The 129,440-nt window shown below is 42.7% G+C and overlaps 1 protein-coding gene across 1 annotated transcript; it reads right to left on the reverse strand.

Annotated features, from left to right (window-relative positions):
• Window positions 1-23,038: 23,038 nt before the first annotated feature.
• On the reverse strand, window positions 23,039-100,067 carry JPH1 (junctophilin 1; the record flags this gene model as incomplete). The annotated part of the gene is made up of 6 exons (XM_079722816.1): window positions 23,039-23,084; window positions 23,588-23,634; window positions 30,193-30,833; window positions 40,602-40,720; window positions 94,351-95,110; window positions 99,689-100,067. 6 exons carry the CDS (start codon window positions 100,065-100,067, stop codon window positions 23,039-23,041), a joined length of 1,992 nt encoding a protein of 663 aa, XP_079578942.1.
• Window positions 100,068-129,440: the final 29,373 nt, after the last annotated feature.

A 129,440-nucleotide genomic window follows, 5' to 3' on the forward strand; every position in this document is an offset into this window, starting at 1 on the left:
TGCAAGCTGTTGGAAGTCAGGGGAGTGGAATTTAATTTTGTTTTTCCTGTAGCACCTAGCAGTATTCTTCCAGGAGAAAAGGTAGGTTATGTCATTCCCCCAAGTGCCTTCTGGGAAGGCTGCAGCTTGGCTACATCCTTGACCCTCTCTTTCCTGGCTCACCCTCAGGTGAGCTTGCGGGACTTGGAGCAGGCCTTTGGGCCACCACTTTTCTGGGATCTCTAGAGACAGCGGACAAAGGACTGCCTTCTCCCTGGTATCTGGGGAGGGCTGAGGGACTAGTTGAAGAGGGGAGAACCTGCTTCGCCTTGGGGCCTGGGACAAACCCTGACATTTTATAGTTGCCCAGGAGTCTGAAGTTGGAGAACTCCTGCCTACAGGAGTTCTCTCACCTGGAGGTTCTGATGAACCCTCCACGAGCCTCAGATGAGTGGTACTGATTTGCTGGCTCGTTCACCGAAGGCCCACCTTCAACCCTTAATTGGTTTGCTCGTGTACCAGAGCCCACAACGGCCTGACTTGTCTGCTTGCAGGGCTGGGGTCTGGGTATGGGACACAAAATCAGGAACAGGCCAAGAAAGAACCACAGCCACTGGATACAAAAGCCAAGGTGGGGCTTCCCTGGTGGCGCAGCGGTTGAGAGTCTGCCTGCCCATGCAGGGGACACGGGTTCGTGCCCCGGTCTGGGAAGATCCCACAGGTCACGGAGCGCCTGGGCCCATGAGCCATGGTCGCTGAGCCTGCGCGTCCGGAGCCTGTGCTCCGCAGCGGGAGAGGCCACCACAGTGAGAGGCCCGCGTACTGCAAAAAACCCCACAAAAAACCAAAAAACAAAAGCCAAGGTGGCTCTGTCCAAAGCAAAGCTCTTTCCACAGACAAGGTAAGAAAGAACTTTAACCAAAAAGAATCATGAAAATCCTTAAGGAGATAAAATTAGACCTTTAAGAAGGCTTTCTGGAACTAAAGAACTCTGGTTTTTGAAGAAATTTAATTCAATAGATGTATTTCGAGCTCTTATTACTGTTTTAAAAACCTTATGCCGAGTGCTACGAGGAATACAGTGATGACCGAGATTATCCCTTTCCTCAGGGAGTTTACAGTCTATCGAAGAAAAAGTTATATGTAACTAGACATGGTGCAAAGGAGGGTGACATGAGAGCTCATATAAAGTAGGAATAAAGTGTTTTTGCACATAGAAGGAGCCATTAGTTCTAAATGGCAGATGAGAGAAGCTTCACGGAGGGAACACTTTTCCAGCTGGGCGGTGGGAGATGGAAGGGTCTCAGCCTGGGGGAAGGGTGGGCAGGCAGGTCAGTGAATGCAGGGCTCTGAGAGCAGGGCCCTGAGGCTGAGGGGCGTCGTGGAGGTGAGGTTGGAAGGTGGTGAGGAATCACATCAGACGGTCTTGGATGCCATATTAAGAACTTTGAGGGCCATGGTGGTGGATGAACCAAGCAAGACTTTGGCCACCCCTGAGGGGTTTCGCAGGGGTAGAAACAGCGTGAAGGACCCGGACTTGGGCTCAGGCCGCACCCAGGGTTCAAGGCCTGTTGTCTCCCTCTCAGCTGGTGGCCCTTCTGTTCTGGCATTGCTGATGTAAAAAAAGAAGTGTCCTGAGAACTAGGAATCATATATATAAAGTGTGTTTGGTACATCGTGGCCTCTCGGTGTAGGTCTGCTGCCTTAATAAACAACCCAGGGAGTGGCTTGGGTATGATAGAGCCAGGTTATAGTCGGCGTATTTGAGGCTGAAAGTAGCTTGTCTGAGTTGCCTGAGCCAGTCAGAATTCCAGTCCAGGTTCGAACCCAGAGCCCACATTCTGCCCCTTGAATAGCACTGCTCCGTGGAGGCAAAGGCCGACACAGAGGGGTTTATAACCCATGTGTGTTGCTGTCTTCAAGGAGTTTACCATCTGGCCTCTTGTAACACGGGAAGTTGGCCTTCGAGGCAGAAGCTGCCTCAGGGCTGTGGTGCTAGTGAAATCAGAGGAGGACCAGTCCCTGAGAGAGGCTGTGGTGATGGGGGGTTGCTTTCCTGGAGGCAGCCGACCTCCCGGTGGACTTGGCTGACAAGAGGGAGTTCCAGGGTGGTGGGTGCGCTGAGGTGCTGCCCGGAACCCGTTTTAGGAAGGAGGGACTTACTCCTTCAGCTGTTGGCCGTGCTGCAGGAAGATGGCCCTCAGCTGTCACCCTCTGGGGATTGCTTCGGCTGAAGAGAACTGCCTCACTCACTCAAGGTCCCATCTCCTTCCAGAGGAAGTCCCTGCTCAGTGGCTGACCAAGGCCGGGTGATAGACCTGTCCTCTTCCCCAACCTGGGACAACTTGGAAGGTTAGCCCAGCCCTCAAGCTGTCTGTAGGGTCGGTCCACTGGCGTCCTCCTTGGGGCTGCATCACAGCTCAGCCTCTCCCTCTCCTGCTTCTCCTTTCCTGGTCCTTCCACAGGTGCTCATCCAAGAGCATCCCTAACAGACATCTGCCTGCTAATCCTTGTCTCCGCTGGCTTCTTGGAGAACCCCATCTGTGACATCTGGGTTCAGATGATCACTCGTAGCTTTGGGCTGCAGCTGAGTCTGCATGATTCAGACGTTCCCTGGGTGCTGTGTGGTAAGAGGGCAGAGATCAATGTAGAAGGCTGATGGGTCCCAGGAGCCCCCCAGTGTGTGCTCTTCTAGGACCTGGGGCCTGTCCCTGCCCCCCACCTTCTACCCCCTTCACGTTCTTGTCTGGGGTGGACACATTCCTTAATGCCTGGTGGGACAGCTGAGTGTGTGTGGGTGGTGGACGGGCGGGCGGGGAAGCTCAGGGGGATGGGAGGAGCGTCCAGCGGGGGAGGTACCATCTTCTAAATGCCTTTGCAGCTGCTCTATCGCGTGGAGAGGATAGTTAGCGGGGACTGGCTGAGAATGGGGTTCCATGTTGAGTGGGAAGGGAAGTTCAAGCCTGGGAAGGACACCTAAGCGGTCTCAATCTTTCTAACCTGTGCCCACTTTTGATGGATGTAAAAAATACCTGCTCGAAAGGATCACTAATATGCAGAACAGGGAACCCAGCGTCTGCAAATCTCCAACCAGGAGAGTTCCATTGGGATTGATTTTCTGTCGTTTGGATGATGAAAGAAGCTTTATGCATACAAAATGCTGATTTGTAAAACTGAGACTCCCCATCGGAAGTGCTGTCTTAGTAGAGCACAGCAGCCTGAGGTTGTGTCGATATGAAGCCGGAACGTCTGATGGGCTGGGGCTGTGGGTGCCCCATGGGTGCTGAGCAGCTCCTGGAACTCAGGGACCCCAGGAACCCTCTTGCACACTAGTGACAAGAGGGCACATGCCTGACAAAATCTCTCCAGGCTGCCTGTCTTGCCTGTGGCTGTACACACACACACACACCCACACCCACACGCGCACACGCACACGCACACGCACAGTTTCCAGTGAGTTTTCTCAGTGGCTCTCTGCTCCTTCTCTGGCCAAGTTCTCACGGCCAAGTGTTGGCCAGTTGGAAAGTCAAGACCCAGCAGGGGACTGGCTCCCATATACCATCCTCTGACAATTCTTCTTCAGATGCCGAGAACCTTGTATCAAAAGGGTCTGGCCTGGTTCCATGAATGCACGGGGGCTTGTTTCCCCGTCTCTTCTCATTTTCAGGGCAGTGAAGGAGCTGGTGTACATTCTTTAATAAGGAGGTCACAGGCTCAGAGCTAAGCTGGAGAAAGCTTTGGCTTTTGTACCTCTGGCGAGTCCTAGCAGCAGCGATAGAAAGGGCAGGCTGGGGGCAGAGAGGCCGGTTCGGATGCTTTTGTCATCCATCCGACCAGCCAGTGGTCACGAAGAGCCGAGCTGGAAGGGTGGCAGTGGGACTGGGAGACAGGATCATGGAGACACACCGGACGCAGAGTGGGGGGAGCTAACAGCGGCTCCAACAGAGAGAAGTCCGGTTTCAGCCCCGAGGGAACGGTGGCTGATAAAGCTCTGAAAAGAAACTAGGAAGCTAGTTCTCACAAACCCGATGAGACAGTCTTCAAAAATAGATCTAGTTTCAAGTTCTAGCTCTGTTACTACCATCTGTGTGCGAACCATTGCATAGACAAGTCTGATTTGTTGTCGGTTTTAAATTTGTAAAATCTAGGATGACAATGACCACTTCATAGAGTTTTTTATTGCAAAGAATAAATGGAGTGAGAAAATATCAGGAAGCCTTTACAGTGGGCCAGCACACATCACACTCCGATGGTAGTGACTGGATAGAGTCTGAATAGCACAACTTACGAGGCTGTGGCAGGGAGATCGTCCTGTAGAGGAGAGAGGACAGTTTTGGCTGAGCTGCTTGGGGAAGGGAAGACCCATGGAGGACTCAAGAATTTACACTGGTGTTTCTTTAGGCCTTTGATATTAAAGGGGTTCAACTTTCCCAAGCACAGAAATGAATTGATTTAGAAAACAGTCTCTTATTTTTCAGAGTAGATACAAGTGACAAGCATGAATACTGTTGATAATCTCTTTCATACTTACGTAAGGTTGAAATTATTTTCTTTTACTTCCATTATAAGAACAGCTGAGATTTTTTTTTTAACATCTTTATTGGAGTATGATTGCTTTACAATGGTGTGTTAGTTTCTGCTGTATAACAAAGTGAACCAGTTATACAGATACATATGTCCCCATATCTCTTCCCTCTTGCGCCTCCCTCCCTCCCACCCTCCCTATCCCACCCCTCTAGGTGGTCACAAAGCACCGAGCTGATCTCCCTGTGCTCTGCGGCTGCTTCCCACTATCTATCTACCTTACGTTTGGTAGTGTATATATGTCCATGCCACTCTCTCACTTTGTCCCAGCTTACCCTTCCCCCTCCCCATATCCTCAAGTCCATTCTCTAGTAGGTCTGTGTCTTTATTCCCATCTTGCCCCTAGGTTCTTCATGACCATTTTCTTTTTTTTTTTTTTTTTTTTTTTTTTTTTTTTTTTTTGCTGTACGCGGGCCTCTCACTGCTGTGGCCTCTCCCGTTGCGGAGCACAGGCTCCGGACACACAGGCTCCGCGGCCATGGCTCGCGGGCCCAGCCGCTCCGCGGCATGTGGGATCTTCCGGGATCGGGGCACGAACCCGTGTCCCCTGCATCGGCAGGCGGACTCTCAACCACTGCGCCACCAGGGAAGCCCCCCATTTTCTTTTTTAGATTCCATATATAAGTGTTAGCATACGGTATTTGTTTTTCTCTTTCTGACTTACTTCACTCTGTAAGACAGTCTCTAGGTCCATCCACCTCACTACAAATACCTCAGTTTCGTTCCTTTTTATGGCTGAGTAATATTCCATTGTATATATGTCTCACGTCTTCTTCATCCATTCATCTGTTGATGGACACTTAGGTTGCTTCCATGCCCTGGCTATTGTAAATAGAGCTGCAATGAACATTTTGGTACATGACCCTTTTTGAATTATGGTTTTCTCAGAGTATATGCCCAGTAGTGGGATTGCTGGGTTGCATGGTAGTTCTATTTTTAGTTTTTTAAGGAACGTCCATACTGTTCTCCATAGTGGCTGTATCAATTTACATTCCCACCAACAGTGCAAGAGAGTTCCCTTTTCTCCACACCCTCTCCAGCATTTATTGTTTCTAGATTTTCTGACGATGGCCTTTCTGACTGGTTTGAGATGATATTTCATTGTAGTTTTGATTTGCATTTCTCTAATGATTAATGATGTTGAGCATTCTTTCATGTGTCTGTTGGCAATCTGTATATCTTCTTTGGAGAAATGTCTGTTTAGGTCTTCTGCCCATTTTTGGATTGGGTTGTTTGTTTTTTTAATATTGAGCTGCATGAGCTGCTTGTAAATTTTGGAGATTAATCCTTTGTCAGTTGCTTCATTTGCAAATATTTTCTCCCATTCTGAAGGTTGTCTTTTGGTCTTGTTTATGGTTTCCTTTGCTGTGCAAAAGCTTTTAAGTTTCATTAGGTCCCATTTGTTTATTTTTGTTTTTATTTCCATTTCTCTAGGAGGTGGGTCCAAAAGGATCTTGCTGTGATTTATGTCATAGAGTGTTCTGCCTATGTTTTCCTCTAAGAGTTTGATGGTGTCTGGCCTTACATTTAGGTCTTTGATCCATTTTGAGTTTATTTTTGTGTATGGTTTTAGGGAGTGTTCTAATTTCATTCTTTTCCATGTAGCTGTCCAGTTTTCCCAGCACCACTTATTGAAGAGGCTGTCTTTTCTCCACAGTATATTCCTGCCTCTTTTATCAGAGATAAGGCCATATGTGCGTGGGTTTATCTCTGGACTTTCTATCCTGTTCCATTGATCTATATTTCTTTTTCTGTGCCAGTACCATACTACCTTGATTACTGTAGCTTTGTAGTATAGTCTGAAGTCAGGGAGCCTGATTCCTCCAGCTCCGTTTTTCTTTCTCAAGATTGCTTTGGCTATTCAGGGTCTTTTGTGTTTCCATACAAATTGTGAAATTTTTGTTCTGGTTCTGTGAAAAATGCCAGTGGTAGTTTGATAGGGATTGCATTGAATCTGTAGATTGCTTTGGGTAGTAGAGTCATTTTCACAATGTTGATTCTTCCAATCCAAGAACATGGTATATCTCTCCATCTATCTGTATCATCTTTAATTTCTTTCATCAGTGTCTTATAATTTTCTGCATATAGGTCTTTTGTCTCCTTAAGTAGGTTTATTCCTAGATACTCTATTCTTTTTGTTATAGTGGTACATGGGAGTGTTTTCTTAATTTCACTTTCAGATTTTTCATCATTAGTGTATAGGAATGCCAGAGATTTCTGTGCATTAATTTTGTATCCTGCTACTTTACCAAATTCATTGATGAGCTCTAGTAGTTTTCTGGTAGCATCTTCAGGATTCTCTATTTATAGTATCATGTCATCTGCAAACAGTGACAGCTTTACTTCTTCTTTTCCAACTTGGATTCCTTTTATTTCTTTTTCTTCTCTGATTGCTGTGGCTAAAACTTCCAAAAGTATGTTGAATAATAGTGGTGAGAGTGGGCAACCTTGTCTTGTTCCTGACCTTAGTGGAAATGGTTTCAGTTTTTCACCATTGAGGACGACGTTGGCTGTGGGTTTGTCATATATGGCCTTTTTTATGTTGAGGAAAGTTCCCTCTATGCCTACCTTCTGGAGGGTTTTTATCATAAATCGGTGTTGAATTTTGTCAAAAGCTTTCTCTTCATCTATTGAGATGATCATATGGTTTTTCTCCTTCAATTTGTTAATATGGTGTATCACACCGATTGATTTGCATATATTGAAGAATCCTTGCATTCCTGGGATAGACCTCACTTGATCATAGTGTATGATCCTTTAATGTGTTGTATTCTGTTTGCTAGTATTTTGTTGAGGATTTTTGCATCTATGTTCATCAGTGATATTGGCCTGTAGTTTTCCTTCTTTGTGACATCTTCGTCTGGTTTTGGTATCAGAGTGATGGTGGCCTCATAGAACGAGTTTGGGAGTGTTCCTCCCTCTGCTATATTTTGGAAGAGTTTGAGAAGGATAGGTGTTAGCTCTTCTCTAAATGTTTGATAGAATTCGCCTGTGAAGCCATCTGGTCCTGGGCTTTTGTTTGCTGCAAGATTTTTAATCACAGTTTCAATTTCAGTGCTTGTGATTGGTCTGTTCATATTTTCCATTTCTTCCTGGTTTAGTCTTGGAAGGTTTTGCATTTCTAAGAATTTGTCCATTTCTTCCAGGTTGTCCATTTTATTGGCATAGAGTTGCTTGTAGTATTCTCTCATGATCCTTTGTATTTCTGCAGTGTCAGTTGTTACTTCTCCTTTTTCTTTTCTAATTCTATTGATTTGAGTCTTCTCCCTTTTTTTCTTGATAAGTCTGGCTAATGGTTTATCCATTTTGTTTATCTTCTCAAAGAACCAGCTTTTAGTTTCATTGATCTTTGCTATCATTTCCTTCATTTCTTTTTCATTTATTTCTGATCTGATCTTATGATTTCTTTCCTTCTGCTAACTTTGGGGATTTTTTGCAGCTGAGATTTTTTTTTTAGCTATTTATTGATGTATAATTGACGTATAACTTTAGTTTCAGGTGTACAGTATCATGATTTGATGTTTATATGTATTGTGAAATGATCACCACAATGTGTCTAGTTAACATTCATCACCATTAATAGTACAATTTTTTTTTTCTTCTTGGAACTTTTAAGATTTGTTCTTTGCAACTTTCAAATGTACTGTAAGATAGTATTCTTAACTGTAGTCACCATGCTGGACATAATATTCCCCATGACTTATTCACTTTATAACTGGAAATTTGTGCTTTTTGACCCTGTTCATTCATTTTGTCCACCTCCACCCCCACCTCTAACCACGAATCTGTTCTGTTTCTATGAGGCTTTTGTTTTTGTCTTTAAGATTCCACATATAAATGAGAGCATAAGGTATTTGTCTTTGTCTGGCTTATTTCACTGAGCATAATGCCCTCAAGGTCCATCCATGATGGTTGCAAATAGTGAGATTTCATTCTTTTTTATGGCTGAATAATATTCCACTGTACGTATACATGTATGTATATAGATACCACATCTCTTTATCCATTCATCTGTTGGCAGACAGTTTATTTCCATGTCTTGGCTATTGTAAACAATGCTGCACTTAACATAGGGATGCATATATCTTTGAATTAGTGTTTTTGTTTTCTTTGAATAAATACCCAGATGTGGAATTGGTAGTTTTATTTTTAATTTTTTGAGGAACCTCCATATTTTTTCCATAATGGCTGCACCAATTTACATTCCCCACAATACTTCCCAAGGATTCCTTTTCTCTACATCCTTGTCGACACTTGTTATTTCTTATCTTTTTAGTAATAGCCATTCTAACAAGTGTGAGGTGATATATCACTGTGGTTTTGATTTGCTTTTCCCTGGTGATTAGTGATATAGAACATCTTTTCATATACCTGTTGACTATCTGTATGTCATCTTTGGAAAAATGTTCAGATCCTATGCCCATGTTTTAATCAGATTTTTTTTTTGCTATTGTGTTGAATTGATACATTTATATATTTTGCATATTAGCTCCTTGTCAGATATATGATTTGCAAATATTTTTTCTTATCCAGTAGGTTGCCTTTCACTTTGTTGATGGTCTCTTTTGCTGTGCAGAAGCTTTTTAATTTTATGTAGTCCCACTTGTTTATTTTTGCTTTAGGTTTATTTTTTGCCTTTGCTTTTTGTGCCAAAATCAAAAGACCATTGCCAAGACTGATGTGAAGGAGATTACCACCTATGTTTTCTCCCAAGAGTTTTATGATTTCAGGTCTTACATTCAAGTCTTTAATCCATTTTGAGTTAATTTTTGTGGATGGTGTAAGATAGTGGTCCAGTTTCATGCATTTGCATGTGGCTGTCCAGTTTTCCAAACATCATTTATTGAAGAAACTGCTCTTTCCTCATTGTATATTCTTGGCTTCTTTGTCTCAAATTAATTGACCGTATATGCATGGGTTTATTTCTGGGCTCTCTATTCTGTTGCATTTATCTATGTTGCTGTTTTTATGCCATAAAATGTTATTTTGATTACTATAGCTTTATAATATACTTTGAAATCAAGGGGGGTGATGCCTCCAGCTTTGTTTTTCTTTCTCAACATTGCTTTGGCTATTTGGGGTCTTTTGTGGTTCCATACAAATTTGGGGATTGTTTATTTCTGTGAAAAATGCCATAGGAACTTTGATAGAGATTGCATTGAACCTTTAGATCGCTTTGGGTACTGTGGACATTTTAACATTAATTCTTCCAATCCATAAACACAGAATATCTTTCCATTTATTTGCATCTTCTTCAGTTTCTTTCATCAATGTCTTAGAGTTTTCAGTGTACAGCTCTTTCACCTCCTTGCTTAAATTTATTCCTAGGAATTTTGTTCTTTTTCATGTAATTGTAAATGAGATTGTTTTCTTAATTTCTGTTTCTGAGAGTGTATAGAAATGCAACAGATTTTTGTATATTGATTTTTGTACCCTGCAACTTTACTGAATTAATTTATTTTAACAGTTTTTGGTGGAGTCTTTAGGATTTTCCATATATAATATGTCATCTGCAAACAGTGATAATTTTACTTATTCCTTTCCAATTTGGGTGCCTTTTATTCTTTTTCCTTGCCTAATTGCTATGGCTGGGACTTCCAATACTATGTTGATTAAAAGTGGCAAGAAGTGGGCATTCTTGTCTTGTTCCTGATCTTAGAGGAAAGGCTTTCAGCTTTTCACCATTGAGTATGATGTTAGCTGTGGGCCTCTCATATATAGCCTTGTATTATATTATGGTGAGGTACGTTCTTGCTATATCCACTTTGTTAAGAGTTTTACCAAAATGGATGTTGAATTTTGTCATAAGCTTTTTCTGTATCTATTGTGATGATCATATGATTTTTATCCTTTATTTTGTTAATGTGGTGTATCACAATGATTGATTTGTGGATGTTGAATCATCCTTGCACCCCTGGAATAAATCCCACTTGCTCATGGCATATAATCCTTTAAATGTATCATTGAATTCTGTTTGCTAATATTTTGTTGAGGATTTTTGTGCCTATGTTCATCAGAGATATTGGCCTATAAATTTCTTTTCTTCTGGTGTCCTTGTGCGGTTTTGTTATCAGGGTAATCCTGGCCTCTTAAAATGAATTTGGAAGTGTTCCCTCCTCTCCTATTTTTTGGAAGAGTTTGAGAAGGATTGGTATTAATGCTTCTTTGAATGTTTGATAGAATTCCCCTGTGAAGCTATCTGATCCTGGGCTTCTGTTTGTTGAAGTTTTTCATTACTGATTCAATCTTGTTACTAATAATCAGTCTATTCAAGTTTTCTAATTCGACATAATTCAGCCTTGGTAGGTTGTATGTTTCTAGGAATTTATCCATTTCTTCTAGGGTGTCAAATTTGTTGGCATGTAATTTTCATGGTTGGCATATAAATTTCATCTCTTATGATCCTTTGTATTTCTGTGGTATCAGTGGTTTCCTCCTTCACTTCTGATTTTGAGTCCTCTTTCTTGGTGAGTCTAGCTAAACCTTTGTCAACTTTATCTTTTCATATATGTAAGGTTGAAATTATTTTTTGTTACCATTTTAATAGTAGCTGAGATTTTTTAATGGGGATTAAATGATAATGAAAATTTACTGTTTACTTAACTAGAAAAGTTCAACAGTGTTATTAAGGATCCAAGCTCTTTCCAACTTTCTGCTCCCCTGTTCTTGTTGAGTTTTTGTTCTCATGCTTGTTCCCTCATGATTGCAATATTGTTGCCATAACAAATAACATCACATCTACACCCAAGACAGAACAAAAGTGCATGTTGCAGCACCATTGAGTTCTCTATGTATCTTTTTTTATCAGGAAAGCAAAAAGTTTTCCAGAAGATTCAGCAGAGTTTCACTGGCCAGAATTAGATCACATGGCCACCTCCAAGGATTAAAGAAGGCCAAGAAAGCAAAAATTTGGCAAGGAGGAGCAAGATTGCCTGATAATCATTCCCTACCCTAGTGGGAGATTTTTTAAGCAGCTGAGGTTTTGGAATAAGGTTTTTGGCAACTTAGAATTCTGGTTTATCCAGTGATTTATTATTTAACTGTAGATCAGTAGATATGTTCATGGGTAAGTAGGTAGTCTCTCTGTTTTGTAGGGGATAAGAGAAATGAAAGACCATTTTAGAAGAAGAGATGTTTTTGCCTTTTTGGTATCCTAGGGCCTACAGAAGCCTAATTCCCTTTCTTTTCATTCCTTTTTTTCTCTTTTTAAATTTCAGTAAATAAATAGTAGCGCTCTCTATATAATGATTAAAATGACTGGTGGACTTTCAATTTAAATTGCTTTTTGTTGTTGCTTTTTAAATTTATCTGTGAGTGCAGCAGTGGGCTCAATTGCACGGGAAGCTGAAACAACAGGAAGGTGGACAAAGAAGCCAATTCCACCTCGTGCAGGAAGGGGCTTGTGCAGTAGTGATTAGCAGCTGCCCCTTTACTGCCCTTGGACTCGGTGGCAAAGCCTAAGCTCCTCCTTGTAAAGAAAAACTTTCTTGACCCTTCATGGAAGATAGCTTGAGCATTCACAGATATTTGTAGTAGTTTAGTCATCAAATTCCTTGTTATAGAATCGATTTAAAAATTGTGCATTTGATGTGATATTCAGGGACCTCAGACTCAGTGATAAAACAAGTTATTATAGTAACTTGAAACACCTTTGTATTAAAAAAACCCTCAAATTAATGAAATTAATGACAAAATAGTTATTTTTTGAAGGGAGGCAAATTTTAAATATCTCAATTAAAAAATCTTCTGAAGATGGATCGTGGCGATGGATGTACAATGACGTGAATATACTTAATGCCACTAAATTGTATACTTAAAATGGTAAACTTATGTATATTTTGCCACAATAAAAAAAAATCTGAACGTAGTCTTGTTGAGGGACCTACTCTAATGAATAGGTAGAATAATTTGTAAAGAGAAGAGCAAATAATTGCATATCAGTGGATGTTTTCTCTTTACGCTCAGTACGTATCTTGATCGCAAAGTGTTCTCTTGCACTTTAGACTTGTACACCCAATGGCGTTCTCTCCATTTGGCCTGTCTCACCAAACACCTCCGATCTCAAACTGAATTCAGTGTCTTCAGTTTACCTGTGCACACCTGTTCCTCCTCCCACCTTCCCTGTCTTAGTTAAGGGGCCTAAGAAGCACCCAACTGCTCCAGCCTGAAACCTGGGCGTCGTTCTGGAATCCACATTTTCCCTCAACCTCCACACCCGATCAGACACCACTTCGAGTTAATTCTGTCTCCTCAGTGTTGCTCTCATCTGTCCATTTCTTTTCACCCCCACAGTTGCCACTCTAAGGTAAATAAGGAATCAGGAACTCTTCTCTCCAAATGAGCTCCCAGCATCCATTCTGCCATCCACTTATCTTAATGTCTGAAAAGCATTCAAGGTGTTAAGAAACACTTAAAAAAAAATCGTTTTATTGTGGTAAGACCACTTAACATAAGATCTGCTCTCTTAATAGATTTTAAGTGTAAAATAGAGTATCGTTATCTATAGATAGAATGTTGTACAGCAGATCTCTAGAAATGTCTTGCTTTACTGAAACTTCATACCTGTTGATTAGAAATCATTTTCTTAACCAATAGATGATCTGTTGGCTTTCTTGGAAACATCATCAAATTGCCTAGCAAACTTTACAAAGGCACCCAGCCATAGTTTTTGCCAAATGGAAATGAGTGACATCTAAACTTCTAAAACTATCTAAAACTTCTTACTCTTCCACAAAATATTCACCCTCCCCCCGACATTTAGCATAGTAATATTAACACTGTGAGACAAAAAAAAAAAAAAAAGGTGGGGAGTGATATCTTCAGGGCAAGTTGTGGAAGATGGCTATCTTACACTAGTCTGTGAGTTGCCCAAGTGGGCAAGGTGATTTCAGTTTTATTAATTCACTGATCAGTCTTATGGGACATATATGTGTACCAGGCACTGTTGGGGCAGAGACATGGGACAAATTCCCCACCCATGAGGAGCGCACATCCTAGTAGTAGAGACAGATTTGAAAACCAGGTGATTTATGCAATGAAGTGCTAAGAGTCAAGCAAGATGGTCTGGAGTCATCGAGAAGGGACATTCCATGGAACCCAGGAAAGCTTCCTAGAGCTGGAAAGTAAAGAAGATCTGGATTTGAGATCCAGTGCTGTCTCCCAATCAAGCCCTTTTTCCATTTCAGCTAAGAATGTAATCGATGTGGCAGGCACGGGATTTTAAAAATCTCATTATTTTCATTTGCATTTCTCTGGCTATCTGTCAGGTTGAGCATCTTTTTATGTTTATTGACAGTGTGTATTTTCCCTTCTGCGTATTGTCTATTTTTGCCATTTGTGGAAAATCCTAATGTTGAAAATAAACTCAGAGGCAGATAGGGGACTTGTCTGATGCTGATTGTAGGACTGATTTCTTAAGTCCTACACACATCTCCTGACAAAAAACAAGGATCAGGATGTTTTCCTAACCATCCCCCGCCCCCCACTTCCTGCCAGTATCTGTCTTCTCTCTGATAACTGAGCTTCCTCTTCTAGCCTGGTGGTCTCTGAGGAAGGTCGGCTGGACATGACGGAATTTGTAAGTGCAGACACTGTCATCATCTTTAACTGCATAGTTTTATTCTTCTGTTAAAACTAGGGGAGAAAGTCTACACAGATGGACAGAGGGAGTTATGTGTAGGTTTGCAAATGTGAGCACTGTCTGATAAAACGGAAGTTTCTGAGCGTGCAAATCTTAGAGAATGAGGTCCAATTTCATATCTGGTTTGAGAGATATATCTATAGATAAACTACTACATGGATCTGAGAATGACTCTCATTCATGTAACAGAAAATGCCTGAGATGTCAGTGTTTCATCCCAGCTAATCCTGAGGACTCAACCTCATGTTGTCTTGCCTGGTGGCAGCCAGAAGGGCTCTCCACCTGCGCCCTGTGTTCTGATCTCTTGGTGGCCAGAGAAGAGAGCTGCTGAGATGTAGGGGAAGGAATATCCAGGACTTGGAGCCAGAGGCACCTGGCTGGGGGTCTTGGCTCTGCCCTTTATCAGCTGTGTTTTGTTAAACAATTCTCTCCACCCCTCTGTGCCTTGGTTTTCTCGTATGCAAAATGGGGAGAGTAGGGCTTCCCTGGAGGCGCCGTGGTTGAGAGTCCACCTGCCCATGCAGGGGATGCGTGTTCGTGCCCCGGTCCGGGAGGATCCCACATGCCACGGAGCGGCTGGGCCCATGAGCCATGGCCGCTGAGCCTGCGCGTCCGGAGCCTGTGCTCTGCAACGGGAGAGGCCACAACAGCGAGAGGCCCGCGTACTGAAAAAAAAAAAAAAAAAAAAAAAAAATGGGGAGAGTGCTTTGTAGTTCCCAGAGTTATTTTAAGGATCAAATAACATGACTGCTATACACACATTAGGTATGCATGTATTCTTTTTCATTCTTCTTTCTTCTCTTTGCCACACCACACACACAGCCAAGCCAAGGGCCTTGGCTGTAGTTGGCGCTTGATACATGTGTAATGCTTGATTACACAGAGCAGTGGTTCTCAAAGTATGGTCCCCTGGCCAGCAGCATCTGCATCACTTGGGAACATGTTAGAAATGCAGAAACCCTGACCTACTCAATCAGAAACTGTTGTGGGACTCAGCAGCGTTTGACATCCAGGTGCTTCTAAGCCTCGTTCAAGTTTAAGAACCACTGCAAGTCTCCTTCCTGCTGTGGTCAATATAGAATGAGATTTGGTGAGAGGGGAAAAAAAAGTGTGTGTAATGATATAAAAGCTATTTAAAGTCCCAGAAGGTGACTTTCATCTAATGTGAGGTTTTCCTTAAAATAGTGAATACAGTGTTTCAAGAAGGAGAACTGTTTCCTGTTACCCTTTGGAGAAAAGCAACCACCTTTAGCTTAATGCAGGGTTTGAGATAAGCTATCTGGACGTGGCTACCCACCCGCCTAGAGCAGATACCTTCTTACCCTCTTTTCTGTTCTTTTTCTATAAATATTAATGACAGAACTTATAAACTAGTGGATGCTACACTAACTACTGAGCTCTGGGAGATCTGACATGATGCTGTTTTTGCCATGCTATTATTTCTGATTAAATATATTTTAATTTAAAGGCACAGCCACTTGACTATGTTCATAACCACAGAGATTAAACATAATAGCGGAGCCCATTAACACACTTCTGTGTATCAGTGAAAATCTTGACGCTCTACATGGATCAGGAAGCTGCCTCCTACAGCCAAGTGTCATCACTCTGGCAAGCCTTTGTCAAGCTCGTTTCTGGTACACCTTAATTAACTGTATCTTTTATTATAAAGTTTCTGTGATTAATAGACATTAATGAATAGTTGTACCTAGTATATATAATGAGTGTTCTGTATTATTAAATATTCCTAAGCTTCTTAGGAGAAACACATCAATACTCACCAGTAAACCTTCTGATGATCATTATAAGCTTTGATTTTTAACTGTCTGCCCTTTGCTTTTGATAAGGAACTCATTTAAATGATTTTAAAGTACAACTGATTCTCTATGCAGATACATTCCTTCGGGAAGGACCTGATACTTAATAGCCAAAGAATTTCATTTCAGTGAATGTAAACAAACATGAATTGAGTAATCATGAACAATAAGGAAAATAGTTTAGGTGATACAAACAAACTTTATTTTACACTTGATGAAGTAGATAGTTTTCTTTTGGAGAACTGCAAAATGGGGCAGAAGGTAGGAAACTTTTATCGGATAAAGAATAAAGAACAAGGAAAAGAGAAATTGAACGTATCTAATTGGCTGGAGCCACAGAGTCAACTTTGTTTGGGGTGAGAAGGTCTAGATTGACTTGGTGTTTGGGGGTTGATCGGCTGACTGTATATATTGCGTTTCTGGTCAAGCAGAGCAGGGACTAGAAAGTTATCTACGTGTTGGTTTGCTGAACTGGCACCCTTGGCAAGAAAAGAGTCCATCTTGGGCCTAGAAGTTTATTAATGAAGGAATAAGTAAACATTGCTAAGAAAGGTGAAAGTGTTAAGTGTAATCGTACCTGCTATATGTTGAGAGTCTACCAGGTGCCAAGAACCTGACTGAAGTTACCTACTTTGATGCTTACAAAAACACTATGAGGCAGATATTATTGTTCCCATTTTACAGACACCAAAACTCTCCTTAGAGGGTCCCCAAATGGACATGAGATGTTTGGTGTTGGCATATCCAATGAATATGGGGACGACTCAAAAGGAAGTGCGTCGCTGGTTTCATAAAACTGCATCTGAGAAAGTGATGTGCCTGATTTTGAGGCCTTCTTGTGCTTCTCTGTTTGAATTAATATCCTCAGTTAAGTTGCCTTGTTTGTCAAACTGCACTGGTGCGTTGTGTGTGTCTAAGCTTGCCCCTGGTGTGGGGGGAAGCCTGATAAGGAGCCATGCCACAATTAGGTGAGATGGAGAGCTGGGGACTCCCGGGGCACAGGGCATTGGGCAGTGTACTGAACACACAGGTAGCGTGAAAACTCCCGAGGGCTTGGAGCAGGGTAGCAAATAGGTTTCGAGTACTTCCTTTATAATTTACTCAGGTAGTCTTTGAAAGTCAACACAAATACAGGTAAATTTATAGAGTAAACCAATAAAAACTTAAACATATAGTCTACTAGGATCTATTCTGGTTAGTAATGCTCTTTTGTGAAGGAAAAAATGGACATGATTATTAGAAAAAAATGGAAAGATAATTCAACGCACAAAAATTCTAATAGAAGAGAGCCACATTGCAAAGTAAGGAAATATTCTTAGTGCACAATGAGAAATAAAAAAAAATTAAGAATTCCTCACATTACTTGTTGTATCCTGACAAAACCAGTTGGATGTAGTTAACACCAAACTTTTATTTGAAGCACAAATGTGTTTCATTCTTTAGTGCTTTCCTGTGTTGAGATTATTTCCCAAATTCTTGCTTGGTTTCAGTGGATTGATGAGTAATGACAGACTTAAGTGATACTTGTTTATCCTTTTGAATATTGTATGGATTTGTAGGTTTCTAACCTCTCCTAACTTTTATTTGGCTCAATTATCCAATATAAAACTGCTTTTCAAATGCCACGTCTAGTTCTTAGGTGATGGGGTCCCCCACCCCTTAGCTCCACAATGATGCTACGTTTGAGCATCTTCTTGGCCTTTATCACCTTCAGAAACAGCTACCTGATTTCTAGGTATGTATTTGCTCTAGTGGTCAGAGCGATTGTTAAAACATGCCTAGAACATGAGAAAATTAGATGACTTTTGGCTCCTCACCTTTGCCTCCACTTTTACTGAATTAGGGACATGGTACTTAACTATCAGATTCTTTTCTTTCAAATATGTGCAATAAGTGGCAGGAATGTGATACATACACTCTTAAACTAAAGCCCTCTTCCACTGCTTTCCCTGAAGCAAATATCATCATGAATTCCACTGAATGTTCAGTATTGTTCTTGATTATTTCATGAATGAGTTTGCTTGGGGCAGGGGTGGGGACAAGGAAGGACTTATACATCAACATTGTAGTCATCTTCCACTGATTTTATCTCTGCCTCCACACCTGCTCTCCAAAATTCTTTTCAAAGATGGATAATACTCTTCACCACAGTAAGCAAACAGCCTTATCAATCACTAGCTGACCAAATCTCTGACCCTCACTTTTTGTGTTAATTCTACTAATAGTTTACCTAAATCAGACTTGGGATTCGAGAGAATACCAAGGCAATTCTATGGAACACTAAGATAAAGTATCAAAAGAACATCATGATATATATCTAAATCTTTTAGGCCTTGTATGTGCAGTTTCTGGGTTAATCCTAGAGATCAGGTTCAAACACAACCCACACTAAGTTCATTTGCCTCTTGCTCCAAAATACCAAGCAAGATAGCACTTAAGAACTAAATGTTTATTAATAATATTTAGTATTGGGCTTCCCTGGTGGTGCAGTGGTTGAGAATCTGCCTGCCAATGCAGGAGACACTGGTTCGAGCTCTGGTCTGGGAAGATCCCACATGCCGCGGAGCAACTAGGCCTGTGAGCCACAACTACTGAGCCTGCGCGTCCGGAGCCTGTGCTCCGCAACAGGAGAGGCCGCGATAGTGAGAGTCCCGCGCACAGCGATGAAGAGTGGCCCCCACTTGCCGCAACTAGAGAAAGCCCTCGCACGAAGACCCAACACAGCCAAAAATAAATAAATAAATAAAGTTTAGTGTTAAAAAAAAAAAATAATAATATTTAGTATTTTTTAAGGTTCAAAAATCAACATCTTATAAAAATACCTAACTAAAAATTATGAAACAAATACACTTAACATTTAGGATTTTAAGTACCTTATTCAGAACTTTTTTTTTTTTTTTGCGGTACGCGGGCCTCTCACTGTTGTGGCCTCTCCCGTTGCGGAGCACAGGCTCTGGACGTGCAGGCTCAGTGGCCATGGCTCACGGGCCCAGCCACTCCGCGGCATGTGGGATCTTCCCGGACCAGGGTACGAACCTGCGTCCCCTGCATCGGCAGGCAGACTCTCAACCACTGTGCCACCAGGGAAGCCCGTTATTCAGAACTTTTGATAGACTCTGTTATAGTTACATCACCTGAGTAGCATTCAGGAACTTACGGAAATGGGCTCATTCAACCCACACTGTTACCTTGAATTTCATCATATTTTCTGCCTTTTCATGGCTGATCAGTATGACAGTCTGGAATAATGCTAGTCAATATATGAAATGAAAAAGCACAGCATTTAGAGTCATATCTGGGACTCTGATACAAATATTCATAACTTTTTGGCTACGTGACCTTGGGCAAGTCATTTACCTGCAGGAAATCGTTTACAGGGACCTTGTAAGACTCTTAAATGAGATGAGAAAGTTCTTTGTGTGAAGCAAATGTCTCGTATCCTAAATGTGATTAAAAATCACATTTTTAGTGTAGAGACGGAGCTCTGTGTGGCTTTCGATTTTCACAGTGAGAGAGACTCAATGACTACCACTGAAGAACATCAAATGACCTATGGCATAATTAACCTTTATAAAGAGGCCTTTAGTGGGATCTTACTATATATTTTTAATGTGTCTGAGACACAGCAATTAAATTTTCCCCTAGTTCTTCCAATTAGTAAAGGCTAACATGTACAAAGCAGTTCCTATGTGCCAGGTACTGTACTAAGCACTTAAGGTAAATAAGCTCATTTCCTCCTCCATGAGGTCAGTGCTATGGTTATACCCATTTTACAGATGAGGAAACCAGGGACACAGATTAGAGAAGAATCCTCAATCAATCATGACCACAGCCAAAACTTATCCGTATTCACTGCATTCTGTATGTGCTGATATTTTCTCCTACTCCCATATGTCAGACCCCTGTAGAGGCTATGACAGAATCCTAAGTCCTTTCTGGTACTTTGGGGGTAAGAAGGAAATGCTGGACATAGAAAATTGATACACCTGGGATAATCGAACACGGCCTGATGGATCTTTACACTGTCCTGGCAGAATATGCCACGTCCACAGCCGCCTATGAAGTTGGAGAGAAGAGCCTATACACCGCTTTCCAAAGCCTGGGGGAGGGCTGCGAGTGCACAGTTTGAGCCCAGGGAGCTGCTCACCACGACTCTTGAAATAGTTATTGTACGAAAAGGGCACGTAGACTATTTTCCAGATTTCCCAACCACACGGTCTTCACTCTAGCTTTGGCTTCAGCCATCAAAACGTGGTTTGGACACAAATCTGGAGTCAGTAATCTTTCTAGCACCCTGTGCTTCTCCCGTGTGCTCCAAAGTAGTCTGTTCTGTGTTCTGTTCCCTTAGGATTTGCTAGGAGATGAATCATGTGAGTTGATAAATCTGTTAACACCTAGAGGCGATAACGGGGCATTGCTTACGTGGGGGTCTTCGATACCTCAGCCCTCAACAGGAGTGGCTAACTTGGGAATTTAAAAGCGCCGTGGGAAGCTGTGCTGGAGAAGGTCCGTTTATTGTACTTCACAGGCTGCCTGCTGATGCATGGAGCCAGCCGAGGCCAGCACCGAGGATGGCTTCAAACGCTGCAGGTTCTAGTGGCAGCAAGTTTATTCAGCTGCACTTTGGACCTAAGCAGCAGAGGCCAGAGCAACACAGTAATTTCTTTGGGCCACAATGGTCAGAAAACTGTAACTGAAAAGTGCCCACGCAGGAGAGAGACTTACTTCATCTTTAAGTTTTCCTTAAAAACAGGAGCACACTCAAAACCCGGGATAAGGCGCTAGTACAATTAACGAAGGCAGTAAGGCAGAGCGCTGAATCTTACTTTGCACAATTATTCCAAAGGCCTGAGATGAAAGAGACGAAGAAAAAACTTAACGGTGCAGCATAAGACCTTCTGCCAGGTGGGTTCTTTGAGCACCGCCCCCCCATTTCTATTATTAATTTCTCAGCAGATCTTTCTTTCACCACCATCACCAGCCAAAAATTCCACATAACTCAAGACAGTAATTTACTCATAAAGGAAACACACCTGCAACTTTATTAATAACCAACTTTTTTTTTTATTAGAGCAGATACAGTTGTGAAAACTGTACATTATACATTTTGGTTTCAAGGATTATAAATAACGGAACTCGCAGGTAGGGAGTTCTTTTTCACAGCAAGAAACTTTAAATAAACAAAGTCATGTTTTATTAAGTACATTGGCAGACTTCATGTGCTGTCCAAAATGTAGAGTACAGTATAACAACCCATTAGAAAGAGCCTTTCATGTAAAATACAGCTGTGCACATTTTAGAAAAATACCAACAATTTGAGCTTTGTTTTTAAAAAAGCTTATAAATCATACATACATTTATAAATGGAACCAACATGCTCACTTTATAAACATATCCTTTATTGTCTGTTACCCATTATTTCCAAAGCATTACACATTCGAAATAAACACTGAAGATTAAATACTTTATTTAATTTTTAAAAAAAATCAGCTTTCCCAGCATCAAGAGCTATGGGGTGAGGAAGGAGCAGTGAGAATATTGAGACTGACACAGGAACTGAAACGTTTCTTGGGGAAAAAACGTATACTTCCTAAATTTAAAAGTCAAAGCAAAATGTAAAAAATAAATAAATATACAAGTTGTAATTTTCATTTGCTCTCTTTCTGCTTTCTTCTTTATTCCATATTGGTCACACCCAGGATTCTCAACATATTGTACTTCTGCAAAAGACACCACTGCGTTACTGCCCTGCAGGTGACAAAGCATTCAGTCCACACCTGTGCTAATACAGGAATTGTCTCTTCTGCATCGGAACAGTAGCAGATCAGGTAAAAAGAATCTGATGAAACCATGCAGCTCGTGAAAATGTTTAGGAAGAGCTCCCTCTCCTCAATAACGTCTTACCAAGATTGGACAGATAACTTACCTCCCCTGATTTTCTTTTTAAATAATTATTTTTATAAAGACCACGTAGTTTCTCTAAATAAGCATGCTTCTGAGTAATAAAGAATAAATTATAAAACAGCAAAAAAATCAGATTATGTCAGAATAACAAAGGACTGCAAAAGACAGATACTTAAAAATTGTCTAAGCCTTTAAAATGTGAAATACAATTACAAAAGGACTTTGAAAAACATGAAAGGCGTAAAATTGAGAAGCACTGATTTTAACAAAGCTTTATGCTCTACCTGAATGTATTCAACAAAAATTTAAGTTTGGGGGAAAAAAAAAAAAAGAAGAGCAGTTATTAATAGCATCTTGCTTAACTTTCATGGGAATTAACATAGCTACTGACAAGATTTTATTTGGTTGGTAAAGTACGTCAGCAGTGAAACTGAATCCTTTAAACACCGATTACTGCAATCCATGCAACATTTTGACTATACTTCTTAGAATTCTCTTGCCTTTCAGCTTTTAAAATTTAGCACCTCCTAAGTGCGTAAATAATTCATCTCAGTAGTGTTAAAAATGTTTAAAGTTAAGTTATTTTTAGGTAGGTGTAATGCCTTCAAATTGCTAAATTTTAAATAGCCTTTTACAGGTTTAGGAAGACTAAACGACATGAAGAATGATGTATTGCTATCAAAATAAACACATTTTCTCTAGCATTCTGTTGTTTCTTTTCCTTGAGATGCGACACGTGTGCTTCAGCCAGCCGGGACCGCATGTTGTAGATGACTATACATCGGATTTAAATAAACAGCAGAAATGAACATAATCGTGCACAAGCCAACGAAACCTTCTCTCCCGGGACGTTTCAGGGGATGAGAAAGCAGCAGGTCATGGCATAAGACTGGTGAGTGATGCTGCTACCTACTTCTTCTAATGAGACAGGAGTGAATGCTGGAACCACGGCCACAGCAACACAATCCTCCGACCACGTTCCTCGGGCAGTCGTTTGTTTCCCCAGCTCCCTACTGGAACCGTCAGATGGTAAAATAGTAAGGCAGCTGTTGACTTCCATCAAAAAAAAAAAAAAAAATGCAGCTCCATACATTTCCAGTTTAGTCACACTCTGCTAGGACAGATGGAGTAGCCAATGCCAAGAACTTCGCCGGATGGGGCTGCTTCAGCAGATTTTAAAAAAGAATGATTATTAAGTTTTGCTCTCCAACATGGCTGCTTGCTTCAGCTCCCAGAGGACCCCAAAGCATTCCCAGGGGGACCAAACGGGTCCTCCGGCTGAATTTCCCAAATTTCATCTCTCTCTCTCTCTCTCTCTGGTGATCCCATCCTAATTCCAAGCCTCCTTCCCTGTGTCTGAGTCTGAGTGGGGTGTGCCATTTAAAGGGCTGATGACACCACCGCAGAGAACTGTGGGCTAACACCACTAGTTGTCATGACTTCACTGAAGGGTCAAAACAGTTATATCACTGAGTAACTATGTTGAATCACATTCAGGCACAGCCCAGATTAAAGTGAAGGACAATACGTAGTTAAAAAAAAAATGTAAATTTGAATATGGGAGAAAAAATGTTATATATTGTGATTTTATAGAGAAATTAAGGCTATTCTTACCTTTCCTAATTCCAATCAAGTTAGAAAGTGAACAAAAAGAATGGCCAACCCGATATTCAACAGCATGACGAGGACGATCATGATTGAATTAGGGCCCTGGAAACGAAATAGAACAAAACAAGTGTCACTTTTCCATGTTAATAGCAGTAGATAAATGAGCTCACAAAACCAATTACCAAAAATATTAAAAAAGACCCAACACAGTTGCAGTAAATAAGATATGAAGAATGACAGCAGTTCCCAAAGGTATAAACTAAAAATAGCCATAGGCTGCATTCAAATGGAGCCATCTCTGAGCTTTCACTTAAAGATGAATCCAGGCTTGATTAAACCTAAAAAACGACTTAAAAAATAATCGACTTCACCTCGAAACACTGGGCAGCAGTCTGGGTGAGACACAGCTCACCATAAAGGGTTTAAAAACTGATGGGAATTAGATACGCATTTTTGTTAAGGTGTAAGGCGTGGGATAAGGAAGAATCATTTCCTCATAAAGGCAGTTAGAACGGGAGAGTGAAATCTGCAGAACAATGAGGCTGCTCTGGAAAAGTTTAGGGAAAACTCAAAATGAGGTTCTCTGACTCTTGCTTTTCCTGGTTTTCTTTTTGGATACTATCCCTTCCTTAAGGTAAAAGCTGCAAGTGGGTAATTGAGCCCTTTCAGAAATTACTGTGCAGGTCTAATTTTTAGACCTTCCTCTGCTTAAAGCCACAACATTTCAGAAATCAGGTTACATTTTAACAAATCACAGAGTCCTACTTTGCCAAATACTGCTGTAATAAATAGCCCAAGGAACCCAAAATTTACTTGTTTTTTTAAAAAAAAACAAAGAAACCTTATATGACCCATCTTTTTAGATCTGCCTGTGCTCGGCCATCTTTATTACAAAGACGATCTTGGTATTTACTATTAAAAGAGTGTCTAATTCTTAAGTAGCATTGAAAGTGTTCTAAAACTTGCCATATAAGAGAGGTTGGGTTGGTAGTTTTATTCTCATTCTACAGATGAGGAAACAGTTGTACTATATCTGACTATCCAATGAGACTACAGTGAAACTGGGTCAGGGTCCTCAAATGTCGTATTGATGTGATTTTTTTTTGCGGGGAGGGGTGGGCAAGTGAGTCAGGGAGACTGGAACTGCCACTGGTCCAGTGCTGGTCACCTCGCAGGACCTAGGGCTTGAGTCTCATATCCTTCAAGGATACCTCCCCTTTCTGGATGAGGTCACAACCTCCTTGCTAGAGGTCAGAGTACCCTAACGCTTCACACTTTATTGTCGTTTCTTGTTAACTGCCATCTTTCCCCCTAGACTGAGTTCCACAGGGGCACTGCCTTGTTCACCACTCTATACCCACACATAAGGGCTGCCCAATTCATCCAGGCAACCAATATTTAATGAAAACCAATCTTTTGGTACGTTTCCAAGTGCTATGGAGGTGGTGGTTGAACTGATATATTCACTGTATTAAATGAGGAACAGGGTGATTAATAAAATCAGGGTGTGAGAGAGGAGGAATAAAAATGGGTGCCCTTGATGTAGGGACTGTTAGGAAGAAGAAAAAGCCTAGTTCCTAAACCCCAAGTAAATGGGAGGAAAACAAACACTTAATTCTTCACGGTGACTATTAGTTCCATTTTACAAAGCTCCGAGGGGGTAAGTGTCTTGCCCAAGGTTACTCAAGCCAGTTTGAACAAATTAGAACTGGGATTAAACTTTAGTCTGTTCACTTCAGAGCTACATCCTCTTTTTATCTCTATTAAACCCACAGACCTTAGTTTAGAAATAATTTCCCATCAACTTCTTTAAAATGGCATTTTCATCTACATCCTACGATACTGTAGTATCAGAAAAACATCAAATCTTGAAAATGACCAATGGTTCTTTTTAGTATAGTTGTGTTCTAAACCTATGTAACTCCTCAATTATGGTTAACTTAGAACATATAAATAATGTAGGAAACTCTTATAACTCAGAAAATAATTGAGATGATCTTTCAACATTATTACTCAGCATGGAGATTAAGGAAATGCTGTTACTACACAAACTGATTAGATCTTGCTCATGAATGTGTTAAGAATTTTGGGATCGTCTCACCTCTTTTGGGTTAGTGGATTTCATTTCATAATTCCTAAAGACAGTGATATGAAAGAAGATGAGGAAAAGTAACAGGGTCAGAGCAATAAAATGTGGAGTTCAGTGACTTACACGGACCCTAGGAAAGCAGAATAATAGAGTACCTTCAGTAAAGCTACTTTCAAAGACTTAAGGTGTGCCTGGACCTTTAACTCCCATTTCATAAATCCTTATAAGGTTCTATGAATTCATCTAACCTTTTTGAATTGGTTAGTATTTTGGGCTTGTGTGTGTGTATATATTTATATACATACACTATTGAACATGTATTTCTCATATATATTCTAATATACGAATACATGTATATTTATCCTACTAGTATAGCTCCATTATATAAAGCTATTTTTAAAGATGACTCAGTGCAGATGAGGGTAAACCAGCAATAAAAGACTCAAACAGCAACCAGGTAAAAAAAAAAATTCTGGGATGCTATGTTTAATAGGCAGATACCAAGATGTGACCTCTGTGCTCTTCAGATACCTGGGCTGGGTACAGGGTGGAAAGCTTTAAGGTGAAGTCTCATAAATATGACTGTGGTGGCCAGTTGTAGCTTAAAATAGCAAAATGAAAAAAAAAAATCAGTCTTGATTTTCAAGACTGACTGGGACAGGTGTAATAAAAGAAGCTGTGGCAGGGCAAACTGCGAGTCTTGTCTGGAAGAAACTTTCAGGCAGTTAGAAAATAAAGTGCAGGAAGTCAAAATATGGAAAGAGGTTCTAACTCAAATTTTTTTTCTTCAAGATACTATTGCTCATTTACAATTGTGAAGAATTTTCTGAAGAGTTAGTAGTTTATGTTAAACCTCAAACTTCTCCAAAAACATGGAAAAAGCAAAGTTTAATTATATGTATTTATTGTGTGTGTGTGTGTGTTTCAAACCTGATCTAACAGGGATAGGGATGCCTTAGGTTTTACGACAATTCAGAAGAAAGGTCGGGTAAATCTCAAACTCTGAGGCTGATCGGTGTAATTGCTAAGAGAAAAGTGCAGGTAGTTTTCAGGTGCATGTAGTTTTCAGGAGTTGAGATTCCTAAAGAGAAGACGCCTCACTAGTCTATTTGATGATAAGGCTCTAAAGATACCTCTACTGCCTCCTAGCCACACTGCAAAATCCTACAAAAAATCCTGGCATCCCATAGAATGTGCTCTCCTGGGACTTGAGTCCACAGGAGTCACAGACTGGAGGGACGTTGCAGAGTGATCCTTGCCAGGGCTTCCCTTCCCCTAAGTGTCAGACTGTGTCCCGGAAGAGTCTCTGGATTTCTAGGAGATCAATATCCAGGGTGATCCTGAGGGTGGGTCAAAACCTACTGGAGTATTTATGAACTGTTTATGCTCCAACTAGTGTTTAGGCAAACTCAGTAAAGGTCAATGCTCTTTGAATACTTACTTTGTGCTAGGCACGGTCCTGCGAACTTTATAAACAAGTATCAACTCATTTAATCTTTACCACAACCCTTGATACAGGTACAGATGAAGAAATCGAGTCACAGAGCAGTCAAGAAACTTGCCTAAGGTCATCGAGCTGGTAAGTAACACAGCTGGGATGTGAACCTGTGAAGTCTGGCACCAGAGGCCATACCGCTAGCCACTAGCCTACACCGTCTCAGTAAGCTGGCTAACTAAAATTGTGCAGATTGTTTGGTCAGCCACCCTACACATGGTGCTGCTGACTCAAAGTGGATCTCTCACAGCTGCTCACAAAGGTGGGTTCAGTCTCCTTCCCCTCAAATGTCTGCTTTAGTGTGAACTCTTCCATGAATTTCCACATTGTTATTTGTAAACTTCTAACTTACACAGTGTCTTTTTACCTCGAAATTGTATGCAGTGCTCTTTTGTTTCAAAGGTCATTCACTGACTACCTTTAGGATGATTTTGTCACTTCCTAACTCTCTGTGAAGAAAACAGTTAGAAGGGGTGCGAGAGGCAGCTTTATGTTGTTAAGGAAGAGAAGGTTAATTGTGAAACTCTCTGCACGAAGGTGCCAACTCAGTCCTGCCTTCCAGCTCCCAAAAGAGGTGCAGAGCTGCTGGCCTCCCTTGGGGTGTTTAGGGGAACCCTAGAGACCGGCCTGCAGAGCTGCACGATGCTTGGCCAACTCCCAGAATCCGACTCTTCTGCACGTTCGTAAGACAGATGCTGTTTCTAAACAAGAAGGCTGTGAATTTACCAAATATAGCTATTAGTAACGTTTTACAGAAAGACTACTAGGTAACTCATCTGAGGAACACTGCCCCTTGGGGAGTTCTGGAAATCAACTGAACCCCACTACTGGGTGCCCAAAGGTATAAACGATAATAGCCTTGCATTGCTTGAATCTCCCCTTTGTAAATCAGGCAAACCAATACTAATACGTCTGTGAGGCTTTGTAATGCTGAAAGCCAAATGAGAAGTGAGTTATCACATTTAACAAATTCAGTAGTGATGATATTAGCACAGACAGTTATAATATCAGGATACTGACATACCAGTGTTAAAATATTTTAAAAGATGAATGCTCACTGAACAGTCTCAAAGTTATTGTTTTGAAAACCATTTACCTATGTGGAGGTTGACTCTCAGAAAGTTAACCATGTTAACCTGATTTATTTATATTTAGATAATTAAAATGGTGAGAATTTTAATAAGGTGGGAACCTGTGTTGATAGATATTAGCAAAATAAACCTAAGAAATTTCAAATATAAGTTAATTAAAAAATGAATTTCAATGTTTAACCCTATGAGTAGATAGAACAGTAAGAAAAATTTTTTCTTAAGGGTAAGAAACTGATGGATGTATTTTTGGCCAAAATATTAATCCACACCTTTATGCAAATACGTTTCTGAAATTACTAGTAAATACTGGGTCGGCTATGGCCTCCTCCCTAAATTACAATCTTTTCCAAAGGCATATGACTAGGTCTACAGATCAGTCAGCTTTTTATCAAAAATTACTTAGCTTCAGATTTTATAAATTCTACAGAATTTGATAAAATACTAATTCCTTTTATCATTAACTATGGGAAAGAAAAAGTTCTAGCTGCAAAGCCTGGCCATTAAATAAAATCCACACTATTTATGAGAATAATTCATAATAGCTAGAAAAGATGTTCTTTTGTCTAAAGATGCTGACCATTGTGGGTGCAGAGTCAAAAGGCAGGTTAAGGACTTAGCAAATGGCAGTGGAGCCCTCCTCCTGGTTAGAGCACAGGGGTGCAGGGGGGCCATGATTCCTTCCCAGCCCTCAGAATTAGCTATTGTTATGGACTATCCCCTGCCCCCAAATTCATCCACTGAAGCCCTAACCCCCAATGTGATAGTATTTTTGGAGGTGGGACCTTTGGGAGAGAATCAGGTCATGAGGGTGGAGCCCTCAGGATGGGATTAGTGCCCTTCCAAGAAGAGATGCCAGAGAGCTTGTTTTCTCTCAGTCCTGTGAGGACACAGGGAGAAGACGGCCTGTGTTCTATGGACCAGGAAGTACGTGGCTTCTCACCAGACACTGAATCTGCTGTTGCCTTGATCTTGGGACTCCTGAGCCTTCAGAACTGTGAGAAATAAATGTTTGCTGTTTAGACCACCCAGTCTAGGGTAGTTATAGCAGCCAGAGCTAATAAGACAGCTACCATGTAGTCCCTTTTTTTTTTTTTTTTTTTTTGGTGGTGCCTCACAGCTTGTGGGATCTTAGTTCCCTGACCAGGGATCAAACCCCAGCCCTCGGCAATGAAAGTGAAACAAGACGGAAGGGGGCAGGGCCCAACGTTTAAAAGAATGATACAGCCATAGTACATGACAAAGACTGGTTAGAACCAACTAGGTCCAAGATGGCAGAAGATTTGACTTCCAGAAGACCTTGAGCCTCATTATATGCTCATTGTAATATATTACCACATGCTAAATGCCACATCCACCAGCACCACGAGTTTTGAGGCCAACCATAAAAGGTCAAAAAGTGGGCAGTGACCCAATTCCTGGAAACCCCCGCCCCCTCCCCAAAAGTTAGAATAATCCTCCCACTCATTAGCCTATGAAATTACCAGCCCATAAAAATGAACCACCCCATAGATTTCGAAGCCTCTTGCCTTCCAAGATGGCCCACACTCTGTCTGTGGAGTATGTTTCTCTCTGAATTAAATCTATCACTTTGTCTCCGAATTCTTTCACAACAAAGAAAGAACCTTAAATCCACCAGGAACAAAAGTGCAGAGTCCTAACCACTGGACTGCCAGGGAATTCAACAGCTACCATGAAGCTCACCAAGAAGTGCTGGTAAAGGCTTGTGAAAGTGGAGCTGCAACAAGCTAGTCACGTCAGCCTACCTGCATGAAGCCTGAGGGTTGGCTGAGTGAGCACAGAGGAATTTCTGCCCGAGAGCCCATTGTGGCTCAAGCTACCAGTGCTAGGCTCTACCCTACACAGCCCGGTGCTCCCGGGGACTTTTGCTAGCCTAGGTGCAAATCGTCATCATCAAGGCGCAGATGCCCCACGCTGCCACCCAAAAGAACCGAAAGTGAGAGAAAAACACGTCTCGCACAACTTACCGAATTGGCTTCTTTTTCCAAAGAAGGGCACGAATCGTTGCTTGCTGGATTCTTTGGTGTAGCAAGTTCAGACTTCTTAGCTTTTGGCTCAGCTTTGCTTTCTTTGGCAACTGGTTTTGTCACAGATTTAGGGGGACTCCACTTGTTGGGCGATGGCTTGGGCACCAGCGCTGAGGAAGACTGGCTTGGCCCTTCCTCCTCCTCCACGTCCTCCGGAGGGTACTGGGGGGCGTTCAGTTTCACGTAGTAGCCGTGATACTGAGAGTGCAGCTCCCCGTTACTGGGGTTAGGGACGTGGTGACGGCCAGAGTACCTGGAGTGGGGCACAGCCGCTCCCACCTCCTTCGTGGGAGCCTTGGAGGTCAAGGGCTTATTGACGGTGGCCGTCACCTGCTCCTCAGCTGCACTCCTTTTGTCTTGGTTGAGTCTTGCCCCTGAGCTGGGATTCTGCTTCTTCACGGGCTTTGGGGAGGGAGAGCCGCCTTGTTTGGGACTGGCCTCGGGAGACCCTGGGGGTGTCGTGCCTTTGCGGTAAAAATGAGGAGATTCCTTTGGTGTAGGTGGCTTTTCCGGGACCTTTTCTTCTGGAGTTTCTTTAGCATCGACACCTTCCTGAAATCTCTGTTTGACATAATCTGGGCCTGGGGAGAAAGGGAAGGGAAGGGGATAAAACATAATAAGGCATAAAGGCTTGTTCCTCATGGCTACTCATACATTATTTGGCTAAATCAGCTTAGCCTTTTCTCTTTTTGTTTTAAACATATTTACGAGGCTTTGACTAAGCATAAGGACGTTTCATTCCCTGGGAGAAAAGATTATTTACTGATGAAAAGTTAATATATACCATTATTTACACTATTGTGATAGCCACAAAAGTTAAACAGTCCTGATTTTTGCTGCTGGTAGAATACAGAGGCAGAATTCATATGGACGGAGCACTGGAGACAGCACCATAATTAATCTGAACGTTCAAATTTACATGGTATAACTAAAATACAGAGTATACACTCATATATAAGAATAAACTGACTCGTATGTTTAATATGTAATATATCAGAACACTTAAATATATTAATGTTTAATAAAGTATCTACACTGTAGGTGGAGAACATGCAGATAACATATTTTTAATGACCCTTCATCAAAGGAGCATTGAAACTGCCTAGTTAGGAACAACTTCTGAGCTTTAGGTTACACTTTAGAAGATAACTTACTCGGAGTCCCTTCACAGCCTGGATTTGCATCAGCAGCGTTTCTGCAGGCATCAAAGTCAAGACAAGGCAGTTGTCTTTGGCTCTGTAGTCTCAGGATTTTTTTTTTTCTTTTTCTGAGTACTTTAGAATTGTGTAACAATCATACGTTATTTTCATAAATAGAAAAAAATTTCACTTAAGAAAAGGGACCCTGGTGCCATTGTTATTTTATGGGCAGATTTTGGGGGGAGTAAGGAGAATGTGCATCACAAGATGGTACCAGCAGTGAGCGCTTAAGGCCAGTGGTGCAGAAAAGGGCCTCTCTGGGGCCCTGAGACATGCCCCAAGGCAGTGCCCTTCTTTCTAGGCACTTCGTCCCTCAGCCCCTCCCCAGTAACCAGGTCCTGCGCATCCTTTGGCCACCACTTCACCCATTTTTCATCACAGGAGGTCAAGTCAAGGTCACACAGTCCAGCTGGCCCTCTTCTCTGCAAATGGGCAGGAGCTGACAATGTCAGCTCTGGAGTACCCAAGGAAGAAATCACCCACCGACTTGCTTACAGGAGCTGACCAGCTCTTGTCAACTCCAGAGCACTGCCTCTGTTCACTTCCCTACTCCCACCTCTCAGCCCAGAGGGGCTGAAGAACAATTATCCTTAAAATTGTTAAAAATACATACTGCCTCCATCAACAGATGAACGGATAAAGAAGAGGTTTTATACACACACACGTGGACTACTCAGACATAAAAAAGAATGAAATTTTCCCATGTGCAGCAACATGGATGGACTTGGAGGGCATTATGCTAAGTGAACAGAGAAAGACAAATACTGTATGGTGTCACTTATGGAATCTAAAAGATACAACCAACTAGGGAATATAACAAAAAAGCAGCAGACTCATAGATATACAGAGAACAAACTAGTGGGTACCAGTGGGGGAGGAGGGAGGGGTACTATAAGGTGGGGGAGTAGAACTACTGGGCATAGGATAGGCTCAAGGATGTACAACAAGGGGGGTATAGCCAATATCTTGTAATAACTGTACATAGAAAATAACCTTTAAAAATTGTGTAAAAATAGGGCTTCCCTGGTGGCGCAGTGGTTGAGAGTCCGCCTGCCGATGCAGGGGACGCAGGTTCATGCCCCGGTCCGGGAAGATCCCACATGCCGCGGAGCGGCTGGGCCCATGAGCCACAGCCGCTGAGCCTGCGCGTCCGGAGCCTGTGCTCCGCAATGGGAGAGGCCACAACAGCGAGAGGCCCGCGTACCGCAAAAAAAAAAAGTTGTGTAAAAAAAAAATTTCAAAAAGGTAAATAAAAAAATTACATACTACCGACTTGTAATTGCTCTTCCTATGATGGTCTGAATAATAATTTACTGTTGTGAGACTGCCATTTATTATACAAGGCATTTTCCAAAATGTAAAGCCTCACCAAAATCTTAGGAAGCAGGCAATATCCCGATTTTACTGATATGGAAACAGCTGTAGCAGCTGAAAAACCCGAAGTCACACAGCCCCTGTGTATCCTTAAGATAAAATATAATGCAACATGGAATATACTAAGCCCAGAAATGAGAATCCCCAAGGACCCACATTTGTAGCTTGTACTCAGGGCCAAAAGCATAAGAGCATTATCTCATATTCCATCCTCCAGAAGATAAAGCCAAACAGGGTTCAAATTTCCCAAACAGGTCAAGATTGCCGACAATTGAGATTTCCTTTTCTAAACTTGGTTAACTACCCCCTTTAAAAAAATTGGCAATTTTCTTTTACATCCTCCATCAAAAATGGCAGTATGAATTCTTGGCACAGAGATGTATCTCACTTGAGTGAAGAAAAAGAGGCAACTGCAATTATTCAAAAGGTGCTGTCTTTGTTTCTGGATTCTTCCTTGGCGTTGTGACGGGGACATACCACCAAGAGAAAGAAGCATCCGCAGCACCAGAAAGCGACACTCTCCATCAACAGGCTTGCCCCTACTTTCCAAAACCCATGAAGAACATTTATACTGGCCTTTCACGGAGAAGCCCCTCGTCTACACACAACCCCTCCTCTGCAGTGTGCTGTTTACATATTTTTCTCCCACTCCTCTACCCCAGACTGCATCAGAACTTGGTTTCATTTGTGCTTCCCTGTTATCCAATTTTAGAGCATCACTGAAATACCCATCTAGGCATGGTAGTAAGTGTTCCGTGCAAAGGTAATTATAGTCAAGACTCTTAGAGCCAATCATTTTTCATTTAAGCCACCTAACTCTGAAACACAAATTACGAAGTACTTTTAATGTCTTCAATCTAAGGGGTAAGTGCAAAAGTTAATTTTGAAACTCCTTCTCTCAAGATTAAGTCATATTAAAAGCTAACGTTTAAATACACACAACAGAAAAGAACGGGAAAAAATAATCTCTGGCAAACATGACTAGTTATACATTCTTGATGCTGGAAGGAGAAGACAGTCACTGAACCACAAGAAATAAAGCTGTCACAAAGCCTATGTGCTCCATTTTGAAAATGTGAGACCCTAACAGTGACGCTTACAAGTTCAGGATTTATCTGGGTAACCACTGGTCTCACCTGCGTTTACTGCAGAAAGCAGACTAGAAGCTGAAATGGGAGCTGCTTTGACAGATCCCAGCAAGTGACAGCTGCCAGCAAAGGATGAGACTGCTGAAACGCTAACAGCCACAAGAGATTGTTTACCTGGGAGGAAACTCAGGCAATTCAGTAATAGCGGGTCCAAAAAAAAAGAATTTTAAAAAAAGTGATATGCTTTAGTTCTCTGGAAAAAGAACACAGACTTACAATACCTGAATACAAAGCACAGTTTCAGATGCTCTTTGTAAAGAGCAAGTAGAACTCTGCCTACCTCTTAATTTATGCTATCATTAATAGGCCAAGCAGAGAATGATTTGGCCATTGGAGGATTTTCTAGTAACGGACTTATGAAGCTTTATTTTGGATTTCATTGAATGTATTTATTATGTTTATTAACTCTCAAATACTGGTCTAACCACTCCTTTAGATCTTTAGAAATCTCATGCACTGCTCCTCTGGACAGTTTTCCTGTCAGGAAAGGCATTTCTTGTGCCCATCTCCTAAGACATGGTTTTCAGGCGTATTCAATTCAGTTTTATTTACAGGGCTTCTGATGATATTCAAAATCTGTTGAGCTCAAAGAATTTACTAGCACCACCTTTCAGATGAAAAAATCCCTCCCAGCTTTATTATGGGTTAAAAATTGGCTGGATAAGGGAATGAAGGTGCTCCAAAGCAGTTGTTCCACATGTGCTGCCCATCAGAGGTACCTGGGGTGCGATTCCCAGAGGATTTAATAAGTATGAATCGAAGCCTAGAAATCTTGATGTTTAACAAATGCTCCAGGTAACTCTCATGTACCCAGTATTGGCATTTAAAAGCATGGCAAATTTGGGATTGACATGTAAACACTGCTATATTTAAAATAGAAAACCAGGGACTTCCCTGGTGGTGCAGTGGTTAAGAATCCACCTGCCAATGCAGGGGACATGGGTTCAATCCCTGGTCCAGGAAGATCCCACATGATGCAGAGCAACTAAGCCCATGAGCTCTACTAGAGCCTTCGCTCTAGAGCCCGCACGCCACAACTGCTGAAGCCTGTGTGCTCTAGGACCCGTGTGCTGCAACTACTGAACTCACGTGCTGCAACTACTAAAGCCTGCATGCCTAGAGCCTGTGCTCCGCGACAAGAGAAGCCACTGCAATGAGATGCCTGTGCACTGCAACGAAGAGTAGCCCCCGCTCAACACAACTAGAGAAAGCCTGTGCACAGCAACGAAGATGTAACGCAGCCAAAAATAAATAATAAAAAAATAATAAGAATTAAAATAAATAAAATAAAATAGATAACCAAGAAGAACCTACTGTATAGCACAAGGAACTCCGCTCAATATTCTGTAATAACCTAAACGGGTAAAGAATTTGAAAAAGAATAGATACATGTATATGTATAACTGAATCACTCTGCTGTACACCTGAAACTAACAACATTGTTAATCAACTATACTCCAATATAAAATAAAAATTAAAAATAAAATAAAAATAAATGAAAAAAAGCACCTGGGTGAGACCTTGAAATAAAGACTTCTGACTCAAAAAAAAAAAAAAAAAAATTAAAGTGTGGCAAAAAGTATGTTGACTAGAGGTAGACCCAACTCCAGCCTTCCTTACCTGCATCCAGCTGGAAATGGTTCCAACATGGTGTAGTCAACTGGGGACTGGCCAGCTAAATAAGGATATACACTTAGATTTTACAGAGTAAGATTAAGTACTTTTAAAACAAGATGTTTAGTATAATGCAGAGGGCAGAAGTTTTTCCTGGACAAGTTTCTTGGAAGGCACACGGTGTGACTACTACTTGTCTGTGTAGTAATGTGTGTCAGTGTTGCAATGCCAGCAGCATAAAGTTGATGAGATGCAGCAGTTCATTAAAAAGACTAGTCAGAATATCACCAAGGAGGGAAATTATGAGAAGTGTTGATAGTTGTTACAGTCAGTATTTTTGTCTGTGTTTACAGACAGTATTTCTAAATCCTAAGGGATTTTTTTTTCCCCTGGGGATTTGTATTGGGAAGAAGTCAGAGACGGGTCACCTGCTCACTGACATGCCACACAACACAAAACAACAACACTGAGCACGTGGCATGCACCCACGCGGAAAGGTTACGCGTTACAGCTGGCATGAACTGCGGATGGAAACAGCAGGGCGCTCAGCTAGTTCTTCATAGGTGAGCCTCAGGGCAACGGCTGTGGGCAGAGGAAGCACCACGAAGACTCCTCCAAACAAATGTCTACCAGGGCAGTGCTGATGGCAAATGCTTTGTAGCCACATCAGAAGTCATTAAATAGAAAGTAGGATTTTTCTACAGAGACTGCCCATCAGTAAAAGAAGACCAGATTGAAAGATTTTTTAAAAATTATATAACTGATAGCAGGATCCCTTTTATATTCTATGTGGAAAGAATGCCACATTCCCGTAGGACTTCAGAGTCCCATCGGTAACAATACCGCAGCTTCTAAGAACACAGCCACAGCACTCTTGTCTGCAAGCCGTGGGACACCCAGCCCAGGGCCCCTTGCACATGGTGGGCTTTCGATATACACGTGTGTGGAACGGGATACACTGGAATGCGTAAGTGGTAAGAATGACCAGCAAACCCATGAATTATTAATTTCACATCAACTCGTGGATTATTCAGTTTTCCTTTTTCTATGAAAAAAATTTATGCAGAATTTTGGGTCTGGAAAGGGAGTTTAGAAGGCATCTATTCCAGATGCTTCTTTCTTCTTAACCAAAAGTATTACATATTAATGATAGGCACAGACAATTCTTAAGACTTCTAATCCATACCAGAAGTGTGAGCTAAGTTAACACTGTCTCAAAATAATCTATACTAAAAGACTTCACTTTAAGTAATCAACACACTGTGTGTGTGTGTGTGTGTGTGTGTGTTACACCCTGTTTGTCTCCCTGCCCCTCACAAATTCGTATGTTGAAGCCCTAACCCCCAATGTGATGTTATTGGAGGTGTGGCCTTTGGGAGATAGCTTAGACTAGTTCACGAGGGTGAGACTCTCACGAGGGGCTTAATGCTCTTATGAAAAGAGGAAGAGACATCAGAGTTCTCTCTCTCCAGGTGCGTGCACTGGGGAAAGGCCATCTGTGAGCCAGGAAGATGGGCATCACCAGAACCCAACCATGCCGGCACCCTGATCTTGGACTTCCAGCCTCCAGAACCACGAAAAATAAATGTCTATTGTGTAAGCCACCCAGTTCATGGTACTTTGTTTTAGCAGCCCAAGCTGACTGATACACACGCTTAAACACAGAAAGACAAAGCTCGTTGAGGGTGCTGCCTAGGCCACCTGGCAAGAGGGCCGTAAGTAATACATTTACCACATTCTCTTTTTTAACCCATGACCAGTGACCCCCACAATGGACAAACATCGCTGAAAATTAAAAACAAAATAAGCATCTTGATGGAAAGCAAATTGAAACAGTGGGGAAATGAGCCATACATATAGTTTCCCAATCATTCTCCACCATGTCCAACTCCCCACTACCTCCTCAGTGATCATCCAAAGTCTCACCTCAGCTTTCCTGGCTTCAAAACCTGATTTCATCAGCACTTTGAAGTAGAGCCATCCCTTGGGGCAGACTCACATCACCAAAGCTCACAAGACTGATGGTTGACACCAGAAGACCAATTCATCAGTTTACAATGCGCAAGGTAAATGTCACAAAGGCCTGAGACTTGCACTGATAACCCCCAGTGCGTGCTCTCCCTGTTGGCAGACCTCCAAGAGAAGCTCAACGAAAATCAGAAGGTTAGTGGTGGATGTGGAATCAAGACAGAGGCATGAGATGAATCAAGTATCTAAAGCAACATCCTGAGCTAACCTGATGCATCCATTTCCTCACTCAGATGATCTTGTCAGGAAAGCCACAAACAGCTGGCAACAGTTCCCTGCATCCTTCCTTCCCCATAACAGAAACGTCCCTGCCAATGCAACTGCAATACTCCAAGGTTTTGGGCCATGGGTTTGCTCTCCTCTAGATAGCATTTGGATGGGGACTGCCTATTTTTGCCTCTGGGACTCTCTTTTCTATACTACTTCGGGTGACCAAGTCTTTAGAGGTTTCTATACACTCAGTCAGGTTACAAGGAAATCTTGCTATACTATAGCCATGCTATCACTTATGATCACTTTATACACTTCTGTGCAGTCTCATGGGCTCATTTTAACTCCCAGAGGGCAACCTCATTTCTAAGTTCTTGGGGGACAACTCACTGTGTCACTCATACTCATGGCAATTTAGGTTTCTGGGTACTATGCAATTATCTACGTACACATCCATACACATCCATTTATTTGTATGCTTTTTCTTATATGTTATGACTTAGCCCTTTGAGTGAGAAAGCCATTCTACATGGCTATGTTTTTTCTGTAGTTTTAAACTAAACTATAGAATGATACAGTTTTGAACTAAAAGTATAAGACTCAACTAAGATGGGAAATATCTGAAAATACCGCCAGCTCCTGAAAAGAGGTAACTTACTATGAAAGTGTTCGAAATGTAAGCTATGACAGACATCCTTTTTTCCCCAGGGTTCACAACTTCTGTAGAAGAAACATCCATTCCAAACGAAGGGAACATTTGTATCCGAGATATGTAAATTAAACAAGCAGCCGGACTCAGAAAAAGTACTTGAAAGCCCTTTCAGAAATGTCTATCTGATTTGATCACCCTGTAAATGCAGAGTGCAAAGCATGGGTTATGCTCCCGTGAGAAGATCAATACTCAGCACAGAAAAGGCTTTCTAAACAGTTGCCGAAGGTAGTGTTGGCTGCGGGTCAAAGGGGACTGCAGCCGCCCCTTAGCCCCTGTCTCAAACAGACCCCTTGTCATCTCGTGCTCCTGTGATACATTCATTACTGACAGACAGCTTGCTTGTGTGAAGCTGTTTTAGCTAAGAAAGGGTGGAATTACATTTTCCCACAATTTGTTTTCCCCCCTCAAATGCTTTCACATCATAAAAAGCTTTTAAAACCATTTCGCCTGGAAAATTGAGATGACCTCCCGTATCATTTACCTCTTGTTAACGCCTAATAGCAAGCCTCAGGGACCCTATTCCCCAACAGAATCAAGAAATGACCATCTTCAGACAACGGCAAGTGTGTTTGCTTCCAAAGCAGCTCAAGCCCAGGGCTGCTACGTGAAGCTGCACTTGTCTCCTGACTGCGGAGCTGCTCCCAAAAGCTTCACTGCTGGGGAGGAAAAAGATGAGCCCTCCTGGCTGGCTGAATCCCCTCCCCAGCTCTCACACCCTAGGACAGAGAGCTGCTAACGGGTATGAGTTTCCAGAAGAGCGTTTACTCCTACTGCGAAAAATGGAAAATTTCCCTTTCCTAATGAAATACACATACGTATTAAGTGATTTAAATCCCACCCAGAGGTTTAGAAAGGATGCACACAAAAGAAGCCGCCCATTATCACTGGTCACCCCCCTTGGAGCTGAACTAGTACAGAAGTCGCTCTGCGGTAACTCACTTGGCAACCGGACTGGGCCCCTCCCTAAGCTCTCCTCCTAAGAACGGAGTCTTGTTAACATGGCCTTTTACTGTCTTCATTCTTTGCAGGAAAAAAAAAAAAAAAATCCTGTCCTTTCCTTTTCATTCTCCCATCCTTTATTATAGCCCAGTTCCTAGCTTTTAGAATACATGGACACTTGGTCTTCTATTCACTGTGACTTACCTTGTTCATGTAGTCACACTAATGCCCTGTGGGTTCCAATATTATATCACCTTCACTGGAACCAAACAGGTATTGGACACATGGGTTGTGCAGGGTGTTACTTATCCAGGTTGATTAACAGAAACCAATGTGAAAAAGCTCTTTACCAAGACAATATAAACTTCGAAACTTAGAATTGAGAACATTTCTTTTAGTCTCTCTTGCCTAGAAATCTGTTGATCCTGCAAATCAACAGGAAGATACTGTTTCTAAAACAATGGAGAAACATATATAAAAAGGTGGCGACTGCCATTTTATTGACACCAGTCTATTAAAGAAAGGGATGGAAGCAGTCTACTAGGAGACCGCTAAGAAGTGAGTTAACTATTTAAACCCACTGTAAATATTTGTTTACTGCTATTTTATAACATCTGAGCCAGAGGATCTGGATTGATTTTCTCCTCTTAATCTGTGCAGATTCATCTGTCTTTAAGTGGTATATTTCTTTACATCCTAACCAAATTCCTTTGAGGTGTATTAAAAAAAAAAAGTCACAGTACTTACTGGCTCTTCTCTTACTGCTAATGTGATTGTTCCAGGTGCTTCTGATTTTGAGGTATCTGTTTTAGCACCTGAGATGGTCCCCAACACACTAACACAATTTCTTAAATACTTCTCTTTTAGATTCCTGTCTTGATTACCGCTATCAGCTCAAAGTCTGTTGCTGGGGGGTGGGCAGGCAGGAAGCGGGGGGGGAAAGGCACCGGGGAAGAAGCCACATCTCCAGCGCTAACACTCAGGCTCCAGGCACGTGGGACTCTAAGCTCCCACGTGTTTTGCAGTATTGCTGAAATTCATGGGGCACAGACCTTTGGATCAAAAGGAGAAAAGGAAACCAGAGGCAATGCTCCTACCCCTCCCATCACAGGTCACCTGTCCTACCTGGCTGGTAGAAGTCAGGTGACAGCTCTCTGGCCACAGCTCTCGCGATGTCACACTCCTGGCGGGCGGCCAGAGCAGCCTGGTCGGCGGCGTCAGCTTTGGCTCTTGCGTGCGCGGTCCTACAGGAGCACAAAGGGCGCGTCAGCGGGGGCGGCACCTAGTTAGTTACACAGGACGGGCAAACGGTCTACGGGGCAGGCAGGGCCTGGAAAGAAACGCTAACCGGGATCCTCGCCCCACATCTGCAACAGAAAAGTTGTGAGACATCGTACTGTTGTGAGACATCAATGAAAATCAAGCAGGTGAAACCGCCTGTGAATTGCCTCAGCCTTTCTTTCAAGGTTAATGGAAGTATAACCAGTTGTATGAAAGTATAACAAGTTCTGCGCAGCTTAGTGCAAAGCCTGGTGTTCAAGACTCAGAGGATGAAATCCCCCGTTGACTCTGGTTGGCATCCCCCTCCCCGCCCCCCAACCATGGAGAGTAGAATTAGAGCGTGTGAATTAATACGGTGCTCGTGGATTTAATTTCTATGGTAGAATCAATACAAAGATTTGATTAAGAAAGATCTGCCCAGTGGTGTGCTGGTAAAGAAGCTCTCTGGGGGGAAAAACAGTAAAACTGATTTGTAGCACTGACTGATTTCCGTGGTGTACACGCTGCCAACAGGGCCAGTTCACGCTATCAGCGTGACTTTGCTGAACATGTAGTTGGGAACAGACGCACACCATGGGCTCCCCCCAGCCTGAAGGAGCAGACGCAGTGGTCTGCTGGAAGACTGTGCTCAGGAGGGTTCCGAGGAGTCCGCTTAGTTGTTCTTTAAGCATGTTTCTTGTGTGAAACCGAAAGCAGGCAGAGGTGGAGCTGGAAAGAGGAAGGGGCTCCCTTTCAGTCTTCCACCTTCTCCCCGGCCGGTCCTCACCCGCTGAAACCGCTTATCTTTCTAGAGACAAGGGCTATGGAGAGGGCAGCAGGGATAAGAGTGGGGCTCCTTATGGCAAGACAGGGGGACTGATGTCTGCCTGCCCAGGAAGAGGGCATTTGGAGGCTGAGACTTTGGGTCATCCTCTTCCAAAGGAGGAGATCTTACCCAGCTAGTATTTAGACAATTTTCATGGGCACCTACTTCTTATAATTTTGTGAACTATTTTCTCTTATTAGCGCTAGGCAGGGCTATAGATAACTAGTGGTAAAAGCTTAAGGGGGGTCTAAGAGAGGTGCGCCTGCAGGCCTTTCAGAGACAGCAGGAGAGGAAGTTGGGAAATGGCATCATGCCCTAGCTGGTCTTAGGAGAGAAAACCCAGGTGGCATCTGGAGGAGGCCAGCAGACGGGATTCCTGGAACTAGACTGCAGGCAGAAAAGACGGGGGAAAAGGGGTCTGACCTGAGACTGTGGGGCTAACTGGGGGAGGTCCCATTTCACTCCTACTTAGGACCCAGCTGAGCCTGGAGGACTGATGTACTAGAATATAAGTGTGAGCGAGATTTTTTATTTTGGGCATTTTAAAATTTTTGGTTCTCTACTATACTCCCAAGGCACAGGACAATGCCTGACACATAGTATTTACTGAGGGCCCACTTTATAAATAAAGGAATGGTAAATAAATAAAGGAATGTCCTTAGGAACAGCCGGGTAGTTACTTAAAAATAAACGGATTGACAAAACCACAGAGACAGTAAAAAGACCAGTGGTTGCCAAGGGTTCAAGGTGAAAGTGGGTGAGGGATGAACAGGCAGATCAAAAGGGATATTTAGGGGAGTGAAACTATGCTGGATAATCCTAATGGGGGATACATGACATCATGCTTTTGTCAAAACCCACTGAACTGTACAACACAAAGAGTGAACCCTAGTGTAAAGTATGGACTTTATAGTTAATACTAATGTTCCACATTGGTTCATCGGTTGTACCAAATGTACCCACTAATGCAAGGTGTTAATAACAAGGGTAACTGGGTGTGGGCAGAGGAGGTATATGGAAACTGTACTTTCTCCTCAATTTTTCTGTAAACTTAAAACTGCTCTAAGAAATAAAGTCTATTAATTAAAAATGAATGAATCAAATTCTAATCATCAAAATTGTTACTTATGAATCGTGGAGGATGTTTTAGATGATCTCTGTCTACAGGGTACGGAGTACAGAGGCAAAATCAAGGGGGTAAGAACATATCCCTAAGAAACCTGGCTGTGGAGCCGTCACTGATGATGCTTTAGCCCCACGTGCTGTGCTAAGACTCCGCGGCTGCCCTCTCTTATGTTCTTTCAGTTTCTCAGAATCTCAGCTCTTTTCTTCCCAGAATTATTTTCCATTTTATCTGCTATTCTTAGCTAGAGCCTCATTATGTCTAGGTACCATAATTAATGAAGCCACAAGAGGACGGTTATCCTACCCTATAATAAAACCTGATAGCCCTTCAATGATAAACTTACAAAACTCAAGTACCATTTATTCCGAAACAATCGCAACCCACCACCACGGAGTGGGATAAAATGGTAGTAGTATTTCCACCACTTTTGACAACACGCTAAACTGGAGAACAGGCAAATGTAGATTAACCTTTCTGCAAATATATTTTGGAAGCACAGCATCGGTGAAGCCTTAACCCTTTACTTTTTCACTTGTTCTTTCCTGTAAGACCAGACAAGGAGGGGGGACTTTTCCATCTAGCACCTCTCCCTGTGTCAGTGCTCCTGCGTGGCTGGCACGATGGTCAAAACCACATTCAAGCCTGAAACTAGGTATCTGCTCGGGAGATTTTGGTAGCCCTGGACCTGATAGCAAGAAGTAGAAGAGAACAGGAAGCCATCCGAGTTTGCTGTCATCAAAAGTGTGGTGCGGCCAGCCCATTAAAACATCTTGATTTTGCCCAGGGAAAAATCTGGGCTTGACCCTGGTCCACGTTATTCAGGTGCTCCAATCCCAGGCTCAGTTCTGGAGCAACACACGCCCCTTTTATCACCCAAAGGGTAAGACATACTGTTGTTCATGGCTTGGGGGGAGGGAGCTTTGGGCTAGTCATTCTGGGGAGACCGGCGGAAAAAACTCAAAGTGGATGCCTGGCTGCTACATGTAGCTGGTCACATGGAAAACATCCGCGCCAACAAGGGGCACGCCTGTATGCCTAAGAAGCCTTTCATTTGTTGCAAAGACTGCTGACATCCATAAATCTTCAGACCCTCAGGAATCTCCAAATACCATTATCATCATCTATACTTTCTCACATAAAATGCAGCAAAAAGTAAGTGAAAAGCAACATCTTTCAGTTAGGCATCAGTGGTAGACTTTCTTTTAGGGTCCTATTACAAATAAACCAGAATTTTGTAGAGAGTTACTATTTTGGGGTAAAGAGATACAGAGAGGCCTGGGCAACTGGCTAAGCTGGTACAGCAGGTAGGTGACCCCCTCCTGGACATCAGCCCTGCAAAGGTCACTCGGCAACAGCTGAAACAGTAAATGTGGAATTTTTAAAAAATTTTATTTATTTAATTTATTTATTTTTGGCTGCATTGGGTCTTCGTTGCTGTGCGGGGGCTTTCTCTAGGTGCAGTGAGCGGGGGCTACTCTTTGTTGAGGTGCATAGGCAGTGACTTCTCTTATTGCAGAGCACGGGCTCTAGGCGCGTGGGCTTCAGTAGTTGTGGCACGCGGGTTCAGTAGTTATGGCTCGTGGGTTCTAGAGCACAGGCTCTGTACTTGTGGCACACGGGCTTAGTTGCTCCGCGGCATGTGGGATCTTCCCGGACCAGGGCTTGAACCTGTGTCCCCTGCATTGGCAGGCAGATTCTTAACCACTGCACCACCAGGGAAGCCTAATGTGGAATTTCTGAATGGCAGGCATCACCTGTACTTAAGAACTTAATTACAACTTGTTTCTTTCCAATCAGTAATTTGATGAGAATCTGAGGTTTTTTTTCTTTAGTGACTAAAATGGTGTTTCACGAACTCTCAAGTCACCTTACTCAGAACAAAATGGTCTGGCTTTCCCAGTTTTTCTTAAACATAACAGTGCTTTAAAAAAAAAAAAAAGCATATAAACAATACACTGAACACGCCCAGCACACAGGCCTACTACTACTAAGGTAGATGCAGATCCCTTAGACGTCTGTCCCAACTTCTTTCAATCTTTTATATACCTATTCACTGACGTAGCTGATACAGATTTTAATCTAGAATGGACAAGGATTTTGCTAAAGGTAAAACTGTATACAATACTTATACTTTTCTATTTCTTACATATTTTCTTCCCAACAAAAAACTGCTTCAAAAAATATGCTGATTTTTGATGTCTTTTAAAATTTGTTACTTATTAAGTCAAAGTGAAGTTTCCTGACCTGACTCTGAAAATTTGATGGCAGAGGCTGTCATCTAGTTGGTTCAGGAGCTGTACATGTGATTTGCTTTGATACCCATATATTTAAAGAAAATTCTTAGCAACATTTAAAAATAAGAGCAATTGGACTTCCCGGGTGGTGCAGTGGTTAAGAATCCGCCTGCCAATGCAGGGGACATGGGTTTGAGCCCTGGTCCGGGAAGATCCCACATGCCGTGGAGCAACTAAGCCCATGCGCCACAACTATTGAGCCTGCGCTCTAGAACCCACGAGCCAAAACTACTGAGCCCGAGAACCACAACTACTGAGCCCGTGAGCCACAACTGCAGAGCCTGCGTGCCACAACTACTGAAGCCCACGCACCTACAGCCCGTGCTCCGCAACAAGAGAAGCCACAGAAATGAGACGCCCACGCACCACATCAAAGAGTAGCCCCTGCTCGCCGCAACTAGAGGAAGCCCGCGCGCAGCAATGAAGACCCAATGCAGGCAAAAAAAAAAAAAAAAGAGCAATTGTACGTAAGACTCCAAACATCAGTGAATGGCAACCCCATTCGTCCAGTTGCTCAAGCCCAGACCCTGTGAGTCATCCTGGTTGCCTCCCTTTCTCTCACACACCACATCCACAGTCAGCAAGGCAGCCGGCAGGACGTTCAAAATACACACCCGACCCCGCGTGTCTCGTTCTCATCACCACTCCTGCCCAGGTCACATCTCACCGGGTTCCTGCAAAGGCTGAACTGATCTCCCTGCTTCTGTCCTTGCAGCCTGCCATTCTATTTCCCTTCTGGTTTTCTTGAAATTGCCTGACAATAACCAAAATCCTTTCCTGGGTTATGGCATCATGTGCAAGAAAATGCCAAAAAATGACCTTAGTTAGCCTTCCTTTTGGACTGTGACATTATTCACTTATGAGAGACCTAGACTTGCAAAAACCAATTACCTTGTCTATACAGTGGGCGCCCTTTTAAAGAAGAAATCAGTCTGTTAAGCAAGGAATACTCTCGATATGAACAAGAACTAGGTGTCTCCACAGCTCTCAGCTAAAAAGCAAAGTCATGATGTCTGAGTTCCTGTACCGGAAAGACACTGGTCTCTCAGTATCGATCTGCTTCTCTGGTCAGACCAACCCCACGAGACTCAGCATACACTCCTCCTGCTAAGGCACAAACGGACCCCTTAGCTGCCTCTCCGGACTTCTAACTTTCCATCTCTCATACACATACCTATTCATTGGCACAGCTGAAGAAGATTTTAATCTGCAATGGACAGTGATTCAGCTAAAGCTCAGTAAATTTGGTTTAGGAAGACTACTTCTTGTGGGTGCAATCTTTACGTTTATTAGTTCTTGAATGTTAATTTTCTTCCTAAGTTGCTTTTTTGTTTTGTAAAAGGCAGGACCTGGAATAGTAACTTCAAGACTGTGTTCTTAGGTCCTGGTTAAAAACAAGTTACAGCTTCAGCAAATAGTTGTCTTTTTTGCCAGGGTGGTCCATTGCTTCCTTTTCTAAAAGCATTATCAAGTTATTTAGATAGAAAATGTAAATTTAGGGGCATGGTATCCCCACTGAAATCTGGTATTTGACCTTTCAAGGGCCCAAACTCTTGCAAGAGGTATGACGACACAGGCTTTGAAAGTGTGGGTAGCCAGAGACCAGGCTGAGGCCAGTCTAGTCACAGATGATTCTTGTCCATGAGATCAGAAGTTAAACCACATTACTTTAGCAATCTTAGAGATGCCTTCTTAGAATCATAATTCATACCATGCCCTTGGCCTTTTTTCAAGGGGAGATAGGAGGATGAACCAAGATATCCAAGATAGGATATGAACCAAGATTCATGTGAAGAATGTGAAATGCTGTCCATTATGTGTATCACTGTCATGTTCATAAAGATCTGGGCAATACATTCCTCAAAGTTTAGTGCCAGGAAAAATCTGGTCTATGATGATATACTGGTGTGCTTCCTTGCACAATGAGAACTACATTATCCATTGTTTCTCTTTTTGTTACGGCTACCAGGATACCTGGAGTATAATTATCCTCAATCTATGTGCATGGTTATCTTCTCTAAAGACATGGCTTTAACATTCCCTGGTCAGAAATGCTACTATGTATGTGACTTATAATGCCCTGAAAATCCTTTTTGGAAACTGGCAGGATATTGAAAAAAATTACTTGTTATACTAAGTTTTCTGAACTTCACCTCCTCAGTGTGTGAATGCTTAGGGACATACGTGATAACTTGGGGACATCAGAGCCTACTATGCAGCTTCCTTTACAGAATTTTTTTCTATATTCAGAACATTTTCAAGCTTGGAAAATAAGTCCGCATTCTTAAGTACTTTACAGGCTGTATTCCCTAACATTTTATCAAACTTAATAAGCTTAAAGGCTATATTCTCTGGATAGGCCAGGTCAAAAGCACATTTCTAATCCTCGGCTGGAATATGCCAAATAATTGGCTATCTTCTACTTTATCCTGAGTTTTATAAAATTTATCTAAAATTTACCTTGCCATATAATTTATGTATTGAGAAAAACCTGATGTAAAAACAAATTTAAGGGATGTTTTATTCTTGAAATAATTTTTAGAGAAAAGTCCTTTTAATGAGGGTTATTCTACAGGTCAAAAACATTACCACTAAATAAGACTAAAACTTCATTTTATGGGAGAAAATATTTGCTGATCATATATCTGATCATGGGTTAGTATCCAGATTATATAAAGAACTCTTACAACTTAATAAGAACAACAACAACAATTAAAAAATAGGCAAAGGACTTGAATAGACACTGCTGCAAAGGAGATATAAATGGCCAATAAGCACATGAAAAGGTGTTCAACATCACTAACCATAAGGGAAATACAAATCAAACCCATAATGAGATGCTAGGATCACACCCACTAGGATGGCTACCACGATAAAAAACACCCAGAGAAGCGGCTGCATAGCACAGGGAGATCAGCTCAGTGCTTTGTGACCACCTAGAAGGGTGGGATAGGGAGGGTGGGAGGGAGATGCAAGAGGGAGAAGATATGGGGATATACGTATAGCTGATTCACTTTGTTATACAGCAGAAGCTAACACACCATTGTAAAGAAATTATGCTCAAATAAAGATGTTAGAAAAAAAAGAAACCACCCAGAAAGTAGTAAGTATTGGCAAGGATGTGGACAACTTGTAAACCTTGTGCACTGCTGGTGGGGATACAAAATGGTACAGCTGCTGTAGAAAACAGTATGGTGATCCCCGCAAAATTAAAAACAGAATTACCATATGATCCACCAATTCAACCCCTAGGTATATACCCCCTAAAACTGAAAGCAGGGTCTCAGAGAGATATCTGTACAACCATGTTCATAGTGGCATTATTCACAATAGCCAAAAGGCAGAAACAACCCAAGCATCCATCAATGAAAGAATGGATAAACAAAATGTGGCATAAACATACATGGAATGTTATTTAGCCTTAAAAAGGAAGGAAATTCTGATGCAGGCTACATCATGGATGAACCTTATGCTAAGTGAAATAAGCCAGTCACAAAAGGACAAATATTGTATGATTCCATTCATAGGAGGAACCTAGAACCGTCATATTCCTAGAGTCAGAAAGTAGAAGGGTGGTTGTCAGAGGCTGGGAGGAGGGAGAACAGAGAGTTGCTATTTAATGGGTACAGAGTTTTAGTTCTGCAAGATGAAGAAGTTCTGGAGATTGGCCGCACAACCATGTGAATGCACTTAACACGACGGAACTGTACACTTAAAAATGGTTTAGGATGGCAAATTTTGTTATGTCTATTTTACAATTAAAAATAAAAATTAAAAAAAACCCACCCATGAACAAGTATTTCTAGAACATCCTATGTATCCAGAGGAAGTGAGGAGAAAAGACCAAAGGTTGGGCTCTCAGACGAGAAATTGCTTCACTAATCCCAGCCAGGGGAAGCTAAGTCTAGTGAGGGGAATGGCGGTAAGAAAAGGAAGAGCCGAAGGACACTTTAAGGAAAGAAGTGTCAGAACTTTGAAACATGAGGGCAGCCTCCACATCTGTTCTTCTAGCTCTTAACATAAAGCCTGGCCCAGAGGCTGTCCTCAACAAATACTGGTGGAATAAATACATAGGTAAGAAGGAGAGAAACATAAAAGATAACCCCGAGGTTGCTAACTTGGTGTCCAGGTGAAGGGCTTTACTACAGAGAGAAACTGTACAGGTGGGAAGGAGAGACAGTTTGAAGGTGATGACAAGCTCAGTTTTAGACAAGTAGGATTTTACACGACACAAGCATTGCGATTTGGAAATACAGGGCTGCAGTGCAAAGCTAAGGGTCAAGGTTAGCAACAGGAATGTGGGCACCGTGATCACAGACGATGAGCTCACAGAAGATCGATGAGCCCATCAAATACATAAGTCAAAAAAGCAAAGAACTGAGGGTGGAGACAGTAGTGTCCGCTGTAAAGTGAGAGGCAGTGGCATACAGGTAGAAGGCGCACTTCCAACAGAACCATTCAAAGTTCTTGTTCTTGGATAAATCCTGTGCTCCTCAGGAGTTAAGCAGGCCAGATCTGAATTTGTCTCTTCTCTGGGGCAGCTGCACTGATCGGCTGATTTGGGGGCAGTCAGAATTAACAAGTGCAGTTAAGAGTCTTGAGAGAGGGATCGTTTGTCAATCCTGTGATGTGCTGGAGAAAGTGAGGGCTGAGAAGAGGCTGATGAATTTGATGAGAACCTCTGGGAGGGCAGTTCTAACAAGAAGGCCACTGTAGAAGCCAGACCGAAGGGGGTCGGTGAGGAAGGAACAGAGGAAATACAGGAAGCAGGTGTGGGCCACATGCTGGTGACTTCTGACCCAGAAAGGAAGGAGGAAATCTGGACAGTAACCAGGAGGATTAGCTGGGCCAAGGGAAAAAGACACTTTACTTGTATCGGTGAGAGCTGATCCTGTTGGAAGGTGGGAAGAAAGATGCTCAGGGAACAGAAGAAAATGAAGGAGCTTTGAGAAGGTAACAACCATTGGAGTCAGGTCCTAGATGAAGCAAAAGAAAGGAAACAGGAAAAAAACATAAGGACGGTGATGGGTTGATCCAATGTTTTAAAATTATTCAAAGGATTCTAAGCTTGAAAGAGACAGAGAGTGCTTTGGGCTTTGGAAACCAGACAGACCTGGGTTTACACCCCAGTTTATCACACCCTGGCTGTGTCACTTTTGCCTCAGTTTCCTTACCTGTAAAATGGGGATGATATTACCTTGTATAGATGCTCTGGATCAGAACTGATTTATATGTAGTACTGAGTACTAATGTAGAGAGAGTATTTAGTTGATAAATGGCCATTATTAGTTCTTGGCTGAAATTTAGGGCTGGTAGGGAAAATCTGGGTGCTTAAAGAGGTGAGGATTCGGAATCAGCACTGCACAAAAGTTCTAAGTAATGGAAGAAAGGGAAACTGGAATTGCTGAACAGCACTGCGAAGACCTGATCTCAGGCCAACATGATTCTGCATCTTCCTCTGGCAGGGGTCTCTTTTCTGAGAGAAGCAAAGAAGGAGGAAGGGGCCACTGATGCAGGGTAGAGATCTGACCAAGGAGGATGGAAATGTGCCCATCACAGAGCTTTGGGTAGGAGGAAGGGCACACAGCCAGTGATAGGCGCTGGACCAGAAGAAATACAAAGGGTTAAGTTAGGATCCAGTGAACAATGTGAAGTTCATCTGATGACCGTAAAGTCATATAAACGCAGACTATTATTACAGTTATTACAGTTTTAGGTGCTTTTTAATTGCTTGAAATAAAGCTTCTTTTCTATGGCAAATTTCATAGAAATGGCCTATTCTGACTAAATCTGGCTTACTACTAAAAGGTGTATCTTTAGTTCAAGTTACCAGCCGGCAGCCTTTTGGTAACAAAAGGCAGGTCAAATTATTTCAAAATGGATGCATATTCTATAAAATGAAATTAGATATCATCATGGCTACATTTCTTCTTAGTGCTGTAACAGAAACGTCTGGACGTGCCTAAAAAGAACTTTACAACACTCGGGATCTGGGTTGTGATGAGAATTGACGAAAATTGTCAGGTCAAGGCTGTTTTTATTTCCGTGTCAGTGCTGTTACGCTTTTTGTCCTTTACCAGTGGTCACTGTGGCGAAAGATTAAAGTATGACTAAGAGCAATGTAAGACTACCTAGCGGTCGAAACACATGATGGCAACGAGCAGTGCTCAGCCGCGTGACTGGACTCCAGTGACTGGGTCACGGACAGACCTAACTCCCGCTTCACTGCAGCAAATGCCCAGTGGATGCGCACTTGGTGGTGCTACAACAACCCCATTTCGTAAATACTTAAACATTAAAACAAATAAGCAGACATCATTCATGCCTTTAAAATGACACAAACCATGTAGAACTCCTAGTTGAAACAGTCTCTTAGGTAGTAAAATATCCATTTTGTAAATTACCTAAAATGGCTCTCTAAAGATCCCACATCTACCAGTTACCACTTCACTTTGAGCTGTCTAGACCTGCCAAGACAGTGAACAATAAAGGCATCCATTCCTCTACTGGGCATGTGATGCTGAATGGTATGAACGTGAACTTGCTTGGGACTGGCTTTCGCAAAGCCATTGTGCATCTGAAGCTTTATTACATTCAACATACGTGTTGTGAAGTTGTTGAGTTTATAACAGGACTGCTTTGCGAGGAAAGCCAAGACAGTAGGGGTACAGTTATTCTCTCGGCAAACCGGTTCCATTCACTTCATGTTTCCTTGTAGGCACTGTCATTCAGTGACTCCACTTATTTTACACCTGGTCCGTGACAATGACTCCTTCCATAGTTCAATTAAGAAGTCCTTGACTGCTTTCACTTTAAATCTTTAATCTTTTGCTGTAACAGACATTGGGGACACCAACAGAATGAGCACAAAGGATTTGCTCTGATTTACGTGAACCTTCTGGATTTGAGGAAGTGACTCTTGAAAGTTCTGCTTTACCAGACAAATTAAAAAGCACAATTAGAGCTAGACAAGCCTCGGAGAGTCTACGAAGTCCCTCCCCTGGGGTCAGATAAGTACCATCCCTTCTGTAGGGATTTAAGACCCAGAGAAACCAAGGAACATATTCGTCACACAGCAATTCAGTGGGATGAACAGGCAGAAGCCAGGTCTCCTAACCTTTAGGGCAAAGCTGGCTAACTATGCTGTCAAGAAAGATTGCTGTACTACTGTCTGCAGATTTTGTTTTAGCAAATGTTCTGTGATTTATTTCATCTTCTAGTTATAAACTTTTCTTTCTGCTATAAATACTCCTTCCTAACCACAGTTCTATCTTCTTATATTCATGCTTTCACCTCACTGAGTCTGCTGCCCTCATTTCTCTATTCAGTTATCTTTAATATTAATAGACTTTTAACTTCCACTGAAAAATGCAAATGTTGGGCTTTCTTTTCCTACATATTTTTAAAACCAGTTTTGGCTGACTTTCAAATGAAATACAGCTTAGAAAACATCTTACTAAAGACTATAGGAAAGATGTGGTTTTCATCAAGGTTATTCTTTCGCGGGAACATTTTAGGTGGTGTTAAAAATACTGCAGATTCATCTAATACTGCAGATTCATCTAACTCATAGTTGCCTTCCCCAAATCACCAAATTAGTAATTAACGCCTCCAAGTTTAAAAGGAAATATCAGAAGATCATCCAGTTCTTCCTGAATTCTTAAAAAGTTGTCTTCTTTTTCCTCATGAGACTCTTAAAAAATTTCCTGTGATTCTATCTGTTTTTAAGCATTTGCTGTGTTAAACTGAGAACAGAAAATGTTCATCTCATACGCAATGTATAAGATAATAGCTTACCCAAGGACGCTGAGAAAAATGGAGGCTGAGACAAATATATAAGCCAGGATGACTGGTTTTCTGTTTAGTACGTTTAAATAACACTTGGTACAATTTGGAGCGGGGGGCAAAGGCAGTTTTGAAGATGAACACATGTATGTTGAGATAAAAATGTGTGCTTCTCCTTCGTTAGAGATGGTGCTGGAAATGCAAGGCAGAATTCAAATAAAATAGGTAAAAGAATCATGTTAAATTCTTGCTCAAATAATAGGAATCTTTTCCTTCAGTTCTGATAGACTGTCAATGACCTGCTTCAATACTATTATACATCCTTATGGGACTAATAATATTCCAATACTTGGAATATTCTTGACCAGGAGCCTGTTGCTGGCTTGAGTTTCTATTCTAGAAACACTGTGATGAACTTTTAACCTTTATTTTTTTTCAGAGTGGAATTAATTGACCCAGGGGCCTGGGATGCAATGCCATGCCTGACGGTGGGATGGATAAACTCCTGCTGCAGCCACTGGGGAATGTGGGGTGTGCCTTCCTGGACTCCATTCCTTAGTGACAAATGCATTGACCCAAACGGAACTACCCCTCACCAGTCTGAGATTCAGACCAACTCCAAAGAATGTCAAGAAGAATTCCAGGCACAGAGGGAATGCTGCACATCCCAAGAGCAAGGCAGAAATTTAGGCTCTGATTGGCACTTAGGAAGGGGTTTCCTTTGAGGCCCAAGAATTCAAAATCTACTGACTACCATCTTGTAATGGGGAAAGCAGACTGAACTCTGGAGGGACAGGAAGAGTTACCTGCCAAACCCCAAAGTCTGCCCACCGCCTGGTTGAGAGTTGCCCAGTGTTAGCATAAAGGTCCAGGGCCTTCCCTGCTGCTTCGCTGGTCTCTGACAGCTGCTCTAAAGGTCTCCAGGTTTACCTTGCAGCATGGGCTATACTTCCCAAGTTAGATTACCCGTATGTGCTAAGTTTCAGGCAATGGCAGGAGTACTGGAGGTAGTTCTTTTTTCCCTTTCAATAGAATCACAGTATCTACTGGAATGACAATAGACTTGATAACAAAAGGATGTGCCCTTGTCGTATGGCTGCTTGGGAATAGCAATGTTAAAAATCCACTTGTACTGAAGACAGAGAACCTCAGAGCCATGAGAAGCTCTGGAGGATTCTGGTGGAAACGTGTAACATATATTTATAATTGGATCAATTATATACATAATTATGTACATATAATTGGACTATTATAATTGCAGTCCCAAATGGACTGCAAGGGACACAACGGAGGATGATACTTCCCATTCTTCACTCTGCTCTGGCATGAATGAGATGGGACACAGAAAGCCCTCTTTATAGCTTCATATGGAGTCCCTTTGGGTCGACCAGTTAGCCTGAAAATGTATAGGCCATCAAAGAGAGGAGAAGCCTATGAGAGCCAATCATCAAGTCCAGAACAAGCCCATTCTGAAGAGGCCTCCATTCCTTTTGGAGGATGTGGGAACCCCTCCACCCTGCAGACAGGGCTTCTCCCAAGGAAGAATTGGAATGCCCTGGAAAATGGCATTTGTTCCACAGAGTGGGAGGTTAAGGAGCCTCTTTCCATGCAAGGCAAGGAAGTTGGAAGCCGGTGAGTGGCTTGCTGCTCTACGTCTCTGCTGTTAGGAGCTTTTACTGATATTATTAATGTCCCGCTGTCCTTGTCTTTCTACTGACATGTTCCCTACGGGTTTCCGATCACTTGGGAATTTGTGTTCTCTAATATAACCACCCCTGGCCTGTCTCCTTTCACTGCTGTCCAAATCGTCATTTCATGATCAACTCCTAAGGTCTGCTACCTCAAACAAAACCTCAATGTACTCAGTGATTGACAAACATCCAGAAATGCTTTCAAATTATTTGCTCCTCCAGGCAGCACACAGAAGTCTACTTAATTCTAAGTCCCATGGTCACTTTTCTTCCCCTACTTACTATATTTATATTGCCCACATCACCATCCTGCTCTGACCCCTCTGTAATTCTGGGGGTGAAATTCAAGCTTTTTTTTCTCTTAAATTTCTCTCTGGCAGATGATCACTGTTGGCAACAGTTAGTTGTAAATACGGAACTTCTCTGCAATGTTTTTCTGAGACATCACAGCCACAGCAACTCAAATGACTGAGCCTGCATGGAAAAGTGAAATTAAAAAGGTTCTCACGCTGGTCTGAGAGAGGACTCTGTCACACCCTGAGCTCTGAGACACTATAGTAAATCACTGTAAGTAACACATTTTAATATGATAAATAACTTCTTGCGATTTGTTAAAATACCTTTTCCAGGAATCCAAATCGGAAAAGAAGAAGTAAAACTGTCACTGCTTGCAGATGACATGATACTATAAATAGAGAATCCTAAAGATGCTACCAGGAAACAACTAGAGCTAATCAATGAATTTGGTAAACTAGCAGGATACAAAATTAATGCACAGAAATCTCTTGCATCCTATACACTAATGATGAAAAATCTGAAAGAGAAATTAAGGAAACACTCCCATTTACCATTGCAACAGAAAGAATAAAATAGCTAGGAATAAACCTGCCTAAGGAGACAAAAGACCTGTATGTAGAAAACTATAAGACACTGATGAAAGAAATAAAGATGATATAAAGAGATGGAGAGATATACTATGTCCTTGGATTGCAAGAATCAACATTGTGAAAATGACTACTACCCAAAGCAATCTACAGATTCAATGCAATCCCTATCAAACTACCAATGGCATTTTTCACAGAACTAGAACAAAAAACTGCACAATTTGTATGGAAACAGAAAAGACCCTGAACAGCCAAAGCAATCTTGAGAAAGAAAAACAGAGCTGGAGGAGTCAGGATCCCTGACTTCAGACTATACTACAAAGCTACACTAATTAAGACAATATGGTACTGGCACAAAAACAGAAATTTGGCTCAATGGGACAGGACAGAAAGCCCAGCAATAAAACCATGCACATATGGTCACCTTAGCTTTGATAAAGGAGGCAAGAATATACAATGGAGAAAAGACAGCCTCTTCAATAAGTGGTGCTGGGAAAACTGGACAGCTACATGGAAAAGAATGAAACTAGAACACTTCCTAACACCATACACAAAAATAAGCTCAGAATGGATTAAAGACTTAAATATAAGGCCAGACACTATCAAACTCTTAAAGGAAAACATAGGCAGGACACTCTTTGACATAAATCACAGCAAGATCCTTTTTGACCCACCTCCTAGAGAAATGGAAATAAAAACAAAAATAAACAAATGGGACGTAATGAAACTTAAAAGCTTTTGCACAGCAAAGGAAACCATAAACAAGACGAAAAGACAACCCTCAGAATGGGAGAAAATATTTGCAAACGAAGCAACTGACAAAGGATTAATCTCCAAAATTTACAAGCAGCTCATGCAGCTCAATATCCAAAAAAACCCCAGACAACCCAATCCAAAAATGGGCAGAAGACCTAAATAGACATTTCTCTAAAGAAGATATACAGATTGCCGACAAACACATGAAAGGATGCTCAACATCACTAATCATTAGAGAGATGCAAATCAAAACTGCAATGAGGTATCACCTCACACCGGTCAGAAGAGCCATCATCAAAAATCTAGAAACAATAAATGCTGGAGAGGGTGTGGAGAAAAGGGAACCCTTTTGCACTGTTGGTGGGAATGTAAATTGATAGAGCCACCATGGAGAATAGTATAGAGGTTCCTTAAAAGACTAAAAATAGAACTACCATACAACCCAGCAATATATATCCTGAGAAAACCATAATTCAAAAAGAGACATGTACCACAATGTTTATTACAGCACTATTTACAATAGTCAGGACATGGGAGCAACCTAAGTGTCCATTGGCAGATGAATGGATAAAGAAGATGTGGTACATACATACGATGGAATATTAGTCAGCCATAAAAAGAAATGAAATTGAGTTATTTGTAGTGAGGTGGATGGACCTAGAGTCTGTCATACAGAGTGAAGTAAATCAGAAAGAGAAAAACAAATACTGTATGCTAACGCATATATATGGAATCTAAAAAAAAAAAAAAAAGGTTCTGATGAACTTAGGGGCAGGACAGGATAAAGATGCAGATGTAGAAAATGGACTTGAGGACACGGGGTGGGGGAAGGGTAAGCTGGGACAAAGTGAGAGAGTGGCATGGACATATATACACTACCAAATGTAAAACAGATAGCTAGTGGGAAGCAGCCGCATAGCACAGGGAGATCAGCTCAGTGCTTTGTGACCACCTAGAGGGGTGGGATAGGGAGGGTGGGAGGGAGACGCAAGAGGGAGGGGATATGGGAACATATGTATACGTATAGCTGACTCACTTTGTTATACAGCAGATACTAACACACCATTGTAAAGCAATTATACTCCAATAAAGATGTTAAAACAATAAATAAAATAAAATACCTTTTCCATGGTGCCAGCGTGACTTCAGAAAGCAGCTCATGGACCTTGGTTCTCAAAGTCTGACATTTAAATGCTATCAGATGACAAATCCCTCACATCATTAAAATTTTCTAAAGTAGCACTAAATGTCTGCTTGGTAGGTTTAATATGACAGTGAATTTTGGGAGAAGAATACATTAATATACATAAATATATAATATACACACATTTTAGTATGTGTATATTACATGTGATTTGAAATATATATCTGCACCAACAAATGTGAACCACCGTTGAGTGTGTTTTTTTGTTGTTCTCATTTGGGGCAAATACTTAACTATCCTATAATAAAATGTTTTTTGGTTTTGTTGAATCCCAGGGAACATGACAGCTGGAATCAAGAAAAACTAAAAATCAACGAATCAAGCAAAAAATTTCAGGAATGAATAATTTAACTGAAATAGTAGCTAAAACTCTTGTACTGAGTACTGTCACCGTTCTGGCAACTAGTAAAGTCAGGGCTGTTCATATTTTTAAATTATAATTTCATCATGTGCAGCACCAGGCTCAAATAAGGCTTTGTTATAGGGTTATTATGTAATTCAATTCATGGGTTCAAAATGTCTCCTATGCCTGGAAAGCCTAATTGCAACGGTATTGTCTTTGACTTCTGACGAGAAATCACTGAAGGGGAATTCAGGGACCAGATTTAATTTTAAAATAATAATAATAATATAGCACATTTGAAGTAGCCTTCTAAGTTGCTGAGCGTTTTAACCAGTCTTCTCTTTTGCACGCTGGGCATTTACGCTGACCTGAAATTTAAGTTATGAGGTAGGATCCCAGGGTGTCGTATCTGCCGTTGTTATCTGAGCCTGTACAGTCCATCTCAAAAGCCCGTTTTCCCATCCCTTAGCCATCTCTTGGCAAACAGCCCTGCCCCCTGCCATTTGCCACTTGTTCTGGGCTATTTTAATTCTGGACAAGCTGTGGTAGTAGGCTATATTTAAATTGGCCTGCTCTGTGAAGAAACACGGCAAATTCACATGGCACCTCTTCCCTTTTTGACATAATCCAATTGTGCTTTGGCTTTGCACAAGCTGCGTGAGTTTCTGTGTCATACATGCTGGCTTAGCTCCCATTCCCGGCCTCCCGGGTGTTTACCACCCAAAAGGTGCAGTGGGGGAGGGCTTCTGGCAGGGAGGAGACATGGCAGGGACCCAGGGAGCAGTCACCAAGAACTCTAACTGAGACACACGAACAACAATGAAAGGAAAAGGAAAGATGCCCCCAGCTCCTGGCTGCGTGTGACTGGAATATCTGCAGAGTAATTTCTCAAAGGCCGATCTGCAGATATGAATTTTTGTAAAACAAAATGCATCTACTGAGAGAGCCTTCAGAGAAACTGCATGCCCATAAAAAGCCAGCTTTCTCAGGTTTCTGAGCTTTTAGATAAAGTGGACATTCTTAGAAACACTTGGATTCTAACCGGTCCCTCTGACTGGCCTCACCTCCGTCCCCTGCCATTGGTTTCTACACTTCTGTGCTAGACAGAAGGCGTATGTCCTTACTGGAGTCATGCTCGTGCTTCAGAGAAGATGCATAGGCTGGAAATAGCCCCTTAAAATCATTAAAAGTTAAATAAAATGTAAAATATGGTTTTCTAGAGAACTGCACCTGAGGTCTTGTGAACTTTCAGAGTTCAAAGCTAGCCGAAAGCCAAAATCTATTATGAAGAATCTGAAGACAGTTAACTTTCAAGGGAATATTTTACAGGTCCAAGACTTTTGCCTTGAGACCTTAACGTACCAATGCTATATGGACATCCTCATTTTGCTGGCAGTGGAATTAAAATCCAGACTAATTATAAGATAGATCCTCTTCTTCTAGCTGATCTAGGGAGCTGAAGTACAGAAACCAGGATTTCTGCCTATTTACTTTTGTGATATTTACTTTGACTACTTGGGCCATTAGACTTCACCTGCAGTCAGCCAGGATTCTCCTTAATTTTTTGCTGAATAAACTTGACTACCCAAGCAGGCAGTAAATAATAGACTTCTGTTTTCTGGAATGAGCAAGAAAACCATCTGAGAAATGTCATGTTAAAAAAGCATTCACCCACATAGACTTACGAATTAATACAAAACCATTTTTAAATGTCCCTAACAAAGGAGGGGCCCTAGCAGACTATTTGGTTACACGTAGTCAGGGCTACAAGCTTTCAAATTTATCTACATAGTACCAAAACAGAGGGGAGGAAAATGGATCAAAACAGAGATGCCTGTTTTTACTAGAAGGCACACAAGTGTTACTATCATTATGCTCTGAATATCACGGAAACACAACTCAAAATAAATCCCATATTACCCTTAGTGCTCTAAGCTTTAGGAGAGCTAATTCCCAATTTCGAAAGATAAAATGCCATTTTCTTTCCCAAAGGCACTCCCCCAGGCTCCCTGGTATTCTTTCAGGTAATAAAATAACCTAAGGTCTTCTTAGTGTTTTTTTCTTTTCCTAAAATATTGTCCAACTTCATTCTTAAAGGCAACATGACGATGAAAAAAAATGTGAGGGACTCTTCCACCACAACTACACACAACTATTTGGAATAAATCATGCAGTTATGAGACTGGATCAAGGACCTGCCATGGAAACGCTGCCAACGGGAGTATAATTTTGGCTACATCACAACAGAGAACGGGAGTATAATGTCCCTAAAGGACCCTCGAATCCTTTAATGTCGCTGCTCCAACAGTCATTAGGACTTTCCTCCCATAACCAGCACCCCCTGCCCTGAGAACAGAGGGAAGGGAAGGTCTTGATAAGACATCTTCTTAGGTCAGGATCAAGGTAGGAGAGACCAATTCTGGCCTTAAAAAATTAGTTTAAATTATTAGCATTTTGAAGACCTATTTTTAATAACTCCCTAATTACTAGTTCAACTTTTATTATATTATGTGCTTCTCTGTGATAATTACCAACTAAAAGACACACATACTCCAAGATTACAATACCAGTACATTATTTCTAGGAATGACAGAGTAAAGGGGAAGTTAAGGGAAATTCTATCGCATTTCTTAAGGAACCTGGGAGAGGGATGAACATTAAGCAGACAAATAAAACTGCAGGTGGTAGGAGTTGAAAATAAAGGGGCACAGGCCAACGTCAGGGTTTCGGAGGACAAGGAGGGGTGAATAAATGCGACAGGTCCCAGAAGTTTACACCGGTGGTGGGCATGCTTCACACAGCCTGAACAACAGGCTAAAAAACCGAGGCTGGGAAGGTGTGAGCAGGGTGGTGACCTGTGAACTCTGCCCTCTGTGGCCTGGAGGTCAGCCCCTGCCTTTGGTCATTACACAATATGACAGGACAACAAAGGAGAGGTGCGGGTTCCTCTTAGTCAATTCAATGACTTGTAATATAGAGTATCACCACTGGGAAAATCCAAATATCTGGGATATATTTATTGCATTAAGCCAGCAAGTATGGATGATGATGATAATTACTGTTGACATTTACCGAATGACTTTTTTATACGCCAGGTTCAACTTGCATTATCTGTTCTAAAAACTTTATGTGCAATAGGTCCTGCAACCTACCCTGGGTTACCAGCTGGCGAATGGTGGGAGCTAATCTGAACTGAAGGCGAGAACTGTGCACACACCCCTCGCCCCAATCCTAGTCAGGCTGCAGACTTTCCGTATGGTGGTCTTTTCTTTCTCTCCATGAACGCCTGGTTTTCCTCATCATCTGAATTACTAAAAGGTGAACATTCTCTTCCAGATACGACTAAATTAACATATATATTTCTCTTTTGCATGAGTTGATCGTTGTATATAATAACCTTTTAGCGATAAACAATTCTCGGTTTAAACAGAAGTATAATCAACACTGTCAAGCAACAAGTGATTATGAGCTGCACTAGCTTTCCCTGTGATTTTGCTCCAAGATAAGGGATTTTTTTTTCCCTATCAACATCTCCCTCAGACCTTGGTAAGACGCTGAGGTGTTGCTGTCTTTCACTGGGGTTTCAGTGGGTGACACACCCCAAACCCCCGTGGTGGTGGCATATGAAGCCCCCTGCCTGCTGGGCCACCCTGAGGCCAGCATGCCATCCATCCTGGTCTCTGTTGTCTCCCTTCATCTGGAGGCTCTGACTGTTCCCTCCCCACTACTGCCCTCGATGTGTCCTTAGGTGTCACAGCATTTGTGACTTTTGTTGGCATTGAAAGCCCGATACCTCAATCTACGGCATATTGTTACAACTACAGCAAAATGTAATCCTTGGATTAGATTAGCATAATGGAAACTGCACGGTCTCCCTGGACTTGCTCTATAAATGTAGACACATTATTTAGGATTCACAGGCTTCGAAAGTGCCAAACTAAAAATATCTCTTACATCATCCTGGAACGCACTCAAAGTTGAGTTTCTTGCTGTTTGTCTAATCCCTTCCTATAGTGGTTACAAGCGTGAGGTTTAGAATCAGACTGCCTGGATGTGAATTAGCTCTTAGCACTCGCCGGCCTGTAACTCAGGGCAAGTGACCTAGCCTTGTGACACCTTTGTTTCTTCATGTGTTAATTGAGAATAGTGGTAGAACCAACCTTGCAGAGTTATTATGAGGATTACAGATGATACATGTAAAGCCCTAAAAACAGATGATACAGATAAAGCTGGGCATAGAATACTCAACATCATTATAGACACTACCTATCCATTTAGTTAACTGAATAACTTCAACAGATACTAGGTTTCTAAATAAGCAACATCTTCAAATGGTTCAAAAAAATATAAACAACAAGGAAAGTCTCCCTCTTCCCTTGTTCCTTACTCACTCTGGTACTAACCCAGCACAGCTAACCAGTGTTGCTGCTTTTCATAAAGATTTTTTCAGAGTTTCTTTAAGGAATACAAGTTCCTGTTTTCTCCACAACAGGAAGCAATATATACGACATTTCTGTACCTTCATGAAATGCAGCCAGAAAACCATGACCAAACCAAGCATTAGGTATCATACTGTGCCAAATTATTGCACCCTTGACCTTCGAGAGGGACGACAGTGAGTGTAGCTACCCAGGGGAAGCAGGGGTGCTGGGGCTTCCAGTCAGAAGACCTGTATCTGTGTCCTGGTCCCAGCATTTGCAAGCTGTGCAAACCTGCGCAGCTTACTTAAAAGTCCTGGAGGCACAGAATTGGTTGTCAACGCGTTTGCTGTGGGACTATGAGATATGAAAATCTGAAGACTCACGCAGACGCACACACACAGCATTACCACCAGTTAGAAGCTACCAAAGCCCATAAGGCCTCTCTTTCCACTCTAGAAACACCAGCGGGTGAATGTGGAGAGTATGACATCTCTACTCCTGACCCGGTAACCTGGCTGGCCAGGTGATGTTCCTTGTCTAGGGTCACAAAGGTCTACATTTCCTTGAGGAACAAAGAGCTGGCATGGCCTGCGCTCTGGGCCTTAGATCTGCCTTGTCCAACTTTTTCAATGTGGATCCGGTTTCTCTGAGAGCTGTTCTAAAATTGTGTCAACAATAGTTTCTACCTGACACTAGGCTTACGGTCTGGAGATGAAAGAGAGGTAAACTGGGAAGGAGAAGAGATGACCCCGAAGACTCTAGTGGTTTTCACGTCCTTAGAAGCAGCTAAATGTGTTTGGTCCTCTGAAAGCATGGCTGACGGGCCCCAGCCCTGAGATCCGGGTTCTATTACTGATTCCTTACTACTTATGACCAGAGGCCTCTCACCTCCCTGGGATATTTTACCTTCCTCATCAATAAAACAAAGGGGTTAGAATGAGAATTCTAATTCATTCTTATAACAAAATTTAACATATTTTCCCCACCCACATGCAGTCAGATAAGTGTGCCTATGATCTGGTTTGCAACGGCCCATTTCCACCTCCCCGGCTTTCCCCTGCTTCCTACTGACAGCCCTTCCATAAAACCTGAGAACTCCAAGGTCTGAAACTATAGCCTGAAGACCCCTGGGAAAGTAAGAGTTCTAAAGTTCCTTTCAACTTGAATATTCAATAACTGTGGTAGCTACACGTTTATTTCTAGGGAAATTCGCTTATTATACATAAGTAAAATCTAGGCCTCTCTTCATTGGTTTTTAATATTTTTTTAAAGTGATAATAGTCTTCCTACTAAATCTAAATTATTTTTCTTTGGTAAATAAAGTTAGAGGTATCAGATTTAAGTAAGACTGGTGAATATACCTTCTAACTAAAACTTTCCTATAACATGAATGATAAAGCACCCTAAACAACAGCCTGCACACAGCAATCATGTGGACAGTGAAAAATGAAGTTGTATGTCTTTTACAACAACACAGATCCAAAACCCTAGCAACAGAGGTTTATACCTATGATCATAAAGCCTAAACATCTTCAAGGATTCATGGCTGATTATTTCTGTAAGTGAATCTCTAATGCCTAGCCACAGTCTTCAAGCATCCTGTAATCTTCTAACTAAACCTGGAATTATTAATCATGATATCAACATACGTTGCAAAATCTGGAAACTAAGTAAGACCTCAGAGATCATTTAGTTTTAACTAATTTGTGCAGACCAGGCAGCTCAGGCCTAGAGCAGTTAAGGTGACATCATACTCACATGCACGCACGAACGCACGCACGCACACACACACACACACACACACACACACACACACACACACACACACACTCAGGTCCACAACAGAGATGTCTGCATTATATGACCCCAGCCTCCCCAGGGCCAGCACCCACGGTGACAGCATGGCAGGAGGCATGAGAACAGCACCATACAGGAAGCAAAGTACTAATATTCCTAACGAGCTGGGCAAAAGGTATCACTCCACCAGCCATTAGGTGGCAAAACTTGGGGGACGTGCCATCCTCCTGGGACTCAGGATGCATTATGGGCCGGGATGGCTCTTGTAAATTTGATTGCCAAGAACTGGGCTACTCTTTAGCAAAGCAGAATGTTAGATGCTGCCTAAATATTTTTTTTGAGTTAATTATACTACTACTGCATTCACTTTTCTTACTAGTGATGAAATGGATGGGAGGGAGGAGAGGGAGGGAAGCAACAGCCCAGAGAAAGGTGGGCGGACAGGGAAAGCGAGGAGGAGAGGAAGAGAGAGATGGCAGTGCCCTGACTGCTGTGGATTTAACACAGCAAAGGGTGACGAAGCAGCAAATATTCCAGAGTTATGCTCAACACTGACAAACTATCTTTTTTTTTTTTTTTTTTTTTTTGTGGTACGCGGGCCTCTCACTGCTATGGCCTCTCCCATTGCGGAGCACAGGCTCCGGACACGCAGGCTCAGCGGCCATGGCTCACGGGCCCAGCCGCTCCACGGCATGTGGGATCTTCCCGGACCGGTGCACGAACCCGTGTCCCCTGCATTGGCAGGCGGACTCTCAACCACTGCGCCACCAGGGCAGCCCCTGTCAAACTATCTTAAGTCCCTGAGAGAAACATGAAAATTAAAATTTTAATATTTATAGACTACTGTATTGTGTGTGTTGATGCACACACACACACAACAATGATAACAAACATACAGAACTGCCCTGCAACCACTAAACATCCATATTCCAGGAACTTTAGGAAACACTTTATGAACAAAGTTATTGTGCTGGACTGTCCCTACAATCCTTCAAGGTTGTTATTCTATTATGTATAAGGAATCATGCTCCGATAGGTGGTGGTCTATTCAAAGTAGACAGAAAACAGCAGAATCAGAACTGAACCCAGGTATGTTTAATGAAAAAGCCCGTCTTCCTTCCTCGAGAAAATAATTAAAATGTGCGTGTGTGTGTGGGGGGGAACTGACAGTGTGTGATAACTGTTTGCTTATTATACTGGTTTTTGTATTTAAGTCACACATAATCCTGATAAAATGAACTTTCAGTACGTTGATCATTCAGATAAAGATTCTTGTCAATTCTGCGAGCTACAGACAAAACTAAAACGGGAAATTAAACAGCATCCCTAAACCAACTCTGCTTACCATTGTCCTCCCAGGATCAGAATGTTACCAGTGGTCACTTGGGCATGTAAGGCTTGCCTTAATATAGTAGGAGCAAAACCCCTACTGATCCTTCAGTGAGCCAATCTGGTCAAGAGAGCCGAAAATACTAAGGGGACAGGTGTGTTTATCCAATTATTTCAGGCGAACAGACCCAGCCTTAGTACCCCACACACTGAAATAGCTCCATTCTTCTTTGGAAGCAGGTGTTCATGGACGAACATTCTGGTTTTTTTTTTTTTTTTTTTTGCGGTACGCGGGCCTCTCACTGCCGTGGCCTCTCCCGTTGCGGAGCACAGGCTCCGGACGCACAGGCTCAGTGGCCATGGCTCACGGGCCCAGCCGCTCCGCGGCATGTGGGATCTTCCCAGACCAGGGCACGAACCCATGTCCCCTGCATCGGCAGGCGGACTCTCAACCACTGCGCCACCAGGGAAGCCCGAACATTCTGTTTTTATGAGACTTCGTAAAAGGTGCTCAGTGTCCTTCTGATTACCGGAATCCAAGTGTCTAGGCCCGGCTCCCCATACCAGATCCACTCCTGTCTGTCCTGTGTGGTGAGCGGGACCTACCCCAACCCTGACCTAACTCAGCCCACAATTATCCCCTCATATTCCTACTTCGATGCTCTCAGGCCATGGGAAGCCTTCCTAAACACTGTTGGATTTCGCACTCCTACACCTTGTCCTTTTCTTATAAACCCTGATGCTGCCACTGCCAGCCTCAGCCTTCCCAGGGGTGCCCGGCAATAGCCATTTTTGACCTCATGACGGACTGGAAGACGGGGAGAGGCGACACAGAGATGACCAAGCTAGCTCTTAGAAACCCTCTGAAACACGTCTGTGAAGCTGTCTAACCCGAGCGGAGGTGAGGACATTTTCCCGAAGTTCCACAATCACCCATTATGGAAGGCTCACTATGCATCAGGTGTTAACACAAGATCCATCTCACATTAGCTCATTTAATCCTTTTGATGTCCCTCTGGGAGAGCTCCATAATGAATCCTATTTTTTACTGATGAAGAAACCAAGGCTAAGAGAAGTTAAACAACTCGCCCAAGGCGGAGTCAAGACTTTGCCCGGTTCCAAAGCACGTGTTCTTCCCACATTGCAGGACCTTATATTACAGCGTGGATAAGACCAGTCCTTCTTACTAGTCTAGAATCTTCCTCCAAGTTTTGCCTGTCAAAGACCCAAACTATTATTAGGGAAGATGTGTGAATATTTCATCCTAAAACAGAAGACCCAGAGGCTGTCTGCCCAGCCACACAAGGCATTCCGCTCTCTATCAGGAAGTTTTAATTTTTTCTGTGTCATTAGGCCAGAGATGCCAAGAATATTCATGCTGTGGTGGGTACCAGCAGTACTCTAAACTGTAGAAAAAGATTTTAAATGAAAAACTTTAGAATGGATACATTTGAATGTAAACAGGTACCACAATATTTTACTGGAGGCACTTTACTCAACTGTATCTTGTTTTTTTAAAAAGATAGTTGAACACAATGTTGATTATAGCACTGCTTGTGATACGGGGTGTTTGAGGCAACCTAAGAGCCCACCACTAAGGGAATGGTCAGTGAACCACAGTACATGCATACTTTGGAATACCGTGCAGCTGAGAACCAACAGCCCAGGTGTACATATGGCCACAAGGATAAATCTTAACACGCTGTCTTGAGGGGCAAAAAATATAAACAAAACTAAAAAAATTAGACAGGCATGTTATTAATCTATTAAGTATAATTATAAATAAAAGAAAAGGAGCTGTGTGACTTGGTGCCGTTCATATAAACTGAAAAAATATAGAAAATGACACTTTTCCCTTTATACAGAATCCATGACACATAATAAACATCTATTACTGAGTGCTTCTAGAGGGGAAGGGGACGGGCCTGGGTAAACAGACAAAGGGGACAAGGAGGGTCTTGCATACAGAAGGCCAGGACCTGAGGGATGTGATTACTTCAACCTTCTACACTAAGGGGTTCAGCAAAGGCGAAGCTGGGGGGACAGGGAGGGGTGGGAGGAGGGGAAGGTAGGAGCCAAGAGGGAAGACAGAGGAGGAGACAGTCACAGGGTGGACACAAGGTATGAACCCAGCTCAGAGCTTTGCTTCCACAGGGTCACTGTAATCTCGTAGTTCTATTTCGTGGCGGTATAACAGTCCGTCCCCAGTTCTGGGAACGTTCCACGTCCTCATGTGCACACGGCCACACACCCCCGACCCCTGTACAACCAAGCCTGGACTGGACCCAGTTTGCAGGCTGGAATACTAACGTAAACTGAAAATGGCAATTGTTGGCATGAGAACTGAACCCTTGGACTGATGCCTATAAAAAATGCTCCATTTTCTTTTTATAAATACACAGACTGGCAGAGTATAAACACCGCAATGCGCAGAGAGCCAGGAAATGAAGAGAGAGGTGGGCTCACAACTGGATGTGCCTGCAAGTTCCCTTCCCTGCCCTCCCCCTGCACGCACTGAATCCAGCGGAGGCAGTGACCACACCTCTCCTTCCCTGGGACCCCGGCCTTGGAGAGTCCGCCTGTCTCTTAACCTCAGGCCGGGTGGGGAGGCACTGGGGTGGTGGGGGGAAAAGCCGTCGGGAGCCAGGAATGGTGAATGAACTCCTAAACACACTCTCCACTGACACATCACTAAAAATAAGTATGCTTACATGCATGACACATTTTTGGAACAGGACACTGAACTCTCTCTTTTCTCCTCTCTAGGGACTTAACGTTTCATACTCATCTCTATAGGAAATAAAATGCAGGTACAAGAACTCTGAGTGTGGTAGGTAGGAGCTTCTGATGTCTGTGAGCAATGCACATTTGCCAAGAGCTGCAGAGAACGGCTGGGCACCGTGTATCAGCTGCTAGTCCGCATCCCGGTCAAACGCTGATAAGGCTCACTTGGGCATTGCCTTATTTAGTCAGACTTCTGTGCCCAAACACCGGTGCACAGTGACAAGTGCACATGCTATTACCAGTCTTTCTCCTCTTGGTCACTGGTGCTGACACACCAATTACAAAAAGTGTCTCCATTACTTAGACAGCCGCTTGCCTTTCCCAGCAGGTAATGGTATTACAAATAAGCCTGAACATGTCTACTGGGCAAAGAATTCCCATAAGGAACACCGAAAATTAAACTCTAATTCTTAAGGCTTTCCACCCCCTGTACCTCAACACTGGAACAAATTATAATGTTATACGTTAATACTCTATTGGCTAAACTGCTTATTTTTTTGTCGTGTTGTATATTATTACTCTATTTGGCTAAACTGCTTTTTTTCCATAAACTAGAATGATTATTATTTCTAACTATATTATTTCTAAAAAGAAGCATAGTGTTGTAAACAGCCTAATATTAGAAGTCAATAATTTGACCTAGACCTTATTGTGCTCTTAACTGCACCAATATATATGAATCTTGTACGTCTATATACACATATACATGTATGTACATAAACATATATATTTAACATATGTATTTAAATTATTAAATTATTATTATTTAAATTATCTTCTGCAAGAAATCTAGCATATGAGCAGTTTTAATTGCTTAGAGGATGAGGAAGCTCTTTATGTATTGATAAGGAATGATACGTACTGTTAATTAAAAAAAGCACAGAGTACAGAATAGTGTGGATTCCAGTTATAATCCTATATATACAATTCCAAGACCTAAAAACCTTTAAAAACCATAATTTTGTTTTTTGTAAGTTTAGTGCCAAAACTTATTTGACAGTAACACCTGAATGCAACTGACATGAGTTGCATTTATGGTTCTTATGGCTATTTACGGTTCTTATTTATCCCACTTGGTATGAATATTCAGTTTCCCTGGAGAATTCATTTCTTTTATTACTCAGCACTGCTCAGACCCCCTGGGGGGTGTTATGTAATTTATGCTATATGCACCATATTGCTTTTCTAAAATCCAATAAACTGAATTCTAAAATGAATCTGCACCCAAAAGGTTTTGGAAATCAGTTATGGACTTGTGGTATGTAACCATCTGCGTAAAAGGGAATAAAGTGTGTATCTGGATGTAGGAATATCAGAAAAATTTTATAAAGTCCTAATAACACTGGTTGTCTTTGGGGGTCAGGAGCGGGAGAGGGATTTACCACTCAGCTTATTCCATTTTGTAACTTTAAAAGTTTGAACCATGAGCGTGTATCACGCATTCACAAAATAAAGAAAATTAAAAAAACTTTAAAGCACAAATTTTAAGCATACCACAAGAGCCCGATCTACTTAAAATCCATCCTGTTAACAAGTCTGACAGGCAACGCTTCACACCCACTGTCAGTGGGTCCCTCTGACCAAACTCCCTCAGTCACCGTGAACTCTGGTTTCTTTCGACTCTCGTCTTGAGCACATACAGGTCTTTCCAGTGCGTTCCCCTCTTCCTCTAAATACTGTTTGCCTTTTGCTTCTTAAATGAAACCTTTGTCTCCCTAACCCGCCTGTGGTTACTTCAATTATGTCTGTAACTCTCTGAAACTCATGTAGTTGGCCAGATATATGCTTACTTATTGGTCCTATTTTTTCTATTACACTGGAATCTCATGAAAGTAGGGATAAAATATCTGGCTTTAAAAACTCTACTTGCGGGGCTTCCCTGGTGGCGCAGTGGTTAAGAATCCGCCTGCCAATGCCGGGGACACGGGTTCGAGCCATGGTCCAGGAAGATTCCACATGCTGCGGAGCAATTAAGCCCATGCACCACAACTACTGAGCTCACGTGCCGCAACTACTGAAGCCCACACACCTAGAGCCCGTGCTCTGCAGCAAGAGAAGCCACCACAATGAGAAGCCCGCACACCACAACAAAGAGTAGCCCCCGCTCGCCGCAACTAGAGAAAACCCGTGAAGAGCCCAAACAGGCAAAAATAAATAAATGAATCAATCTAAAAAAACCGAAAAACAAAAAAACTTTACTTGGCACAGTTTTTCTTACATGGATGGTCAGTTATACTGTGTGTATATCTGGTCTTCCTAATGAGCCTTCTAGGGCCTGCTCATATAGTGATAAATATTAGCTAAACTGAATTAAGCCTAGAAAAGAAAAATTACTTCCCAGGAAAGCTTTAAAATGAAAATAAAATGGAAAAAACAATCAAGGCAGGCTTTTGAAGGCTCAAATACCACTTGTAATGACAATTAGAGGTAGAACCCTGGGCTGACAGGGAACCATTCTGAATTTACAATTTCCAAGTGCTGACACATACCCTGATGGTGGAGAAAACTCAGTTACGTTTTGGTGCTCTTGCATACAGAAGAAATGATCTAACAAGAAATGCTCTGGGGCTTCCCTTGTGGCGCAGTGCTTGAGAGTCTGCCTGCTGATGCAGGGGACACGGGTTCGTGCCCCGGTCCGGGAAGATCCCACATGCCACGGAGTGGCTAGGCCTGTGAGCCATGGCCGCTGAGCCTGCACGTCCGGAGCCTGTGCTCCGCATCGGGAGAGGCCACAACAGTGAGAGGCCCGCGTACCACAAAAAAACAAAACAAAAGAAAACAAGAAATGCTCTGAGTTAAAGGAGTAAGTTATCTACTAATCGTGATGAGTCCTGAAGACCTAAACTAAGAGTCAGAATCTTTAAAAATCATTGACTTCTAAATTTAGAAAAAACCCAAATCTTTATCTTAGAATCCCTGAAATCACTTCAAAATGATTTTTGAAAAGGTCACTAAATTGCATTAGTACACATATTCCTTTTAACAATTAGTCCAGTTTCTCCTTTTTTAAGACATAGCAGAGACTTTTGAAGAAGAGTAAAATTCCATCCAGTGAAGTGAAACTTGCCTCTATACAGTTCATCCAAGTCTACTGCTTTGGCACTGGTAACAAACCTTTGCATTCAAAACCATTTGAGGGACTTCCCTGGTGGCACAGTGGTTAAGAATCCACCTGCCAACGCAGGGGACACGGGTTCGAGCCCTGGTCCAGGAAGATCCCACATGCCACGGAGCAACTAAGCCCATGCTCCATAGCTACTAAGACTGTGCTCTAGAGCTCACGAGCCACAACTACTGAGCCCATGTGCCACAACTACTGAAGCCTGTGCGCCTAGAGCCTGTGCTCTGCAACAAGAGAAGCCACCACAATGAGAAGCCCGTGCACCGCAATGAAGAGTAGCCCCTGCTTGCTGCAACTAGAGAAAACCTGTGCACAGCAACGAAGACCCAATGCGGCCAAAAATAAATAAATTTATTTTTAAAAAAACCATTTGAAACCCCCACTCCAAACAGAAACCATATTTTCTCTCCTTTTTATCCTAATAAATTAATCCTACTACAGAAATTCACTTTTTTTTTTTGGCCATGCCCCACAGCTTGTGGGATCTTAGTTCCCCGACCAGGGATTGAACCTGGGCTCGTGGCAGTGAAGGCTCCGAGTCCTAAGCACTGGACCGCCAGGGAATTCCCAAGAAATCCACTTTTAAACCATGTATGTGTAATCACAAGATAAAGACAGAATGCCTAAATAGTTCTCAATACAAATATGTACTTGTTGTAACTAATAATCACTGAATTTTTTCTTTAAGCCAGAAAAACCTTGGTCAGAATTCTAAGTCACCCTTCTCACTTTACAGATGAAAAAACCAAGTCCAGAGAAGTCACAGTTTATTGGATGTGTTCGATCTGCTGTGCACTTTGAGGTACGCAATTATCAAGAAGAACTGGCTGAACTTATTTAAAGAAACAAGTACACACCTATAGCCTGTTAAGTACTGAAACAGAGGTCTGCACCCAATGCCAAGGGTGGAGAGAGGAAGACGGAGGGAGTTAAAGAAGGCAGGCCCGGGGGGCGGAGGGGGCACTTCCGCAGGGACAGGTTTCATCATCCCCCCTCCTCCGTGGGTCGCTAAGCCTCCTGCCACCCTCCCTGGCAGAATTTCAGCTGCACCAGCACTTCTGCCCACTAATCGGCTGTTTACTTGTCTGGCTTGCCCAAAGGGCAACGGCCGCCTTTGAAAACCCATTTCTGGACCATACGTAAGGTCAGCGTGGAGTAGGCTCTCGGTCAGCAGCCATCAAATGAACTGGATCTACACATGACTTTGCGGTAAAAATGGGCCAATCCAGAAGGATGGTGGATGCTGTCTTTGAGTGGAGAAGTGGGAAACAGGAGAAGGCAGATGTGAACAGAAAAAGCAAGAGCTAGAAGGCAAGAGATAGTTAAAGGAACACGTGAGTGCTCAAGGAAATGCTTTATGAGGAAGGTGAAACAAAAAGAAAGTTAAGCCCGTGGACAATTTCTCAACAGAGATGAATGTGTTTCATTCTTAGTTAACACTAAATAAACAGGTCAGGAAACGAGACACTCCTTAGGTTATTTGAACAATCTTTTTTCCCCACATTTCCGATAAGACCTAGTAAATGTTTCAGCTGTGTAGAGCTGACTTGGCCTTAAAAAATGACTTTCAAACTGTGCACTTCTTTTGTGCACGGAGTGAAAGTGTTACCTAAGACTTCCCTGCTTGGCAAACACAGACTCACTCGGTGAAGGGAGTGTATGAGATACCAGAAAGGAGGCTGCTGTGTAAACTGTGAAAGACAGCAACAAACCAACCCAAAGAAATCCATCTATTCTAAAACCACAGGATCCCTTAAACCAAGCTACCGCCAGTAAGGGGGAAATAGATTTTCTATAGAAACCTTATTTGAGAAGATAGTGTATTTGTTTAGTTAGATCCTATTGTCATGTCTTTCCCGGTTTAAAACGATAAATGACCACCAGGGCCTAACATAACTGCAGTCATGGCAATGGGCGTCTGTATCCACCACAAGTGTGCCACTAGCTAGAGCACGGTCCTCTTTAAAGAAAGATGCTAACACACATTTGCTTAGCAAGAACAATAAGATGGTCTAGCAGATTTATAATGGTAATTAAAGCTTTGATTTTTACAAAAGGTGATAACCCCAAAGGTATTTCATTGAAAAGTGCACAGTAATCACAAACCTTCAGTAGCACACCAGGAATCAGGTACATTACAAGATGTTCCCCATTGTGCTACTGTTGCCCTCACACCTGCTTCTGTGCCCTCTTCTCATGCTCTTTGCTCTGCTTAGAACACATTCCCCCCCACCCCCCATTTCTGCTGCCGAAATCCTTCTAGCAGTTCAAGACCAAACTCTAACCCTCTCCCCATAAAGCCTTTCCTGGTGCTCAAAAAGGATGAATCACTTTGCCCTTTTAAACTTTACCGCAGAACTGAAGATTCTGAAAACCTGATTCTAGCCGGGCACTTACTCTTCACCTTGGATCACGGTGACCTGTCACGTTCCACCACGAGGCTCTAAGCAGCTGGAGATCCAGCATTATCTCGGGCTCACTTGCAAACTCCTAGCAGCGCTCCCTCACGGAAGCACCAACAGTATTCACTGAGATAAAGAGGGAGGGGGTCTGGGTCTTGCACGAATTTTCACAATACGAGTGGCATGTGGGTCTGTACTAACTTCTCCCTAGTTTTTACTTTATTCTTCTGATGTCATTTTGCAAATGGCAAATTCACCCAGCTTTATATGGAGAGAAGCGTGGTTTCAGTTGTTTCCCTAAAGCCTAAGCAGACACACTTAGAGAAGAATATAGTGAAGATGTTTTAATAATCTTACAATAGACACTGCACACTTTTTTCTTTGATTAAATGGAGAAGCAGTATAGGAGAATTTTCTATCCAACTTTCATGTTATTTTCTCGTACTTTCAAGTCTGGCTATTTCTTCTAAACAAGTTGATTGAAGCAATGAGGTGGGAATACAGAAATGCAGGGAAGTAGGTAGGCCAGTGTGTTGAAAAGAGAAGCCCCATCAAATCCTGTTTACTAGCAAGGCGAGACCAGGACAAAGACACAGGTGTTTAGCTTAAAGCTGTTTAAACTTCCATGGCAGACAAAACACAATGGTGAATCAGGCTGGTCTCACAAAAGAAACCTGCATCGCAAAAATCTGTCTTTATGGCCATCGTGTGCACATACCCTGGGGCAGCCTTCAGGCACCTCACCCAGAGGCCTGGCCGTGTACACAACAGGCTGGGGTCTTTCTTCACGTTTGTATGTGACGTATTAGGAGAAAATCATTCGTCCTGGTCTAGAACTGAGTGAGAATCTCCGCAGCCCTCTTTCTCAGAGACCTATGGCTGCCGACGCACTCCTACTCACCCAATAACTGAACATGTCTATAATACTTGAACGTCTTCAAAACCTCGGATGGTGCCTCAGAAGGCACCACGCCCTCGCTGGCTATGCCCAACGAGGCAGCAAGAGAACCACTTTACCGAAAACCTCTCTCTGGGCCCCATGGTAAGAGCCCACACCTGCACAGCACCTGCTGGTGTCAGACCCTGTTCCACACGCTTAATACATAACAACTCATGGGAGAACTCACTCCCACCCCATGAGGCGGCATCACTAATCATCACGCTCACTTCACAGATGAGGAAACTAAGGCTTGGAGAGGTGAAATTGTCGGCTTGAGGCCACTCAGCTGAAAAGTGACAAAGCCAAACTTGTAGTTGCTCTGGGCTCCTCACTGCTATACCACGTTACAGAAAGATTTCAAAAGAATTCCCTAAACTTCTCCGGGCAAAAATCAGGTTGTCGGGCTTCCCTGGTGGCGCAGTGGTTGAGAGTCCGCCTGCCGATGCAGGGGACGCGGGTTCGTGCCCCGGTCCGGGAAGATCCCACATGCCGCGGAGCGGCTGGGCCCGTGAGCCATGGCCGCTGAGCCTGCGCGTCCGGAGCCTGTGCTCCGCAACGGGAGAGGCCGCAACAGTGAGAGGTCCGCGTGCCGCCAAAAAAAAAAAAAAAAAAAAAAATCAGGCTGTCATGTTAAAGATTTATGTGAATTTCTTCCCCCTTTCTCCCGTCTGAAGTTCTCTGCGACACAGCCAGATCACATTCACCTCTTCCTTGATCTTCCGACGATGATAATTAAGAGCTGACTTACGTGCCTCTCTTTCCAGGAGCAGACTGACCAAAAAGAGGGATGGCGTTTTCTCGGAGCTCAAACTATGGTTCAGAGCCAGGCACACACCACCATCCCTGACATATTTCTGCCAGAAATAGGATAGTTGGGACACCACTGTTGGAAGACAGTGGGCAGTGGGGTGTGGCAGTGGACGCCCGCCCCCCAGCAGTGGCTGGCAGCCCCTGGGAGACACGAGGACGCTCTTGCAGAGCACAGAAGGGGGGTCCCCCCACTGCAGGCAGGGGTTACACTCGCCTCTCTGCTTTTTCACATCAGGCTACCCAGGCACGATGCAGGCCTCACTCTGGTCTGTCCTGGGGGAGTGATGGGGACGGCAACCTGCAGGCCTGAGGGAGCTTCTCTGACTGTGGGAGTTGGTGGAGCCACTGGAACCAACAGCAATGAAACAGGCGCAGCCAAATGGCTAGAAGGAACGGGCTCCAGAGCCCAGGGCCTCACCTGTAAGATGAACTCTTAGCACTGGACAGAAAGTCCTCGGCACTGGCTCTTCCTGTACCTCTCAGGCCGATCATAGAAGCCTACCTTACTCACCTCTCCAGCTTCAGTTCTAAGGGAAGCATCTGAACGCCATCCAGGTAGACAGGAGAAGAGCCTAGGTGAAGTCGGCCACAGGGAACGAAACAGGGCCAAGAGTGGGCCTGGGCGGACCTGCCCTGATTCGCACACCACCGAGCCCAAGTAAGCCAAAGTGAACAGCAGGCAAAGGCTCTACACCAACCTCTCTTTTCCCGAGAATTCCTCCTCTTCCTTGGAACAAACCTCCTATCTGGTGATGCTCCCACACGTTGCCTCAACCTCCACGAAGCTCTTATTTAATTTCCAGCCGCCTTGCTAGTTGCTTACATACCCATCTCTCTGTCACTTGGTTATAAATTTCCGGCAGGATGGGTCCCTATCGTTCTCATTTTGATTTCTCCTAGGGCACCAACCTTCCTCCCTTGCTCTACACAGAGCATGCATTCGGGAGAGGGTGGAAATGATTACAAAATTGACTCTAGGCAGTTCCCTGGTGGTGCAGTGGTTAAGAATCCACCTGCCAATGCAGGGGACGTGGGTTCGAGCCCTGGTCCAGGAAGATCCCACATGCCGTGGAGCAACTAAGCCTGTGCGCCACAACTACTGAACCTGCGCGCCACAACTACTGAGCCCACATGCCACCACTACTGAGCCCGTGTGCCACAACTACTGAAGACCTCACGCCTAGAGCCCATGCTCCGCAACAAGAGAAGCCACCACAATGAGAAGCCCACGCACCGCAACGAAAAGTAGTCCCTGCTCGCCACAACTAGAGAAAGCCCACGCAGCAACGAAGACCCAACGCAGCCAAAATAAATAAATTAATTAAAAAAAAATTGACTCTAACATGAGAAAGTTATCATCCACTTTCCACTTCAATTGATTACCTTGTTTAACCCTCATGACGATCTCCTGAGGAGCTATCACATTCCCGATGTGCAGCTGAAGCGGCATGAGGCCTGGACAGCTCGAACCACTTGCTTAGGACACATCATTGGCAGCTCCAGGACCTGAACGCAGACTGGGGCTGCAGTGTCTATTCTCAGCCACTAACAGTTTAGATGGCCTCTCTGTGCCCTGGAACCACGTGGATATAAATGACAATAGAGGTTTTTTGCAGGGAAGAAACAAAAGAGAGCTCTTCAGCCCCCACGCTTTCACCCTTGTGGTTCCCTCTGCTTGGAAAGCCCTTCTTCCCCTTTCTCTTCCTGGAAAAGCCAACTTGTCTTCTCAAGAGCTGTCCCTCGAAGTCCCTTGTGGTTTCCCTGTGTGTTTAAAGACCCTCTGTTGGGCTCTTACGCATACTGTCCTTTGCTATATCGCACCAGGTAATACCTGCTGGTTTTCTCCTCAACCTCCTGCCCTAGTATATGACCTCTCTGAGGGCAAGTGCTGTCTTTTCACAACACTCCACGTCGAAGTATTCAACAACTATTGGCTGTATCAGTTTATGTAGCTGAGCCCTAGGAAATCAGCATCATGAACCATAAAGACCTTTTATTAATGAATGATCATTTCTATTAAACTGAACAATCTTTATGCAGTAATCTCAGTACAGAGATTTTAAAGATACATATATGTAGTACCGAGCTGATAGAGGAACTGTCAGAAACCTGATTAGATTTTAGCCTTGTACTGTGGATTCTAAATCTCTAAGGAAGAATACCAACCTAAAGACGACAAATCAATCAAAACCAAGTATTTAGAGTGCCAACAACGTCTCGACTGACACCTGTGCTTGGTTCCATGCAAGGTATAAAAATTGAATTGTTCTTTTTGGCTATACAGTATATATTAATGAGCATCAAATAGGCCTCTAAAGTCTAAAAAAGACCTGCTCATGATGACCATTTTCTTTCCAGGCGTGCAGTATAAGTAAACATTGCATTCGGCGTACAACCCTCCGAATTCTTACTGAAAATGGCTCTAGCTAGCTTTAGATTTGTGCTGAATTATTAGGAAAAACTTTCAGTAATTCTGTATGGCTTTATAGCTCAGTAGTTCACTGTTTATTAATTCAGACTTCTAAAGATTATTTAGAATTTAAGTGAGCAGAATTTCATACTAATCAGAGATGAAATGGATGGGCGAAAGGAGGAAAAGAAAAACTAGGAGGAAAAAACCCCTGAAAATGTCATGAGAGAATCCAGTTCTGCACAGACTATCTTCAGTTCCTAAAGGTCCTTACACCTATTTAGTGCAGGAGCTGTAAATATACCAATTTGCCCAAAAATTTCATTTTCTTTTCCTGCAAAGATATCCCTTCTTAATCTCCATGACTTGAAAGCTTAAACTTTTACATCTCTGGCTATTCACAGTCCTCACAGAGACAAAAATTATAAAGCATGATTCAATGTAATCCATGGTGTTGAAAGAGCAACTTACATGTGAAGAGTTTATGACATAAACAACTTTACATTTTGATTCACTTAAGAAGCATTCATCATTTGTTAAAAATATTTTTTCTTTTCATATTTTCCTGTTTTAAAGGCAAGAAAAACCTTGACAGACTAGAAGCAGTAACCAGCTTCTTAATGGAAAAATCATACTGCTCGACAGAGACCCCTGCACCTCATCAAGCACTCCCACACCTGCCCGTCTTCCAGCAGGAGTGGTGTTTTCTCAGGTGGTTGGTCAGATCCTGCTGAGAAGGCCCTTAGCCAGCAGGAGCTGGCTAAGGATTTGCACCAAAGCCTGGACTGGGCTCCTGGACATGCCAGCCCTTGGAGACCAGGTGGATTTTCTATTACAAGCCAGCAAGGGGATCAAACAGAACAAACCTGCAATGAGTTAAGAGTGGGGAGGGCAGAGAAGGAAAAGACGTAGTTGGTATCACGGAACATCATAAGCACAAAACAGACCCCTAGCACCCCCATGGTTTTGATCCTAAGCTGAACCCAAGTGTTCTTCCTGGGACTCCTAACTCACTCACTGTCCTACCTACTCCATGTAGGGAAAACGTCTACTAATGTCCTTCTAGAGGTACACCCTGGATGATACGGTTTGGGGCCTGAAATCAGCCACTGCAGAGTTTTCACACTCTTTAACTAGTAAGGCATGTTATCTTCATGCAAGTCATGTCCTTATTCCCTTCATTTTGTACACATTTTTTTCTGTAATGCAGGTCACATTTTAGTATAGTTTTAGAAACACTTCTGAATAGAACTATCACTTTAATCAGGAAAAATACCTGAAACATGTATGTTAATTAGCCATTAGTACATTATTTAAAAGAATTTTTTTTTGAATCCTTGGTTTACTTCATTGGGTTTATAAAGTTATAAACCTACCGATTTTTCTATTTGAGTACTTTGTACTAAATGTAGTTTTCCCAGTAAACCTGTTGACAAAAATCATGTTTTAAATAGGGAAAAAATGAAAGGTGCCTTTTCTAAGCATCTTAGGCGAAGCAAGTCATGGATGTTAATTTCATTCTCTTACGTGGACTTAGTCAAAGACACTAGGCAGCATGGAGTTCATGAAAGCTATGACTAGAGTATGGCTAATCAACTAGATAGTGTGATGGCTCGTCTCTTAATAGAGTTAAAAAAAACAATTTGCTAATTTGATTTCAGACAGTGGAATTATGCAAATAGAGATGTCAGCTATAACCACAACCAAACCTTGCTCGGCATCTTGTCTTAGTACAAAATAATTCCCTGCTTCTTTCCACATACAGGCCACTATCTCTAACTCTTCCGTATCAATCTCTCTACCCCAGCCCCCTCTACTCATTTTCCTAACAACCCCTTATTATAAGTGACAATGCATATCTTTCTTTGATGTTTTCATTTCCTCTGGAAGCTCTTAAATGCACAAGGCTTCAAAGTGCCACTCTTACAGGAATCTCCTCTGTTTTCTTCCTCCTTGAAGGGCCATAAATTGAAAGCTCCTCCCCAGAGCGTCTCCATCATCATTCATGGTCTGCCTGTGCTCTTAGCTACCTAGGCTCAGACCCTCAGAGCCTGAACTCCCTTGTACACAACTACCTGCACACGAGATGAGTTCCCCTTTATACATTTCAAGAATCCAGTCCTTTATGCCTGGATTGACCTATTCGTGTCCTGATGGTCCTGTCCTAACTTCTGCTGCTTGAAATCCACCTTGTGCAGGGCAGCCAAAATCATTCTCCTCACATGTTGTTTTGCTCATGTCATGAACTTCCTCAGAACTCTGAAACAGTTTCCACTTGTGTGTTGCATAACACCTGATTAGTGCTTTTCGGATCCTTTAATAGTCAGCACCCCTTATCTAATTGTCCTCCTCTCCCGACATGACTCAGCTGTGCTCTCTACACCACTGCAAAGCAGAAGAACACTGTGAGGCTTAGATTACACACGCCAGTGGGTGGTGCAAAATCCAGAAGGGGTTTGAGAACATTTTTGTACACACATTTGTAAGATTCCTCAAAAGGGGATGACGCTCCGGAGTCTGAATCTGACAGCAGGGGGGTCTGTCCAGCGTCTCCAGCCTCCTACTCTCCTAGTATTTTTATTCTTTTCGACAAACCAACAGCATTAATTTTCAGGAATTTCAGAGCAGCTCCACGACTGCCCTCCCCAGATTTACCAACTTTCCGGGTCACTGTTCCTGGTGGTAGGATGAGGGTGAGAGGGCAGCGCTTGCCCATGAAAGAGCCTTGTTTTCAGGTTTCACTGGCAATGGGAGTCATTAGGGAAGTCAACACAGAACAGTAGATGATTAACAAGGCTATGAAACTAAAAGAAAGATCTACTCCAGCAAGCCACAAGGACAATATTGCCCACAGATACTGAGCACTGGCGATATTCACTGCCTTTAAGCGGTTTCTCTTTCTCTTCAGGCTGTGAGTCATCAGATATGCTATTCTTCCCCCTCCTAGCAAAATCTCCGTTTGCCTCTGTGACAAATCATGCCTTTGCTTCCCTTTAAAATGTTGCTGAACACTCAAATTCCTTATGAAATCACTCCAGGACAATTCCACATGGCATCAGACACGCCCGTTATACCTAGAACCCCTCTTTATTCACGCCGTCTAATTTTCCTCCCTTTTCTCATTACTGGGCATTTCTTTAGGGCCAGCATTGCTATACATACATGTTCACGCAGACACCGTTTATGGGAGGGATGCTTGAGACTTGTTTTGTTTTCCTTCTTTTGTTGGCTTACGCCTTCTACTTCCCTGGAAATATCTTTAAGGTCTTATTACTGGGCACCAAACACGGTGGAGGCCCTGTAACGATTACAAATATAGCAACTGTAATTTAAAGAAAACTTTTAAACAATAAAGTTTAGTGACTGAACTTCAATGACACACAATTAATGCATTACTGAAGACTCCAAAGCCAAAAAAAAGGGAAAAACCTTTCAATAAGGTTTCTTCCCCTTGTTTTCATTTATGGAATTACTGACTGCTCACTTTAGAACCACATTTTAATCATTCCAACGAGTGGAAAGTTATTCTGATTTAGTAAGGAGTAAGAAGAATAGCATAATTTTTTAAAGAGCTTTCACTGTCAAGTTTATCCACTAACATTAAAAAAAAAAAAAAACCAAAACCCAAAATATGACTATGATATGTGGCCAAGTAAAAAGTCTTTGGACCTGTTTTATGAACAATTTATTTCTTTTTAATACCTCTAAGACTGACCATTTAGACATTTTAATCTTCTTCAAAACTTGTATGGAACGGGGTCAGAGGGCTAACAGTTGACTGAATGTATTACTTTGTGCTATTATTTAGCCACTTCTGTGAGTACAAGTTACCTCTCACCAACTCAAAGCTCGTGTGTGCGTGGGCAGAGGGGCACGGGGTCGGGCTCACGCTTCCTCTCCCCCCACAGGGCTAGTGCAGGTCTAAGCGTGTGAGCATCTAACAATGCCTCTGACTTGATCAACATTGACTGGAATGTCAGGGGTGCTTCAAAACCGTTTTGATTTTGGTTCGATGTTTCTCACTACAAGCCTGCTTCTAACAGTTTACACGGCAGGTCGTTTCCCCTTTCAGCCCACCATCTTCTGATTGCAGACAAGTCTAGAGGTGGAAGAATAAAACGTCAGTGGTGTTTCACTGAGCGATTTACTCACGGAGTAGTTTCTGTATGAGGCATCGTTGGTAGAGTTATGTGAAGTCAAGGTTCAAAAACAGGCAAAGGGGGCTTCCCTGGTGGCGCAGTGGTTGAGAGTCCGCCTGCCGATGCAGGGGACACGCGTTCGTGCCCCAGTCCGGGAAGAGCCCACATGCCGCGGAGCGGCTGGGCCCGTGAGCCATGGCCGCTGAGCCTGCGCGTCCGGAGCCTGTGCTCCGCAACGGGAGAGGCCACAGCAGTGAGAGGCCCGCGTACCGCAAAAAAACAAAACAAAACAAAACAAAACAAAACAAAACAAAAAACAGGCAAAGGAGGTGAACTCACAGGACGGCAGAGACCCAGACTGGGGCTTTCTGTCACTGCCTGGTCCCGTTTTTCCCACTTCCTCACTCCCATGGCATCGGTAAGAAAAAGAGACCTGGAACGGTTACTTGTTCAATATGTCAGAAATAAATCACCCACATTCTGGGAATGAACGAAACGTTTGGCTAATAACCTGATTTAGGGGCGTTAGAGCATCAGACACACAATATCCTAGATCTGCCTCCATCAATTTCTGCTCGTTTTATCCCTTGCTTCTCTACCACCCCAGCCTTCGACTGGGTCTTTGTCATCTCCACAGACCAGGCCTCCAGTCTTGGCCCCATTTAAATCCATCTCAAAGGCAGATGGTTTCCTGATCAAATTCCTTCAAAGACTCCCCAAGGCCAGCAGTGGAAAACCCAGCTCCCCAAACCTTCACCACCTCGTTTCCCGTCGGATCTCAATGTAGCAAACTTCAGCGCGCCTGAGAGTAACCTGGGAAGTCTGCGAAATGCAGACCTCCGGGCCTCGGCCAAAGAAGAGTTATTAATTCAGCCCCAGGTGGAGGACGAGGAATTTTTCAGCAGCCCTGGGGGATCTGCCCTCGGGGTGCATGGGGCGCGCCTGGGGAGCGCTGCCCTCCAGTCCCACTGCTTGTAGGAACGCACCCCATGCACTTTCACTCCACTCTGGCCTCCCAGGATGTCCCTTTGGTCTGGAGCATCCTTGCCACAGTCTGCTTCCTGCCTAATCGCCACAGCTCGGGCTCAGCCCCACTCCCATAAGCCCCACGCGCGTTTGGTGTTCCTCTTCCTCTACGCATGCTCACAGGTTGACCTCAGCATTTACGATACTATATTGACAGTATCTGTTTAGGTTTGTCTCCTGCACAAGGTCTGTGGCTGTTGAATGAATAATGTCTGTTAAAGGAAACAGTGGCAAATGAAGTATATGACTAAATAATTCTGCTTCCAGACAGATCTTCCTTTAGGAACCGAGAGAGGACGTGGGTTAAAGAAAAAAAAAAAATCCTACCCCAATTCTCAAAATCCTGTGGAGGTTAAAGCCTTGGGCTCCGATGGTTATGCTGCCTGGGATCCTCCCTTGATAGGTCGTCTATTTGTTTTGTGACCTTTCTATACCTCAGTTTCCTACCTACTCACAGAGTTGCCATGGGGATTAGGTGAGATGACAGATGACAAGCTCACAGCACAGGTCCAGGCACCAGGTAACCACTCAAGACATGTCTGCCTGCACGTGGCTGAAAGGCAGCGCCCCAGCTGCTATCCTCAGAGCAAAAGGGGAAGGGCGCTTGCACTGATGCATGATATACACGGGGGAACCGTTTAGAGTGTCTACACTGCTTCCATATCTGGAAACACTGCCAAAAAAATCACTAACTGCTAAACAGCTACCTTTGGCGTTTCTGTATCCAAAGGCTGCTAAGGAGATTCCTGCTACTGTCAAAAATCATCTTACAGACTCCATGCAGAAATCTTAATTTAAATTTAAAAATGTGATTTAAATGAAAATAATTTAAGTATTTTAACAGTTTAATATTTTTTAAAGAAAGCACAGTTATCTTCCCTTCCGCATTATAAAATTCTTCTGCACTTTACATTCTTCCGTTACTTTACATTCCTATTGTTAGGGGTGACGTTACAGATTTGAAGAGACATTTTATTAAGTTCTCTTAATTTAGTCCGGGCCTGCTGTGCATCTTGAGAGTGGTCACAAGAGATTAACAGGGGTCAGGCAAAGGAAAGGGGCCTGGCAGCGAGGGCCATTCCAGGCAGAGGGAGCTGCTCGTGCAAAGAGCGCGGGAAGCGGTCTGCAACAAACCACCCCGGCTGGGTTATGTGTTCCCAGGTGGGGCCCTCCGGCCTGCAGCCCCGCCTCGCTCCCAGCTCCTGTCCGGCTGCACAGGAACCCGCCAGCGTATCTGGTCTTAACAACACGCTTTGTTTCTTATTCATCTCTGTATTCCTAGGGCCTAGTGCCATGTTTGGACAGAGCTGGCACTAAATAAATGTTTGCCCAATGATGTTTCTCTAGCATAATAATTTCTGAGAGTGATATTTTGCTCCCGTGTGTTGCCAAGAAAGAAAACAGGCCAACAGATCTATCTTGCTCGCTGGGTACGTCCCTTGAGCACAAATCTTAGAAAGCATACTTTCACAAATTCAAGAATGGACGTTCTGATACCTGAATTGCATTGTCATAAGGCAACAGATTCCCAAGCACTTAATGGGAGAACTGCTTTATTGGTACCTCTTAAAAAACAGCTGTGTCTAGTATCATGTACAGGAATTCCTCTTTCGTGGCAGGGCTCCTAAATGCCACTGTTCCTCAGGGCTACTGTCTGAGCTCTTTACATACAGTTCAAATCTTTCTGAGTTCCAGGCCCACGGCCCCTTTTGTCTTTTGGGCATCTCAAAATTTAAGAACTCAAAAACCCAAACTCATCTTCCTCTTTAAACCTGTACCTTCCTCCCCGGTCCCTTGTTTCAATCAAGAGGACCAGCATCCTTCTAGGTGTCCAGGCCAGAAACCCGAGTCACTGACTCTCTGGTTCACCACACCATCAACTAAGTCCTACTGAGTCTGCCTGGGAGGCTTTCGCCCATACATTCACTTCTTCCCACCTCCACTGCCACTGCTTAGCTCACCCCAGGGGCTCTTACCTAGATTACTGGTCAGCCACTTACTACTTAATCTGTCTCCAGTTTTATTGCCTGCCCCCTCCACTTCCCTATCTCTATACCACCTGCAAACAGGGTGATCTTTCTAATACTTGATCATGTAATTCTGCTGCCTGAAACTATCAACGGGTCTCCTCTGTCTTCGGGATAACGCCTGAATCCCTTGTAGGTCAGTGAGCCCCTGCTTACTTCTCCACTTCATCTCTCAACAACCGCCACCTGGCGCCCTCTTTTCCAGCCGCACCAAACATCTTACAGCCTCCCAGATACACGAGTGCCACCGTCCTCCGCACCATCCTCCACCTTCTTCTGGAAGACATCTACCCATCCTTTGGTTCCCAGCTTGATACCACCTGCAGAATCTCACCTCCAGCCCCAGCCTATGATTAAGCTCCTCCTGTGTGCTACCTAAACTCACAGCAAGGCGCCCATCATCCAATAGGTAACTGCTTTTTCAATCTGTACCAACCAGATGCTATGACAGAAAGGACTAGGTCCTAATCATAATTTTACATTTACATAGTACGTCATCGGTGAGTGACTGGAATTAATATTTCACTGAGATAAGAAGCAAACCTTATAAAATGGGCTGTCTTTTCTGGGAATCCAGGCCAGACTGTTAACTAACGTGTTAACAGACGACAGATAAGGGCTAAAGGTACCGCACTGTCAGGGCATTTGCATCTTTGCAAGGTAGCCTGTCAGTCCATAGCTCAACTGATTCTGAAATCACTGGGATGAGCCGGAGGGGGTGTGAACAAGTGACTGGGGCTGGTGGAGGGTGGGTGGAGCCCCATCATCTGACACCCCACCATCCTCGCTCTTGAACCCTAAACTTTAACTTCTCAACAAGTTTTGACTAAGATGCTCCCCCTATGCATCTCAGACCTTTCCCCAATAGATGGAAGTATACGTATGAAATCTTGAAATCCTAATTCCAAAAAGCTCCCTCACCAATGTAAAAAAAAAAAAAAAAAAAAAGAAAAGAAACTGAGAGGGACACTTACACCAAGCAACTGAGCTCAAAATTTGATTGACTTGATACTGTAAAATTTAGCAAAAAATTTTACCTCATTTAAAAGTTTTTAGACGCTAACAAAAAATATAACAAAATGATTTGTTAATCTCTGGCATAACGGATCATTTTAAAAATACTAGAAAGTGAAATAAAAATTAATTGTATTGTACTTGGCTTGAATAAGTTTCTTTTGGCGCACAGGGAAATCCTAAGAAGATTTGACTTCAAAGAGCTGTACTATTTTTGAGGCAATCTTGATTCCTTACACATTAATTAAATTTCTGATAAAGCAGCTTATTCTGAATTGAGCATATTATACAAATAAATGTGAAACACCAACTGAAACAGAAGGGCAAAATTACTAAAAGCTGATTTGGTTGCACTCCCAAGAGGCCATTGGACTAAAGCTGAGTGACTTACATAAATACCTTTGGCATTTGTTGGATCCTGTTCCTAAACACAATGTTCATATTTCATCTATAATAAGAAAAGCATCTCAAAGATTTGCAAGGCACTAGTCTTGCAAGCATCCAGTTTGGTGTCTTGAGTAAAGTGAGATTGGTAGAGTCAGCTTAATCCATGATGGAAAGTTGTGAGCAGGGTGCTCGGGCTGCCTGGCAGCTGCTGCTCGCAGGCGCCTCCCCGCTAGGTTAGCGTGCGCACAGAACCCTGCCACTGGCCCCAAAGCAGAGCTTCTCCCGGGCAAAGCCAAAGTTCCTATGGAGCACACGGGATGGAGCTTGAACCCAATCACACCTCCGCCTTTCCGGAAAACAGTTTAGCAGAGTGGTTTCCACTACAACGAAGCTGTACTGAAAAGTACCTGTTGCCTTAATGCTCCACCACATTGACTGAATCAGCAAAGTGTCGTATTTCACAGATAAATGAGATGGAATCTGCCGAAATTTCTGCAGTTAAAACCAGGCCAACGTGTGTCCCCCAAGCCTAGGTTATCATCACCCTGGACTGTTTTTTCCCTCCGGTCTTCACAGCCGGTTGCCACCAAGCAGGTCTCTGCAGGATTGACTATGACCTCACGTGCCTCTCACACCACGTACGGCACCTTCCACTCGCCCTCCCGGTTCCACGTGGACAGCCACGCCTACACGATTCAGGGTTTAGAAAGGAAAGCTTCTAATGGCCCTAGAGCCTGGGTAACTGGGTGGTCCTCCCATCATGGTGGCCCAAGACTGAGCTTCATTACATCTGTATTGCTTGGACCTACCTGTTAACCATTAAAACTCAGGCTCACCTCAATGCCTCAGGGTTTCCGAATGGGCCTGGCCCTGGGAGGGCTGGCTGAAGAATTTTTTGAAAGAAATATATTTAGAAACAAGATGGCCTAAGAATGTTTTATAAGGTGCTCACGATACAATGTGTTCCCATGTCATGTGTTAATGACCTGTTAAGCCACCAGGTGCTAGAACATCAGAGCTGAAGGAGGAGAGCAGGGCAAGGGCTTTCTCTGGGCCTCCCAGTTCGGCCTCTGGACTAGCATTATAGCCAAGCTCTGCCCCTGCTTCGGGGCAGGACAGGGCTGACGCCCAGGTTATCTTTGTGGTTTCAGCTGTTCTCTCCACACCCCCACAGAATTCTCAGTGACTGCTTGGCCCCTTAAGAAGTCCTGGCCCCCGTGATAGGAAGAAGCATGTCTTTCTTTCAACGGCTTGGAGAAGAACGTGAGGAAACTAGAGCGGGTGCCTCACTTGCTCCCATGGGAAATGGGCAATCTTTGGTAAAAACGACAAACATGTATTGAAAACCTCGATGTGCAATACAGAAACCACAACACACGTAAAGGATAATGGTGACCGACACTAATATAGCCAAACAATATGAAGATGAAGTCTCTGTTATCCTCCACTGTCTTCAGGATTAGGACCTCAGCCTAGCTGGACAGAAACACATGGGGCCATTTCCTTGCTCATTTTCTCTTCAGTCTTAAAAAATGTAACAATGTTGACAATATATTGACTCCACACTGACTGAGGCTGGGAAAGGGGTGAGTCTGGACACACACGTCTGCACACAGGCCTGGTGGACTTAACTCCGTTCCTTTTGCTTAGCCTTATTTCCGCTTCCCAAGCCTTCCTTCCCTTCCTGCTTCCATCTTTACCTCCATCTCAGGCTGGCTTCTTGGTCTTCTATCAACCTTCACTTTTGGGAAAGGTACCTGTAGGATTGACACGTTTTCTAAAACATTAACTAGATGTAGGGATTTACAGGTTAAAGTCCCATGACACCCACTCTTTCATTCAACCCTTAAAACAACCCTCCTGTGCAGAAAAAGGCAAATATCAGTCCCCACACACAGAAGCTTTTCCGCACCTCAAGGCCTGAGTGTTTTAACCAAGCCTCTGGAATCTGCTCATAGGCTGGTGAGAGCAGGTGGAAAAGGGAGACAGGCAGCAAAGGCAGATACGGAAGAACACAGGAGACACAACTGAAAAAAAAAAAAACTAATGCTCTTCTCAGCCATAAATTCCCACATTTTAGGTGATTTGCCCCTCAAATTTCTTTACTTATTTAACAGTCTCTTCATTAAAGTGACTTATGAGGCATTACAAGGAATCCGCCTTCCTATGAAAAATCACTTATGCTAATAGTTGAAAATTAACCAGAGCCCCAGTAGAAGAAACAAAAACATTCATGGAAAAGGTAACCTAAAATTGTTTTTAAAGATGTGATACAGCCACTAATATTACAGAAAAGAAATAAAGATAAAATATAAACTATAATAATATCGATTTTCAAAAGAGAAAGAGAAACCTTCTGTCCAACAGAATCTAAGGACCTCAAATTCCTTGCCCTTTACAATAACTTGGCAGATTGAGCTTTTGCCTAAAATTGGTGGTAATAAGTTTAATTTGGATCCATAATGTGCACTGGCTCATGGTTGACTTTGGGCTTTAATAGGTGTGAATGCAGTCAAGTAATCCTGTGAGGGACTGTTCCACTGAATGTTATTATTTGAGCTAAAGAAAAATGACCCCAAAAAATTGCTGGACAAGAAAACCTTTCAAAAGGAAATAGACAGCTGAATATTCAGCAAACTTAGATTTTTAAAAAGACAATAAGCTCTTATGTTCTGCCTTATCACAAATTTTGGTGATGTCAACTAAGTAGGATAGGCTAGTGTTATTGTAGTTAGTAAAAGATGACTTCCTGGACATTTCTTATTGGACACTCACAGGTATCACTGGACCAGCTCATGAAGAATGGAATTAACAGTCTGGCTTAACTAGAAGCTGTTATTCCCTGGCTCTGCTTTAGTTTTGACACTTTAATGATGGTGACCTAATTAGGGAAAAGGGCACCTCTAACATGTACTTTTGCATTTTCTGCACTTCCTTGACTATTGCCAGATTACAGGGTGATGACCTGTGAGACCTAGGTTTCCTGTCTGAGAACTGCGGTTTAAAAATGTCTGGCAAAATGGAATTAGAAACACTGGCAGTGTAGGTACCCAAAGTAGTGAGGATGTGATTCACTCATTCATCAAATATTTACTAGAGCTCTTATAAAAGTGCCCTGATCTAAACTAGCTGCTGGTAATACAAAAGTGAGCCCAGCTGCCTTCAGGGCCTGGCTCTCCAATCTAAGCTGGAGACAGAGATATTACACCAACATACTGAAATACAATGACGATTTAGACTAACGGGGGGATTTGGACTGAGGCGGTGGGGTGGGAAGGGTAGGGGTGGGGAAACCCTCTGTGAAGAAGAGGCTCTATGTCTAAACCAGAGAGCGGAGCAGCCCGAGGGGCCGGCCAGGGGAGCCGGGCCTGGGTACCAGCCAGAGGGATGGATGAGCAAAGACTTCCCTGAAGGAAAGCTGTAGTGGCTGAGTCATTCTGGGCATGGAGGAAAGGGGGAGAGTGGCATGAAACCGTAATGTACCTTTTTAAAAGAGAAGTATGGGAAATACATTTTTCCTGTAGGATTAAAAAAAAAAAAAATCTGTCATTTTAATATGTAAGTCCCAAACTGGCAATCAGGGAATCCAATCTCTGGTTCTGCAAACGGACGGAGCAAGCTCACCAGATCCCTTGATGCTGAAGTCCTCCATGTGCTATCTGGCTGCTTCCACCCCCCTGTACGGCTACACCTGTGACAAGCACAGCAGGGCTGGGCAGAGGACAGCCCATTCCCTGTCTGGTGCTGCCGTTACCACCTGAAGCGGCACTAACGGTTGGGGAGAGGCTGGGAGCGGACAGCTCCACCCCACTCGTCAGCCTGACCCACCGCTGACGCTTCACAGTGGTCCTGGGGGATGCCCAGCCCATCACCCGACTAGCTGCAGTGAGGCTGGCCACAGAGTTAGTGAGCAAGGGTCACTATCCCACCCCGCTCTCTCCGCCCTTCTTAGTTTTCTTTCTTCTAATCTGATAACAACGAAGCAAGTATAAACAAATACCCGTGGTTCTCAGATGCTTTAGGCCAGAGCTCTCCCATCCTTTTCACCACACCTCTTCCACCCTTTAGCATAACTACTCCTTCTAAGGCCCAGATTCTACAAAGCTCTTCCTGTGTCTACACCCCTCCCTAAATTGTCTGTTCGTTTCCATGGACGTGTGGTTCTCCAAGGGTCACTTAAATACCTCAACCAAATGCCTCACCTTAAAATCCCTCCTTAAAATATTTTTCTCAAGGAACAGTCATTTGCACATCTCTCTTAAGGAATTATTGGAGACAAGAGTTAGTGGAGTAAAAAAATGACCAAATGAGAAAAATGACTGAAATGACAGGGACAGTGGGGTGACCTTGGGCAGAGCCCTCAGTCTCTGCCTCTGAAAATGAGGAGCTTGAAATGTTCACAGTTGCTCCCCTTTCTCTTGCACATTTCTTAAAAAACAAGGTGGAGACATTTTCTCAATTCCATGTGATGATTTCTACTCTCAGGGCCAAGACGAGAACAAAACATTTTTAAAAAATCTTATTAACATAAAATCACATAAACTTTTGGAATTAGAACAGACACCTAAAGAAAGGTCATAGGAGTCGGCAAATTATTAGCATCCCTTAAAGTTTTAATTCTTTTTTTCTTTAATTTTTATAAAGTTTTAACTCTTTGAGTGCTAGCCAAACTTTTAAGTCTTTGAGTGCTAGCCAAACTAGCTAAGAAACTTTCAGTAACTACTGATTCTATTGCATTATTTCTAACATCTACTACCTCTTTTCTGTCATCCTCATATTCCCTGATCTATAAAAATTAAACAGGGGTCCATAATAAGCCTTCAGAAATAAGCCTCCTGTGTTTACTGGGAAGATGCACCACTCCGTCTTCAATGAAGTAAAGGAAAGATCCACAGATCTACCATGGTTTCCTGAATCTTTGGGCCGAAGATGCTTGGTTTCATGTCTCCTGAATTCCCTAAGGAGCCATTTTCACAGAAGGTAATTATTTTCCCTCAAAGCTAGGCTTTGTTTCCAGATAAAATAAGGTGATGGTACAAAAGCGGATCCATTTCCCTGGGATTTCAGAAACAAACAAAAATCTCTGTAGCATAAAAAAATAACAGTGATAGGGGCTTCCCTGGTGGCGCAGTGGTTGAGAGTCCGCCTGCCGATGCAGGGGACACGGGTTCGTGCCCCGGTCCGGGAGAATCCCACATGCCGCAGAGCGGCTGGGATTGTGAGCCATGGCCGCTGAGCCTGCGTGTCCGGAGCCTGTGCTCCGCAACGGGAGAGGCCACCACAGTGAGAGGCCCGCGTACCGCAAAAACAAACAAACAAAAAACAAAAAAAAAACAATGATACAATAATAACACTATCGGGGGGGGGCAATCTGAAGTGGTCAATAACCATTTACAGATCATCTCCCTTTGTTGCTAATGTTGAACTAGTGATTTCAACAGCGGCCGCTGCCAGGAGTCTTACTTTCTAGTTCTTATTCTGCCGTCACTGGGGCAGGGGAAGGGGAAGAGAGTCTTTATGTTCTTAAACTTTTGATATTTTTGAAGCAAAAACCGTTCATAACAACTGCTAGAAGGGTCAGGAAGGACTGGGCAAGTTGCAAAACTCTGTATCTGAAGTAGTCATTAAAGCAAGGAATCTGGAAAGAGACCAAACCAGTGAAAGTGAAATATAAAAGGTTAATCGAGCGTTATAAATTTTTTTTTGCTATCATGTCATCAGAACAGTGTTTTTTTCCTTGTGGTAAGAACACTTAACATGAGATCTACCCTGTTAAAACGTTAAGCGCACACTACAGTATTGTTAACTACAGGCACAATGTTGTAGAAAGCTCTAGAACGATTCATCCTGCTTAACTGCCGCTTTATACCTTGGAACAGCAACTTCCAATTTCTCCCTCCCTTCAGCCCCTGGCAACCACCATTTTACTGTTTCTATGCGTTTGACCATTATAGATCTCGCCTATAAGTGGAATCATGCAATATATTTGTCCTGTGACTGGCTTATATCACTAAGCATAATGAACCGAGCGTTTTTTAAACAGCTAAGTGAAATCTTTACGAAGGAGTTAACTAGCTAGAAGCACAAGCTCATAAGCTAAATGTCTGTTAATTATAAACTATTATAACACACTACATAATACCACCCCAAAAGACTTTCGACAGAGAGACTGTGCCTAGAACTTGGGTAAGAGTTTTACGATACCAGTAAAATCAGAGATCTTTGCATCACAGCTTTTCATTATGTAGGTTCCTCCAATTTAATCATAAAAGTCAATAATTAACGCAAGCGTAAGAAAATTATTTGCTAGAATGTCCCGCATAGGTTTATCTTCCACCTGCCAAGACTGAATTACCTCTAGTATTATCACTAGGTGAAAACAAAAGGGAAGAATCCAAGAGCACATTTCAAATTAGAGACTAGGGCCTAACGAAAAGTATATCAATTAGCTCTAAAAGTTATCAGAGGGCCATGGGAGCTGGAAAGGTTAGATGTGCCAAGTACCCTATCTACAAGCAAAGTAAAAAGCAAGTAGATGCAATGCTTGGTGATCAGAGAAAACCATGATCTAAAATAAAAGATGCTCAGCAGATAAGAGAGGAGAGACCGTTCTTGAAAGTTTGCGCCAATTAACAAGTAATATTAACTTTAAAATTGGGATAAAGATGGAAATCTTGAACCCTTTAATATCATACATATCTAACAATAATACAAAAACCAAGACCGTCTCCATTTTCCAATTAGTGTTTCAGACACTCAGAAGTAAACAGCAGCCATAAAATAGGGGCATTAAAAAAAAAAGAATTTCAGAAGTCTAGAAGTATTAAGTTGAACAATATGAAATCGCCATTTTTTGTACATCAAAAAGTTCGAACATCAGAATTTTCACATGGTTCCACCAAAGAAAAGGGAGGGCTCATTAATTTAATGGTAAGAATAAAAACCTGAAGACATGCTAAGAGTTCGTGGTTTCACTAGGAGGTTTACTTCAGTGCGAGAATAGTACTGAAGCAGGAAAAGGATTTTTAATATTCTATGATAAACATTATGTCTCAAATCACACGAAACTCGGGCCAGTCAGTACCTGCTCAAATGAGCCTAAGAATAAAATTTTCCACGTATAACCGTCCCACTTTCTTTTTTGACTAACATATGACATCCAACCCTAGTAAAATTCTATTCCCCGTCGGTTTCTCCACGCCCTGGTTGGATGCCTGAACCTGCCTATCATGGGTAGAGCTTCAGGGGCGTGCCCACACACACCTCACTTCTCAATCTACTATTCACCACTCAGTCCTACACACTCCAGCCCTCCTCTGCCGCTCTTTCTTTTAACCTTGGCACCCTGACAGTCCCATCTGTCTTTGTCAGGCTCTCCCCCACCCCCTTCCTTTACAATACACCAGTGATCTAGTCTTTCTCTCATAGAATGGGGGGATTCTGCTGAGCCTCAGTCACTCTGCCTTTCCCATGTAGGTAAACTTTGCTGTTCAAAGAATATCTGCTGGATTTTGTCATGTAACTTTACATTTCTGCCTTATCTGAATCCTGATGAGTTTCTCAAAACCAATCTCACCTATAAGGCATCAATAAACAGAACTTGAATGTTATAAATTAGGATAATTTTCTAAGGCGGAGCTGTACACACCTCCAACTTTAATATTAGAATAAAGGGACTCACCTACACTAGGTGGGTTTCCATGTGGATGGTATTTTCTTTCCGGCACACAAAAGCACTGTGCTCCCTCTGGAAGTATTTCAGGGGTACTTTTTTTTTTTTTTTTTAAAGTAACTTCCTGGACTCTGGGAAATGTACACAGGCTCTGAGTCAACTCCATCACGTTCAGTATTAGGGAAGTAATTTATGTGAGGAAGGGAACCGCAATGTGCCTTCGACATTTTTTGAGAGCGGAAAGTTTCAGAAGAGTGCAGGTACGTTTCTGACTCTTTCTCTATTGGGCTTAATCATTTTCCACCTTTGATTCCGGCAGTTGTAGAACCTATTTGGTGACGTCACCAAAGGACTGACAAACATATTATTTGATATTCCACTGCTGCGAAGGCCCCGCGCAGAACCACCCATCCTGTGCGTACATACCTTGAATTTGCTATTTCCACTTTGGTTCTCGCCATGGCGGCTGCCCTTTGAGCGCCTTCGATCGCTCTGTCCACCTTCTCCCTAGTTTTTGTATTTCTTATTGGTATAAGCTGCTTCCTTATTCCACGGACCAGAATATTATTTTTGTATTTTCCCTCTTCCTTAGAGCCGTCGGGAAACACGGTGCAGCCGTACCCGTGCCTCTTGTTATTTGCCCACTCGCCTTCATACTTCATGCCGTTGGAGCGCTCGCTGATGCCGAAGCCGGTGCGCTTGTCGTTCTTCCACTCGCCCATGTACGTTTCCGTGGTGGTGGCGTCCACGTTGTCTTCCACCGGGCAGAAATCACAATCTACGTCGCCGAAGCTGATGGTGGAGTTGGCGTCGCTGGAACTGATTCGGCTCATGGCCGCGTCGCTGCGGACCGAGCTACGCTTGCTGGAGATGGAGGACTTGGATTCCGACTTGCGCAGTTTCATGCTTCCCAAGAGGGAGCCCCGGCGGAAGAGGCCGCCCTTCTTCTTGCCCGCGAGCTCGGCGTCGGCATGGAAGTTGAGCACGAAGCCCCCGCGGCTGCCGGCCGGGCTGTCGGCGGCGGCCGCGGCATCGTGGAGAACGCTGCCGTTGCTCTGCTCGCTGCGCAGCGAGGCCAGCGACGTGCGCAGCGGCGAGCGGATCACCGTGGCCATGCCGTAGGGCACGCTCTGGCGCACGCCGTAGCCGTGTCGCATGCCGCCGGCCCACTGGCCCTGGTAGGTACCTTCGAGAGACCGCAAGAGAGCACAGCGTGAGTCTGGGGCCGAGGGGGCGCTGGCGCCTGCGAGCCCTGCGCGCAGGCCCGGCGGCCCAAGGTGCAATCCCGCACATTGCCAAGTCAACTCTTAGGGATGCTTTTAAAATTCCATTTGTGAATCCCGTCCCTGAGATGTTGTGCCTAGACCTTTTCTGTAATTGTATGTAGGCTTTTTGTATACAGCTGTGGTGGCTAAAAAGCGTGCACTGTTTACCTTTGGGAAAACTGAGATAAACTTCCACACTTAGCATTATGGAATTTATCTCAGGGCAAAGGTGTGCTTGACAGTATCCACTAAAACTTTGTTGACACCGGATCACTTTTTCAATGAATATTATGCCTTCTCAGGAAAAGGATAATCTCTAAGCGAAAGCATTTGTTTTCAGTAAGTTTTTCTATTAAATAAATTAGCAGAGACGTTTAAAAATTAATCTGGAGCAGCTTTTTAAATAACCTTAGGGGGAACTGAATGTTAAGATTAGGGAACTTAGAATTTTCTCTTCTACATCAAGTTCATTTCCTTTTAATTAAAGGAAAATTTTAAATTAAAATATCCCCCAAAAGAAGCTATGTAGAAATTTTAAGATGTAATTACTTCCTTATTATTCCTAACTCACAATATCACAGAAAAGCAATCATGATAACAGTCTGTCTTGACTTCTTTCAGTTTCTGATTATACCGAGCTACCTTGCCATTTTGTATTGCCGTGAAGATTTCTATTGCATGGCATACATTTATTTTTAAAATACCGAGAAGTGCTGCTTATAGTTTTATATCATTGTGTTAACAAGGGCTGATTATTGCACTTAAAAGTTAAAGCCATAATGGCTCCAAAGTCAAAAGTTTTGACGAATTTCAAGACTACCATCTCTTTCTGTTCATTCTGATATATTTTTGGTATATAAATAGACAGTAGCAGGGAGACAATGAAATATGAAGTGGGTCTAGTACTGTGAATGTCATATTCTGGGTAGGCCTTAACATCTTAACCTGACACCTAAGAACTTCTGAGGAGGGGGGCATAAACCCCAAAGGATAAGATAGTCAAATAGAACATTTCAATTCAAGAAGCTTTCTACTGAATATTAGCCATCTCCAAACAGGGAAGGAAACAGAATTATTTCCTTAATAATTATTTCTTTAACAGGGAAGGAAAATGAATTATTAGGAAATTGCAACTTACTTTCCCTTTTCCTGATAGATAAAATTTTAAGTTCTAAGATAAAAGTTATACAACCTGACTTTACGCACTAAAACTACCTTATTTTTAAATACTTGTTTAAATAAGCAAGGAATGCTATAATTGTATCCTCCTAACTTTTCTACATAATGACAAGTTAATTTTGCTAGAACAACTTCCAACATACTGTTTGATATCAAGAAGTATTTACACTTTTAAAATGCAACCATACTGTCTTAGGAATTCCTAACACTGGGGGGAAATTAACAGCTAGTTTCCTTAAACTGCTATCTCCAGAAAGTATTTAGGATTTCCAACGATGTATTACTTGAAAACTCTAAGTGGTTTAAGGCAACAGCAATAATTAGAAAGTTGCGGTTGTTGTTTAACTGTCGAGTTGAGAAGCAGAACAATGGCATTGGCTATATTCCCATCCTATTCTGTTGAGGAACAGTATATGGAAGAATTCCTCCACAGAATTGCTAGAAACCAATTTACAGTCAAAGTGTTAGTGGCTCATCTGAAATTTAAAACAGGTTTAGTCAATGAACCTAGCAAAAAAAGGGCCTCTAGTTCTTTATGAAGCAGGTGGTTTCCACCTGCTCCATGCTGCTCAAATAAAGTTCTAATTAGTTCCTCGCAATTCCTTAAATATAGATGCATAGTTCACAAGTTTAAAAATTATTTTCATGGGTTTGAAGTTATGTTCTATGATTCTGTATCTGGGAGCTGATTTTCTAGATATGGCCATTTTCACTAAATAAGCTTGTAGTGGAAGGCATCCAGTTCAGAGAGAATTCCGGTCAAATTTAGACCTTATTATGCCAAACTTAAATCTACATGCTGTGAATGGGTATGTGCATGTGCAAGTATGCATGTAATTAACAAAACAATGTGTCTTCCTAGATATTTTCAATAGTTTCACGACAAGTGAAAAAAGGAACCACAGCAGGATCAGAATTTGCACCAAATATTCTGGGCACCTAGACTTGGATTTCATGAGTATGGTACTAATTTATTCTTAATATTCAGGGAGTTTCTATTTCAGTAACACTTCACACACAAATCACTAATAAAATAAACCGAGTGATACTTGTCAATGGAATTATGACTTCCTTCCTCTAGTTTAATGTCACCACAAAATACATGGAATCAGATTTTCCCTAGGTCTGAAAGGGTAGCTAGGGATGGACTTGTGGTGCAGAGGCAAAAAGTAAAAATAGGGGAAGTGATATGTCCCGTTTTGGCCAAAATCTTTGTATGAAATAAGTTGTAGCAATACACTTCAATTTAGGCCCTCATTTTATGATTCAGGACTTTCTAATTAACTAACTGATTGGCATATGAAAGAAAAACAGAGTAGGAATAGTGATTTTTTAGAGTTTTTTCTCCCCTTCCTAATTGGTAGCATATTAGATTTTTTTTTTTTTGGTAGAAAAAGAGAACCACAGTCCTACAGTTATGCCAAATTTTGAGGTTTTTAAAAGATTCTTTTAAAAGTTAGTTTTAAAACAAGATGCTGATTATCCACAGTCATCCTAGACACTTATTTGAGCTTCTACAACACATACATAGAGGACCTTTACTGTGCTACATATATATTTTGATTGCTAGGTATAGTGAATACTCTAAACCAAGAGATTTTGTTTAATGAGTAGTAACTTTAAAAGAAGACTCACTTATTTTTAGCCTTCCAAATACTGAAGTAAAAGAACTATCCATGGCCTTCTTGAAAGGTTATAAAATAACGCACACATATGAAAGATAAGTTTTGTATTCCAACTTTCGAGCATGGAATTTAGTTATATTGTAGACCCGGGGCCTCCAATAAAATCCAATCAAAAGCTAACATGTTTGTAAGGCTGTCAACCAAGACACTCTATGCCCATTCAGAACATCTAAGGGCCCTAATTAACTACTGTGGAACTTGAAACTCCTGCAGCCCATATACAAGTATTAGAGTAAGTCCCCCCCCTTTTAATCCATGAGAACCATATCCTTCATTTATACTGTAGGATGAAAAGATGTCCTTTTTAGCAAATCCTACCATTCTGCCGTTTTGCATTTGAAACACGGCCCAACTGTTCTGAGTAAGTGAAGTGTACAAATTGTATAAGCTTTTATATAAGCAGTGGCCTGGGCTGCCGTGGGGTTGCCGTGGGCTGGAGAAACTTTTAACTGGATCCCTTTAATATCCTCCAACTCTGAGCTGCAGAATTCTGAAATGTGACCTTGCTTCCTACAGCCCTCTCCAATTAACTGATTACGTTTAGTATAAGAAAATGTATTTTGCCAAAGCATAAGACAGTCATGCTTCTCAGTTTATTACAAAAGGAAATTCATCAGATTTTGATACCTGTTTCAATAATATACGTTTCCTGGTTGGAAAAAAAAAAAGGGAACTCTGCCCTCTTATATACAAAATTTCTTTTGCAAATATTGTTTAAATATTAAAACAAGGTGAATTTTGCTCACAGCCAGCATACCATTTCGGTCATACACCTTATTGCAAATCGGCGATTGCGTACTGCCATTCTCAGGAGTAAAGTAGCTGTTAACTTAGCAACTATACCTTTCAATTGTATTTTTTAAAACGTAGACTCCATTGTTCATTTCTAAAGTGTTTTCCTCATAATTTGTCCACTTATCTGCAGCTCAACAATGAGTACCTTCTTTTGATGGAAAACCAATACTTCAAGAAACCGAATGAAAACCAGAAAGAAACCCCCACATCCTCCGAATCCCACCTGCATCAGGTGGCCTCTCCACTCCCATAACTAGGATGTTTCCAAAAGCACCTCAGATAAGGAACAATTCCCCAACATCCTAGTTAATGGGGTTCTGGCTTCTATCTTTAGGCTACTAGAGGACCAGAAGCGAAATACGACTCCACGTGAAACCAATCCCAGGAGCGGTCCGCAGCGACCGCCAGCCTCACAAGCCCAGGGCGTTCGCTCTAACTCCACGGGAGTGGTGATTTCAAACCCGCCCGGGAGAGGGAGGGATCAGGAACGTAATGTGACGGGCTCAAGTGACAGCGTCCCCTCTCCAGCCCAACCCTCCCGGGCGCGCTCCCTCCCGGTGGCAGCGCGGCGCCGGCCAGGTATATTCACGCCTTGCTCCCCAGGGTGTGCACACACCGCCCGCTCCAAGAACCGGGTCAGATCCAACCCTTGCGCACCAGTCGCGTCCCACTGCACGCTCCTGGGAAGAGCGGGCGCGGGAAGAGGGTGGGAGGCTTCCCCAGGTGTTTTGGCGGGTTTCCGGACACGTGCGCCTCGCGTCCTCCCCGCTTCCCCGCAGTCTGGGCAAAGCCCACCGCACTAGCTCGCGAAGCAGCCGAGCCGCCAACGACGCCGCTCACCTCCGTCCCCGTAGGTCTCCACGCCGTACCCGTCCTGCAGCCCGTTACTCCAGGTACCCTCGTAGCGAGCGGGGGTGCACAGGCTCTGCCGAACCCCGTAGCGCCCCTTGAAGCCATGTGACCACTCCCCCCGGTACATCCACTTGCCCTTCGTCTCCACCCCCAGCCCGTGCCGCTTGCCCTGCGCCCAGTAGCCCTGGTAGGTGTTGCCGCTGGGCCAGGTGTAGCCTCCGACCACCTCGAAGCCGTGCGACCAGGAGCCCGAGTACTCGCCCTGGCCCTTGGGCCCCGTGCAGATGCCATGCCCGTGCGCCTTGCCCTCCTCCCAGCCGCCGCAGTAGGTGCCGCCATCGTCGAAGTCGAACCTTCCGCCCGTCATTCGGGGGGCAGCCCCGGCGCGCTCCCCGCGGGGGCACGGACGCGGGCAGAGCTGGGCACGGCAGGGTGTAGCTCGGGGGTGGAGGCCCGGCGGGCGAGCTCACGACAGCGCCCCGGGCAGCTCGCGCCGCCGCTCGGCTCCAGTCCGACGCCGCCCCCGTCCTCCCCTCTTCTCTCGCCGCTGCCGCTGCCGCCGCTGCCGCCGCCGCCACCGCCGCCACCGCCGCCTTCCTCCTCCTCCTCCTCCTTCGCCGCTGCCGCCGCCGCCCTGGCCAGCGCCGCGCGCGAGAGGACAGCCCGGGCTCCAGAGCGGACCTTCAGCTGCTCCCACCCGCCCACGTGAGCCGGGCGCCGCCCCGCGCCCGCCCCTCGTCCCCTCCCCGGGCGCCGAGGCCCGGCCCCGCGGCGCTCCCGCACCGCCCCCCCCAACCCGGGCCCTGCCCCCAGCCCCGGGAGCGGCCGCTTCCCCGGCCGGCGGGCTGGCTCGGGACCGGCCGGCGGGCGTGTGTTCGCGCAGAGGGATGAGAGTGGGAGGGCGATTGTGCCCAGGGCTGCGCGCGAGTCCCCGCCTGCCTGGAGGCGGAGGCGAGGCCGCGTGTGTGGAGGCAGCTCGCAGGCGGCGGAGGCCCCGGTGTTTGTGTTTGGGGTTTATCAATGTGGTGAAGCGCCCATAAGTGCGGCCACGTGTGTGTTGAGGGAAAACTCATATGCGTGTTTGTCTGCATGGGGTTCGTAGTTGCATTTTTTCCGGCCTTCCAATTTGTGTACTGTTGCGTTTGACATGCTCAGCTGTCACCGTGAATTAACATCCCCCAGATACATGTATGCATGTGAGATAAGTCTGCCACAGCCTAGATATAATTGTGCAGAATGTTCTTTTACACCTACCCATTTCGAAGCACATGTGTTTGCATTTATTTAATGAATATACAGGAGGAGAGCAATGCAGTTTGAAAAAGCACAGAATAAACTGGTGAGTTTTTTTGTTTGTAATAATGAAGAGGGTGTTTTTAACCTGTCTTTGCAGGGATATAGGGTATTTGCTTCTACCTCAGAGCCTGCTCCCTCTAATGCCTCATTTATTCTTCTAACAACCCTAGAAATTCTTCAGCCCGGAGCTGTGTACCCAACGGGCAGACGGCTCAGTCTGTGTATGTTGTATGTGTCTGGAATGTACACCTGGTACCTCTCCACTGGCATCCACAGTTTAAGAAAGTAAACAGAAGCCTTCAAGGAGGAATATGGTAAGTAAAACACTGCTCTAAACTTACAAAGAGTCCCTGACCTACAAAACTGGAGACAGGTGTCAGCTGATCTACTTTCCAGCTGCAACACTGCTTTGTTGAATTCACTTTAGACAACTCTTTAAAACTTTTAAACCTCTATTTCACCATCTTCCAAATGGGAATGACAAGATTTACCTTTCACTTTCTATGTTAGATAATAACTGAATATACTGTGGGTGCAGTGTAAAGCCAAACATCAGAGATTTGTTCATAGGCAAGTTGCTAAGTCAGTATTGCCTCTGGGGAAAGCAGGCACTGGTTTCAACCTCACCCTTAAAATACCCATGGGAGACACTTCTCTGTGGTTCATAGCCAGGGGTCTTCGGTTAGCCTCTCAAGGACACTGCTTTGCAGAGTATTCATGGTATTCCTTAGGCTGAGAGGCTTTTGGATGACATAGTGAGCACCAGAGGCTGCCAAAGGTTCTCTCACTAGGTTTTGATAATCAGATAAAAATATAAGCACAGGTGTCAGGGAAGGCAGCAGGGAAAAAGGAGACTAAACTGCACAGAAAAGGAACTGAAACTGACCTTGACTGTCTCTAGCTCAGGACTGGAGCTGGCCTTTCCTGCTTATCTGGCTGAAATACTGAAAGAAAAATCTCAGTTTACACAAAACCAAATCACCAAAGAGAATTAGAAACCCTTATCCATGGCGCTGCCTGCAGAGTTGCTAGGAATAGTGCTTACCCTAGTGGCCTGAAATAATTATGCACCTTGCTCAGCATCTTGTCCTGGGCTGGGGATTGATTTAGGCCACCGGGAAAACGAAGGCCCAGGATTTTGCAGCTGAGCCATAATTCCATTTTTCTGGATCAGGAACTAGTGTAGACAGTCACATTTCCATCTGTTTTAGGGTTCTTTTTGATATGCGAAACTGTGTGATTGCTCAGGCCAACATATTTTTTTCTCATTTTGAACTGGATTTCTTCATAGAGTAACCTTTGTTTCTTTGCCTTTTTATTTTTGACCCACCCATGTGTGTTAGGATCTACCTATATGAACATTTAAGGGCTAAACTTGTGTTTGCAAGCGTGGTGGAAACATTTAATGCTTTTTTACTTTTCCTAATTAGCTCTCAGGCAAATGATGGACTTTCTGAAATACACAGCACAGAGTCAGTAAGTTTCTGGATCTATAATGGATGTGTAGTCCATCCATGGTAGATGGACAAAGGGCGCTGGTGCAAACACATCTGGGAAGAATATGGAGATTTGGGGACAGTAAAAGATATGCCCACTTATCCCTTAATCTTTTCCTCTTGCTATCCCTAATAGACGTCTTCCTTGGAAGGACCCTTCATTAAAAGAAAGAATCCACCACCAGGTGTCTGCTATTACATTTTAACCAATCAGTCCTAACCCGACTCTGCCACTGACTCTCTTCACGGGAGAAAATCAGTATTGAATTTTTGGTAGTTCACTGAGAGATTTTGGGCAAAAAATCATACATACAAAGCATACAACCCATACTCCCATTTACCTGCTGTCATCCCGGTGGAATGTTACCCCAGTCTGACTGATGTGTTCATTAACGTCAGTGTTCAGGTTCAATGGCAACGGTTGGAGAAGACAAGGGAACGAGAACCAGGAAAAGGAAGAGGTGCTGAGGACGGTCACACAGCACGTCGGAGGTAGTGGAATAACACTGCAGTTTACTAGTTGGGGTTAGTAATGTCTCATTTTCCCTCTCACTCTGAACCTTTGCCCTGGATAAGGGGGGAGTTGAATTTAGCTTTAAGAGGAGATTAGTAAGAAGAGAATATGAATGTTGGTTTGACAGGTGGGGTGCGGGAGGCCATTAAAGCCCAGGGGCCAGCAGCCACGGTAGTGCTTGGTTTTTCTCCACTGTTCAAAACGCGGCGCTTGTAGATTTCCATTCTAGAAAATTTTGTAACAAAAAGTAAGCCATTTGAGTGTGAATGTCTAGTAACAACATGTTGGTGAGGATGTTTTGCTTAGAATTTGATCTTTTTTCATAGAAGATGTGTTTAAAATTTTATTGGTGATTTCATTTTATTTACATATTAGAATTAGTTACTGAGAATTTTTAATAAAACTACAAATGACAGAAAGCTAATCTGGAGGTGTATGCTGTCCAAAGTGTGTTTATTGATTCAAAGTGTGTAAAAAAGCAAGTAGAATTTAAATTACTTGATTTATTATATAAGTCAAAATGAGTTTTACTACTATTATATATAGGACGGATAAACAACAAAGTCCTACTGTATAGCACAGGGGACTATATCAATATCCCATGATAAACCATAATGGAAAAGAATATGAAAAAGAATATCTATGTATAACTGAATCACTTTGCTGTACAGCAGAAATTGACACAAATTGTAAATCAACTATACTTCAGTAAAATTTCAAAGAGTATTATTAGCATATCTGTGATAAAAGATTCATAAACATTTTAAAAACTTGCCCACAATAAATAAAAAAGTTAAGAAATATGGCCATAAGCTTTGCAGATACCATGAAGTCAGAAGAGGAAGTGACTTACGAAATTAATGATCCTCACAACTTTGAAGGAAATTACGGTATTGCCAGACTATGTGCTAAGTTCTTTACGTGCATTCATTCATTCAAATCTCATAATAACCCATGTGAGTAGTACTAGTGTTATAACCATTTTACAGAAGAAGAAAATAAGCTTTAAAACAGTTAGTTATGTGCCCAAGATCATTCGAGGTAGAAATGGTTGAGCTGGAATTTAAACCACGTCTGTCTGATTCTCTTTATTACCACTCTTTATTAGAGAGGGTGAGAACTTCCAAATGGAGGAAGGAAGCAGGCTGGGTGGAAAGCAAGAAGGGGTGGTGAAGATGACTTTTATTTATTTTTTAGAATAGCTGCCCAGATGATGGTGATGCTACAGGCTAGAGTTAAAGAAATGGAGGAAGAAGAGTAAATTATAGAGGTTGGGAAGATAGGTTCATATAGGAAAAGATGATCCAGAAATATATCTCAGAGATGTTCAGTAGGCAGTTGGGGGCTTCCCTGGTGGCGCAGCAGTTGAGAGTCCGCCTGCCAATGCAGGGGACACGGGTTCGTGCCCCGGTCTGGGAGGATCCCACATGCCGCAGAGCGGCTGGGCCCATGAGCCATGGCCGCTGAGCCTGCGCGTCCGGAGCCTGTGCTCCACAACGGGAGAGGCCACAACAGTGAGAGGCCGGCGTACCGCAAAAAAAAAAAAAAAAAAAGGCAGTTGGTAATGCAGGTCAAGGACTAAAAATAAATTAGTTGATAAGTAAATATAGTTGTCCTCAGTATCTGTGGAAGATTGGTTCCAGGACTTCCCCTCCCAATACCAAAACCCACGATGTTCAAGTCCCTTATAGAAAATGGCAGAGTATTTGTACATAACCTATGTACATCCTCCCACGTTCTTTCAATCCTATCTAGATTTACCTATAATAACTAATACAAAGCAAATGCTATGTAAATAGTTGCCAGCACGTGGCAAGTTCAAGCTTTGCTTTTTGAAACTTTCTGGAATTCTTTTTTTTTTTTCCACATATTTTCAATCTGCGGTTGGTTGAATCTGTGGATGTTGAATCTGATGCAGCATAAGGAAGGCCAACTGTAATCCCTGAGTTTCTCTTCTGACAGGTCTCTTTCAGTAACCCTTCCCTTTGAGACTTGTACCATTCATGCTGGCCCACTCTGTAGGAAGCCAGCAACTGGCTCTGTGCTGTATTTTTCAGAAAATCCATCTCCTCTAGGTCACTCCCCTTGTTTATCTAGGCTTAGCTGCTCTCCCCCATACCTGCTGTTGCCTGCCATTGTCCCAAGCAGCCTCATCCTGGCCTCACCGTCTGTCGTCTTTCTCAGCATCATGGCCTTTATCTTAAAGTCCTCAGACATAGCGTGGCCCTTACTTTGACCCATACGTAGGCCAACACTGAAGACTAGAACTTGACAATCCCACTTTGACAGCACTCGCTGGTCTTTCCCATTCCCTGAACAAGCCATGGACTCTTAGCCAAGTCTCCACTCCTTTGATGCCCTTCATGTCCTCCTGGCCCTTCCCGATCCTGCCTGAAGGCCCTAATGCGTGCTTTCCTCAGCATTGTCCTTTCTATAGGGACCTCCTAGTTCATCTGCCTGCCCAGCCCCCAAGCCTAAGCCACAGTTTCTCATCCCCTGCTCCTAGGAAGCCCCTTCTGGAGAGAATCACGTTTACCAGTTGCCATTGCAAATCATGGGTGTCAAGCCTCAGGCTAACCCCTCCACACTGCGTGGCCAATCTCTTCCCAGGCAACTTCCAGAAGCCTGTCACCATCCCTGAGCCCCTCTTTCTTTCCTACTTGTCTTCTCCCTCATGGAGGAAAAGAGCTAACCCCTGGGAACACCTTCCTTCTCTTCAGATTGGTCCTCATTTTCTTCCTTTCTTCACAACCTCACCCCAGAGGAAAAGATGTCCCTTTTCCTCTCCACGTTCTGGGTCAGTTCCTTCTCTCTTGGATATACTTTAATTTCTTTTCTTCCCTCCAACAGAGGTGCTCGTGTGTCCTCTATGTTAAAACAGCCCTCATTTCCTGGTCCCGCTTTCACCTCAAGTCTCCTGTCCGTTCTGGAAACTGCAGACTTCCCTGAATGAGTAAGTTACGTTCAAGTCTTTCCTCCCCACCTCTCATTCTCACGCCACTCGATTTGGGTTCTATCCTCACCAGTCTAGTGAAGCTTGTTTAGCCGTTAAGGACCTCCTAGTTGACAGATACAATGGCATCTCTTCAACCCCTATCCTGCTAGGAGTGGCAGCCCCCAGTTTGATATTTGTGAACACTTAACCCTCCCTCAGCTTCTGTAAAACCCATATCTCTCAGCTTATCTCTCCTCTCCCTCTTCCTCTCCTACCACTTTAGCTGTCTCATTCCCTGTGTATTTTTCCTCTTATCCCTTTCTAATCTCCTTAGGCTGTCTTTTGTGTCCAAAACATTAGCTTCTTCGTAGCCAAATTTTGTGTAATTACTGGATACTTGTTGGCTTATTTTATACAACTAGGCAATCTTGCCCTAGGGCCCAAGAGTCTAATTTATAAATAATCTAATTCTGATATAAAAACACCAGCTGAGCCTTATTTAAGTCTCAAGGGCAGTTCTTTGGTTTCTTCCCATGACTTGTCCCTTGTGGCTCTCTGCCTGCTCTTTTTAATGAGCAGTGGTCCCCTAGACTTAGCATATGTGTCCAATGATGAGGCTCACAGGGGGTTTCAGAAAAGTTCTAACAATGAAAAAGGTAAATGACAGGTTAAAGGGAGACTTAAAAGAGGTAGTAAGCTTGAAGACACAGAGTAGACTGTTCCAGGTACTAGATCTGTGCATTGAAGACCTAGTACCTGAAACAAACCATAAAATGTATTTCTATGTGTGTGTATATGTGTGTGTGTACGTATATCTATGCACTTGTATATATGATTACTCGGTTAGGTTTGGAGACAGAGAAGTAGCTCAGACCTTTCTCTTAAGGGTATAAAACATACCTAAAGAGGCAGGAGATAAAAATGAAAAATAATAAAAGTGCAAGGGAGACAACTATAAGTAGCAAACAAGCACCAAGTGTGATAAGGGTTCAGAGGATAGAGTAGTTTTGCAGGCTGCTATAGTTGAAACGATTCTCAGGAATCACGGGCGTACTGTTTAGCTTTGTGGATAATGTAGAAGGGGCATCCTTCCAGATATCTCTAAAGGGATGGTCTTCTTAAGAGACACTGTACAGAGGGAAGGAATGAGGGGAATCCATGACTGTGATTAGGAGAATAGAGGAGACCTCCTGGAAAAGAGGTCCCTGGAATTGAAGGAGAAAAGAGGATGAGTTCATCTCTTTCATGCAACAGTGAAAATCATAATGCTTTATTCTGAAAATATGGATGAAAGGCAACTCAGAATTTGAAATAACACAAATTGGGGGTGGGGGCAAGGGACTATAAAAACATACTCGGGAGTGTTGCTATTAAGATGGTAAAAGTCGTGAAAATTGATGGGATAACCATTTCCTAAAAAGGTTGAATAGAGAAGGGCAGTACATCAACATCCATTCATGATAAAGACTCGACTCTTTCCAAAGTGGGTATAGAGGGAACATATCTCAACGTAATAAAAGCTATTTATAAGAAACCCACAGCCAACATAATACTCAATGGTGAAAAGTTGAAAACCGTCCCACTAAAATCTGGAACAAGACAAGGATGCCCACTCTCACCACCTCTATTCGACATAGTATTAAAAGTCCTAGCCACAGCAATCAGATGATGAAAAGAAATTAAATGTACCTGAATTGGAAGGGAAGGAGTAAAACTGTCATATGCAGAATACATGACACTATACATAGAAAACCCTAAAGACTCCACATAAAAACAACTAGAAGTAATAAATGAATTCAGCAAGGTAGCAGGATACAAGGTAAACATACAGAAATTGGTTGCATTTCTTTACACTAACAATGAAATATCAGAAAGGGAAAGTTAAAAAAAATCTCTTTTAGAATTGCATCAAAAAAATAAAATACTTAGGAATAAACCTGACCAAGGAGGTGAAAGACATATATGCTGAGAACTAGAAAACGCTGATAAAGGAAATTGAAGATGATTTAAAGAAATGGAAGGAGATCGCATGCTCTTGGATTGGAAGAATTAATATTGTTAAAATGGCCTTACTACCCAAAGCAATCTACAGATTTAATGTGAACCCAATCAAATTACCCATGACATTTCTCACAGAACTAGAACAAATAATCCTAAAGTTTATATGGAATCACAAAAGACCCAGCCAAATTGCCCAAGAATTGCCAAAGCAGTCCTGAGGAAAAAGAACAAAGCTGGAGGCATTACACTCCAAGACATCAGACAATAATACCACAAAGCTACAGTAATCAAAACAGCATGGTATTGGCACAAAAACAGACATATGGATCAATGGGCCAGAATAGAGAGCCCAGAAATAAACCCACACACCCAAGGTCAATTAATCTTCGACAAAAGAAGCAAGAATATACAATGGAGAAAAGACAGTCTCTTCAGCAAGTGGTACTGGGAAAACTGGACAGCTACATGTAAATCAATGTAGTTAAAACACTCCCTCACACCATGCACAAAAATAAACTCAAAATGGCTTAAAGACTTAAATATAAGACAAAGACACCATAAAACTTCTAGAAGAGAACATAGGCAAAAGATTCTCTGACATAAGTTGTAGCAATGTTTTCTTAGGTCAGTTTCCTAAGACAGCACTAGAAATAAAAGCAAAAATAAACAAATGGGACATAATCAAACTTAAAAGCTTTTGCACAGCAAAGGAAACCATAAACAAAGTGAAGAGACAACCTATGGACTGGGAGAAAGTCTTTGCAAATGATACGACCAACAAGGGCTTAGTTTCCAAAATATACAAATAGTTCATATAACTCAATAACAAAAACCCAAACAGCCCAATCAAAATATGGGCAGAAGATCTAAATAGACATTTCTTGAAAGAGGGCACACAGATGGCCGATAGACACATGAAAAGATGCTCCACATCACTAATTATTAGAGAAATGCAAATCAAAAACACAATGAGGTATCACCTCACACTGGTCAGAATGGCCGTCATTAAAAACGTCCACAAATGATAAAAATGCTGGAGAGGGTGTAGAGAAAAAGGAACCCTCCTACACTGTTGGTGGGAATGTAAATTGGTGCAGCCGTGATGGAGAACAGTATGGAGGTTCCTTAAAAAACTAAAAATGGAGTTACCATATGATCCAGCGATACCACTCCTGGGCATATAGCCAGACAAAACTAAAATTCAAAAAGATACATGCACCCCAATGTTCATAGCAGCACTATTTACAATAGCCAAGACATGGAAGCAACCTAAATGTCCATCGACAGGTGAATGGATAAGGAAGACGTGGTACGTATATACGATGGAATATTACTCAGCCATAAAAAAGAATGAAATAATGCCATTTGCAGCAACATGGATGGAACTAGGGATTATCATACTCAATGAAGTAAGTCAGACAGAGAAAGACAAATATCATATATCACTGATATGGGGAATCTAAAATATGATGCAAATGGACTTATTTACAAAACGGAAACACAGACATAGAAACAAACTTCCCTAAGGGGAAGGGGGGGAGAGGGGTAAGTTAGGAGATTGGATTAACATATACACACTACTATGTACAAAATAGATAAACAGCAAGGTCCTACTGCAAAGCACAGGAAAATATATTCAATATCTTGAAATAACATAATTAAAAAGAATATGGAAAAGAATACATATATATATGTATAACTGAACCACTTTGCTGTACACCAGAGTCTAGCACAATATTGTAAATCAACTATACCTCAATAAAAAATGTTTTTTAACCAAGAAGGGAGGTGCACAATATTGCTGAAAGCACAACTAAGGAGTAAGTAGTTGCCAAGTGACTGATAGCTGAAGGAAAGAAAAAAACAAATCCATTATTAGGCAGTAAAGAAACGCAAATTATAATTGGGGAATGAATGGTACCAAGAGCTCTGGAATGGGATTTGAAACAATTGCCAATAATAGGAAAGGCTTCCCTCTAACTGAGCGACATTGGGGACTGTTGTATCCTTGCCAAGTGCTGCAGTCCCAATCCACATATCACCTCAGCACACACACCTTAGAGCCCTGGACGATTCTTCAGATCCTGACTGCATTCCGAATACAGCTTAAATTCCTCTTCCTTTCCTTAAACACACTCTAGAATGTTTGTTATCGCTTGCATCTCATTTACTACTTTCACATAGCAAAGTTTACTGAGAAGGAGGAACACCCCATGGGGAGGCTGCAGGGGTGCACTGCTGAGATCTCCCTCCAAGAGAACCTGCGGCGAGGAGGGTACTTGGCGGATAGCCTCCAGCTGCGGCGACTTCAGATCTGTGGCGGTGTTTGCAGTCAAGGCCATGCTCTACGCTGGGACATCCCCTCCAAAGTAAAAGGCAAATTGCTGCATCTCATGGCCTCTGATATACTACAACAACAACAAAAAGCAGAGGACCCGGTAGTCCTCTTGGATTCCGGAAGCAACACCACACTTAGAAACTGCTCCAGCCTATATGCTGAGCGACATGGATGGAAGGCTGCCAGCTTTGAGAGGGCTCAGAGCCGGAAAGAGTTCTGCAGGAGGCCCAGGCAAGCAGCCCTGCCTCTTGGGCCATACGATCAGGCAGATCTTTTGGTGCTGGCGTTTGGTGTCAGTGGTGAGAAAAGATATGATAGGAAGGTTGTGGCAGGCCCTAGTGGAAGAATCACAGTTCAGGTCTGTGGAGATCTGAAGCAAGGCCATAGCCTCTGCAGAAGAGAATACAGAGCTTCTGAGAATCAGTTCCTTGACTTTGGCAAAAAAAAAAAAAAAAAAAAAAAAAAAACACGACTGCTTGACCATGGGACCCCAAATGACTGTTACTTTAGAATTTCCTATTATGAGCTGGGTCCTGTAGAGCCTGCCAAAACAAAGTTGTACAGACGCAGAAGCAGTCTATTGTAAGATGAACATGGTATATCCAGGGTCAAGCCGAGCAGAACCAGAAGACACAGTAAGCTGCAAGAACAGGTGGCCCAGAGCCCCATGTCCCCTAGAATTGCACCCCTTCCCCAGCTCTTACCTATGGGAAGATTGGGGTTCCATTCAACCAGCTAAAGAGGAAGAAAAGCCTGCACTTGGTTTATCGATGGACAGGCTGTTATGTGGATGAAGCTGAAAATGAATGGAGGCTGCATTACAGCCACACTCAGGAGTGGTCTTGAAAGTACGCAGAGAGGGACAATCTTTCCAAGGGGCAGAGCTGTGAGTGGTGAAACTGGTCGTCTATTTTATGTGAAAGGTGGGAAAATATGTAGATTTCTGGGCAATGGCCAACAGCCTGGCCATCTGGTCAGAGGCCTGGAAGGGAAAGGACTAGAAGATGGGAGACATGGAGGTTCAGAGTAGATGCATGTGGATGAACCTATGGGAATGTGTAAAGAGTTTTGTGCTACATGTCAATGGCCTCCATGGAAGGGGCACTGAAAACCCAGGACTCTACCTAGACTGTCTCCAGCCAATAGCTGAGCACAGTGGGATTGCTAGAGCTGATCCATGCCTTCTCAACACAGGCCTCCTCTGACAGGCTCATATTTTCTGTGCTTCCTGTTGACCTGGCTGGAACTTTCTTAGAGCTATTCTGCAGTCTGTGTTTCCTCTATCCAATCCTCCTTCCTTCCCTCCTTCCTTTCACAGGTTTCAGACCTGCATTGTGACCCAAAGGCTCTGTCCACCTACTCCTACTTCCTTTGGCATTTATGCCTCACATGTGTTCACCCGAGTAAATCTCTCGTATGTCTAATTCTGTCCTGACATCTGCTTGTTGGAGGCCCTGAACTGACACACCCCGTGATCTTTCAAAAATAAACATACACACTCACACACTTACATTTACAGGTGAGCCATGGTCAAAGAGAGATGAAAGTCTGCTTTAGAACTTGATAAAATTGAGTTGAAAATCAGATTTCATGGTCTTTAAAAAAAGAATGAGGAAGCTCTCTGTGTGGAAAAATCCCCAAGATCTATTAGGTGGAAAAAAGCAATGTATGGAATAGTGTATGTAACATGATGATTTTTTCTGTACTTGAATCTATGTAAAAATCTGTTGGGGAGGAGAGGTGGGGGAAAAAAAAACCCTGTAAAGATACAAAGAAAAAGAAAAATAAAGGAGGTGGGAATAGCAATGCTCAGTAAAGAACATTTTGATTTGTTTTTATTTTGCACCTTGAAATTGTACTACCTATTAATAATTAAATTGAAATGTCAATCTTCAGCATCTTTTCATGTTATTATTTTAAAAATCAATCCTTTATATGTGATTGAACATAACTGCCTGTTGGCATATGATGCAGTAACTTATGTACAGTAGTGAGTGGATCTGATAAACTTAAGGAACCCCTAAAACTTAGTCTGCCAGTTGGAAAAAGACAGTCTGGGTGATCTAGATGGCCTGAGTGATTTCTAACTCACCAGCTGATTGAATAATTCATAGCCTCTCTACCTGAGTGTGACAGAGTGGACATTTAGAAACTGCCAGCTGTATACTGTTGTCAGTCCCACCATGTTCGCTGGTCTCAACGTTTTGCTACTTCTAGAAAGAAGTATGCACCACCATTTCCTTCCTGAATGTTACAGCCTAGGCTAAATTATGCCTCGTTTCCACACCTCAGATCCATACTAAATATTCCTTTAGTACAAGTACTTCATCAGGGTGCAGGTAAGAATCCCTTGTCGAGCATTTTCAAAAGATGCTTGTCCAGGTTTAACCCTCCCCTGGCAAAATCTCTGAGAGAGGCCCCACCACGTACGTTCCCCAGAGATCCTAATGTATTTCTTTTTTCTTTTTTTTTCGGCTGCACTGGGTCTTCATTGCTGTGTGTGGGCTTTCTCTAGTTGCGGCGAGTGAGGGCCACTCCTCGTTGCCGTGCGGGGGCTTTTCATCGCGGTGGCCTCTCTTGTTGTGGAGCACGGGCTCTAGGTGCATGGGCTTCAGTAGTTGTGGCACACGGTCTCAGCAGCTGTGGCTCACAGGCTGTAGAGTGCAGGCTCAGCAGTTGTGGTGCACGGGCCTAGTTGCTCCGCGGCATGTGGCACCTTCCCCCACCGGGGATTGAACCCGTGTCCCCTGCATTGGCATGCGGATTCTTAACCACTGCACCACCAGGGAAGTGCCCCTAATGTATTTCTGATGAAGAATCATTTCTGTAGGGCGATTTCCAAAAATCCCCTGATGACAATCACTAGGGGGCACTTGTTATATATATGCACGCCCAGGTTTCTCCCATGGTGAATTCTGATTCAGTGGGTTTGAGTTGAGGCTCAGGAATCTGTGATTTTAATAAATACTCTGAGTCTTCAGGGAAACATTACTATAGGGTTATGTAGCCTCATGTGGGCTAACTTAGATTCCACAAACCGATAAAATAATTTCAAAGTTGCCTGATACTAGTGATCCTAATATTACTTTATCTTTCTCGCATGAATTCTCTCTCAAAGTGCTTTAATAATTATAAACTATATCCTCCTCATCATTTAAAAGTCAAAATTTAAAAGTGCTGTGTTAGAGCATGCTTGCTCAGGATAAGTGTACAATAGATAGTGAATACTTATGCAATAAAAGAAGCTATTGATGAGGTGACCTTGAAATCCAGAACTTAACAGAAATCTGATAACTCTAGACCAAATCAGTTGGTGGACTTGTGAAGTCTCCATTCCTTCCTCAGTGTCTCTGGAGTGTGGACTCAGGGAGTTGTGCTGTCTTTAGAGATCACTGGCCTTGAGAGGTCTATCTCTTTCACCCATCTTGGATAAGTGACAGGGCATAGGGCCTGAGTTTAGGGTTACCACACAGCAAAGTACCCCTAGCCCCAGCTCCTGAGGTTTTCAGTAGTTTAGAATTGTAGCCTTTATCCTGCTGGCAGTTTTTACATGACCCTGGACTAGCTGGGCACTATGGCAGCCAGGCACACTGGCCTGCCCCCTGCTCCTGATTAGGGGCACCTGGATTAGCTGCTTTTCTTGTCCATCACTCCTGGGGGTTTAGAGCAGTATTGAGATAGGAGGGGCTTAGAGTCAAATACACAGCAGGAGAATGTATCCATGATCCTGGGACGACTGCTTCTAGATTTTTAAAAATAACGTCAGATAAATGACATTAACGCTCTACTATTCTGAGTAAATGCCTGTTGACTGCTGAATTATATACATCTTAAGAGCTATTCCGTCCAAGAAGTAACTAAAAAAATCTGTAGCCTTTAGAGTCACTGTCATATTGATAATGGCATATGTCTTGTCTTTGGTGTCTGAGGAAACTATATGCAAGTGCTTTTTCAGTTTGTGATTCTCTTTCATCTCAAAGGCCACGTTATTTTTCCTAAAATTTATCATTTCTTTGGAATGTACCAGGTTAATGTAATCCAATAATTAAAAGACTTTAAAATGTTAGGAAAGGTCTTTTCTCCCTCTTTATAGCTATTTTAGTGATAAGAATGTGGTTTTCAGGATTTCCTTTTGTCCATTGACTCAACATATATATAGCAAGTGTCTTCTACATGGAATGCCCTATAATGAGTATGAAGTCATTAATGACCTGCCTCATAGAATTTACAGATTACTACAGGGGATAGATAATAAATCAATATATCATTGCAAATTGCTGTTCTATAGAAGAAAAATTAGTGCTATAGAAAAGGATGTCAAGGGACACTTTTGTTTAGATTGCAAGGTCAGGAAAGGCCTCCCCATCCATCCAGCCAGCCAGCCAACTACCCATCCATCCATCCATTTATCCATCCATCCATCCATCATTCTAAGAGTTATGTCTTTCTCTGACTTATTTTACTAAGAATAATACTCTCTACGTCCATCCATGTTGTTGCAAATGGCAGAATTTCATTCTTTAGATTTGCATTTCCTTGATGATTAGCGATGTTGAGCATCTTTTCATGTGCCTGTTAACCATCTACATTTCCTCTTTGGAAAAATGTCTATTCAGTCCTTCTCCCCATGTTTAATCGGGTTGTTTGTTCTTTTGATGTTGAGTTGTATGAGCTGTTTATATATATTTGATAGTAATCCCTTATTGGTCATATTATTTGCAAACATTTTCTCCTATTCAGTAGATTGTCTTTTTGTTTTGTCAATGATTTTCTTTGCTGTGCAAAAGCTTTTAAGCAAATTAGGCCCCATTTGTTTATTTTTGCTTTTATTTCCTTTACTTGAGGAGACAGGTCCTCCTAAAATATTGCTGTGATTTACATCAAAGAGTGTTCTGCCTATGTTTTCCTCAGGGAGTTTTATAGTGTTTGGTCTTATATTCAGGTTTTAATCCATTTTGAGTTTATTTTTGTGTATAGTGTTAGAGAATGTTCTAATTGCATTCTTTTACATGTAGCTGTCCAGTTTTCTCCACACCACTTATTTAAGAGATTGTCTTTTCTACACTGTATACTCTTGCCTCCTTTGTCATAGAATAACTGACCATAGGTGTGTGGGTTTATTTCTGGGCTCTCTATTCTGTTGCATTGACCTAATGTGTCTGTTTTTGTGCCAGTACCATGCTGTTTTGATTACTGTCGTTTTGTAGTATAGTCTGAAGTCAGGGAGTGTGATACCTCAAGCTCTGTTCTTTTTTCTGAAGATTGCTTTGGCAATTCGGGGTCTTTTGTGGTTCCATATGAACTTTAGGATTATTTACAATAAAGTGACAGGTAAGCTAAGCTCTGAAGGATGAGTAGGAGATGGCCTGGAAAGTAAGGAGATAAGCTGGAGAAGAGGAAACAACTCTGAGTTAGAAACAGCTTGGCACATAGAAGTAACTGAAAATAGGACAGTGTGTTTGGATTTATTGAGCAAGGGAGAGGATCTTGGTAAGAGGTGATGGTGGGGAGGGAGGCAGGCACCAGGATGTGGTTGTGATCTTATTCTATAAGCTCATAAGAAATGATGACTGTCTAGGCACTTCCCCCATAGCTGGGGGTAGGGCAGAGAAATGAAATAAGGAAGAAGTGTAGTATTGGAAAGAAAATATAAAAAGGGTGTTAAATACCAGTCCCTCCTTATTGATTCTGATACACACCCTGAAGCAAGATATGACCCCCTCTGCTACAGAATAGTGTTTTCCAAACTTGAAAAATGCACAGATAGCTTTTGAAGAAAAACAAAAATTTATCCAGACTTCTTGCCTGTGGTGGGTTCAATCATTTTATAAATATTTAAATATACAAACCATCAGAAAAGGTATACTTATAATTTAGGTATGCTTATAATTTATTTACAACATAAAACCAACATAAATTGAAAACTGGTAATTTTGAAATTAACAACCTGAATTTAATGTGACATGATGTTTTGATGAAATAAAATTGCTGCTTGCATTTAAAAAAGTTATGGCACTGCCCACAGAGGCACAGCTTCTCCTGATTCAGCAAATGCATCCTGCTGGATGCCACTGAGGACTCCTGTACAGGATTTCTTAGGAAGTCTTTCTTTGTATAGAGTGCTGGTATACCATTTGGCTATTGCTTGGTGGATCTACATCATTTACATATTAGATCTGCCTCTCTTCTCATTAGTCAGAAACAATTAAAGTAGAAAGACTCAATGGCAAAGTCTGCTTGAACATAAACACAAGATTAGCCACCAAAATCAAGTGACAGTCCACAGAGATTAAAAAATCTAGAGAAAATTACCAGACCCCTTAGAATACATAGGTGAACTCCCATAAGTGTGTGGACTTTTGTTTGGAAAATAGTTCTAAATACGAGAGCAGATTATTTCCAGAGACTTCCTAGAGGAGAAAAAAGGGCACTATTCCTTCTCCCATAGAGCCATGGAGACAGGATAAATTGTTCCTTCTAACTTTCTAAAAAGGGATCACTGGAATCCACGGTTTGGTAGGGTCGAGCGGGATCATTAAGATTTGAGTGAAAGGAGAGACCAACTTGGGTGTGGTCACAAGTCCCTGTGGTTCCTGCTGTGGTACTCAGGACGCACAAGATTAGAAAGAGGCGACTGAGATGCCTCTGCCTCCCAGATGTTTCTGGTCAATTGGCTGAAAAAGGCTTATAGCACTAGCCTCCCAAGTCAGGTGCACAAACCTATGGGGTGTGGGAAGAAAATATTAAGAGACCTGGGAGCCCTGAGCCCTGATCTCAGGCATATAAAGAGCAGCTCTCAAAGAAGTGTGAGTAGGGGCTCTGTAAAACTGAGAGCTCTCAACAGTTTGTATAATCTACCAAACACGAAGAGCAGCCAGGAAAAGAAGTGTGCATTTTCTGATAAGGTAGAATATCATGTCGTCTATCACTGTAAGTTGATCAGGTTAATATATATGAAATGTCAACTAAAGTTAAGTTTTACCGTTTCAAGGTGTCACTAGTCTTCCATCCATCAATAATATCCATTACTTCAGGGAGAGGGGTGGGCAAGGTACAAAGGACTAAACTTGAAACTTTCAGCTTGAAAACAAATTTTACGTCAGAAAAGGTTTACAAGATGCCAAGCCAAATATTTGCAACATTCAGGCTTTGCTAAGAAAAAGAAATGATTTGTGGGGTTCCCCAAAGCCATCAGCTGGAGACTTGAACACAGGGTTTTTCGGTGGAACATGGATTAGGGAGGATGTAGGCTATGACATCAGAGCAGTTTGGAGGGGTCTGGGAGAGGATGAGTGGGAATAAAAATTCCCAGACATATTCCCAGATACACAGAGAATCTGAGGGCAGAAGGATTGCATATTCTACTTCCCTCTTGGACATCTGGGGAGAAGGGTGGCCACACCTCATCAAACAGTTGGAAGCAACACAGGACAGCCACGTTAGGACAGAGGGGATGGAGTGGATATTTGGGCAGGCGGCCTGAGATGGCCGTGCAGTGGACATTGACGTGCTGCCCAGATACCCCTCCTGGGTCAGGTACTCGTTCCCCCGGCTGCTGGGAGTCCTGGCAGCCGATGCCTTGCAGCTGAGTCCATCTCCAAGCATTGCCCTTAGCCAAAGAAGGCCTCCTAGCCCAAGGTCAAATGAACTCCCTAAGGCAGCATATATCCAATGACTGGTCCACTGTTGGGGATAGAAAGGTCTAGACCCCTTGCCTCTATTGGATCAACTCTGAAATGCCCTCCCACTTCCAGAGCTCGCAGCACTATCAGCTTCTTTGCAACTGCATGGCAGTAGTAACTTCTCTCTCTGCTCACCCAGCTTCCCTCATTCCCTTACAAGTGTTGTTCTGGAGAACATGTGCCAATAAACCTTTTATAGGCGCATCTCAAAGGCGGTTTCCTGGAGAACATTATCTGCAACAGGCCTCCTAGGTCTCACTAGCTCTGGGGCTTGGGGGTTGAAATACAGAGGAAGCCAGAGATGAGTTCTCCTGACTTGATATTGATGAGGATTTTGAGCAGGTGGACTGCTCGTGGGTTTCCTTGGTGTGGTGAGAGGTAAGGCTTTGGATGGCTGTTACAAAGGCAGGGACTGGTTGGAAGGCGTGGTTGAATTTCAGAGGATCAGTCAGAGCAAAGACAGAGTCAGCATTGCGGGGGAGGGGTGGATGGCCGCATGTTGCCCATGCGTGATGCTGGAAGGACTGGCCAGCTATGAAACCTTCAGCACATGCAGCAAGGCCAGGGGTCAAGTTTCGAAGATCCAGCTGGACAAGACATCTCAGGGGAGACTACTGAGGACCGGGGGATTGTTTTCAAAGCCCCTCTCTTGAGGTCAGGTGAATTGTAAACCACCAGAAAATTAGATCCATTCCCCACCCTCCCTCCCACCACCAGAGGGAAAGAGAAGAGTGACTGAATATTTCCCCCAAAGGGATCTGTATTATATTAGAGTGGCTGAGTTACCCTGAAAGGGACGAAATTAAGAGTTTTTCCACTATCAGTGGAAATGAGTCTCTAGAGCTGTTAATTTTAGTCCTGGAGAAATAAAACAGTTCCATTTTTACACATCTGAGGTGTGATGGTACAGAAATATGCAACCGAAAAGAGGGAAGAAAGACCAAAAGCATACCAGGGCAAAAAAAGCCATCGTTGTGATATGTATTTATATATATCACTTTCTTAACAGGAACAACTAGGCCTTGTCATAAGGCCCTTTACTGAAATACTTCTGTAGTTTACGGACATTTCAGGTGAAAATCAGCCGAGCTGCCAGCTGAGAGTGCGCTTTAAATATCCCCCTGGATACTGGAAAGGTATTTCCCAGGCAGACAGCTAGAAACCTCTGAATCTGCAGCACACTTGCCTATAGTGATTTTGAGAGTGAACAGTTTGAAGACCAACTACAGTTGAGGCAAAAGAAATATGCTGGAGGGAGGTTAAACATCCCTGCTCGAAGATGACAACAAGCCTCCTGTTCTCAGCCTTGTCGTTTTTCTAACTGTGTTTACATATATTTTTTTCCCAGTTAATTCTCACAATACCCTGGGAGGAGGTTCCTGTTATCGTCCTAATTTTGCAGAGGAAAGGGAGGCTTATAGAGGTCCCACAGCTGGCTAGCCAGGACAAACCCCGGCAGCGGGCTCCAGAGCCCATGCACCCACATCTGCAACCCACTGCCTCCTCTAGAATGTTCTGCTGCCTTGTATGTTACAGAGTGGCATTGCAGCAGGGCTCATGGAATCTGAAGAGTCACTCTTGCAAAGCTAGAGACATAACTGCTGCCAAGCGCAGACGATCAGCCAGGTGAGCGCGAACGCGGAGTGATTACAAGCTACGGCGAAGATCTGACCACTCGGTAAAGAACAGGGCTCCGTGGTAAAGTCAGAATCCCTCTCATTTGGTGCACCGTGGAACGCATGTGGTAATTAGTTATTTATGTATCTAAGTTCTTCATTTAGCAAGTCTGTATACAGTTACTTTCTAGGAGCCGTGTCACCTGTGCCCTGCACCATTGTATCCTTAATAGGAGTTTCTGTGGCTTGTCATTTAGTCCCTTTGGCGTCACAAAAGAGGAGTGTCTTAGTAAGGAAGAGTATGAGGCTAAGCGAAAAGCTTCAAGTGTTCTGGTAACATTTGGACACTCCCAACACTCAACAGTGGAAAACTCAACATTTGCCAAATTTCCAAGCCGTGTTTATCAGCCAGATTGTCACCACTGCCCTGCCTCCCGCCCATCCATGTTTTCTTTCCTTAGCAAAGATACCACCAATAGCAGTTTATGATAATAGTGAGGTGCTAACAGTACACATTTAAAACACAGGACCACAGAACGTATAGCTTTTCAAGCCATAAGCGAATAGATTTGGGAATACTTCAGAACTTCTCATTTTAACTTTCCTTCTGATGGAATCTATTTGTATCACTGGTTTTAGCCTTGCAGACTTGGAGGGCGTGGTGAAAGATGAACGGGCAGTGCTCAGCCACAAGGGGAGAAAAACGTCACCCGGCCCCCAGAATAGCAACAGCAATAAATATGGTCATGTCGCTCTTCTGCTGAGGACGAAACGACAGACAGGATCACATTTGCAGCACCCAACGCCTGCTGGCTATGGGAGGCTGGCTCAGGGCTTTGGAGGAAACCTGCACAAAAGTTGATGCTGAGGGAGCGGCTTCATTTTGGAGCTGTGACTTAGCACGCAAAGAAGGGGGGCACAAACCCCACCGCAGAGCGAAGGCACCCTTCTGGCCACATGGGGGTCCATTCTAAATCGGCTTTCCTGACAGCTGGCTCAGGGCTCTGCAGAGCTGAGCCCAGAACTTCCCTGCATGTCTGCCTGAGAACTTGCTGTTATCTGCAGCTGCCACAGCCATCAAGGCACATGCGTAAGGAGGAAGGTGAAAAAGAGGGCTCCCGTTGGTCATCAGTTATTTAAAGCGGGCCCATAGGATTTCAGCCCCTTCCTTGTACAGAATCAGCACCTTTGCTCCGGGAGGTCTTGGAGGAAGTGGCATCTCCCTCCCTTCAAACCTCCTCAAGTCTCCCTTTGCAGACCAGCCCCCCGGGCTCTCACCATTTCTGTGATTCCGAGTGCTTCATCTTCCTGTGTCCCTATTCAGACACGTTTCAATTTCATATAATTTATGGCCACGTCTCTGGGTGGTTGTGGATTTACCATCTTTACATTCTTTTGCCACGTGGAATTGGCCAAATTGGGCTTTTACATTTTCATAACTTGCATACAGCAGTAGTCTTTTGCCTGAAATCAGTTTAAGCTAATATATGTGTACCTGATTTTTTTCCACGTTTCGAAAACCAAAGCATCACCTGAATTTGACCAGTTTTCCTTTTTCTGCTAAACTTCCCTGCTCTAAAAGGATATAATTTCTTATAAAGCCTAGCTCCTTCTCTCTAGATCTCTGTGGTTCACTTGGTCTCTCCAACCCGTTCCCAATGTCACACAGGGGGTCACTGGAAACAGGTTCACTGTGGCCACGTGTCACCTGTCTCCCTCATGTAGCTTTAAAGGCACAGATTCGATTCCACGCTTTCAGTTACATGCTTAGGATTTAAATGAATCTTTTCTCCATGGATCATAATATTGCTTTCATTCAGAAAATACAGCACATAAAAAATGAAAGGAAATGTTGCTTTGGACTTTCGTATCTGAATATAAACTTCAGCACTGTGTTTTATTCTTACTATTATCTTATGCTTCTTTAGGATCTTATTAAGACCAACAAGATAAATGAAGTAGTTTTTATAGCACTAGCTCTCATGTTTGTTCTCTTGACGCCCCTGGTGACGTTGGGTGGTTAAGAAGAAAAATCATGCCGGAGTGTTGAAGTTGGTGCCAAAGGAACAGAGAGGACTGTTTGGTGCCTGGTATCCGCTGCTGCCCAGAACCTTATCTTGTCCTATTTATACATTCACAGAGCAAAATCTGACTTAGAACAATCCTTGAAACAGTAGCATTTTCTTTCTTTAAAGCTTATGACTCTGAGTTTTAATGCCATTTTTCTCATGTGGCCAGGGACAATGCAGGCATAAATAAACTTCTCTGCTTATTATTTAGTGACTAAAAGAACACAAAAGCAAGGACATTGGAAGAAGAAATGCCAATGTATTATTAAATATTCTAATTTGAATTACCAGGCTAAATGCCAAATGATCTTAAATCCCTGGAAAGATTCCTTTAAACTTAAAAAGAAAGTGATAAAAGAAGGTGTCCTGGAAAACTACTTGGATCATTTATTGGGAAACAGGAAGAAAAAGGTATCCTCCACCGAGAGAATGGCAATTCTGTGGTTATGATGAAAGGGTGATTGGTACATAAGCATACTGTAAATTAGTAGGAAAACATTAACTTTAGGAAACATAACTAATCAAAAGATGCAATTTCAGACATAAGCAATAAGTATTCTCTGTGGAATACACTTTTTTCACATCTAAATATCCTAGAGGCTTTCATCAAACATTTATAAATAGATCTCTTTATTATTGTAACATTAATGAAAGAAATGTTAGGGCTATTATTCATTTACCAGTAGAGCATACTGAGAAGCGACTCCTTTTTTTCCTCCTTAATTTCTTTTGTCCCCATAAGTGATATTTGCATAATATTAATTTAATCATCAAAGTATTCTTTTAGTGATGTACTCCAGTGAGTACAGCCTGAAGTCCAGAAATGAACATGTGGGGCCAAGTCCCAGTTTTGACACTTACTTATTAGTGTAAGTTTGGGAAATTTCCTGACCTCTCTGTGCCTCAATATCCTCATCTATAAGACAGGGATGATATTTCTCCCGGCCTTAAGGGATTTTGCAAGTGTTAAAACAGGATCCACATATCAAGTCTTCAAAATAGTTCCTGGTACACAGTAAACACTTCAAAAAATATTAGCAACCGTGTAGTGCAAATGCGTCTTTGTTTTAACTGTATACTGGTCCATATTCATGAATTTACTCTGAAATTTCCACCATTCATGTATTTATTCTGAAATGTACACCAGTAGAGATGGGTAAGAGTGGGTGGACAGATATGTCAAATCCTTTCCACCAGAAATACAGCTCAAAGTGAATTCTCTACTAAAAAATAAAGAGTTTAGTGCATCATCAACATTAGTAGTGATTCTTCGAGAAACTAGGAAATTAATAAAATTATTATAAGTTTACAGTAACCTCACAGTGAGAGCCTCCTGAATTAGTAAGTGGCACTTGGTATTCAATATGACTCTTTGCTCTGGGATGCATTTTGGAGTTTCAAAAGCAAGTCTGGGCTATTCTAAGGTCATATATATATATATATATATATATATATATATTTTTTTTTTTTTTTTTTTTTTTTTGCGGTACACGGGCCTCTCACTGTTGTGGCCTCTCCCGTTGCGGAGCACAGGCTCCGGACAAGCAGGCTCAGCAGCCATGGCTCACGGGCCCAGCCGCTCCACGGCATGTGGGATCTTCGCGGACCGGGGCACGAACCCGTGTCCCTGCATCGGCAGGCGGGCTCTCAACCACTGTGCCACCAAGGAAGCCCCCTATTCTAAGGTTATTGAGGCTCTTGCCTAGAAGCCCGCAGAGAGTAATCTACATTTTCTGAGGGGAAAGCGAAGGAGTCTTGGCATCTTGCGCCTGTAAACTCTAACTGGTGGCTTGGCACCATGGGGTTTTACCCGGCTATTTTGTGGAAGTGGTTCCAAATTATTTAACCTTTTCTTCCAGAGACCATAAGTCAGTCTTTGGCTTTCATGCACTATTCTGCTCTACCAATTTTACAGATGTGGCAAACTAGGGACTGAGAATTGAGATGGTTCATCGGTTATACACTAAGTTGATAGTTCTCAGACTGAACGTGCATCAGGAAAACCTGGAGGGCTTTTAAAAACACCAGTGCTGGGCTCCACCTTCAGAGTAGAATGTGCCTTTCTAACAAGTTCCCAGGTGATATTGATCTGCTTGTCAGGGGACCACACTTTGAGAAGCACGGTGATAAGTATAGGAGTCAAGTTGATTAGAGCTCTGGTAAACTAGTTGAAACCATCACAATTATGTTAACCAAATCAATGTATTGATATTTGAGGAGGTATCTTTTGTCTTATTCAATCAGATAATTAGTTTTGTAGATGTTTGAGAATATCAGATAACAGGAATTGTTCACATTTGAGGTAAAAATTCTCAAAAATAATTTCTAAATAAGGACCTCTCCCCTTTTTTCTTATGTATATACCAGTTACACATCTTATGCAATTCACATGGGTCAGATAACTGGCATGCCTCAGGCAGAGCAGGCCAAATAGCTTCTGGGTGGTAATTGCTGTTATCAGGAGAAGTGGAGATATTCTGTTTTGTTTTGGTTTTTTTACATATGTATAAGATTTTTTCCCCTAATTTTGGAAAATTTGGTTTTGAACTAGATAGCTTAATTAGTTAAATATATTCTCTGGAGAGTATCACCATTTCTGTTTTCTAATTTGTCAAGGGAAAAAAAAAATGGCGGGGGATTGATTATTCTTAAAAGGATAGAGACCTCTTGTGGTCATTAATAAAAGTACTTTAAAAAAACAGAAACCTAGAGTATTTCAGTTTGTCAAAAGGTTTCAAGATCTCTGGCTTAGTTGACATATATTAAAAAATATAAAAAATATGAATTACCAAATACCTGTCCAAATAGATAATACAAGTAATAGGACTTTACGTAATGATAACTCATAAACATATACATCATTCAGCTATAACAGATCTATATGATAAATTAAAAGTTGACAGAAACATAAGACATAAAGGAAAGTGCACAAATCATAATTGTTTAGCTCGGAGAACTTTCCCAAACTGGCTATATCTGTGTATCCAGCATATCTGGTAGATTTTAACCATAATTATAGGTAAGTTGACTCAGGCTCAGAGAGCGTATGTGATCTGTTATTTCACAATATCAATCAAATCCATTTTAACTTCATTCACTCAGAAACACTTCAATGAATAAAGAATTTCAATAAAAATGAACATAAAAAACAGTCAATTTAATGAGCCATGATCCACAGTCCAGGTTTGTAAGTATCACATTTTGTCAAATAAAATTACCTTTACACATAGAATTTCTAGAGCAGTGGGCTAAATAGGCTATAATTTATTATTACTATTGTTATTGTTGTCATTGTTTGCTGTTGCTCTTGTTGGTGGTGGTGTTTATCTACTCTTTTTCTCAATTAATAAGCAGTTTTGGAGCATCTTTTATGTACCAAGCACTATTTTTTTTTAACATCTTTAGTAGAGTGTAAGTGCTTTACAATGGTGTGTTAGTTTCTGCTTTATAACAAAGTGAATCAGTTATACATATACATATGTTCCCATATCTCCTCCCTCTTGCATCTCCCTCCCTCCCATCCTCCCTATCCCACCCCTCTGGGTGGTCACAAAGCACCCAGCTGATCTCCCTGCGCTATGTGCCTGCTTCCCACTAGCTATCTATTTTACGTTTGGTAGTGTATATATGTCCATGCCACTCTCTCACTTTGCCAAGCACTATTTTGGATTCTTGGGGATACTAAAATGAATAATATGGGGTCTTTGACCTCAAGAGGCTCAGAGTCTAATGCACAAGAAAGACATATAAGCAGTAGTTTGATATGGTAGTTTGTGTTCCAATAGACGTATCTATCTATGTGGACTACTATTTAAGAAAGTGGCTATAATTTCCCTAGGCTGTGTAAAGCTTGAAAGTCCACAACTTTGTCTCTTTGGTGTAAAGCTAGCAGTGTTGTAGAAAGTAATACTTGACTAGTAGTCAGAAGAGTCATGTTTGGGGCTTCCCTGGTGGCGCAGTGGTTGAGAGTCCGCCTGCTGATGCAGGGGACACGGGTTCGTGCCCCGGTCCGGGAAGATCCCACATGCCACAGAGTGGCTAGGCCCGTGAGCCACAACTACTGAGCCTGCGCGTCCGGAGCCTGTGCTCCGCAATGGGAGAGGCCACAACAGTGAGAGGTCCGCGTACCGCAAAAAAAGAAAAAAAAAGTCATGTTTGAATGTAGCTCTTTCACTTACTAGCTCTAGGGTTTTGGACCAGTCACTCAGTCATGATGGATGGTAGTTACCTCACAGGCTACCATGAGGATCAGATGAGACTGTAAGAAAGTGGTCAGTGAGTTTTAGATGTGAAAATTCTACATTATGCCTTTTGCTTATACGGTATTATTAATATTAAACACTAATGCAATAATCGATTCATTCAGTGTTTACTGGTTCATGGTTCTGCTGCTGGGAGGATGTGCTAGGGAAAATGCTCCGTGTTTAACAGTGGGCAGATAGATGTGTGCACATTTCTTTTCTTCCTAAAAAGAGTGAAGAGACTGAAAAGGAAATAAGGATAGTGGGGTCTGAGAAATGGAGAAGGAAGGAGAACTGAAGCTGGTTGGGACAGGAAAAGGTACCAAAGGGAGATGAACATACAAACTTAATCACGAATTTACCCCCAGTTCTCCTGCTCATCATCATCGTCAAGACAATTTTTTGAATACTAAATAACATACATACATTCAATGGTGTGCTGGTAAATATTTAAAAACCAACTCTCCAGAAAAAACCCAAAACACATGGTAGAGAGCATTTGTCAATTTCCGTAGTGTAAATACTCCTGCCACAGCCAATTTTAAGCTACTAACATGATATCACTGAACAGGGAGATAGGAAGAGATGCACACACCCCTATATATGATTTCCATCATACAAATATAATAGACATAAATCAACTCAAGAGTATAGATGATGGTAAACATAGCAAAATAATTTGAAAGTGATGTTTCGAGTATTTGCTAGCTTTATTTTAAAAATAATTTCTTAAATGCAATTTAATTTTATTTAAGTTTTAATAATGGCTGTGTTGAATATCCAGCTTGCAAACTTTCTGCAAATTTAACAATCAGCACTCTCGAGGCAGTATGAGCCAGTGGCAGCAGTGGGTAGAGTGGTAATTGCTCTAGTACGGTACCAGTTAGGGTAAAGATGATCACCTCTTCTGCGAAGCCTATCTATGTTAGGTGCCTTTCTCTATAATCACATCATAATCTCTTACATACCAAAGCAATTACCACACTGGGTTGAAATCTCATTTTTCTCCCTCCACACTTGAGTTCCCAGTGCCTGTGACTTTTAGCTCCTTATGTTCTGCATCTAGCACTGTTCCTGGGACAGGCAGAGCTCAACAAAAGCGTACTGAAGAAATAAATTGACCTGGATCTGGCTCCTGTTGTCCTGGAGCCTGCAATCTATCGTGATGATGTACAAAGAGACATCACTACAGAATACACACAACATTTAGTAGAAGCTCTGAATAAACATGTGAATGGATAATAAGGCTTTTATATCACCTAAGAGTGGCTTTTATGAGGGTGGAAAATAACAGAGATTATGGATCAATCGAAGTAGATGTAGCAGTTCTATTTCTACCCCTATCGTGATTTCAAAACAAAACAAAACAAAACACCAACGTGTTTCTTTATCTCATCTATTTAATAACATTCTTTTAATGTTCAAATCTTTAAGAAGTAAAAGCAGCACATATTCATTATAGAAAAATTACAGAATGTAGAAGCATAAAGAAATAAAGGCCACCTATATTTTACAAGGTTGATGTATTAGGGAGGATAGGTTAAGATAATAGCGCCCGAAAAGCACCAAATAACAGTGGCTTAAACAAGATGCTTTATCTCTTTTTCAGGTAGAAGTTTGGAGGTTTGCAGACTGAGGTTCATGTGGTGGTTCTGCTTCCCAATGTCCCAAGGACAGCTCAGAGCTCGCCATCCCTGGGGTGTGGCCCCATTCATCATAATGCAAGTCAGCATCCGCCCTCCTGGTAGCAGGATGGAGGATGGGATGAAGAAGAGGCACAAGGCCAACTGCCTCCTTTAGGAAGATTCCCAGAATTTGCCCTTTGGCATGTCCATTACATCCCATTTGTTAGAAAATAGTCACATGCCACATTTATCTACAGCGGAGCCTGGGAAATGCAGTTTTTCTTCTCAGCAACCATGTGCTTGGCTAGAATCTCTATCACCACTGAAGAAGGGGAAAATAGATATTTAGGACCAGAATTTGCTGCAGTTATTTCCTTAGTTAAATTGCAAAGAGAGGAGTTAATAGAAGTTGTGCCCACTTTCAAGGTTATTGATGCATATTGATAATTTTCCTTTCAGAAGCTCTGTATGCATTTGTACCTCCAAGGACATATATGAATACTTAATATTAAACACCAATACAGTAAGTAATCAGTCAATTCATTGATTCCTATATGGCTTGGCTGCTGGGAATATGTGATGGAGAAAGTGCTCAGTGTTTGATAGACCTGGGCTTTATTGTCAGGACTTTTTCAGCTGCAAGTGACAGAGGACCTAACAAGAATATTGGGTTTATTCAGATATGGAGGTGATTGAGCACATTAAGGAAAGGGAATGGAGAGTATACATTGGAATCTGAAGTTAGAGAATTAAAAATGAAGTTCTTGTGCAGAGGAATGGGAGAGGAGGATTATACAGTAGTTGTAAACATTTTGAGGCCTAAAGAGAGAGGAGCAAGTGTGATATGATGTCCTGTTAACGTCACGGAAGGGCTTTTCCACATATACTTTCATCAACTGCTGTTTTTCAGGCAATGTGCTAAGTGCTTTATACACAGTCCCTCACCGAATGCCCATGTCAGTCATATATTTTTATATGCCTATATGTTGCACATGATGAAGTGAAGGCTCAGGAGAGGTCAGGTTAAGGGTGGAGCTAGAATTTAAACCCCACTCTGACTGATGTCACAATTTTGCTTTTTCCTCTTCTATTCTGAAGAGTGAACTGGTAAAAAACAAATTTGGTAAGGATCACTTCTGCTGTAGCATTTGAATTAACTTAAGGGTATAAAGAGATACTATAAAAAATTTTAAAAATTATACAAGAATTAGAGAGAGCAACAAATAAAGTGTTGTAAAAGGCAGGAAAGACCTCATGAGATTTTTGTCTCTTCTAGGGGGCCTTTTTTGACCTGAGTTGGATGCCTACCTCTCTTTTCTCTTAGTACCTGTGTTTACTCTAAGACTGATTGTTCTCATCTCCACTGTGGTTGTCTGTTTATTTTGTTGTCTCTGCCACCAGACTTATATCTTGGGTGCCAGGTATCAGGTCTTATACAACTTTGTATTACCAGGGCCCAGTACAATGCTTGGAACACAGTAGGTACTCAGTAAACATTTGCTGGATGAGTTATACAAGCATTCATTTCATGGTCATATTAATACATATTTACTGAAAGAGAAATTTTTCTAATTTACTATTATGTTAAATTTTGAGAGGTGAATAGTAACAACTAGATTAGCATAAAATTATGATTTTGGCCATGATTATAAAGAGAATGTTTATAAGGCAACTGAACTTGTACATAATATGGAGTGTCTACAAGGTGCTAGGCTGTTTTAAGTATTTAACATTGTATTTAGTTATTTATTTCTCACAAAAACCTTATGGGGGGAAATAGAATTATCTCTACTTCAAAAATTGTGAAAATTGAAAAACTAGGAAATGAACCCAAGTAGTTCTGCTCTAAAAATTCTGAGTTTAATTAGCAGATGCAAACTATTATATATAGAATGGATAAACAGCAAGGTCCTACTGTATAGCACAG

The sequence above is a fragment of the Hyperoodon ampullatus genome (assembly GCF_949752795.1).
Source record: "Hyperoodon ampullatus genome assembly, chromosome: 17".
Lineage (NCBI taxonomy): Eukaryota > Metazoa > Chordata > Mammalia > Artiodactyla > Ziphiidae > Hyperoodon > Hyperoodon ampullatus.